Here is a 144,179-nt window from a genome sequence, read left to right as displayed (position 1 = left end):
ATGTTTTCAGATCGTTTGTGTATAAGCTCATTATGTTTACTCCATTAACATCTTGCTTAGATGTTAATTTGGCTGTTTTTTTTTAAATTTCCACTGACATACTTTTACTGTTCACGTTAAAACAGTAAACTTTCATGTTGGCACCCTACATATGTCACAAATCTGAACTCATCGTTTAGCCTGCATTTCTAAATCTCAGCTATAAACAGAAAACATTAACGTGGGTGGGGACTCACAGTTTAACTATAAATTAAAGTAAGTGCACTACCAGAAGGAGAAAAAGAAAAGACAGCTTGCTTTGAGAAATAACTGCTGTTATTTATCAAAAGGTTCGTACCTGTCTGTAATCAGAAATAGCTCCAGGCCCTGCCTTGGTATCTTATTTATTCTTTCTGTTGGATTAAAAAGAAGAAATCGCTTTGAAGCTGGCGTGCTTCTAAAAAAGTGATCGAATCTGCATGAAGAAAAAAACAAACAAATGAACGTGAAAAATGATGGTAGGCTTTGAATCTCGAGTGCATGTCTGTTTCCTGCCATACCGCCTGACTTTAATGTCTTCTCAGATTTTCACTGAGATAACATTTCTAGTTTTAAACTCTCCTCTCCATCCATCTGGTTGTAGCAGACGGCTGCCCCTCCCTGAGCCTGGCTCTTCCTGTTAAAGAGCAGTTTTTCTTTCCCACTGTCGCCAAGTGCTTGCTCACAGGGCGTCTCATTACAGGGTCTTTACCTTACAATGTAAAGCGCATATATAAAGGCAACTGCTTTTTTGAATCGGTGCTATATAAATAAAATAAAATTGAACTGAATTTAAGTATTTGTGGAAAAAAAAGTAGGCTAAATGTTTCATCTGAAACCTGGTCGTTTAATCGTTTCACCTGATGGTTAACATTGCAGGCGTCAAGCTTTAGGCTACTCAGGGTGTTGGGTCTGACCAGACACAGATAAAAGACGTGCTTGGACATGCTGTGAGCCATTTGGAAATCTGACCTTTTCCCCTCTCCTCAGACAAAAGCACAAACTGCATTTCTGCAACATGAGCACGTCTGTCTATATGGATGTTAGGGTTACAAAAATCAGCTGCTCTCACAAAAAGTCCCCTTGATTTACTGTGTAGTCACAGTATCATTAACAGTCTACATATTTAATATGCAAGATAAAGGTATAGTCCAGGTCATGAGCAACACACACACACACGCACACACACACACACACACACACTGTCAGGTGAGCATGTCAGCGAGTTAGAGGACCGTGTTGCTGTGTTTTCTTAGCCTGTGTCAGACAGGATGGCCACACTGAGGAGGAATCAGGGGTGTTTCCTCTAACTGCTCCCTGAGGTCCGTGTCAATACACACTTTCTCCCTCCCTCTTTCTCTCTCTCACACACACACACACTGAAGAAACACATTGGATCCTGTGTCAAACTTCAGCTGCAGTTCACACCAAAGAGGGGCTCTTTAATTGTGTCGTTGCTTCTTTATCAGCATATCACCACATAAATGTGTCCTCTTTTGGTTTTTTCTAAAATGCTCCAACAATTTGGATATAAGTGCAGTCTTGGCATTTGAATATTTGACTGACTCTCTTTTGTCACCATCTTAGCTTTCTAATGGAAATGAGTGACATAAGAAACTGTAGGAGGGGAGGGAGGTAATGCCAAAGAGCGACTGACACACTTTTCTGGCTCTTCAATCTTGCAGTGCATACACACCGGTGAGGTTTTGGAGTGCTGGAATATTTAAATTTTCTTAAAAATGCTGAAAAAGAAAGGACAAGAGATCAGCCGTGAAAAGCTTCCCAGCATGTAGTCTCATCTCTAAATCTGCAGCCTCCAGCTCTGGAGCTCTGGTCTTTTTCCAGCATGTCTGGAATTCTCCCTCCTTTCCTTCATCCTTTTCTTTTGTTGCTTCCTTCTTTCCTCTTCCACGTCTGTTGACCACTCCCTCAGTGGCAGTAATCACACGAAAAATAAAAGCAGCATTTCCCACAAAGATCCGAGGTGTGATCTTTGCACTGCACATTTGTCTTTTTAAAAACACTTTTCATCAAATAAAATATGCAAATGTTTACTTCCTAAAAGGCAGTGGAGGGGACTAGTCATTTCAAACCAATGTGCACAACAATTACATCTACTTTCTTCTTTTTTTTGAGAAATTTAATAAATCTCCTTTTTTTGGGAGAAATTAAGAGACGAGGCATGAGAGACATTTTTAAATATTACGAAAATCCCACAGTCATGAAAATTATTATCAAAACAGTTTAAAAGCTTCTTAGGAGCCGAACGTTGCGTTAAAAAGGCTCAAAACCCCAATGAAGTGTACAGCATGCATGCCTCTCCTTTGTAACTTAAATATAATTGGGGTTTTTACATAGTGATGTGATGCACAGTGATTGTTTTCCTCCACACAGACTTGCAGATGACGTGGCTCTTGAGTCTCTGCTGCTCCCACCTCAAACCAGTTTCTAAAAGAGAACAAGGGGGGGAAAAAAGAAGAAATCTTAATAACAAGCCCTAGCGGCCCAAACGAACTGGGAGCTGGCAGCGTTGGCTGGCGTTTTCCTGCTTTGGCCCGCCTGTGATGGAGAACAGCCGGTGTTTAGGGAGGGGCGTTTAAAGTTTGGAATAACATGGCATTAGCCTCAAAATGACAATTCTCAGTCTCCATTTTTCCGTTTTCTGCCTGACAGCCTGTTGCTCTTACTGTCTGCTTCTCCTCCATCTTTTACCTCCTTCGTTGTCTTTCCTTCATTACTGCATTAAAAAAAAGTGATGTCTCCCTTCCTAACAAGACACGTTTCAACCAAATCCTGTTATATATTTTACTGTCCCAGAACTAAAGTATTTTCTGCTCTCAGTCCTCTTCTTTTTCTTTTTTTCTTCCTAACCAGATGTGTTTCTCCTCTGGATCTCCCCTGTGCAGGCCCCCATGATTCATTTTCCACAGACATCTTAAAAGGTCCAAAGCTCTCCCTTCCCCCCATGCCTTTTTCTTTTTTTCCTCTTCTCTCCTTTCTCTCATTCTCTGTGCTGAGGCTCCTACTGCTGGATTGTCTCAGCCTGCAGTGCTTGTCAGGATCACTGGAACGAAAACTCGGAAGGAATGAAGCTTATGTGGAATCTCCACAGCCAAAGGGCTGATGTTTGTGAACAACGCTTGCTGCCTCTCACCAAACTGCCCAGGTATCCCATATGCACTGGTGGGTCCATCCACAGGATTGCACCCTCATGGAGGCAAATCCCCCCCCAGAGGGACATGATAAAGGAGGCTTTTATGTGGGTTTTTTTACTTTCCTGATTTAAGCATGGGGGGTGGGGAGCTGCATTTACATCCACTTCTCGTCCTCCTTCTATGATCTGACCTCCCTGTGCTGCCAGCTCCTTTTTTCCCACTCCTATTTTCTAGCTGGATTTGGATTGATTTAACAGTTTATGTTACACTCTTTGTGAAAATGTGATCTGTAATTTGCAAGCTTCAGAGTAATTGTTTATTTAGCTTCTTTATCTTATGAGAGAAAGATGTCAAGAGCATCGGCGTAACTTTGTGCTGAACAAGATCTCTGTCTAAATAAATAAATAAATCTGGGTAAATTCCCATGATTAGACATGTAACTATTTTGCTGGTAATACCTGAAATGAGTAAAGAAAGTCAACATCCTATTTATGCAAGATAATTCATAATTTTATAACCCTCCTTAACCCCCCACCCGGAAATGACGCCCCTGGTCAAGAGTCAGAACAGCTTAGCATCAAAACTGGAGACAGAAGAAACGGCCTTTTGACCCCTGACAACTTTATTGATTTATTTTATTCATTTTTATGGATCCAGAACTGAGCTTTATATTTGGAAAAGGGGTTAAGTGCTAAGTCATGAAGAAGCTTGCTAGCTAGCTAGCTAGCTTGGTCAGAAAAATGCATTAATAGCCTGTATGGTTACATCATAGAGGCACAGATACAGATAATTAAAGCTACTAATTAGTATATATCAGCCAACTCAGAAATTTAGCCTATTAGCGTTAAAATAATACTAGAATTTCACACATAAAAAACAAATTATTTAAGGTCTATTGTTAGCTTGCTTTGTCCTTCCAAAAACCAATTGTCGTGCATTTTGGATCATTGTCTTTTTGGAACACCCAAATATGTCCATGTTTCAACCATTTAGCATTTGATTTCAGGTAGAGTTGAAGAATTTTGAGGTAGTTCTCCTCTTTCATTATTCAATCTGGTTTATGCAACATGCTGGTACCACCGGCAGAAAAACAGCCCCAGAAAATGATGCTACCACCACCATGCTCGACAGCTGGTGCAGTGTTCTCAGGTTAGAAAACCTCACCTTTACACCTCCAAAAGTACCTGATGTCTGTTGTGCCCAAATAGCTCAGTCATTGTCTTGTTTGACCATAAAACGTTTCTCCAGAAGGCATTTGGCTTGTCCATGTGGGACAAGAGTTAAAGAGTTTGATTTTGGAGCAGGAGATTCTTCCTTGGCGGGCCCCTTCTCTGCCCATGGCTATGTAAAACTTATTTCACCTTGGACAGCAACACTGATGTTCCAGGAGTTTCTAGTTCATGGCCGGTTGAACCTTGGTCGTTCCTGGGTTGTTCTTGAACAACTTAACCAATTTCATCTCAGAATAAGTTCTTTGAACTGATCTCGGAATTTGCAGTTGTTTAGAAATGGCTCCGTTAAGAGTGATCTTTTTAAAGTCCCAACTTCAACCCAACTGAAAATTCATGGACTTTGCTTAAAAACTAGGTCCATCCAAGGAAACCAAATAAGTTAAATGAACTCTTCCAATTCTGCCTAGAGGAGTGGACAAATATCCAGCCAGAATTATGCCAGAAGCCTCTTGATGGTGTCTGATTGAGGTGCAACTTGGTAAGGGAATTTAGCCAAATATTAATGGGGGCATGCACATATTTGATCCTGTATGCATACTTTTAGCTATGTTTCGATTAGAGAATATCCAAGTTAACTCAAACTTGTGCACTCAATTTTTGTTTTACAAAGTCATTAAATATGTATCCTGTTTAATCTACTCCAGAAAAAGAACAGTTCAGAGAAATCATTAAAACCCCCGAATTACCACAACATTCACGCCCACCATGAGTGCATGTAAATTTTTAAGAGAGGTCCACTGAGTCGAAACAGTTGAGAATTCCTGACAGGCAGCACCTATCACTCTAATTGTTAATCTAAATCATAAAAATGCAGATTTAAATCTTTAAATAACGGAAACAGGCTGAGCTGTGTAAAACTTACACTGACAGTTTTGTCATGAAGGGAAAATAAAAGACAAGCTTTTCGATTTGTACCACGCTGTAAAGTCTTAAGTTGTTAAAATGGTTTCTGTAAGAACTGGATCAGTTTTGGAGCCAGCCTCAAACCAAACAGCTCATTTCTTTCCACTTCTTCACTTGTTTCATTTGACCACTCCAGAAATTGCCACCGTGCTCAAAAAATGTCACAACAACTATTTATTTTATTGTTGCCTGTGATGACAAAACTCGAGCATATAACTGAATGTAATTCCATAATCGTTGGACAACTGGATCTTCTGCAGCATCAAACACCGCATTCTTTCTTTGCACACAAATAAGGTGCACAGTCCACATAAAATGAATCTTTTAAAGCTTCTTGGTATCAAAATTTACAGAGGAATAAAAGATGCATCATGAAAATATACAAAAGCCATCATAAACAATAAGATTTCCAACATTTAGTCTTGAAAATGCAGTAACACTGGTGTCTTTATAGTTTATTTCTAGTTATAACTACAAACTGTTCTGTTACATATGACATGATCACAATTGGGAAAACAGCTGTATACGCACCTGTAAACATCTGTTTTTGTGCAGTGTGTGAAGAGTGTGTGGGGGTGCCAGCCATTCCCTTGTCTTTACTGGCACGTGGCCTGCAACTGCTTGTTGAGTGAATCCCCTCTTTTCCAGCAATTAAGTGTTAAATTGAAAGGTGGGCTACAAAGAGGCAAAACCCACAATTAGCTGGCGAGTGTAAAAGCTTTACACGGGGTCAGAGCGAAGCCTGGAAGTACTTTTTGGTAAAATCTGATGTAAAAACCATTTTAAGAGACACAGTAATGCCGGCATCCGCATCTCTGTGCTTAAAACATGCAGTGTCTGTTGACTTCAGCCACTTCAGAATGAATATATTTCCAGTTTTTCTTGCATATGGAGGTTAACATGGATGTAAAAGTCAGAAATACTAGATTTGAAACTCTAAGAAAACAAATCATATACACCAATCAGCTTCAATCAGTGTTACAGAATCCTTGCAGATACATTCAGCATCCATTTGACTAAACTGAGGCTCGTGAAACTGTCAAAGAATTAAACTGTATAAGAATAAGAAATAAACAGGAAGCTCTATTGTAATACAACAACCATATCAGTGTGATGAAGGCTGTCTGGAAGATGAGAACTCAAAGACAAGGGAGAATTTTGCTTTGGAAATGCACATTAAGTGTAATCAAACCACCCTGTAATACTTATGCTACTTACTTCATTCTAGCACTGTTATTAAATGAGCGGTATCTTAACTTATGGCTTAATTTATAAGAAAATGCCCTGCATTAGGCATCAAATAGATAGTGAAAACTAAATTATATGATTCAAAATTGTCCTGTTAGATCAAGTGCAAACAGCAGTTAAAGGGGTTTGGAAGTTAATGATTGTTTAGTGAGAGTGCAGCGCTTTCTACCAGCACTCATCCTCACATGAACCCAGAGTCCTATCATCCCATCCAAGCTCTACATCAGATGAAACCTCCTGCCACGTTGTCTCTCCTGTTCTTCCTCCCCTCCCTGCCTCCCTTTCTCTCTTTACTTCCACTCTCTTCCTCATTCCCTTGTTCTACAATTCTCACTGTGATTTTTTTTTAACTCTCTGCGTCTTGTTTCCTTCTTTTTCAGACATTTTCTCTTAGCATTTCTTTCTTTCTTTCTTTCTTTCTTTCTTTCTTTCTTTCTTTCTTTCTTTCTTTCTTTCTTTCTTTCTTTCTTTCTTTCTTTCTTTCTTTCTTTCTTTGCTCACTCTTGTTATATTATATGGTTGTAGAGATGAAAGGAGGTTGCAGTCCAGTTCATTTGCTTCCTGTGCTCCAGGCAGTCTAAAAGCCACCTCGGTGACCACACCGCACAAGCGTGGATGGCACAGTGATGATTCAGCTGCTGTACTCCGGTCAGAGGCCATTTTCACTCTGCTGTACTCTCTCATTTGTCACGACTCTCAGAGAGACACGGCGCTGGCTTCTAAAGGTCTCTTAACATGAAATGCAAGATGCACTTTTGATAAAAGTTTGCACTGAACTTTAAAGATGAACCAAGTCCAGAAATGTTGGGTTTGTTTATTTGTGTATTTTTATAGGACTTCATGGGAGAAATGGGAGTGATCATTAGCTTTTTCCCTGAGAATCAGCAAGCTGAAACATTACTGTAAAAGGTATTGTTAGTTTATGACACGTTTGTATCACTCTAGCGTTCACCCCCAGTTGATTTGCATGTTTTCTTTCTTTTAATCTTTACAGTTTTACCCACACAGTGTAAGTGCAATGAGGTTTATGCTTAGCAGGAATAGATTCTGTGCACTCCTCCATTTATTTTTTGTTTCTCTCATTTTATATAAATAAATCTGTGAAAATTAGTTTAGACTCAGACAAAACCATCGATTATTAAGGGGCTGTAGTGAGGTTTGCTGAAACTATATTGATTAATATTTATATTGTACTGTAATGTGTGATTAATCAGTTCCTGGTCCACACGCATATCTCAGAGCACTGAAGGATGTGGTCCATGGAGGAGGAGGTGGATCCCTCCTCAAATCCACACTGAGGCTGCTCCCTAAATGGTGGACACTTTTTCACACAGATGTAAAAAAGTCCTTAAAAACAGACATTAAAGCAGAGAGTATTCACACAGTACCTCCACCTATGCATATAAGCAAGTTCTTTGTAAGTTTATACCAGGTTTTTCATACAGACATGCTTTTTACCTAACAAGGTTACAACTTGCTGAATTCAACATGCTGAATAATTCTGGCCTGGTTATCCGTTCCTGATATATTGAGTCTATAAACATCTGATCAGCCAAACAGCACCCAGATTATAGAAGTGATTTACTTCTAAACATAATGGACCCGGTGCACGCCACCGACCAGTGAAACCATTAGAAATGTGACACAGGAGCATTTCTTTCCCCTTCTCTTTGCTTTGCATTTGAGACTTCTTTGTTTGTGAAAGTCAGTCTTGCTCAGTCAGAGCAACAAATACATGCTTCAAATGCTTCAAACGCATGCACATGCTGCGGATCAACCATTTCAGCTCGTGCCGTCTCCAGCGTCTAGACTGTGAGGCTGCAGTAGGCTACAGTGAGTCAGGCTGTATTTTTTTCTACCTGCTCATTAAAACGTTTAAACATATCTTATAGAGAATCGTGCTAACATTTCACCTCAAATGCCTCTGGCAACAATGAGAGAAACGTGAGGCGTCTAAACGCCTCCCACAATCTTTTCTGAAGCCCGCCCAGACAATCTGCAGGCAGAAAAAAGAAAAAGGGAGAAGGAGAGAAGTTAACAGCTCCAAAAATAAATGCAAAGAATGGTACAAAGAAAACAATGAAAACACTGAATCCAGCAGTCCACCATTAGTCTGTTACAGTTTTGGTTTTTGCATTTAAACACCAACTTTTTCCTCCAGCATGCCTTCAAACTGAAGGGCACTCTTTCCCCCAAAAAACAGCTGCTACACCTTCTGTGAGTTATCTGTATATTTCTAGACAGTTTGTCATCGTTTTCTGTTTCTCTCGCTGTGAAACAAAGAGTTTCCAACCGCAGATGCTCCAAGCGACTCTGTGAAACCCATCTTGGTGCTTGTACTCATTTTCTCAATGCCCCTTCATGAGTGAGAGAGCAGCATCCTCTTCTGGTGAAGATGCTCAATATGCAAGACGCCGCAGTCCGAACTCTTCCTTCTTCTTAGTTTCCACACGTCACTCTGGAAGTGTCAGGGGAACATACGACAGCACATATTTTACACGAAAATTTCAATTCTGTGAATGCAACACGAAGTAGGTTTGTTGTTGTTTTGCACACACATGTGTGTATTATTGAAGAAAATGTGAGGTCAAACTTGCTGGTGAAACGACGAAACGTCAGCATCACACTGTCCACTGGAGGGTGCCGCCGCATCACACACGGAACAACCGGCGGGCACGCTCCATCCTTAAAATGCAGACGGCATCAGCAGCCGCTTCATTTTGTGAAGAAGTCTGTAAAAAATAATCAGGTTTCTAAAGCTCTGTTCAATGAAAAAGTCACACTTCGGCTTTGCTAGGTGTTTTTCTTGTGTCACTGGAAAGTGTTAATGTAAACGCTGCTGCACACACACACACACACACACACACACACACACACACACACACACACACACACACACACACACACACACACACACGGAACATCTCCACTGGATCAAGCAGAGATTATATGCCTTTCAGCCCGTGCACATCCGAATAGCCCAGTGAGTTCAGGGATGGGACATCCTTTCATTTTTGCTACAAATCTGTGGCGATGCAGTATTTACCCACTTGTGTCCTTTTCACATCCTCTTACTTGGAATTCATTCAAAGAGCACATCAAAGAACATCTTAGCCAGGAGAACTTTGTCTGCAGTCCTTTCTGTCTGCACAAACTGTAAAAACGTATGACACATGTTCAAGCAAACATGCATGCACACTCACAGCAAGAAAAAGGGGGCTGGAGCAGGTCTGATGAAGAAAAGGCATGCTGGGAATTATTTTGTGTTGCAATAATTAGGTAAAGGAGCGAGAGTGCAGCTGATTTTTCTTTTGTCATGTTTTGCATATTTGTAAAGTCTTTGTGCACCTAACTTTATGCAAAGCAATCTATCAACCCGCTTATTATCATTAAATCACCTTTTTGAACCATGATTGCAACCAAAAACCAAACAACCACACCAGGAAAACCTAAAATCTTGATTTATTCACCTATTAATCCATTTACACAATTCTCTTTTTCTCTCTTCTTACCTCCAGTCATGCTGGAATCATTTTCTGTAAGATCTGTGAACTCTGTGCTGTGATCACCACGCAAGAGAAGTCAAACTTTTCAGTACAGAATGAACCTGCAAAGCAAATGTCTTCTCCTTGTATCCTCCCCTGCGGCTGTTATAATTCTCATAATGTAGGATGACAGACAGGTCATCAAACGTGTTCAACAAATGAGTGCACATCAGTCCACATTCAAAGAAAAAAAAAATACAAAACAAGGCAACAATAAACCATTTTCTGCACTGGGTCGCACAAAAAGACAAATGAGCATAAAGCAGCTTGTGGTGAGTCACTTAAACAGGGCTATTTCTGTAGCTGTTGACATTGCAGCAGGAGTTTTAATTATTATGACGTAAAGGTGAAGAATCGAAGAATAGAAAGGAGAAAGACGTGTATGGCATGTTAAAGTCTTTACCTTTACCTTGGAGTTGTACAAATAAAGTTTTGGTAGAAGAAGAAGAGGAATTTTTAACTCCAGAAGAAAAAAATCACACTCTACAGAGAATTAGCACCTACATCTGCACCTTAATATATGTAAATTTAATCAAGCAACTATAGATAATTGCACTCACTGCCCAATTTATGAGTTACCTCTGTTCAGCTGCTCATTAATGCAAATACATAATCAGCCAATCGCGTGGCAGCAGAATAATTCATTTAGGCATGTAGATGTGGTCAAGATGACCTGCTGAAATTCAAAATGAGAAAGGAAGATGATTCAAGTGACTATGAAAGTGGAATGGTTGTTGGTGTGAGTATTTCAGAAACTGGTGATCTGCTGGGTTTTTCCCACATAACTATCTCCAAGACTTCCAGAGTATGGTCTGGAAAAGAGAAAATATCCAGAGTGGCAGTTCTCAAGTGGAAATGCCTTGTTGATGCTACAGCTCAGAGAAGAATGGGCACATTGCTTCGACCTAATAGGGGGCAACAGTATGTCAAATAACCACTTGTTAAAATAAAGGTATGCAGAAGAGCATCTCTGAATGCAAGACCTTGAAGCAGATGGGCTAGAGCAGCGGTCTCCAACCTTTTTTGCGCCACGAACCGGTTTATGCCCGACAATATTTTCACGGACCGGCCTTTAAGGTGTCGCGGATAAATACAACAAAATAAAACTAGTACCGGTACCGAAAAAAAGAAGATTTATTCATAACACACGTGAAAAGACCCAGGAAAACCGAGTTAACGATAAAAACGATAACAAAATAACGCTGAAAACCGATAAAAACCCTGAAAACCATACATTTCACACCTGAGCCTCAACTCTCACGGCCCGGTACCAAACAACTCACGGACCGGTACCGGTCCGAGGCCCAGGGGTTGGGGACCGCTGGGCTAGAGCAGCAGAAGACCACACCGGGTGCCACTCCTGTCATCTCAGAACAGGAAACTGAGGCTTTAACTTGCTCACCAAAACTGGACTATCTAGTAATCATTCAGGCTGGTTGTTGTGTTGTAAGTGTGGGGGATTCTTTCTTGGTACCACATCTTCTGATGGCTGGTTACAGTGGGATAACGCACCATGTGAGTTCAGATCATCTCAAACTAGTTTCTTGACCATAACAATGAGTAAATTGTACTCTAATGCCCTCCAGAGTCACCAGATCATGAAATGGTCTAAAATCTTATACAAGTCATAAAAGGTATAAAAGTTAAGAAATAGAAGTTTTAAAGACAAGAAGCTCTGATCAGGACTGGAGCTCTCTATTTAGTAGCTTTTTTCTTTTCTCCTTTCAGTAACAATATCAATATAGAAATGGAGATATAAGACTTTATTGATACTGGAAAAAAATGTAAAATGTCTTGCAGTACAAAATTAGCCTTGTCAGACCTGATCTGCTTTTGAGTCATATCTCTGAAAGATGTCCCCTAAATCTAGTCTGACGTATGTTATGATGAGAGAGACGCTGTCGTGTTTGCTTCCACCGTCCCTGCTTGACTGCATTTACGAAAGGTCCTGTTCCGTCATTCAACATTCACCGTGAGACTCAATAAGAAAGAGAAGTCTCGATCTGCATACATTAGACTTGTAAATGTATTCAGATGCTCGCGACAGCAGCCATACATAAAGATTAGTTTTAAAAAGTGTCAAGACCTCATAGACAAGTTTGAGGGAGGCAAAAGGCACAGATCAGTGGAGTAAAGACAGATGGGGCACCAGGACACCTAGATAATTATGCGTATGAGAATTGACTTAGTGGACTAAAATGTGTCCTTGAGGGGAAATAAAGTATTTTTGGTGGTTCTAAAGATTTAATTTCAATTGCTGGATAATGGGCAGCTTGCTGAGTAGATTGTCTAATTAATAAGCAGGGAAACAGCAGTGCAGAGAAGCCAACGTGGCCTCCTGACACTGAACTAGAATAGATCGCTGTATATCTATGGTTAAAACAATGATTTTGTTGCAATCTAAAACACTTTTGTTGGCTGGTTAAGGCTCTGAATGAGCAGTTTTGGAGGGTTTGGTTTTAAAACAAAGTTGAAGCAAGAGTCCATGGGTAGCATCTGCGATGCTGTGATTCACACAGATTAAACACTCTGGTTCACAGTCTAGCATGCTTTATTACTAGTACCAAACGCAAGCGCAGACAGATGGGGATGTCATCAGGTCTTTAAACGACTGCTCATAATTTAAATTACGAACGATTAGATGAAAAGTCAGAGGATCGCCAAGGTTAATGCAATTCATCTTGAACAGAGTCTAAACCTTTGTATCACATCTCATTTCGTGTAAATCTATAATTTATTAATTAGTCCAGCTGCTCAAAACCACAAATGCCATCCTCATTGAAGTATTGGACGAAAAGTCAGAGTATCACTCAAGCCATTGGAATACATCCTCTGGGCAAAAATACATGGCACTGCCACATGCTCACTATCATGGCAGCACAGATTTAATGTTTCTGTCTGACAGAGAGCTCAAGTAATCAAAGTTCTTCCATTATGTTTTATTGCCAATGCCCAGAAATCAAAAGAGCTGATCCCGAACTGAGCACAAAACATAACATGCCCTTCAAAAAAGTTAGCTGCCCTTTTAACCCAGACCAAATCACTGTTAATACACCAGCCGTATCTATCAGGCTCAGACCACGGTGTACTACACCGTGGTCTGAGCCTGATAGATACGATCTATAAATGTATCCTTCCTCTGCACTTACACCCTAAAGGGAGAAATAAGTAGGCATACGTCCCGCCGAGACACAGTGAGAGGCTTCTGATTTGTGGTGATGCACTTCATCAGTCACAGGTCCAGAACATCAGGAGGGTGACTCTTTCCATCTTCCCTCTTGTCACACTGGTAGCAAGTGTGCAAACACTTGATTAGTGAGTTCATGGAGCAAGCAGGGCCCAGCTGATTAGTGTTGGCCTGACATGAAGACTCCATGTTCCTTTCTCGGTATGGTGTTTGAAAACACGTTTGCAGCATCTCTCGTTCTCCCCTTCATGTGAGACTCCAGGATTGGAGGCAGGTGCCTGGTACCTAAACACAGGCGCACCAGCCATTAGCCACTTTTGCAATCAAGTCTCTTTCCAATGATCTGCTCTGCTACCTCCTGGTCCCTGGAGCAAAGTCTCTGCTCTATCAAGCACTCGTAGTTTCCGCCAGATATTGATAGTATTTTCTGTGACTTCAATATTCAGCCCACATGGTTTGCTGTTTTCCTTTTGCTGCAGTGAATGATTCATCATTTCTTACCCAATCTCCTGTCTTATCCGATATCCACATTGGCTTAGCTGAACTCGCTGGATCGCTTGCCTGTGCATTACCCCAGTCTGCCCAGTTACAGCCCAAACCTCAACTTAGGGTTTGCTGCCACCTGAACCAAGCCGTAGCTCTGCTTCACCAGCTATCACCCTAGATTTGATCTGCATGTTGGAGTTTTATCCAACTAACAGGCTGTTTCCATTTCAGCATCCGGTGTCATGTCTCCAATCATGTGCTTCCATGCTTAGACTACTGTTTGCACATATACATTCACACCATCAAGTGTGGAGTGCTATGCACATTTGGGCCTTAATTTTTACCATCTTGGAAATGCAGCGGAAAGAGAGGAACTGCTAAACACTTTTTTTTCAGGCAGTGAAGGTAAGAGTTTATCATATTGAGCCGCTTTTTTGGTATACTTTATTAATCCCCTGTAGGGAAATTACTCTCTGCATTTAACCCACTCACTCAGTGAAGCAGTGGGCAGCCACCAATCCAGCGCCCGGGGAGCAGTGGGTAGGGATGGTACCTTGCTCAGGGGTACCTCAGGGTAGCCGTTTGGTCGATTTGAACCCCCGATCATGGGGTGAACGCTCTACCCTGCTGAGCTATCTCCTCCTTTTTAGTATTCATGCATGTTTATACTTCCACTGTAGAAGAATTAAACGTACCGTGTGGTGATGGGAACTGATAAGAATTTAGTGATTCCGATTAATTGTCACTGGTTCTCACTGGCTCAGTTTCGAGAGTCGTCACCATGCATTGCTAAGCAACAAGAAAGAAATTACATTCATGCAAATTAATTGCATGCTGTGAGTCAAACGTTTGTGCATATGTATATTATGTATTCCCTCTCTTTGTTGTGATCAGTGTTAGAGTTGTAACACTTTTCTTAAAATTAATAGAATACGTTACTTATTTACTCCTGGGAAAAAGTATTTGGTTATACTACTCATTACATTACTTTCACGTTACTCTGCAAAATAGCTGAAACACACTGTCTCATAATCACCATTTAACAATATAAACCTGAGGCTACAACCCCACACACCAACACAAATCCCTAATGAGGCCACACATCTCCAAGATCTTTCTCTAAAAAGCTGACCACACAACTCAAAGATGAAAACCAGCCACAGTGATTCTGCTTTAGAAACGTGAACAGGTAGAAAGGGAGGCTGCAGCCTGACTGCTCATCTGCTTGTTACCTGTTGAAGTTCAGGGTCTGGCTGCTGAGATCGGCAGGTAACTAGCTTAGCGTTAGCATGCTGCAAAGTTGTGTTAGCAGCATAATGCGCTTGTTTCTGTCCTGGATGTAGTTTTCCACTTTACCATTCATCTTGTCTATTTGTGCAATTAAAATAAATGTGCATATGGATAGCTTCATCCAACTTCAACCTCACTGTGAGTCTGATCAGTCAGAGCACTTGAACACTGCTTTCTGGATTTTAAAGCAGTGTAAGTGATGTAACAGAGCACCGAACATCTACTCCATAGCCATCTTCAAAAGAGTTTGGTCTAATACTGTGCAACATTGTAGCACTTCTTTGGCTGATAACTGCTCTCAGTCAACATAAGTGTCGGTAACTAAATGTCCACAGAAGCATTAAAACAAACAGCAGAACTGCAGCTGTTGTCAGTAGCCTTCAATTCAGTGGATTTGCAGTATATAAACTTACATGCATACACAGCAGGTATTACATTCATATCATACAGTGTGGCTTAAAACACAAATCAGCTGAAATTTATTTAGTAAATTAGTTCATCGATAGCGTTAGACACCCTTGGTCCAGTGGATCTTCAGGAAACAGTAATATCATTGCAATAGTTGATAGATGAGTAGATTTGGACTCTGTTATCTCCAACATACACCAGATCTAAAGTAAAACATGTGTGCAGCATGAATTACTGCAGGTTCAACCTCAACATACTTCTCTTATCTCAAATCCATTCCTGTAGTGCAGGCTTCAGAACTGACATGGATTACAATGAAAATAAACAAACCAAAAATGGTAGAGGTTTAATATTAAACACAAAAATACTGCTGTACTGGCAAGACATTAAAAAAGCCTATCTTCCTCTGAGGTTAACACTTTATTTAACAATTTTAAAGAAAGTGATCTGAATTCTGCTGACACATAATCATCCTTTGCTCATGCCACAGCTCTCCACAAAATCTAATGAAAGTCAGCTGGATAGTTTTTTGCATGATTTAATTCACAAGCACGGACATCAGACCAGGCTATCGCCACTTTGGTGAGAATTCTGGTATCATACTATAATGGAGACAAAATATTTAATATATAAGAATAATAATGTCTCTTTTTATGAGGTGAATTTCTACACTCAGATTGTGGTTTAATTCCACATCTTAATTTACTGCCAGAAACAGTTTTTTCTCTCCTAATATTGCTGTCTTACTTTTCTCTGTAATGAGCAGATGATGCTACATGTATCACTCATAGAATTTAGCTACATATTTACACTACAAAGCTACACCAAATTGTAATTATGGCTTCTTCTTCTTTTTTTTTTTCTTTTTTTTTGTGAATTCACTATTACATTCCCAAGCTTTGTTCCAGCATCCAACGGTGAGGAACCTCAGCTTAGTTTGACATGTGGGACTGACCTGAACACAAGCTGGGGAGTGAAGATAAGCAGCTGGTAAATTACCTTCCAAGGTTACAACAGCAAAAGAAAAAGAAAGGGCTCATGAGAAAGAACATTAAGGCATAAATATATTGGGGTTATTAGAAAATGAAGATTATGCAATGAGAGCATATTTAAAATGGCTCAAAATGTAAATTAGACAACACATTTCTGCAAAACAATTTGGTTTTCCATCATCACGAGGTTTGGACCGGTACTTTTTGTATTTATCTTAAATTAGCTGGCTGACAATGCAGATTTGCCCAAGGCCACAGGAGTGTCACTAATCACTCTGAAATCCCAGTCTCTCTTGATTTTTCCCCTCCTTTGGCCATGACAATAATCACCTTTAATGTAATTTTGTGAATATACGATGGTCTTTAGCTTTCACCGTTCGTTGCATTCAGCTTTAACTGTTTCTTTCTTTGTCTTTTTCAGCTGCCTTGTGCTTGTGTGCACAAGGCATATTTTCAGTGTCTTAAAGAAAACTGAGAAAGGCACCGAAAAAGCTCATCCTCCACCGAGGTCAATACTTTATTTTTCAATTTTAAGAACACAAAAAGATTCAAGCTGCCAATCAACATTGTCAGCCTCCTTCCACACTTCACATACACAACTGTTCTTCTCTAGCAGGAGAATATATGGAAAAATGTACAATTACAGAAGAGAACTAAAGAACAGTTTTCTTGATTTCTCTAACATCTCATTGGATTTTTTTCCATCCAACATAAGGTGAGATTTTTGTTTTTTCCAAACGTTAAAATATTTAAATGTGTTTGCCTGTGACTTATGGATTTAATATGCTGAAGTAGGCAGATCTCGAACTGGTAAGAAATAGGACATTGTTACTCACAAAATTCCCCAATCTAACCTGCTCTGTGGTTTAGCCCAATTTGATTGAAGAAACGTTAGTCAGCTGTCAGTGGCTGTAGGAAGGGCATTCATAACTTCAGTAGTGCTGTTTTGGTGCTAAATGGCTACTAAACTCAACAAATAGACCGTTTCTCTACGATCAATTAAATGTTTGCATAAACACTGGTTAGCTGCATTCACGTAAAATAATCCTCACCAAATGGTGGACATAGCCAATGTGATAACACTTTTAAAGCCGTTTGAGTTTTTTGGAGGCAGAAGGTACCATGTTTTGATGAACGCTTGGAGTGTTAAGTTATCAGCTAGTGCTAGCTAGGCCCGGTTCAATGGCACCAAGTAGTGGAGGAGAACAGCTAGCATAGCATACACCGATCGTGTACATCTGCCTTTGTTGGAATACTCGTTATGAATACTTTTTATCATGTTAGGTGGCCCTGCCCCTAAAGCTGCATACACACTCAATACATATCACGTCCCTGGCAAAGCAAGTAAATGCAAAGACAGTGAAGGATTGACATATAACCTAGTAGTAAATATATTAGGAGGTTACCTAGGTAACCAGAGCCCAGAGTTTCAGCAAGTGGACAGATGTTAGCTTTAAAGAGATATGCAATGAATGATGTGTTTCCAGTGCGGAACCTCAGACCATTTTGATATCAGTTTGTAAATATGCTTTTTAATGCTGTAAAAATTGACGTTTTAACATGAGACTCTATGGGAAAGGATGCTGCTTGGATTTGACTCATTTTACGTAATACACACAATATTCTGTCATCCAGGACATTTAATGAAATTATTTAGGAACAAGAAGCAACCCTAGGGTGGAGTATTTACTTTTAATGCAGTAGTATTGTATTTTATATATATTAATTTGGTTTTCTTTGTTCTTTTAAGATGTTTGTACTGCAGTAAAAACAAGTGAAAGCGCAGTATTTTATTATTTGTTTATGCTGATATTGTACATTTCAGTGTTTATTACAATTTGTTTAAATGTATGTTAAATATGGTTTTCCAGTTTACTTGGTGAACACCTTAACATTGGTACCTTGAGGGGTTGTGGGTTGCTATGGTGACAGACCAGCGTCTTCTTTATTTAGTGTTGGAAATAAAGGAATATTTGAGGTGTTTAAATATTAAACAGCACAAAGGTCTTCAGGATGAGCTGCCTTCTGATTTATGAGTTCTCTTATCACTGCACTACTCTTGTATTACCATTTCTGCATCAAGCCAGTTTTGCGCATTTTAATCTATTTTAGGACGTGGAAGAGAGCAAAACCTGAAAGAATTCTGTCTCTTTTTGCCTAATATTTCCTTTTCATTTAAAAAAAATTGGTAACTTTCCTGCAAAGAATGTTGTTATTTTTATGGTTTGGTCTCACCCTATCATTCAGTCCTGATTTTGTGCACACTGACTAAATCTCAAAGACAAGAACAAACGATTCTAGTTGCAAAACATTTTAAATGGCAGTGGGTTTGATTTCCTTGGATTGAACTGTTCAACTTCCTGTCAGACTGTGGTTTCAGCAACATCTGCCAGCACCTTGTCTTCTAACATTAGTATCAGCCTCACGATGACTCATCTGACCAAGGATCCACCACAACTTTGCTGTCCGTTCAGTCTTTATTTAAAAATGCATCTCTCCTCAGCTGCGATTGTGTCTTTCAGTCATGTTTGAATGCATTGTGACACGAGAACATCGGGATGGCATAAAAGTCGAGGCCTGTCTTCTCTGCTTGAAATAAGGGGAAATGGAAAAAGCAGAGAGACTGTACACCTGAATTCAAAGCTTTTGATTGTAGTCAGAGGGAAGTAATGAAGTAAAAATACTTTGCTGCTGTACTTAAGTAGAATTTTCTTAATATTTCAGTATTTAGAACTTTTTACTTTTACTCCCTACATTAAAACACAAATATCTGTACTTTTTATTCTGTACATTTTCAGAACAGACTTGTTACTTTAGGTTCACGACATTCGAGCAATGTTTTTATTTCACGCTTCAAACATCAAACTGATTTGAGCCTACATGGAGGGAACAGTAGCACAATCCCATTAGTGTATCCATCTCTGAAGCTTAAAGACGTGAAAAGTTATAGTTTATGCACCATCTATACTCAGGTTAAACTGGGCCAGAACCATCCAGAATGGTGTTTGTGGTTCAGATGGCCATAAGCTGTGATCGTGGTGCAGCATCTAAGCAGAGCTGCAGAAGAGAAGCGAGCATAAAGGGAGTAACTTTTTTTTTCTAAGTGGCAGGTAATTTCAAATGCAACTTTTCCAACAGCTCAAAAAAATATCAGCAAACACGCTGCTTGTGTGCAACTTGCCACACAGTGTGCCTCTTAACTAAAGGTACATCAGCTGTGTTTCCTGGGGAGAGAAAAGAAAGACTCAAAATCACTCAGAGATGGTGAGAGATGTAAGAGAGACGTGAAGGAGAAGAAGAAAAGAGGTTATATTTAAAGCTAAGGGCTGCTCAGTCACATTTGATAAACTGGAAATTTAAAGCATATATGCCAAGTCCAATAAGATATTAGATCTTTACATTAAGTTATGTTTTTCCATGTTGTGAAATGTCCTGCAAAACAAACTGAAGGATAGGTTTGTGTTATTCAAATCGATATTTAGCTGATGATACTGAATTCATCCTTTTATATCAGCTGTATACTGTGTAGTATAAAGACAGTATAACCAGTATACTGTCAGTATAGGGAATGGAAACCATCAAACATCTACTTACATGCATATCTTGATATGTTAGTTAAAGTTAAATCTTTAAATCCACTTTCTAAATCCCACTTTAACCCTTGAGTATACAAATTTTTCTGTTTAGGTGTGGAAGCAAATTTTATTATTATTATTTTATTATGATATTATTAAAGCACCTAAACCTAAATGCCCTTTAAAGAGCTTCTTTTTACTTTCTTACTCTGAGTACATTTCATAGTCTGTACTTTTGTGTTACTTTTACTTGAGTAAATAATTTGAATCACTGCTTTGACTTTTAACAAAGTACTTTCTTTTACACAAATATCTGTGCTTCTACTTCAGTAAAACAGCTGTACATTTGTCACCTCTGCTTGTAGTTCAGCTTCTAAAGAGAGAGGCAACAAAAAAGAAACATTTCCTCGTGCCTCCTCATTGGTGTCCAAATGCTGCTGCTTGCAGATCGCTTCCTAAAGCATTTTGCAGGCTTTCTCATCAAAGCTCAGGTGCACGCCTTTTCGTGACGTCTTGTTCTTCTTTGCATTTGAGATCCATGCACAAATCAAGAGCAACATCGCAGTAATCTGTTCATGAATGAGGGCCTTCCTTTGTTTAAAAGAGTCACTTTAAATTACAGTACCTTTTGTCCTTTTGTGAGGATCCTTTGATTTGATTTACACCCATAAGTTTTTTTTTAATGAATAATAGCTGGGACTTAGCTCTAGATCGTCTGCATGCTCAACGAGATGAGTGGACTTTTGATCTGTGTTCACAACACTGTGATATTTATTTCCACACAATAAAGAGCATGGTGTATTTGCATTCTCATGAGCCTCATAAAAATAGGATTGTCCTTTTTTTTTGTTAAATGTGAACATCTGTCGGTTGAGGTGTTGTGACGCACATCAGACAAATGATTTCCTCCTTCGACTTCTCCTTGGGAACAGCAAACCCCCCCAAACAAAACATTACCAAACGGCCCAAACAGTGTTTCCTTGAAGTGCTTTTAAATTTGCATAAATGCTGCATTTTCAATAGGTAGAGAAAAAAATATCAAGAAGAGAACAGAGGCTAAAATATAATCCACAATACAATGATTAAAGATGATGGTTGTCGGCTGAAATAATACCCCAGAAAAATGGCTTTTATGTGTACATGCTCCCCATTTCCCTGGACAATATAAGAACTCTAACAAACATAATGGGTACTATACATGTGGGTTTAATGTATTCTCATCTTTTATGTCTTTTCTTCTGGCTGAGAGATGTGGTTTGCCCTCTTTCGCCAGGGCTTTTTAGATTTATTCTATTTTTTTTAAATAAATGTAAAATAGTGGTAACTGTTATTCTGCGAGATACCTCATCTGTAACCTTTTCGTTCTCATTTTGTTTATATTATTGACAAAGAGAGAGAGCAGACTGGGTGAAGAAAGTTTGGCCTTGATTGGCAGAAGTACCTCGGTCGCATTAACACTGTCCCTCAGAGTGATTGAAAACGACTGTGAGGAGTTTGTTGAACAGTTTCTAAAACAGTCTTGAGACTTCATTAGTCAAACAAAAGAGGAAGGACTGGCTTCCATCTGAGAATGTGCCATCTGATGCAGTAAAACATTCATATTTAAACAGAGTGCCTCGTGATGTCTTGAGTCACAGTGGCAGACCTCCAAAAAATCGAGTACAGAATTTAAAGCCTCAAAACTTGCAACACAACAAATTTCAAAGGATTTCAGACTTGAGTCAGACTTTGAAACGGCCTTTTCTGACTTGATAAAATCAACCCGGATATGGAAAATTACATCGAAGAAAGTGTTGTGAAAACCATCCTTCAGCTTTCACGCTTATTTGAAGTGTAATGACTTTGCAAAATGCAAAACAACTGGCCAAGAAGTTACAAATTATTATAATTGACTGTGTCACAGCAATAACATACACTAAAACTTTAGAAAGACTGCAACCTTAAAGCTTAATTTTGTATGTTTTTAAGGGTACTCAATGTGCTCAAATGTAACCCCAAAGCATTCTTGACCAAGAGTCTAAACCTGATGGCTTATTAGTGAGACTCACATTATTGCCATGACTGCTGTGTCAAGAACCCTCACTAAAGAACACCTTGGGCTTATCTCGAAAACACCAAAGGCAAGATGGCAATGTTTTGCACCCCAGAAAATGGCGAGTGTCTCCTGGTACATGCATTTGTCCATGTAGCAGTGGAAGTTGTGGGTGAGTGGGGCAGGGCTTGTTTGCAGAAGTGAGTGCAGGTAGGATGCATGTAAGCTGTGTGTGGAGTAAGGTGGGGACCCTGTGTGTGGAGTAAGGTGGGGACCAGTTTGTATGGTCACAGAGCAGAGTACAGTAGATTTAATGAGATAAAAGTGTGGAATTAAATCTATACTGTAAGACTTTTTAAAGCTGAAGTGTCTTTTTTTCACTTTAAAAAGTGTAAATACGCAAATCTGATGAAAGAACGGAGACAAAGTGAGAAGTTATATCAGAGCTACAGTGTGACTGCTTTCTTTCTTCCTTTGGATGAGTCATTACCACCGTGGATGGTTTGTTTTTAGTGTCACTTGGATTGTGTTATCTAAGATATTAGCAACACTGAGCTGACCCATGACTAATTAGTCTGCACTGGTCTTATGCATGCATGCTTTGCACCCATATTTATCAGGAACGTCATGCCTGATGTATTCCTGACAACAATATGTTTATGTGATCTTGCTGCACTGACACAGCAGGGGCAGATAGACTGTGCCAGTCACTCATTATGCCACCCGATCTTAATATACAAGCTTTATAATAATATGGGTGAATGTTGCCTTGGATATGGGGGAGGCTCTCTTGCGGAGACGTTCACGTTGTGCTTTAAACTAGGGGGCAGTGTTACTCTTCTGAAACAGAGAAGCAGTGTCTTTGTATAGCAAGTGCAAAGTTGTGATTGATGTATTCACGGACACAATTTAAGATGCAGGCTTGGTAAAGATACAGTACTAGTAATTTGATAAGGTGGAAACTTTTACCGTTTTGCCGATGCACTGTTAAGGAGCGATCCAGTGCTGTATAATAATAGTTGTGTTGTGATTAAGATGCACTTGCCACCTTTGTTACATGGCCTCCAGGTTCAGATGTCTATTTACGCATTTGTGACAAAGTTTAAAGATTCACATGGTTCTTTTTTTGGGAAAAAGCTGCCACATTAATACCTGTGCCGGCTTTTATAATCAGATTATGGTCCATAAAGTCAAGCTGTACTTTCTGAGGAGGAAAGTGGGGCAATGTTAAAGTAAGATAAAAGCAGAATGGGATATGACTGCTTCTCCCACACACATATTCTCTCTCTCTCTCTCTCTCTCTCTTTTTGAAGACTAGTGCAGTGGCACTGTCACAGTCATGTTAGCATCCGCAGAGGTGGATGTCATGGCTTTATTTAGAAAGTATGTTTCTGAACTGTGATCATACTAGGGTGCAAGTACCAATGGAAGAAGGACCTTAGCTTATGCTAACATACCTGCGACAGTAGGAACTGCATTGTGTCCTAAAACAACAGTTAACCTGGTATTGCCAAGTGTACGATTACTTGATAAATGAGACTTCAGCATCATTAGTGTGATATAGCATACATCAAACTGATAAATATGATGTATCTGTGAAGGTTTCAGTCATCCAGGTCGTTGTAAGGAGCTTGGAAGAAAAAGTGTTTGGACTTCTTTAAGTTTCCATGAAGACGTTTCACCTCCCATCCGAGAAGCTTCTTCAGATCTAAGAGCACCTGGTGGAGAGTCCCAGATTTTAAGACCTATGGGAGTGTCCCCAAGAGGGTCATGGACCCCCTATTGATCCTCTACCTATCACATGAGCCAAGGGGTGAAAACGGGTGTGGGTCACAATCAGTCAGGGTTTCGGGTGAGCTCATTGTGAAACCTGGCCCCACCCTATCATCTGATTTCCTGAGGTCAGATGGCCCAGGATGTGAGTGGGTGTTAAGGCGTCTGGGAAGGGATCTCAAAACTGGATTATAGATGGCAGACAGTTGGTGTTGTAAGCCACCACCTCTGTTCAAAGACGGTCGCTCACAGTGGACATAAATGGCTTCTTTCACTCCTCTTTTAAACCATCTGTCTTCTCTGTCCAAAATGTGAACACTGGCATCCTCGAAAGAGTGACCTTTGCCCTTTAGATGCAGATGGACAGCCAAATCTTGTCCCATCGAGGAGGTTCTTTTATGTCATCACCCAAAACCATGGCTGATTGTGACCCACACCCGTTTTCTCACCTTGGCTCATGTGATAAGGTAGAGGATCAGTAGGAGGGTCCATGACCCTCTTGGGGACACTCCCATAGGGCTTAAAATCTGGGACTCTCCACCAATTGCTTTTAGATCAGAAGTAGCTTCTCCAATGAAATGTCTTCAAGAAACTTAAAGAAGTCCAGATGCTTTTCTTTCAAAGCTCCTTAGACGATAAAAATGATGAATACTCATATATACAATGTTAATAATATTTCATTTCTTTTTTTGTGATATGTCAGAATCTGTCACTTATTTTAAGCTGCAGAGTTTCCTGTGGTGGGCGGGTATTTGTCACATCTTTTCTTCACTTTTAAAATGTTCATTTATTGCCTGGTATAAATGCAGATACCAGTGTATTGGCAAATACTAATACTGGCTGATGTAACTTTAATGCTGATATATTAATCAGATGCTACATAAATAAATAAAAACACATCTTGACCTGGGCCCTGGCTGTTATCTACATCTTTCTGTGAATGCAGATGTACTTTTAAAAAATCTGAAAAACTTTAATTTGACTATAAATGAAGGTTAGCATGAGCCAGAACCCAATACCTTGTATGTTACCTGCAGATTCTGCACATTCATATACAGGCATCTGCATAAGAGAAGACACATGTGATCTAAAATGATAAAACAAGACTTAAATAGGGCTGCACAGAGAGCTGGCACAATTTTAGCAATGTTACAATAATCATGTAGAGCAATAAACAAACCGTTGTTTAGTTCGTGTAACATGTAATGTTGCCAAATTCACCAGATTGGTGCTCTTTTCTCTCTGTGTGAAATTTGAAAAGCAAGGCTCATTATATCTGCCATATGACTGCAATACTTTAGTGGACGTTCACTCTCCAATTATTGACTGAACAAACGCCTGCCTGGACATAAATGCACAAACTCCACCCGAGCCGAGCCATCTTTGATCACAGTAAGCATTCAAAAGACACAAGATTACTCTAAAGGAATTCATAGAACTACTCAGCAAACTATCAGTTAGTTGTCAAAGCTCGTCATGCAGACCACTGGGACTTAAAGAAGGGGTTGAAATTGAGCCCCGGTGATACTCAATTATAGCAGGACAAAAGCATGCAGGGCAGCGACATATCGTAGGGAGGAGAAATGCAATAGACCAAAGCTTTAGTGACATAAAGGACACAACAGTGCAAAAAACCCCCCAGTGATTCTGTTTTTGGCGTGCTGGTAAGCTTTTTTGAATGAAATTCACATGAGGGTGGGCATCGCCTGGCCTGTTCTTTTCTTTTTCTCTCTCTGAGAGGAAAAAAAATCCTCATTATGGTAGTTAATAGAAAGCTGTTAGGCCTGCAGCAGGAGCGACACTTCCATGTGGTCAGTTTTCCAACTTTCCCCATCATTAAAATTGAATCTGCTAAACTCCCATAAGAACTGGGAACCAGCTTGCGCATTAACAATCTTATCTAAATGCATCATTATGAAAGAACCCAACTTAGCTGTGGGAAATAAAAGCGATGACAGAAATGTTTTCACTGAATGATCAAAGGCAACACATTCACAGTCTGCTCCTGGCTGGATGATGACTCACTCCGCTAGATTGTGTCTTTCTGCCTTGCAAACTTTTCTCTTTGAAGTGGACACAGATGAGATGCTAATTAGTGGATGTGACTATTATTACAGTATGCATGCCTTTTCATTATCGCTTTCTATATTATTATAGAATATTATACATCCTCCAAAGATGGCTCCATCACCCCATGACCCTGACCAGGATAAGTGTTTCTTTATAAGCTCCAAAGCAGTTTCTCTTCTTGTGTTAATATCAACTTTATCTGCTTTTGCTAAGCGAATTTGCCTTTACAACAAAACCCTACTCTTTTCTCAGACTTTGTAAACAAGTCAAGCTGAATTATAAGGCTCGAGGAAACACACACAGACAATTGCATGTAGCTGTGTAAACACCGCGTGCGAGATCCTGGAGCTGGAGCAGCTCATTTACCTTTATTGATGGAGCCCACACTATGGGTGTGCTGTGTGATATATATATATTGTGTTTTGTTGGAGTTATGGATCCGGCTGAAATAAGTGAGAGCGGTAAAAGAAACAGACGAGGACGTAACAAGCATGTATTCCACACGCACACATGGAGAGATTAAAGTAGGACACATTCACTGAGGGAGAAAGCCTTGCAATGCTTTCTCCAGTTAGTTATTAAAGCCGTACTTTATAAACCTGTTTTTTCTCTGAATGGTAACTAAAAGCAGGCTGATGGATGGTTCGTCCTGCTAACTTGCTTGAAAGCTCCTTAATGGCGAAAAAGAAAACTGACGAAAATATAAAAGTAAAATAACAGCACGTATTTGAAGCAATGGATCTCTTAACAAAACACTCATGTAGTTGCCAAAATACGCATTCCTCACCAGCAAGCTCCTATTTTATAAAAACACCTATATATTATATACTCTCGTGTTACAACTGGTTATAACTGGTACTGATTTATTTATTTATTTTTTGAATGAAACCACAACTCTGTTGCGGCAAATCTCGAAAGCCAGCAATACACGGGGCTGTTATAACAGTCTATGTGTTTAAGACAGCTGGAGGCATCGCACCAAAACATTTCCTGAGAATAAAATTTTGTTATGTCTATAAATGTTTCCAGAACACTGGAAGGGTTTGTCAAGATCGCTTTTAAAATGCAAACATCCTGCAAGGAATGTTTCCCCGAATAAAGGAAAAAAACATGGCACGACAGTCATCCTTCACAACGGACCACTGACTATAACCGAATCATATTATTACAATATTATACTGTCCAACTTCAACTGCTTAAAAAAAATCAAGTATTTTCAGTTGCATCCATTCATTTTATTGAGACATTTTTTCTAACCTTGATTTCATATGAACCCAGGCCAGTGGGGCGATTTTTAGGAATGGCAACGTTGGTGTGGCAGACCTTGACAGGATGAATAATGAAAAAGCCCATATAAATAAATCCAATAATGCAATATATGACACTATATCTTATCTTTCAGTGCGCTTTCAGCTAAATATTCATGTTAGTTTTGTGGGACCTCTGGATGGTTTGTGCCCCAGAGAAAGAGAAAAAAAGAAGTCATATTACTAATACATCTGCAATAGTTCCTGTGTGAATATGAATGTAGTTGTATTTAGCTATCTTTTACATCTGCACTACAGAAATCAGGATCAAACTTAATAATAGTCCAAACTAAGAAGGCATTTGAGCATTAATTTCCACCAGGTGTCGATTCGCTTAAAGTCCGTTACATCATGTCTTTGAGGTAAATGACCTGCAGAGGGCTTTATTGAATCCTCCTGCATCTGTGTGGCTAAAGTTTAAGTCAGTGTGTTCAGCAAAGCAGTCGGTGGCCACAAACATTTATCTAGAAGTGATATGGCCTCAAAATGTTCTCAGGAGTAAAGATGTGCAGTAAACAGGTGATACTGAATTGGAACAGCTTGTAAAACGCCGCAAACTGTCCTGCAAGTCAATATTGACCTCTATATTTTAATGAAAATGTTCCAGACTCATTTAGCTTGAGAGTAATGATTTTCCATAAAAGTTCTCTTACATAACGTGTCATATAGAGATTCATAATTCATAATTTGCAGCTAGTCATTCTTTTTTTTAACTGATTAATTAAAGCCCAAGCATGTTGCAAAGACTCTATTAAAAGTGCTCTGTTTGTCATTTAGCCTAATCCTGCAGTGACAGCAATGAAAACAGTGCCCAGTATCTCACATGGCTTGACCAAGGGGGCAACCAGAGGCTACAAAAGTAAGCGAGTAAAATACAAAAATGTAAGAGAAAGGACTCAAACCTCTGTTGTGTCCTTTCTCTTTCTGGTTGAAGGTTGTGTTGTTCTTCCTTGAGGAAATAAATGCTAAATGTGCGTCTCATTGCACTGCAGAACAAAGCTGAGGGGGTATCCACTGAGCTCAGAATGAAGAGTCAGGATGTGATGAGCTTGAAGCAGAAATTTTAAACTAACGCATTCTTGAAATATGTTGTAGCTTTATTGCTCCAAAGCACAAACATCAGTTTAAAACTGAAGCCTCTAAAATTGTGGGATATTTATCTTTTCCTCTTGTTTTTTGAGCATTGCTCCAAAAGACTAGGCTTTGTATCCTGTCTGGTACCCTTAAGCTTTTTTATATTATTTATATTGCTTGGCATTATTTTGGGGAGTTTGTTTCCTTTTCAGCAGGTGATGGATTAAAGTAAAGGAGTAAAGTTTTCTTGGTTAAAAAAGGGTTAGGGTTAACTTTTTTTTTTTTTTTTAAAAGCTCAGTTTCCAAATCAAGAACATCATTTGGTTTTATCATCACAAAGTTTTATCAGAAACCTTTAAACCTTTCAAGCTATTGTATTTATGAACAGAGAGAATGAGACACGTGCACACAAGCCCTAGAAAAGCATAACCTCCTTGGCAGAAGTAATATTTTCAACATATCAACGATTTTGCTCCATTAAAGATAACAATTTGAATACAAGCCACAATTATAGCTAAATATTTTTTTTGTGTGTGTGTCACTGTAGTTTTCTGCAACACCAGCTTTATCTATCAGCCGGCGCACATTCATCACAATGAAAACATACAGCTGAGGACTGTCTGTGGATGGAGATGAATAAAAGTTGGACCAACAGAGGTGTCGTCTGAACGAGAAAGAATAAAAAGCAAAGCATGCGTTATCTTCAGTTCAAGGGGTACTTAGGAAAGCAGTAATGTAATTTGCAATCACGAGCACTTCAAATGGCACCTTTTAGAAGGTCAGCGGCGAGAGAGGACTAAACAGTCCCGTGTGGCACAATCAGACTGAGGAAAAAAGGCCTCTTGAGACTAGTGGCCTTTTAGGTTAACGGCATGTTTGCGAATCAATATCTCAATTCAACTGTAAATGGCATCACATCACCCTTTTCATGAAAATTAGTGATGGCGTCGATCAGTGCCCAGACCTCAATGGGAAAAGAAAGAAACAGCTCATGTGTTTTGGGGCGTTTTTCTGCAGTTTTGCGGGTCATGAGGTGCAGGCAAAGACAACCTGCAAACATACTGGGACACAGATGAGATGAGTTAATAACAGAATGGGGACAATGGGGCGACAACCTACTTTGGTTTGAGTAATAGGCTTGCTCATTAGGAGTGACAAGGGTTCCCCTGCAAGAATTCAGAAACATGGGATAGTCATGAAGCTTAAAGATCAGCTTTTAAAGGATGATTCTGAAAAAAGTCTCTGCATCCCTTCACCTCTCCACCCACCCACCCACTCTATTTGAAATTTCAATTTTCCCCCTTTTTCCCCCCTTGAATGGTTGGATGCCTTTCCTGCAAGGAAACTGTGATGAAACAGAATACTAATAAGATGACAAAATGCAATGCATGCAACCTATACAACTGATAGAAACGATACACTGAAATCACACATGCAGATCTGCATCTGTGCACGAGGGTATGTCGAAACGAGGCAGAAAGCAGTCGGGAGACAGCCGTGTTCTCGCTCGTATGATGGCAGATGTCATTCTGTGTCTAGAGACAGCTTCTCCCTGCAGTTTTTTCATTTGGAAGGTTATGCAAGCTGGCATTTAGAATATGGCAGGATATCATGTTTTATGTGCTTATCACACAGATTTATTTATTTATTTAGTTAGTCCCAGAGGTCACCAGGCTTCCAGATCTAATGAAAGTCAAGAAGCCTTCTCTGATCACTGCCCAGAGTCATCTGTAACCTCATATCAACCAGATTTGTCTTTTCAGTAACTTTTTCTTGGCTTTTAAATGTGACTGTTTTATTCGCTGGTAGAAACTCGTAAATGTTAATGTCAGTAACTTTGTATTTATATAATTATTACCTGAAAGAAGGAAAGTAACACTTATAATAATATCTTTAAAATATAATATTAACAAAATGTTTGTGTCGGGTTAGATGGAGTGTTGGGTTTGGTATTGAAATGCAGATGATAAGAGGCCGACCAATTAACAGGAGGTGAACCAGGGCTCTACAGGCCTCAGTTAACATGTTAAATGTTAAAGTTTGTGACAGTACAGTTAGAACATGACTGAACTGGCTCGTTTGAAAGGGTTGGCAGAACAAAGCCCCTCTCCTCTCTCTGAAAAGAACTTGGCAGCACAGCTTAGGTCTGCAAAGTTGCATCTGAACAAACCACAAACCAGCTGAACGTAATAACCACAGATGACAACACTCAGGACAGAAAAGTAGCCTTTAAATGAAATGAACAGAGAAGACATGAATACTAATACATGGCAAGACATATGACACAACAGACAAGGAAACATAAAGGAACCAAAGGAACCACAGAGGGAGGAAGAGATAGAGAAAGAGTAAGGGAACTAAACACAATTAACAAACTCAAAGTGGGAACTAAGGCTAATTCAGAGCTAATGCTGCAACGAGTAGAACTCAGAGGCTACAATAAAACTGAAACGCCATTGTGCTAACAAAGCAAACATGAACCAGAACACAGAAGCAAAGCGCTACAAAACCACAAAGTTAACAACAGAAATTGACGAATAGCAAACTCAAAACAAAAAAAGTTCAATAACAGAAAAGTTATTGAATGACAGAAAAGCTCAAACACAAATCCCAAACTCAAAGAATTCACCAAGAAATGATCACATGCAGAAAACTCCCAGGACCACGATGGTTCACTTCGTTACAGATGGTTTATTTTAAATCCAAAATAAAAACAACAACTGGTGAAGTAATTCATTACAAACTACACGTGGCAACAGTGCAAAATTACTATTCATTCTATTTGGCTTAAAGGAGACCCTTTATGCTCACTTCATATGTTTATCCTCTACAGTAGCTTTGCATAATTCATAATTCAAAATAATCCTTCTTATTCTTGGGCTTGGTGGAGCCCATCAGTTCATCTGCTGTTATGGCTCCTCTCTCTGTGAGCCAGATTTCCTCATTTTTCCCCTCATTTTGGCTCCTCCTTGAAACTAAAGGTTTGATCAGTGAGTGGGCGGGGCTTCTGGGCTCTCAATTACATTATGCAAGCCAAGAGTAGAAAAAACTTTTTGAAACTGACCATTCAGAGCAGTCAATCATAGGGATTTCTGGTGCATACAGTGACCTCATAAATAAAAACTTTCATTATGTATAATAAGAGCATCAACCACACCGTTGTAACAGTGTGCATATATAACCCAAAATAAGGAAACTCATAATAGGCCACTCCTAACTTGATTATGCTAATAAAGAGGTAGTTAAGCTGAAAGAAACCCATTAAAACACATCCTTATTTACTGTAAATGGCATGAGTATTCCTTTTTAAACGTTTTATTGTATAATTCATCTAACAGTAAATAGTCAGGCCACCATAATTTGTAATGAGCTGACTTTTATATTCTGGCATAAATCGCCCTCATTTTCTCTCTGCATTTGTCTATTCTGTCCTAGTCCCTTATCCAAATCTCACAGTCTCTCACATCTTATTAAAACACTCTTAATTATGAATAAAAGGATTTAGGCTCACCCTGAACGGCATGACCATTTATTGCTCATATTAAGCCTGATATAATCAAAATTTACAAGGCAGTCAAAGCTAAAAGAGCAGCAGAGTTCTTTTAACTGTGGTTCAAAGCAATATTAAGTATGGGAATCAAAATTGTTTCTCCTGAGACTAACATCAGGAAGCACAATATCATCCTCTTGATCTTTCCTAAGGCATGTATTCCTCTACATTTCTCCCCACCATCATCTGACTCATCTATCACTCCGTTCTCCTGAGAAATCATGCTAATCAGGGCAAGCGAGATATTGTTAAGCCTCAGCAGAATCCAGAGAGGTGCAGTGCAGAGATAGGTTAGCACTTCTCATTTTCAGCTAATTATAGCCTTGTCTCATCAAATGGCATGCATACTTAGGTGACTGGGGATTATCCTCAATAGTTAACATAGGTGGGTTCAGGGAATATGTTTTTTCCATATATGCAGAGCAGCCATTGCATAATTTATCCAACTACCATTTATCCTTTTTTACCTAAATGTTGACAAGAAAAGCTGGTAGCGTGAACTAACTTGGGATACTGGGAATTTTCACACTAAAACACTGTTATAACACCGTTATAAAACAATAATGCACAAATAAATTTAGAAATATGTCAAAACTCTGTTTAAAACTAAAAATACAAGATGCTGGTTTAGCTCAGTGGGTGAGCAGGCGACCACTGTCGAATAAAGTGAAATGCCAAAAAATAAAACAAAAATGAAACAAAGAAACAAAGAGCCGACACGCTGGAGTTCTCTGCGAAAGAGTCTGAAAATCATTCTGTCACTGCTAATGAACATTAACATAATATTCAAATAACTGTGATTTGGCATCTTACTTCTACCACTACTGCTGCTAATAACATTAAAGATAAAGTATGCTCATCATAAAGACTCATAGTCAATCATACAGTCAGACATTCATTCCAACATACACGGTACATGCAAACTATGTCCCAAACAATGGCAGAAAGAATTAGGGAAAAACTAACCAATCAAAATGAGTTTTCAGCTGTTGTTTAAAGATTCAGCCGACCTGACAGGCTGAGGCTCAAATATGTGTTTTAAAGTAAGAGCACAGAACAATAAAGAGAGCTTGATCAGATGATCTGAGAAGTCAGTCGCAGTGATCAGGTCTCAGTAGCTTTGATTTTTAAGCAGGAACCTGTCCTGCTTATAAAAATGCGCTTTAATATTAACATTTTTAACTGCTTTTTTCTTCTTCTTTTTTTTGTAAAACAGGGAATTTATTAGAAATAATTAGCGGTCAGAAATGAATCAAGCTAACATTTAAACACCAAACTAATTGTTCTTATCACAAAGAAAACATCTAGCTGTAGCATTTAACATCAGTGGTGTTCTTGAAAGTACCAGCACCTGGATAGTTCCCACAAAATACACCAGAAAAAGCTCAAATTGACATTTTTTCCACACTTTAACTATGAGATATGCCACTTTAGCCATTTGTACCTATGCTATCGAGCAGTGTATTTATCTTCAACGTAAGTAATGACTTTGTATGCAGTATTCAGACTAGAAAACAGTACCCACTGTACCAACAAAAATAGCACTTTCTATAAAATGTTAACAATTTCTTCTAATTATTACAGATACTATATAATAAGTTCTTAAGAATCTTAGAGTCTGTTAAATTGGGAGCTATAAACGTCCTCACTGCAGTACTGTTTACCACAGCACGTTCAAATCTGTTGTGGAGATTTCAAGCACCATTTGAAAACTCTTAGATATCTCAAGAGGATGAAAAGACATCTGTGCAAAGTGCAAACTGTACTGTTTGTGAAGAACGGCTCAGGGACTGTGCATGCTGATCAGTGCAGCCAGGCTGTTCTGCATCCACGCAATTCACTGAAGATGAATGCCAGTTTCTAGACATCCAGAAGCCTTTCTCCACTCTAAAGATCTTTTTAATAAATCTAATCCTCTCAGATACACAAAGACACCTGAGACTGGTGCACACAGTTCAATCAATATCCTCCCTTTCTTTGACTCATGTCAAGGTCATGCATACAGCAAAGCCGTTGGCTGAAACATAAAAAGATGACTGCTGGGGCATTGAAATGCATTATGGCAGAGGGGAGCTTAAAGTTTTATGTATTTATAAGATATTGGATTGGAATAAATTAACGTCACGAAAGTCATTCTAATCTCTTATATCATATTAGCTGTCTCCTACGATATTGGCACAGAGCTAGGTGAGCGATGATGTATGAGGGGATAAGAAAAGCTCATCACTGCTAAACAGCACCTCTAGGATTTTGCAAATATTGAGAAACTCTTTTCTGTCCCATGCAGCGCAGATGGATGTGTCAGTAAGCCCGTGTTATTCAACCCACAAAGAAGATTTCTTTCCATTTTATGGTGATTGCGTTAAAAACTCTTCAAAGGAAAACATCTGTCTGTGTTTGCCTGCTGACATGTACCACTTTTAGGCTGGCAGTGTTTAAAAGATGGTCATGAGATGCAAAAAAGAATCAGCGGTTTTCTTCTTTTAGACTGTTTTCCTATATTTAGTATGTCTTTGTGCCGAAGCGTGCGGATCCCATGAGCTTGGCAACCAAAAGCATGAATGATGACTGTTGTTTTTATGTTATGAGAAGAGATCCAGAGCACATACAGATGAACACGCAAGAAAAGTTTCAAACAACATTGAATTTCATTAAAGCTAGTGCAGTCTCGACATAATATGAGTCCCTGTAGAATATTTTTAATTATGATAGCTGAGCCCACCTCAGCTATCATAGAGAGAACAGAAGGACACCCCCTGTACAGGCTGCCAGTCTTTTGTAGGACTAACACAGGTAAAAACAACCATTCACACTGATACTCGCACCTGTCCTGAATTTTTAATAACCAGTTAACCTATGACCTGCCTCAACCCACTACACTATTCTCCCTTGCTAGGTTTGTTTCCTCCATAAAATCCACAACCTGCACACAAGACACTGTGTACTTGTTGGTCCAAGCAGCCTCTCCATCATCAACAGTTCTATGTCCACGGGGTCCAGTGAGTCTTTTAAAATTAGACTTAAAACTAATCAGTCATTTGAGTCCATCAGATTGCTCTTTGTGTTTCCTGTGACTTATTTGGACACAACTGTATATGTTTAGCACCCACTGACACACATTTATTTCTTTCTTTTCTATTCCCTTGGTGGTTTTTTGTATTTTTTTTCCCATTCTACCTTTTTTTTTATAACACTTTGATTAATGTGAGTTGTTTTTTTTAATGTGCTTTATCCATCCTCCTTCCCTGAAGGAGGAATACTAAAACAAGAGACACAAGAAACTGACACAGATTCATATTCATAATGTAAAGGAAAAAATCAGTCATATAAAACACCCTACATTTATCACAGCTTCAGACCCATTGCATGAGAATCAGGCGCTCAGATTAGAACCTCTGACATCCAGAGCCTGTGACTCTCTTTGCTAACAAAGTCTTTTGATGTCAGTGTGGCAAGATATGAAGAAATCTCTAAAGTTGTCAGGAAAAAATGGTAGGGGTCTGGCATTCGGGGATCTAAAAATTATTTGAAATGAATGAGTCGCTGTAGGGAAAAGTGACATTTCTGCTGCTCTGTAGTCTGAGTGCAGATTTGACCCCTTTAATGCAAAGAGAAGTTTTCAAGCACTCTCAGATATTATCACAGGATCTGCAGGTCACTGCTGCTGTTGGTGTCTAAGTTTCAGAAAGAGACTGCACAAATTGGATGGTTTTATTGTCTGAAAATAATATTAAGCTTGCTATTGAACATACAGGCGAAGACTGCTTACAATAATGTTGTCTAGACATAATAAAAGATATACTTTTGTGGTTACAATAACAGAGGATCTGTTGGGCATGGACAAAAACAGCTTTTCCAGGGAAGATGTTTGTGAAGCATGTTGGAGGAATTGTTGGTTTGGGGTTACTTTGTTGTGGGTAATGTGTAGATTGCAGTCACTTTGATTCAGTTTCACATCAAAGAGCTTTCAGATCTTTTGAGCCGATCTGTTTGAAAGTTTAAGGTGAAGAGGAAGTGGACCTTTTACCAGCGTCATAATCCTAGGCACTGTAGCAAATCCACCATGAAATGGTTGAAAAAAAGGACAAATGGAGAGTGATGGAATGGCTTATAGTGGTCAAAGCCAAGATTTAGATCCCAGTGAAATTTTGTGGGATGTTTGTGCATCTGACTGCTTTCAGTCGTGAGAAGTAAGAGAAGGAATTCTGCTTGGAAGAGAGGTAAAAAATTACAGTGATCTGAAGTCAGAGACTGGTGGACAGTTATGCAAAATTCCTGCAGGTTTTTTTCCTGCAATTCAGGGACAACATAAGCTTTATATTGCATTAAAAAAAAGAAAAAAGCCGAGTTACTTTGGCTTCTTTCGATATATGACTATAACTCTTTAAATACTGTCACCTCACAACGGGCTTGAGGCACACAGACTAAAGCCTGATGTGGATATACTTACTTATGAGAAAAGCTTCCCTTTGTTAGTGGGTTTGTCAAATTTTAAAGTGAGTTACATAGCCTATGAAAATTTCCCTGCAGGGATACACACTTGACGATATGCTTTAGAGCACCGCGTCAAATATGTGACTCGGACGGCAGTACTAGCCTTCCAAAGGCTCCAATTTGTCCCACTGGGTGTCTTTGGAAATTGTGAAAACTGCAGTGAAATAATTACATTTTTAAATAAAATACACTGCTTTTCGTTTTATTTTGTCAGCTTTACTACACACGAGTAAAGAAAGTCCACATATTAAAGTTTTGTGCTCTTCAAAGCAATCTTGTATACGGAATGAGAACAGAAAAAAGAACATGTTTTTTTGGAAATCGCAATTATTTTTAATGAAGATTTCTCAAATTGTTCATCCGTTAAATGAAAAGAATAATTTAACAAAGAAAACCCAAAACAATACCTTCTGTCGTCTGGAAAATATCAAGGGGAATTGAGTAAGTGGTGTCTTTCTCTGATGCTTATGCTTTCTTAAGTACTTCTTGACAGCTAAAGAATAGAAACAGTTTAGATGGGTGTTGTTTTATGCAGAGGTTTTACTGGTCTGGCCCACGTGAGATCAAACTGGGCTGTATGGTATGGCCCATGACATAAAGTAAGTTTGACAACCCCACTGTGGACACACTGTAGGGTACACAGACAAATTAACATCAGACTATTTTTGTGTGGGCCTTTCAAGTTGTATTCTATAACATATGTGCAACCCTGTTACTGAAACCTATTCAGTGTGGAAAATAAAAAGACAAAACAGGGAATTACTTGACAATAAAAACATTATAAAAAAAATAAGTGACATGATTTAGGCAATTACTAACACCATGTATAGTATAAAGGTCAGACCTCTATGACATATTTTGTATTTTTCCAATGTTTTCTTATAAGATTGAGTGTCACTCTAACAATTACACTACATTTACTACATTTATATTCCATTTCAACTGCCAACTAACAGTGATTTGCAACACTGTACATAAAAGAAATGTATAGAAAAAAACATCACAAACATATAAATATTATTAAACAACATGTTATTTTTCCTGAGTATTTATTTGTCACACCTTGAAAAGTTAAGGTAGATTTTGAAAGTTGCATAAATTAATCTAAATTAATTATTATTGTAATGTATTGAAACTGAATGGATATTCAGTATGACAGTAACAGGGTTGCACAAGGCATACATACATTACATAATGAGCAACTTATATATATATTTTTGAAACTGATTTAATAGTAATTATATTTGAAGCTCATATACAAGCTCACATACGGTTTTCCTTTTTACTCGTTTTTCTCCATTTGTCCTCGTCGGCCGCCGTAGGGTGTCGTGGCGTTTGTGTTGTGAGCAGACGTGCTACAGTTACCGGATCAATCAGAAGTCGAACTTCCTTCTTATTTTGTCTTTTAACATAAACCATTGGACAGTGTTAGCTTCGGTCGGGTCAAAATGAGGCGCGCCGGACTGGGTAAGAAACAAACAATTAAACCAAAGCTTCTCTTTTCTCATACGTAGCATTTGTTGCTAACTAAAGCTAGCTTATGTTAACAAATGTTTGTTGTTTGGTACTCTGAGTACTCTGTTGTTCATGAACGCTTCATTAATGCTTAATGTATTTTAATACAGGTGAAGGAGGCTCTGGGAACTATGTGGCTAGTGGATATAGTGTATACGAGGAAGAAAATGAACACCTACAGGAGGGACTCAGGGCTAAAGTCAACGCTTTAAAAAGTGTAAGTAACTGCTGATTACGAGCGTTTTGTTGTTATGTTTAACAGTCAGTAAATATTGCAGCAAAGAGTTTAATATAAATGACTCAACGGTTTCTGTATGTACTCAAAATGTAACCTAATTTCTTCAATTACTGTGTTTTACAAGTCACGTAATCATAATGAATTGATTTTTACAGCTCTCCATTGACATTGGCACAGAAGTCAAATACCAGAACACAATGCTGGACGATATGGTGAGTTTTACTTTGGAGTACGCTGGACCACTTGCTGCTACAGCAAAAAATAAATAAAAAAGAAGCAACATTTAGTGTTGTCTGAGGTTGGTAGGGAGCTATTTTTTTCTGCTTTATGTGTTGTTTTATGTTGTCAAATCAAATCAAATCACTTTTATTATCACATCACATGTGCAGGTACATTGGTACAGCACATGTGAGTGAAATTCTTGTGTGCGAGCTTCACAAGCAACAGAGTTGTGCAAAATACAATAATGTAAACAAGCAAAATACAAGAATGGCTACATCTGAAACTAATAAATATATGTACAATATTTAATAGTATATGTATTCCTGGATGTGTATACTAAATATTTTTCTGTGTGTGTGTACACATATTTTACAAATTAAATAGAGTAAACAATAAATAAAATATATAAAAATATACAAAGTTGAGACATGTGCAAAAATGTGGCATTACTGTACAGTATGGAGTGCATAATGTTAAAGTTCCAGTAGTGAAGGTGAGGTGTCTATGACGTGTTCAGCAGTCTGATGGCCTGATGGAAAAAGCTGTCTCTCAGTCTGCTGGTACGGGACCGGATGCTGCAGAACCTCCTTCCTGATGGAAGTAGTCTGAACAGTTTATGGCTGGGGTGACTGGAGTCCTTGATGATCCTCCCCGCTTTCCTCAGGCAGCGCTTCCTGTAGATGTCTTGGAGGGAGGGAAGCTCACCTCCAATTATCTGTTCAGAGCACCGCACTACTCGGTTTGACTTATTGGTCAGAAGTCACTAAGAAACCCCTCAAAACTAAAGAATTTGAGTAAATGATTCAGATACCATCACTGTAAACTTCAGAAATGTCTCCTAGCACTTGGATATTGTTCTCCGCTGGACTTCTGTAATCATGTAGTCAGGGTGGCTGTAGCTCAGGAGGTGGAGCAGGTCATCTACTAATCAGAAGGTTGGTGGCTTGATCCCTGGCTCCCCCTGGTCAGCATGCCAAATATCCTTGGACAAGATATTAACCCTAAGTTAATGCATCATTCTGACCCATCCATTGGAGTATGAATGTTTGTGAATGTTGGTTTGTAAGCACTTGAAATCATAGAAGAAAGTGCTTGTGTGAATGGGTGGATTTCGCATATTGTGTTAGATGGCAGAAAATGTCGATAACAAATCGACTAACCCTACCTGGCGTTGAATACTCAAGAGTAGAAAGGTGCTATATAAGAATCAGTCTATTTACCACTTTTCTTCTCTGCATCTCACTTTAGGACACAGACTTTGACTCCACGGGCGGCCTGCTTGGTGCCACCATCGGCAGAGTCAAGAAGCTGTCCCGGGGCAGTCAGACCAAACTGCTGTGCTACATGCTGCTCTTCTGCTTTTTCGTCTTCTTTGTCCTGTACTGGTTTATCAGGTTGAGGTGATAGGAGGATCTTATTGGACTTTGCTCTTCCAGTTTGTGCTTCAATGACACATCTGAACCAGACCAGGATAATAAAGAGAAAAGGCAGGGATGTGGTTTTTTTTTTTTTGTTTTTGTTTTTTTTTAAAGTCATTACACTTTAATATGTGCCACAGTGTCAGGCTTTCAAACAATGACTCGAGAAAAAGTGTAGAAAGGCCTACCAATGCTTTTTAAAGGAGTACTAAAAAGTATAAGTGGTTTAGGACAATGTCTGAGAAAATCAATAATCACAGGAAATGTAGTGCATACTGTATGCATAGATGAAGCAGACAATATCAGTATTTACGGTGTTTATACTTAATATCTGACCAGTTAACCTGGATTGAGAAGAGCATGATTTATGACTGCAGACGATACGGCAGTGTCGAGAACTGTAATCCTCAGCAATCAGCTGAGTTCAACTTGAACAAGTTATAGAATGATCTGCATAATCTAGTGTATGTGCTAGATTATGACATTCTATTGTCATAAGACGACCACACGTGCGACAGTAGTGTACGTCATTGTTTCATCTTTATTGTAAAAATATTAATGTAAATAAACAAATTTTATGCTCTGGATTAGCTGGTGTAACTTCATGCTGTTGGATGTGCTGAAATGTCTTCAGTGCGAAAATCTCAAACATAAAACAATTTTTATTAAAGAACATTATTTTTCTTAATTCTAAACAATAATTACATAAGTAACAAATTACATACAACCAAAACTGCATTGTTGCACGTGTGTACAGACAAGGAAGGGGGGGGGGCTTCATTATTCTGTGTGATTGACCGTATGAGGATGTCTTTATGACCACATACAGTATTGTTAAAAAGGCAAAATCTCCTCATCTGAGTAACTGATCAAAGTGCACAAATCAGAAGTGATTTTCCCACTGGGGTTAGCGTTGATTACATCACTTGCCAGGTAGTGTGTCCATGTACTTGCAGATGATTCCCAGCATTACCTCATCAGCTCCTGCACCAATTGACATTAACCTGGAATCCCTGCAGAGAAGGAAAATTTCTTGTTTGTTTTTTTCTGTCACAATTACAAACAGGAAGCTGCATGTAAGTCATTTAAATGACCCAAAGTTCAGTCACTTTTGGTTACACAATCCTGTTGCATTATTTGCCCTGTCACTAGATGTCAGCATCGTGCAAAACAAAGACTTAGGAATCTGAAACTAAGTGTTACTTGATTAAGCACTAAATAACTGAACGGGGCCTCAGAAGTTTTCAAACATTCCGTAAAAGTTGCTTCTGTTCATCTGGTTGTAGCGTTTTCAGTGGGAGAAATGTTTCGTGACTCATTCAAGGGACTTCTTCAGTCTCCGCTGACTGCAGGTTTCCCCGACCTTATAAACAGAACATTTGCATAATGATTTAATATCATTTTTGGGATGTCCTTACCTGGATGATTGAGCATGCATCGAGAATTTTCAAGCATTATTAATAAAGTGAAGCCAATCATGTTTGCAATTTTAACATTAATTATTAAGAAATCACATTAAATCATAAATGATATACATTAACTATTATATTTAAACAATAAACAATAATATACATTAATCAGAAGGCTTAATTAAAGACCTGCAACAAAACTGAATGCTGGTGCCATAGAAATAATATATCCTAACAAAGTGCATACAGTAGCTGCTGAGTCATGGATTTGGGTTAGATATAATATTTTTTTTCTGTTTTGCAGAGAGTAGTAACTTGTGGCTACCTGGTTACGTTGCATTTTTATCATTTTCAGATATGACAATAAGGAAATCCAGATTAGTTACGTTAGAGTGAGCGTGTCTCATGCCTCATTTCATCTTACCTGTAAAATCGGCTGACTAGCACATCACTGGTGTAGCCCATCCCTCCCCAGTACTGGAGACAGCTGTCGCCCACTTCTCTGGCAAGGCGTCCCCCCTTTAATTTGGCCATGGATGCCAGCTTGGTGACATCGTTGCCTTTAATATACAGCGCTGCAGAGGGAAAACAAAGGATAGCCACGAGCCGGGAAGAGTGTAAAAAATGTCCAGGTGGACAGAATGAAAAGAGGAAAACAGACAATAAAACAAATGTGTTTCAGTTTCAGATGCGTCTGGCTCTGATTCAATGTTTTGCCCCATTCAGGCCTTTTCCCAGTGCAACTGATCAGTGCCTCTATTGTAGGAACCCTCTAGAGGAACATGTGTGAGCCGCATGATTTCTCCTGTTTCAGCGTCTAAAAAAAAAAGGATTTGTGTGTCTGTGTGTGCGCTTAAACACCTGCACCAAACAGTCGCAGGGAGCTCTGCTTTCTGGGCAAGCAAATTTTGACTTGAACTGTTCCCAGTCTGATGAATTCACCCAAAGCTACTGGCCACTGAGGGGGTTTTAAACTGAGAGACAAATCACAAGAGCTTGGACAGCGACCCCACGGATGCAGACATGCATTCGTATTATAAAGATGGCCATGTGAAGCACTTGGACTGCATTCTGGCAGAGCTGGGCACGTGCCAGAATGCAGCCACTGCTGTCCACTAAGCTTCATGCACTCTCAACCTGCTATTATACAAACACAATTCCAAAAAAAGTTGAGAAACTTTTTTGGAATTGGGTTTGTCTGGTTCGTTCCAAGGCGGAGGCACAAATCTCTCGGGGGGTTGCATCACAAAGGACATCCGGGGTAAAAACCTGCCAAATCAAGTATGTGGAGCTCTGGGTTCTGTGGTGAGCCCTTGTAGGGAGCAGATGAAAGTAGCTTTCTTTCATAAAAAAAAGATGGCAGGATCTGACTGTGACATCACGTACTTGTCTTTCAGAAATGCATAAAGAAACATTTAAAAAAATCAGTTAAGAAAATACAAAACAGAAAATACTACTTAGCATATTAAAATTGGAAATAAGCACGTTAATAAACAGAATGCAAAATTAAGCTAAAACGCAAATGAATAGGAAAACGTCACATCATATCTGTGCTTACATTTATTAAAATCTTTAATAATACTGTGATACCTTTAATGGTATATTATTATATATCATATCGTTTAAGCACTTCTATAGAAAATGCCATTAATCATATTCTTTCCTGCTGGTAAGCTGATCATTTTCCAGTGGACATCCATGGGGATTCACTCACTCTTGGAGTTGGCTGCTTGAAGCCAAACATAATAAAGCTCCTTTGCACAGTACTTTATGCTTTCAGAGTGCAGTTTCTAAAATAAAATAATAATAAAATGTCATTGTGGTACACTAGTCCAAGGTTTTCTTATTAGTAATGCAAACATACAGCTATCACATTTCCTGCGTCTTCCATATATCCTACTGCTCTGAACTTAGGACTAATTAAAAGTCACCCAGGTGCCTACATTACTGAGCTAATATTAGCATGTAGCTTTATGTTGTCTATTAAGTGAAACTACCTGTAGCACGGTAGAGGAGAGAGCGGAGCAGCTCGACCTCTGTCTGCAGCTCAGCCAACCTGAAGTGAACTGCCTGGTGATGAAGGACGGGATGCTTGAAGATCTTCCTCTGCCGTGTGTACTGGATGGTCTCCTGAATGACGTTGTCCATAGTGGTCAAGACTGGAGGTGACACGGGATTATTTTTAACACCTCCGCTAAAATGTGTTATCTACCTTTGCTGAAGACACTCTGGTTTGGATCAACCAAGCCAGACAGGCTAACATGAGCATCAGATCCAGTAAAAACAGCACAAATAGTTTCTTACGCATTCTGCCCAAGGCAACATTGATTCAAATCAAAAGCAAACAACTGCTTTACAAATTACTAGAACTATGTGTCCTGAGCTCCTCATTTATCTGAAAACTAAACGTGAAACTGAAATAGAGCATAAACTGCGCAAACTTCCAGTAAAATCCGTAGGAGGCTGATGTGGGGGAGAATGGGTGAAAGTAAACTTTAGATGACATCATATCCTTGGAGTAATAAGTAAGATAAGCTTCACTGAGTAAAGTCCACTTACTATTGGCCACTGCCCAAAGCCTCTCTTCCTGGAACTGAAGCATCTGATAGGTAAAGCCCATGCCTTCTTGGCCGATAACATTCTTACAGGGCACGTGAACGTCATCGAAAAACACTTCGGCTGTGTCAGATGACCACATACCCAGTTTATCAATCTTTCGGGCGATGTGCACTCCTACGGTGGAACAGACAGGAAACAGAAAGAACGTCAACATGCAATACAATATAATAAGTTGTTTTAGGGCGCAAAATTAAACAATCTATGTGCTTTCCAAAAACAGGCGCAATCGTGAACTTGGAAATGAATCACAGATAGTGGATTTCTGCAGAAAATGTCTTTTGCCAACTAAAACAAATCGACTAACCCTACCTGGCAAGTTCATGGGTAGACATATGAGTGATTTGTTCTTATGTGGGGGCCCGTCACTGGTGTTGGCGAGGAGACACATCCAGTCAGCCTGGGTACCGTTGGTGGTCCACATCTTTCCCCCATTGATCACATACTCATCACCTTTCCTCACTGCCTTGGTCTTGATACCTGAAAAGTGGTTGAGTGTTCAGAAAACTGGGGTTTAAATGGAAACCTCAGATTAAAAGACTAGACATGAACCCTTAGTGGAAATTAAAGATACTGGAGAAGAAGAAGATATAATATTAAACGCACTCGAAACATCAGAGCCAGCTCCAACCTCACTCACTCCAAGGCAGGCCACTTTGTCCCCACTGATGGAGGGAAGGAGGAACTCCTTCTTAAGCTCATCCGAACCAAACCTGCAAACACAAACACACAATGACTATGTGACGCCGTCTCTTTGTTTTTCCATCTGTTGTTTTATTTTCTACCAGTATTTTTAGGACAGTGTCAAATGAGAGTTTCGTCAAACTCGTGTAACTGTGGCAGATCGTGTGCTTTAAAAAAAACACTGCCATGTTTGAGGCAATTACAGCTCCAGTGGGAGTGAGCTCACACGGTATCACTCCCACTCATCTGCAGCTCTTTTATACTACTTAAACCTCATCGCAGGCGAGAGTAGATCCTCTAATTAAGCTCCCGAGACTCTGACTGTCTGTTTCACTGAATTTTTGTCTTGTGTCACCAAGAGTTAAAGTAAAGGGATATCACGTAACAAGCCAAGGTCCTGTATGCTTGGTAACAGTTTGCTTCACACCAAAAGTATTACCAAGCATATTAATTAACATACAGCTTAGGGAGTGTAACTCTGATCAATGGCTGCTCACTAGAGGTATTTACTAGTTTAATAATAGTAAAAATATAAGAAAACTGTTTTACATGTTACATAAAAGAAGGAACGATTGACTAAAAGAAATCAAAAAAAATAATGCCGTTCACACAGTTCATGTACTTTTCCATAAATCTAAGTGTTTTCTATCTTTGATCTAAAGATTATTGACAAAAAGTTACTACGATATTATCCACAGTTTTGACAGGAGTTTTATTTTCTCTGTTCCCGTGTGACCATCCTCCCCACTGCAGGGAATTAGTTACAAAAGCAAGCAAAGCACCAACGTTCGTTGTAAGAATGGATTCAGAGAATGTGACGCTAGGTTTGCAGGCTTGTACCTGGCCAGTGCCGGAGTCGTCATGTCAGTTTGTACCCCGATGGCCATGGGGATTCCTCCACAGCGGATGTTGCCCAGCTCCTCTGCCACTGCTGCACTGAAGCTGAAGTCGAGGCCCAAGCCTCCATATTCTGCACAAGACAAAACACATTTAACGCTTCAGCGCATTGTGTGTATTCATGAGTATCACTATTTTAGTCATTTAAACTTAAGAAAAACAAATGTGGATCCTTACTGCGAAGCACAAAGAGGCAGAAAGAATGGCTTACAAATCCTTTCCTGTGTCACTTCCATCTATCCTCTATCTCTAAAATCACCATGCTCACACATGCACGCGCAATATACGCCGGTATACATACATAACATTGTGATCTGTTGGCACTGGAGCATGCACTCAGATTAATTAAAGGGTGTTATGATTAACGGTGTTATCTGTAATTATGTGTAAAAAGCACTGCTGGGGGATCAGTAGCTCATGTGTTCTACTACCATCTCTAATCAGATCTTGATCTCTTCAACAACCCATTTGCAAAAAAGAAGTAAAGAAACCAAAAACTGATGTCTATTTTCTTCCATTGTGGCAGTGGGGATACTTCCAAAGAGCAAAGGTCTGTAATCGAGCTGAATGCTGTATAATAAACGTGTTTAAAACACACATTTATGTCAGTTGTCCTCACCAAGACCCATCCCTTATCTTTATTTTGCCTTTTATCCTCAATTAAAATGAAGCACCTGGTGTTATATTACATATTTAATGCGAAAGGACCAATTTCTATCTGTTACTCATGGAAGCAGGAAGCTGATGTACCCGCATTTATAATGAATTTTCTCTCAGCTTGGTTTGGCAAACAAATCCTGTCAAAAGAAAAAACACAATGAAGATAAACTGTCATTCTGCAGTACAAAAATATATATAAATAATTAAAAAAATCCCTCAATTATCATGCTGGTCAAGCAGATTTAACCTGACAGTTATTCGTTTAGGACAAATGTCCTGATGATAATGACCAGACAGTCAAATGTAAGAAGACTAAGCATTCGTGAATGTTCGATGCTGTTTTCTCATTACTAAATACAGCACAGCAGCCGCTGAATGATGGATACCAGCACTGACTGACAATGAATAATTATGAGTGAATTTACCACACAGAGGCTGGCAACTCAAGAAAAGTGGTTTCATATCACCTGCCAGACTAGTTGGGGAATAATGGAAAGCGCAGTCTGTCAGAACGTCGAAGACGGACAGCGAATAACAGAAAGAGTCAAATAAATTGGGACAGAGAAAAGGGAAAATATATAGGGACAAGCAAACAAGGGAGTGGGGGAGCCAAAAATAAGAGGAAACAGGTGCAGCTGTGCAGAGATAAGTCCCTGAGCCCTGGAAACCCTGCAGCGGTTAATGTGAACGAAGGAAAGCACCGAGGTTTATCCCACTTTAAACAAAACAGCAGGCTGTCTGGTTGAACAAGCAAGCAGAAGAAAAACAAAGCAAAATCCTGTCACAAATGTCAAACCCATACACATATGTCTGCTCAGGGAAGCAGATGTTCCTCGCTATAGGCTCCCATAGGGTGGAGCGCCACGTGAAGGAGAAACACAAGGATGAAGAATCTGGGGATTGAAGGTGCAGCACAGAGACACTGCAGCGATGATGGGTGTAACACACTGTTATTTCTTTTATTTCTCTGAACTTAATATTGATATGAGGAACCCGATAATAAAACAGGTCACTTGTCCCTGGATAGGAAAGATGAATCACCATCATAAGCCCTTCTGCAATACTGTCCTGTAATAACTATTACAATGGACACAGGTGCCACTGTGCTGCTTTGTCGAGTCGCGAACGCGTGCATCATTATCGTCCTCATTACAGTGTCACGTCATATTAAAACCACTATGCTAATGTTTCTGGACAGAAAAACCTTCTGTAAGGTATTCATCAAAGTATAGGCGAAGAGAAAAAGTGAGAGAAAAGTAACACCCTGGACATACGAGTCTCACCGAAAGGCTACTCCTTTCAAATCCTGCACGAAAAACACTCAGTGGAAGGGGAAAACGCGTGGGCTGCCAGGTTCTATCTGTCAGGCAGGACACAAGGCCATTTCCACTGTACGGTCAGCAGATACCTCTCTGTCAGGGAAAAGGAAAATAGTCAGTGAGCCAAGGGTCATCCTCTTCTTCTTCCTCAACGTGGCTGCCTTGGGAAAACTTCCTGTTCTCGTGTTTTGAAAGGTTAAAATGTCTTTCCTTGTGCAGGGAGAAAGAGCAGAAAGTAAGTCTTCTGACTGCACACGGGGGGATTTTCTTTATGGCTTTTATTGATTCCTATTTTTAAAAAAACTGAGAATATGAGATTCAAGCCCTGCCTTAGATCTATTTAGTCAACAGTGTGTAATGCTTCTTAAATGTTAAGCTACCACTGTCACTACTGCATTTAAATAATATTCTTTAATTCCTATTTTAGGCTTCCTGTTAGAGTGATTTGACATTTTTCTGCACAGCCCTTTAAAACCTACAGTTTGTAATGTCAACACCAACTGCGGAAAACTAACGAAAATGGTGTCACAACATTTCAACAGTTCATGCAAATCTTTTAGTGACTGCTTTATATTTACTACGCATAAGATACCTTTCAGTTGTTTGCTGTGCAGAGTTTTGTTCCCGTGCATTGAGGAACAAGCTGCCCGATCGCAACACACTTTCACATTTTTACTACAAATATATGTTTTTGCAATGACTGACTCTTTGCTATGTACTTCTGAAGAGTTGTATTGCACTGTATTTAGCTTAAGCGCTTTTCTCATCAAGGGCAAACACGTCTCTCTTTCACTTGATGAATAACATCTAAATTAAACAGACTCCTAAATCCCTTTTCCCCATTCCTGTAATCCAAGCGTCGGAATCAATTAACACAATACAGAACTGTGTGAGAGTCTGCTTCATTAGTCGGCAGTGCGGTACACATAAACAGCTTATTGTAGTTTTTCTGACAGCATGCATTTTCACAGAGTGGAATCGTTGATCTTTTTTCCGTTATTATTAAAAGATATTCAGCAAGACGAATGAGTAAAGGTGTAAAATGCATTGTTTGTGCAGAAAACAGATGTCAGCCATGTTTCCTGGGGGATTTTAAAGAGATGCACACTCCACAGACTGAAAACAATTATATGATACGTCATGATGTCTGTGCAAATGAGGAGCTAATACCCCTTACATGACACAAAAGCAGAAAATCACTGCGTTGTGGTGACAGTGTGCGTAGTTAAGCATGCTTTTTCAGTTTTAATCATTTCTGAATTTAATTAACTCTCTGCAGCACCTCGAGGAGTCATGAAGCAGTCACTGTGGTAAGACAAACTGGGCAGGAGTATCCTTTTCTCTTTATTGCAGGAGAAAGCAATATTGATGTTAGCACCACTCCAACTATATGCTGCACAGCAAGAATACATTTTCGACCATGCCAGTTTGATGCCCTTAACAACTGTCATTTAATGACTGTTGCTGACGCTGTAGTTTCAAATGGCATCTCTTAAGCATGTTTCTTGCACCATACGTGATTGCAGTTAATCTACAACCTGATCATACAGTGTGTCTTCTCACTGCGAGGATTCTCCGCTCTAATCTTGTCAACTAATGCTTAATGCTTGTGTAGTCAGCACATTTTAATTCCCTCACCCTCCCTTCTCTCTGACCTACAGGCTTGTGGTGCAAACGTCTCACTGTCCAACAATGTTGCTCACATGCTTTTCTTCTATTCGCCGTCAAATGTCAGAAAACGAACGAGATCTCGAATATGCCAAAAAAGACCAGACGTGGCTAATTAATTTAGAGAAACTGACCTTATACTGTGGGAGTAATGCAATACACTAGACATAAAACATCTGCTTTTGATTATCAAACACTTCCCATAAGTCTCGCTTCATATTCATAATGGATTACACATAGAACCGCACACATTTCGTGGTCCTGTACTGTAAATTTCTCACTGCCTCCCACCATCTCAGCGACGACCCAGCTGGATATACATCTGGAAAAAAGGATAGTCAGTTTCAGACAGCTGTAGTGGGATGCTGCTGTGACACCAGCACCCATCATCACAGTGGGAACATTTGTAAGCCCGACTCATAATGAATGGCTGTCAGAAGCAGAGAAAAGCAAACGGACCATGAATTCAGCTGTGAAAGAGATGTGCTGCATGTTTGCTGAAGCAGAAATGGTCAAAATGGGCAGACGGCGGAGGATTCCTCGGTTTGGAGTGCGCTGTGGGATATGTTAGCTATGTTACAAATTCATCATGGGGTTTTTGCAATGGCAAGATAAACAGCTTGACCAAGCAGCATTTATCATGTAGACTGAGGCCTGGATGATTAATCAGTCTTCACGTCTGCATGGATTACCAACGGGAAAGAGCAAGAAATATAAATGGACAAAAGTCTGCGTCGCGACATGCCCTCTAATACTGCCAAAGTCATTCTTGTGTAATAAATACACATATTGCAAACATAAGCCGAGCACCGATTGCCTTTATACTTTTAAGGTCAATATAAAGAAAATAGGAAGCAAGTAAAAACCACGCCAGTTTGTTTTTTTTAGCACTTTGCGTGCTTAGAGAAAGTCATTCTTTCATCTTTTTATTATTATTCATTTCCTAAAAATACCCTCGTGTGTAAGACACAACAAAAAAGCAAAATGCTGCACTAAATTTGGCACCTTCGTGCGACGGCTATTATAGCTTAGATCTCGCCGTAGAAAACAAGCTTTCTCCAAAATAAAGGCTTCTGAGGCTTTTGATGAAACAAAGCCTTTCCTTATCCCTCTCCTCCTAACAATGCATGAACCCCACCAGATAATTAAACTCGTCGTTTATCAAAATCACAGGTGTTGGAACCCATCCCAGCATACACTGCAAGTCTCTAAGAGATCTAACAACAATGCAGATGGTTTCATTTCACTCATGTGCCATTCCATGCCAAACCTCACAAAAAACACGAGTGAGGACTGGACACTATCCTAGAAACTGATATTAGAAGGGTTTACTGCATTACCCGAAAGATAATATTAGGTGTCTTACCAACTGGTTTGTTGACTCCTAGAAATCCTGCATTTCCTAAGATCTTGAAGAGCTTGTGGGCTGGAAACTTCCCTTCTGCTTCCCATTGATCGACGTAAGGGTTGATCTCCTGGTCGATGAGCTATGGCACAAACACCACAGAAGAGAGGTATGATGTTGTATCTGTACTTCTACTTTACGGTGCACATGAAATCTTTATATCTGTTTCTTTGAATTTTAAGCATTTGTTTTGTTTTGCATTCATTTCTTCCTTGTTGTTGTAACCATCATGTGATTCTAACAACAGCTGACAGCCCTGCTCTTTTGTCTCCTGTGTCATAAGACCTAAAGGACATGAGAGTGGGAAAGCACTTAAAATGATTTTTATATATAGTCGGCTTCCTGCTGTGTAGTGCACATATATTCTAAAATCTACGTAACCTACTTCAAGCAGACAGAAACAGAAGGTATCACATATCAATGAATAGAAAAAGTATTATATGGTTGGCCCACAATCATGATGAATATGGCGACAGCATGAAAGGCATGCTATTCTCAACATGTATATGCTATCAGTGCACGCTTGCGTTTTGAGGGCTTATGCTGAGCACTTTTGTACTGATGCAGCTGGAAGCTAATATTGTGCAGATCTTTAGTATGCACTGAATGCCAATATTTTAATGACTCAGTGTTCTCCCCCATCATTTTGTTCTTGGCACTGCAGGAAAAACCTCCAAAGTAATATTTAGATCAGCATGCAAAACTAAATCTCAGTGCTGAAACCCATACCAATGGCATTCTTTTTGGGTTAGCAGCCACTCCATGTACTCAGCCACAAAGCCCGGGATACAGCTGCCTCAAAATGAAGGATGACTGTGGCATGTTTTATGATTCTAGAGTGGAACGAAAAAGCTGTAAAGCTTGCATCTGTGGTCAAGGGACAACTTTCATAATCTAAGAGGTAAAATGATGACTTGTTGAGGTACATGCTAACATATCATATATATACATACATACACACACACAAAAGTGAGCCTAGCTTCATGCTATTTTTTTAAACTAAACTTAACTAAATAATGATTTATATGCGAAGAACAAATGTTTTGTGGTCATCTTGAAACTCAAATTTACATAATATCCATCAACACTGAGAGCAGCTTTTGCTTTTGTCTCCTGAATCCAAATGAAAGCTGCAGTGTCCTCTAACAGTGTTTTCTGAGTCATCAAAGTGTCTGTAGTGAGTATAGACCAGGTTGCACCCTAGTTTTTCAAGCAGACTGTGAAATCATTGAACTCTGGTGCCATGATTCATTTCAAGCACCTGGAAGTGGTCCCCAGATGGTGAAGCACCAATGAACTCAAATACTTCCCAGAGAATAGCTACATCCATAGTGTGGGTTACAGTTCATCTGGTACCATGTTTGTCAGTTTCTAAAACAATTCTCCCTCACACAGCAGGTCTAACAGAACATCAACATCTTCTGCAAAATAACCTCAGCATCAAGTGCTGCCAGGCAAGCGAATCAATTAACACGTAAACACAGAAAATAAAAACTTATGTGGTGTAACTGTACCCGTCCATTTTTTAATGTTTCTAAAAATCCACTGAGGCATCTTCACTTGCTATTTGTTAATAAGCTTTCTTTAATGGGCCATGTTTTCAACAGAGCCATGACTATTTGCTCCTTCACTGTTTCTCTGCTATGTACTGTATGGTGGAAAAAGCCAATAAAAAGTAATGATTAAAAAAAAAGACATATTAGGTAGAAATGGGAATAATTAGATTCAAGTCTCGGCCAATAAAACTGAGCTCTGAGAAGTCAAAACTATTGGATTATTTCTTTGTGTTTCTTTGATTAAATGTTCAGTATTAAAGCGTTCAGAAGTTGTTTTTTTCAGGATTGGAAAAAGTCACGCACACGGTCATTCTCAGCTGCCAAAACACCCAAACCCAAACCTGCCAACTACTGAACAAGCCAAAAGCAACATTCTGGGTGAGAAATAAAGAAAACACGACCATCATCATTTCACCGTACAGAACAGAAAACAGACGATACCTTTGACACTGATACAGTGCGCATACCTGGGCTGTACTCTTTTAAAAAAGGCTCACTTACAGAACTTTTCAACACAAGAACCAACATTTAAAAAAAGGAAGCACTAGTTCTTTTTAACGTTCAGAACCTGCGGAGGGAAAGGGAGTGTCCATTTGTCGCTGGAAAGGGAAACATAAATGTCATCTGGGAGCAACCCAATTCTTACGAAGGTTATTGTGTAGTCCCTTTGCAACATAACAGAAGAATTTCACATCACTGACCTGACATGTAGTTAGGTCAGGTCACAAACATTGCAACAAAAAGTCTTACTAAATGTCCAATTTGGAGAAAAAGTCTTGAAAGAGTCTAAAGTCAATGGAAGTTTAAAAAAAAAACGAGGTGAAGGTGCATGAAAATCCCTGACTCATTATTAAATGGGAACAAAAATAATAATAACAGATGACTCATTCTTGCTTTTGACCTTCTGAAGGGGTATTTTTTCTTCTTGCGCCTTGACATACATCATAATTGAATGTCATACAATTGGGGCTGCCACAAACGATTTTTTTGATAGTCGACTAGTCACCAATTATTTTTGCGATTAGTCGACTAATCAGATCATGCATCCATTGGACATAAAACGTATAGATTATTGCACCAGCATGCATCTGCTCTTATATAACCATCATTAGCTTACAGCTTGAAGTGTTTAAGGTATGTGCTAACTAAAAATAAAGACAAGATGATAGTTTATTAAATTTTAATGACATCTGCAGATTGTTTCGGTGAAGTTTAATAAACTCAGCCGTCTGCTCCTTGCTATCTAAAATATAACGGGACACCGGAGTATATTCTCGAGCATCTCACACTTCTGATAATCAGTTGTCTGCTTGACGTTTATTCAACTGTGTAAAAAATATAACTTTAATCTCAGCCAAACCGATTTACTCAGGTACAAATAAAATACTAAAAAAAAGCCAAACAATAACATTTGTAAGTTATCTAAGTGACTTATATATCATGTTTAACCTGAGTAGCGAAAGATGGCGGTGGGTTGAAAACATTTGCCGGGAGTCCGGTCTTCTCACGGGCTCTAGTGAGCCTTGCCCCCGGCTAGCTATCGAGCTAGTGGGTAACAGACGTCTCCGAAAACATCAGAGCTCTTTTGAAAATATGTGGCTTGATAAACTGAGCAGATATTTGAGGTTTACACAGCTACATTCTCGCCTGAAAATATGCTAAACTTTATTTTGTGACCCAGAAAGAATAATAAGAGTAATATTAAAACAACTATCTGCCGCCATTGTTGACAACTGCGCTGGGCCGCGCTATGAATTCTGGGACACAGCTTCTTCTTCTTCGGGGTTTAACGGCAGCTGGCATCCTTGTACATGCAGTGCTGCCATCTTCTGTTTCAGTCCGTTATTACACTCTTAAATACTACTACTTATCCCTGTGTCTTTTGGGATCTTACAAAGCTTCAAACGACGCGTCGACTACTAAAACAGTCGTCGACGATTTTAATAGTCGACTAATCGTGACTAGTCGACTAATCGTGGCAGCCCTACATACAATGCAGCCCATATCAAAAAAATCATTGTATTTTCATAATACTGTTATTGTTGATCATAATGAATTCAAAACTTATCAATACATCCGGCAAATTACTTTGATTAAGTGTGACAAACCTTGAAGCCTATGAGCAATCTGTCTATCTTTCTGCTGCTTAATTAATATTCAGAGTGCAAAATGTAAAATTATCCTCTATGCAAAACATCAAATATATTAATAACAGACTACGTATCACGGGCTTTTAAGGTAACTGTAAGTAAACATTTTTCTTCAACCAGCTGTATCAGCTAATTATAATGCCATTTCTAGCCTTCATTTTTTTCAAATGCTTATTATTATTATTAGAAGACATTGAATATATGTTCATTGCTATGCAGATGACACTCTATATTTGACTCTATATGAAGCCAGATGACACAAATCAAATCCAAATTCCAAATTCAGACAAAAAAGGGTTTTTATAATGGGTCCTAAAGACATCCTAAACATGGTGACTAACCTGATACTAACTCTCGATGACATCACCTTGGCCTCCAGTAGAACTTTAAGAAATTAGTCATTTTTTCACCAGGATATGTCTGTCAGAGCACATGTTAAACAAATATGAAGGACTTGCCTTCTTTTATTAGATCACAGAGACCATATTTCTCCCATACTGACATTCTCATTGGCTCCCTGTTAAATCCAGAATTCAATTTAAAATCTTTCTCCTTACATACAAGGTCTTGAATAAACAGGCCCTATATTAGTGTGCCTTTTGTCCCATCTCTCTCCCAGTAGGTCTCAACAGACACTGCCCCTCCCTGAGCCTGCCAGGGTTTCTTCCTGTTAAAAGGGTGTTTTTCCTCCACACTTTTGCCATGATCTTGCTTATAGTAGGCTGTCTGATTGTTTGTGTTTCTGTTTAATATTGTATTAATATTACCTTACAATATAAAGTACCACGTAGATAGGAAATAAATGTAAAACTTGACCAATTTTACAAGACAAAAATAGAAAATAAAAAAGCCTTACTTCTTACATAAAACAATAAAAGACATTACAGGCCAATCACCTTCATTGTTGTTGTGTAATATCTCAGAAATATTTGTATTTGTTGACCTGTCAGAAATTCCCGTCTGACAGGTCAATGTGAGTAGTCTCTTCCTATAATTTTTTGCTAATTTTATCTGTTAAAGCACTTGAACTTCCAGGCACTGAAGATGTAGTCATTCTAATTCTGAAAACTAATTTCCCGGCAAGATTCTAAGATGTAAACGAACCCACTCGTATTAAATTAGTTGTGGAAACATTGGCGTTGTGAGCGTCTAACCTTCAGCAGTAACAAAAGGATTTCCTAAAACCCCGTTTGACACCTCTAAACAAAGACAGTACGGCTCTTTTAATAAACTGCTCCCCCTTGAGTTCCCTTTCCAGCATTTCCAACTTATTGTCCTGTATTTCCTTTTAATTTTTATAAACCCTTCCCAGTTTTCCCAGTACTATTTTATTTTTGACCTTCTGGCATCCTTAAAAGGTTTAGTCAGACAATAAACTTCCTTCTATTTACTACAACAGCTTTGCCTTAAATTAAGCTCTTATTGTTATTTTTTCAGACTTTGTTGCCAATGTCACTATAGTAATAGAAATTCTAAATGAGTCAGACTAATTACTAATGGTTCCTATCATTTTTTTTAATACCATCATTTGGAGCTACTAATATTTAGGCCCTTAAAAACCCAAAGCTTTGAATGCCAGGAAGCACAAACTGTAACAAAGGGACAAAAAACCCAGAAATCTCTGATAAGGAAGGCCAATACATAATTGTATTGGCATCAAAATGAATCCAAGACACCCGAGGCCCTTTAAATTATCTCAGTTAAAATGTAAAACCCTCACTTAATGTGTATTTACAACCTACCCTTGCTTAAGCAAAGAGCAAAACAGTCCATCTCACCTTCTCTGCCTGGCCTTTTAGACAAACTTAGCAAATAGAAACAAACTAAATCAAATCAACAATCCAAAGTTCAGGTCTTCTGTACAAGAGAATATTTCAGGGGCTTGTCACTGAAAATATAAAACTGGACTCACAAACAGATTCTCCCCCATCACACAGCTGTGACTGTTAGTTTTCAACAACCTCAATAATAATTCTGAAAATGCCAGTGTTGGGTTTATCTAGGCACAAACCCCGCTGGAACACGAGACCAACTAACTGCACAACAAAACAAGGCAAGACAGAGCTCTTTGTCTTTGTGGCTCGCGAGGTTAGTCAGTCAAAGTTGAGGAAAAGATTCCTTCACCTGAACTCAACCAACTTCAACTGATTCCTTTGGCTACTAGGGGTGGGGGAAAAAATCGATACTATGTAGTATCGTGATATTTTGTTTGCTAATAATGTATCGATACAGGGACAGCAGAAATCAATATTTTGTTACAAAAAAGGTTTTTGTGCTCAGAGCATGTTGATCCTTTTTCTGAGCAAGAATCCTGACATTCCTTCACTGTCCAAATGTGTTTAACTTGTTTTTTGGCAGCAATAAACATGACAGTTTACTTCTTTTAATTTAAGACATGTTTTATTTTAATTAAGTTTAAAACTTTTTTATTTAATGTAAAATTATATTTTGTTTTAATTTACTTTCAAATTCTTCAGTTGCTGAAGGGGCTGCATAGTTTTCATATTGCATAGTTCAGAATAGCTATAATTGTACCAGATGGTTGCATTCAATTAGGTTGGGACTAAACTGTAATACAAACCGTTCAGTTTGTCAACAATAAAACTGACTGAAATGAGAGAAAGACTGAGTGCGAGACTTTGATATTAGATAAAATGAATATTGATAAAGTTTACCTTTATGTACAGAATCTGAATATCGCAAAATATTTTAAAAAATTGCAATAATATCGCATCGTGCGTTAAGTATTGTGATAATATCGTATCGTGGGATGTATGGTGATTCCCACCTCTATTGGCTACATCACTTTTTATTGTCAGCAAGCAATCATTCTTGAATATGCAATTACAAATACTTTCTTAAGTATTCTTAAGCAACATCACTGTCTGTATTGTGTGTGTGTGTGTGTGTGTGTGTGTGTGTGTGTGTGTGTGTGTGTGTGTGTGTGTGTGTGTGTGTGTGTGTGTGTTTCCAGCCATACATAGACATACGAATTTCAATGAACTTAAACTGTATGCAGAAGTAAGCGTCTTGCTAAACTATAAGACATGACCTGCAACAGGTCATGTCTCAAAGACATATTTAAAGGTGTGAACTCTCGAACTTTTAAGAAAATGGAACAGTGTGGTTTCAAAAGCTATAATGGAACTATAACGTCGAGACTGCTTCCGCTCATCTCATGGTACACAAGTGCACACAGACTCTTATCAGACCTAATAAGGATAGGATACTTTATCAGCATACAAATGATTAAATAAGCATAAATGACAATCTTAAATGATTAATTCTGACAGCCAGCCTCTATAGCCAGAGGAAGAACACCAGCTCTGGCTCCTAGATAAGTGATACGCACTATTTGATTCCCAGCCAACTATTTATTTGATACAAACAAAAATGTGGTCTGTTTAGGCTAAAGTACATTGGCCTGATTACCTGTTTAATGTGAAGGCCATGACCCACTCATTACTCCAATCACCATCAGTATTTATCTAGACACAAAAATAAACCACCAACAAACCAACTGATATCAGGCATTTGGGGACTTGTCCCCTCAAACAATGGTTTCATTGTGACCCCAAATGTGACTTAAGTCAGAGCACAGTCATAACTGTCCTTCAAAGAGGGCTAATGGTGAAAAACATAGACTTCACCTCTAATATCCTATATAAATAACTTTTAAATGTGCTCTTACTACTTTATTGTTTTATATTTATCAATGTGCACACGAGCACGCCACACCACAGCTTCTGATTATTCATTTAACAAATAAACATGCACATCAAAACCTTCCGTTTCCTTAAACAGCTCCTTGAATATAACAAATCTGAACGGACACATATAAACATGCTGTGCATGTTGGCGAGAGCATGGCTGACATTAATTAGCAGGATGTGGGAGTGCACGGTAGGTCATGAATCCATACAAGCTGGTGTTGTGCCAAAAAGTAATTTACTGTATATGCCAAAAGTCTTCTGCAAGTATTTAAACTATGGAAAATGAGTTGTTGGCCTATAATTTGTCAAACATATCGTTTGTGAATGATATCAAGTCAATTTGTGCAACAATGAACAACTTCTGGTCACAAGGTAGAAGCTGCAATCATTTTTTTAGCAAAGAGACTTTCATATATCCTTTGCTTATCCAGGTAAAAGCACTCATTGAGATTAAAAATGTTTTTTTCAAGAGAGATCGACCAAGAGGGCAGCAGAAATTGCAAAAAGTACAACATAACATTTCTATAAAGATATTTCAAGTGGCCAAAAAGAACTGTATTGGTTGCACTAGAACACTAAGTAGGTACATTAACGCAGTCTCTTGCAAAAGAACGTGGATTATTGCAAAAACAGTTATTTCTTTATAACACATATAACCTATTAGTAGTTCCTGTTAACTACAACCTATTTACCAACATGAGCAAAGATATTAGACATAAAAAAAAAAACACATGGAAACACCGGAAATCACCTTTTGACACAACCCCGGCGGCTGTGTTCGTCACTGTAAACAGAGTAGCCTTAGCCAACCTGGCGTTCTGTCTTGTTCTTCTTCTGTCCTTCAAAACATGCATTATTTGCGGACACATAAAATAACACTACTTTTCAAATGTAGCGGTAACAAGCACTAAAAAGCTGGACCTAAACACTGGCGCCTGATTCCTTTGTGTGGGCATGAAGAGCAGACAGGAGATGTCAACGCAGCTTAGCGGAGGAGCAAGCTAGCACTGACCTCTCACCTACTTTTACTTTACTGCCCCCCGCGCTCATTTTAGGGTCATGTTAGGGAGAATAACACTGCTGTTGCAACTGTCTCTTCGCTAAAAACATGCTGTGTTTTCGTTGTTGTCTCAAAACTTCCTGGTGTTAGCAGTCCTGCATACCTTTCTGAGGGACTCCTTTAATGCAAAGTGCTCTTGTGTGTAGATTAAGTGGTCGGCCGCGGTCTCTGGGGCACTGGACTTTACTTGTTTAGATGACACTTTCTCAGTCAACGAGCGGGCACCAACACCCAGTGAAGTTAACTTGTAAAAATGACGGCTTCTGACCAGCACGTTTAAACGCAGGGCTCCTTCGCGCAGCGCCATCTCTGTTGACAACAATATGTACGTGTGTGCGCATGCGCTGGTAGGAAGTTCTCACTGGGTCAAATATTAACCCAGTGGGAAAGTAAAATATTAGCAGAGCTTGACTTCCCACCATTATTGGGGGGAAATTTTGTCATAAAATATATCGTAAATTGGGTACCCTGGTGTGTAAATAATTACTCTATCACCAGCAAGCATTGAAAGTAGCCATGTAAGTTATCTAACGTTGTTACATTGTTACTATCATCAATGTAATAGCAAGATTTACTATCGCTTTTGGCTGTGGGTTTTGTTTTTAAAGTATTTTGAGCCCAAATGCAATTGATTTTTATTTTCATTATGGATTAATTTTACTAATAATTATGCTGTCTGACAGAAAGCGTGTTAAAGCATGTTGCAGAATAGGAAAGAAATGAAACATATTATGATACTCATTTTATATCCTGGAGGGCTTTATAGCAGAAATAATCTGCAAATTGAAAGCGGCTTTGGAGAAAGTCCTATTTTCCACAGGATTGGTTTTAGATAGACACAACATTTTCTTTTTCTATCAGTGCTGCATCTAGTCTGCTGTGTTCAGTTCAAGTACTTGTATTAATAAAGCCTTAAAACTTTTTGGAGTCTGCCTGAAACTACAGAAAGAAGATTTAAAATAAATTCAATCTACAATGAAATGAGCAAAAAAGAAAATAAGGAGAAGACTCGCAAACCCGTCGTACTTTAAGGAATAAAATCTCAAATTTGATGTTCACCATCATTATTGGAACAAAATAGCAATGATCACATAAAGGCTTGGAGAGAAAAAAAACCCTCTGTATGTATGCAAATGAAGTTATGAAGATTTATCTGTTTCTCTACTTTCTCTACAACCCTTCAGTGAATCACAGAGACAGGCTGAATTATAAATGTGCACATTTAATGACAGTTGCTTCTGTGAATGAAACAACATATGGGCCCATGTGCTCAGACTATATACACCACATGAGAGAGAAGCATTATGTAACACTTGCCAAATACAACTTTTAATTAGTGCATCTTTCCCAAAACAAAACAAAAGAAAAATTTTTTAAAAAAGAATTAGAAGGCTACAAATCTGGCCCCAAGATGAAGAATTGTTTTACTCGGGAAATCATAAATGTTTTCTTTATTGTGTCCTTCTAGTCATCTCAGTCTGCAAATCCATTTTACAAGGGCTGGGTGAACGTCCTTGGGTACTAATCTGAGATATGAAAAGCTCCTTAGGTCCAGTCTAGCAGATGACACAGCCACCTTTCTCCTTGAAGGGGTTCTTCTCCTCTGATATGCCTTTAACGAGGGTGTCCTCCTCCACTAGAGCCTGAATATAGTCCTTGATTTCCTCACAGCATTTAGATGTCTGAAAGCAGCAGACAGAAAGCGTATTTCAGTTTTGAATAGCCTTTGTGATGTAATTAGTTTGACTAAATAAATTGAAGCTGTCTGATATTTACTTTTGGATATAATCAAAAATGCATACTGAGCACACAAATCACCACAGAGTGGAGAACTTACCAACCACCTCTCGAGTTTGACTTCAAGTTTAAGCTGGTTTACTTCCATCACAGCCTTGTCCTTATCTGTCAGATCCTCCACATTTATGACCGGCATTTTCTGTCAAAAAAAAGGAAACATTTAACCTTTTTGTTAATGCTTACTTCCACATGATAAATAAATAATCTTAAATAAAATGTTCACAATTCGTAAGACTTAGCAGAAGGGATATGAATGCACTTACGAACGCTTACAGGAAGCAGTCCTTCACCCCTGAAATCCTGCTGAAGAATCCCTCTCCTCTCTCTCAATCTGGGTTATAAAGTAATCAGCATAAACAATTCTAATCCCCTAATCTGATTAAAACAAGGCCCCACTGAATGATCATACCAGCAGCTCAAGTACACAAAGGAAGGGGTGGGCAACTCACACAGGTGTCCATTTGAGCTCCCTTGATGTAAAAAACAAAACAAAACATGGTGATGTATCTTTTTGTCTTTTATAGATTCAATTTGTAACTTTTGTTCTATTTTAACTCTGAGATTTCTTGCAGGCTCATTTGGATATGGGTTAAGGGGTGGCGCTTCATTTATCAGGTTAATTTTGATAAGACGGCTAATCTGTGTTTAGCCTCCACCTGTCAAGGTGGAGACACGTCGTTCTTCTAAACGTGAATGCACGGCAGTTTTCCAGTTAATATCCTTCATAAAGGTAAAACCAAAGCAGTGGGATGGAATTAAGCTGCTGTGTTAAACCAATACAAATGTTAATGTGAGTTTTAACTTAACTTGCAGATAAGGCTGATTTCTCATGGTAGGACATCGTGGAAAGAAGCGCTTTTATCATGAAATAACATGAGCCACAGTACTATTAATGTGACTCTGAGTGGAAGTACGTGTGTGTGTGTGTGCGTGCGTGCGTGCGTGCGTGCGTGTGTGTGTGTGTGTGTGTGTGTGGATTCGGATCCGGTCAGACGGGTATTCTGGTGGGGACTTGCCTGTGTGGCTCAGACAAGAAAGATGTGTTAATGTTTCACAAGCGTGTGTGTCCCTAGATACAACGCAATATTGGCTCTGTGGAAATTTTACAAGGATGCTGTGTGTGTTACTGGATTGGTGCACATTCCCATCATCATCATCATCACTAGAACCAGTGGCCTGTGGCAGTGAAAATATCTGACTCTCTCAAGCAGAGCAAGTTCCTCCTCATATTTTATTAAGACTTAGTCACATGATTTAGCGCTCCTCCAAGTAATTCAGAATTTGACGTCATTAATCAACTGCAATAATTTCTTTTCTTTGGCGCGCTGACTCAGTACATGCCCGTCCCTCTTCCCGACTGTGCTATAAAACAAGGTCTGAGTGGGGATGGTAGACAGAGCGGAAAAGTCTGGATCTCGACCAAAACTTTGCACAATGGAGCTTTGCGCATTTGCTCTGTTTACAATAATTTCCTCGTTTTACTGCGTTTTGGCGCTGCCACCTAAAGGTAACTCCACATCATGTTTTGTTTTTTAATTACTTCTTCGCGCTTCTTCAATGTTTTCATCAACTTTTTTAAAACAGCAGTTCTGAGCTTGTTGGTTATCACATGACCTCGGGCGTATTACAGATCCAGTTTGGCGCATGTTGTTAAGCACTGCTTAAACTTTCTTTTCCGTGTCCTTGCAACGGTCCTCGGGTATTTCAATAAAAATCTGCTTGGTGCTTTTCAGGCGTGTGCCTTCTTCAAGTGGACGAGGGACCTTGCAGAGGCAATATCCAGAGGTATTACTACAACACCATCACCCAGAAGTGCGAGGATTTCGAATATGGAGGCTGCCAAGGGAATGACAATAACTTCAAGAGTTTTCAGGAGTGCCACAAGACATGCTACAAAATTCCCAGTAAGTAGCCTGACCCGTGAGTTATTAGAGGTGGGAGTCAGACAACACGTGACATAATATTATCACAATACTTCCCTAAACATGTGATATTTTTGCGATTTTTACGATATTGTCATATGCTGAGTATTGCATTAACATATATTGCTGTTTACTTACATTTCCAACAGCCATCTATGTCCTCAAAATGAAACTTTGTCAAAATCAGTTTTGTCCAATAAGATAAAGTTATCTCACTTCACTTTTTTTTTTACTTCTAAAACCTAAAGGATAAAGCCAAAGTCAGTGTAATATATCAGTTTGTCATTGAATGAGGTCAAATTGGGAATTACAGTGGGAGAAATAATGTTAGTAAAGTATGTCAAGTTTGCTTAGAAAGAAATGAACAGACTCTGTTCATTTCAATGGAGAGTGAGACAGAATATCAATCAAAACTCCAGAAATAACACATTACACAAAAGGTATAAACTGATTTGCATGTCACTGAGTGAAATAAGTATTTAATTCCCTACAAACCAGCCAAAATGTGTGCTGGATGGGTTTCCAGTTGAGCTGATTTAATGCAGGTTTGTAACGTTAAAGTCAACTAACATTATCTCAGAATGGGGATGAATGAAGTGAGCCTACTTGTTCAGATTATTTGAATTTATTTACTTACATATCTATATACCTATATACATATCTATATACATGGTATTCCTGTATTGATATGATACATGGATCATTAGGGATGAAATTCTGGGCCAGTACGCATGTTTTAAGTAACAATTTAGCTGATCTTTAGCTTTTGATTTTCCTACTAAGCCTGCCTTCTCTTCCAGGAGAAAAAATATTGTCATTAAACACGAAATTATTTATGTTATTCTAAAATTTTTCAGCTCTTCTTTACATCATCTTTGAACATTTAGCCAGCCCACAACACATAAGTATTGGGCATTGACACAGATAAATTACATTTTCTTTCAGTATCAACTGACATTCGGCAGATACATCAGTGATGGTGACCTTAGGCATGTCCATTTTATTTCATTTTTAGGAAACTAGCCAGTGCCTCTCTGGTTGTTAACCTGTTCATATGAATTAATTAGTGTTGTTTCACCAGATCTCACTGTCAAATGTTGATTTTTTTCCCATTCTTCTCCACAGAGGTTCCCCCAATCTGCAGATTTCCTAAAGAAGAGGGACCCTGCCGGGGTCTCATCTCCCGCTACTTCTTCAACATGACCACCATGCAGTGTGAGCCATTTCATTACGGTGGCTGCCAGGGGAATTCAAACCGCTTCCTTAATCTAGCCTCTTGCATGGAGTACTGCAGTCCAAAAAAAGGTGAGCAGATTACCCCCCTGAGTCATCCCTGTGAGGATACACAATAGACAAAGTCATTGCATTCACAAGGAAATGATTAAACAATAACTGGCGAGCTCTTCCTTGTGTTGTGTTCCTTGTGTTACAGCAATCCCCGTGCTCTGCCGGGATCCTCTGGACAAAGGGAAGTGTTCAGCCACCATACCTCGCTATTACTATAACACAGCCACCAAGACGTGTGAGGAGTTTGTCTACTCAGGCTGCGGTGGGAGCAACAACAACTTTGTCTCGCGGCAAGCCTGCATGGACGTGTGCGCAAAAGGTGTGCAAACCTGAGCCGGGCGGGAAGGGTGCATGGGCGTATGTTTCACAGCTCATTGTGAAGTCTTTATCTGAAGATGATAATTTCAGGAGAATTTTCTGACTGCTTAATTCAATAATGGCAGCATTCGAATTGCCACTCAGACCCACTTAGTGGATGGAAATAGGAGAAAATTCAGAAAGTCTGGGGGGAATTGGAAAGAGACCAAATTATGCTCAGTTGATTTATTGTCAGGCATAAAAATGCTTGGTATCTTGAAAAATTAAAACTACTGCTTTGACTCAGGCTGGATGATGCTTTCCAAAGCATTCATCCACTGCTGCCAATCGCTGTGCTATGATCTGGAGGAAACCAAGCAAAATCTGTTCCTAGAAAGCCAGTTTGGTTAAATGTGAGACTAAAAAGTGCACAATTGTTAGTGTTATATGTTATGCTAATCAGCTGTTATGCTTTTTTTTTTCTTTTTGTTTTTGTTCCAGGATGGAAAAAGCATCCAGGCCAAGGAAAAATTCTGCGAATGAGAAAAAATAGAAAACCCATCACTTCCTTGCAGGTGTAAATGTTTGACACTTGTACTAAGGAATTCGCTCTTGGAGAATTTCCACATGGAAGCTAATGTGTGTTTGTTTATGCTGAAATATCGACCAGGCTGCCTATGCCCTTTTGTGACAAATTTTGACCACATTTGTAATGTCATTAGAGCATTTTTCTGAATTTTTTATTGACTGTATGCTGTCAGTAAAGTTCAAGAGGATGGATTGCTGCTGCTGATGCTGTTGATTCATGTCCAACATTCCTGATTATGTATTTTAATACCGTATGAATGTAATGTATGCTTTTCTTTTGTTTAGTTACACTTTTTTACATGAAATATCCTGAATTTGTTCAGGAATTCTGCCTTTTCTGTATTTTGATAACACTGTGTTAAGCAAATTACTGTACTGTGCGGTATTTTCATAAAAGTAAAAACTAAAATTATGCGGATTTCGTCTTCTTCAACCATTACCACGCACATAAACCCACAGAGTGTCTGCTTTTACCCTAAAAACTTGGCTGGTTTCTTCACTTTCCCTCAGTCACTTGCACTTTATCTCCAGGCTGCTCTTCCGTTCCTTACTAATGTTGCTGTCTTCCCTCCTTATCTGGTAATACTTTTCAAGGCGCTCGAGCCTATCTCATTCGTTTCAGCGCAGCCTTGAATCGGGAAGGAAGCAATCATGGGGCAGGGAAACACTGCTGTGGCAGGTTCATTAGAACAGCACTGCATATTTAGAGGAGAGCAAGCTGCAGGTTTACAACACATGAGTCATGAGCGTTCAGAAATATTGTCTGCAAATGTTTTAGCAATTATAATGTAATTATAGTGGAATACACACAATAACACGCCCCATAGCAGAAAGCATCCATGCAGGAAAATGAATGCACATGTATATTTTCCTCCCAACCTCAGTTATTAAAAAAGAGTTTTAACAATTGTGTTTTGGTCAGTAGTTTTTCAGATAATATACTCTCTTTATCGTGAAGATAAATCACAATGGTCTATAATGTCATTAAGGAAAGCAGGCTGTTAGTATGAACATCCTGACTGCCTTAAATCTGTGCTCTGCTCCATCTCTTGTAATACAATAAGAAAGTGCTGTGTGATTCTTCAGACAATAAATATTTATTGAAGATATAAATAGAAACTACTCATCCATCTGGCTCAAATATAAATAGTAATAAAAGGGAATGCATTTGGCTCGGGATATTGCTTTGAGTACCAAAGCTAAATCATCTATTGAAAGTATGCAAGGGAGCAGTCATCCTAACAGTATGCAGCCGTTAAAAAGCCACACTGAATCATCACTGCTGATCATTATGAAACCGGTGGGGGAATTGCTGTTGATAATATTTCAACTTCCTGCTCTTTAGGATAAAAATTTATGGATACAAAATTTCAGGAATGACAGAAAATTTGATCCTAAGGGGCTATATACATATATTAAAGGCATTTGTATGAGGCCTATATATATATATATGGAAACATGTTTACCTTCTGACTGTTAAATCATAATTGCACCTTGCAGCAGCATATTCTTCTGTGGTGCCTTTAAATCAACAAATGATGTGACAAATCTTTGAAACGGCAAAACAAGAAGAAAAATGGACTCAGTTATGAACTTTAAATCACAACAAAGCTCAGTCTACGACTATTAGCAAGTGTCAGTATCACACTGATTGCTGATTTTGTGCAGTTCAGGTGAACTGAGATGAATTGATCATGCTCGGTTATTTCATTAGCTGCAGTACATTAGATAATGTAAGTAATTTTGCTCCTCATTCTCAATAGTGATTAATGAATACTTACATTGAAACATGATCATCATTTAAAAGTGCATCAATTCAATATAGAAGGCTTCTTTTCACCATGTGTCAAACAGCAATGTTGCTCTGTGCCAAGATGCCTGAGTGTACTGGAGGTGTAGGTGAACGCCAAGGGGAGAAGCTTCTCAGACGCCACCTGGTGGCTGATTCACAAATCTAAGAAGAACCAAACACTTAGTATAAATATACTTAATACTACTATATTACTCTATTTACTTCTACTAAATGAGCAAATCAATATTTAATGAACAATGTGAAAGCCACTGGGTATATCTTGGTGCTTTAATCTAAGCTTTAAACTTTAGGTACAACAGTAGCTATCCGTATATTGGAGGAACCCGTGCCAAGCATCTTAGAGTGTTGACTCAGCAGCATTTATTCTTTTAGAGCCTGTTTCTGTAAGTGCATCAAGTTTCTCGGGGTGAGGGGAAGCTTTATGGTTTATAAATGTTTTATAAATTTCTTTTTGGGCACCAAACCAAATCATTTTGTGTTCTAGGAAGTCTGACACTGGTGGATGGTGAAGCAATGTAATTTGACAAGCACGGCCTCTCAAAATGGGAACACTGTCCTAAGCTGATTAATCTTGTCCACCGTGCAAGTGTTCCCAAACCCCGAAGAGGTAATCCATTATAGCTATTTGTGATATTATCAACAAACAAAACAGCCTTCTCTGTGGATTGATCGCTAACTTTGTTGTTGCTCATGCGAACTTCCGAGCTAACATAACAGGATGTGAGCACAGCTCTTGATACTGAATAGAAAAAGGCATCAGTGGATGTTATTTTTCCTTTTTCCGTAACTTAAGTAGTTAGCCTTTGTGATGTGGGCCTTCAATAGGGAAACAGTATCACATCACAATTAGCATATATCAACTTAAATCTGTTCACATTTATTTATTTACGAGCAAATCACACCAACATTCACCTCAAGGTGCTTTATACTGTTAGGAAAAAACCCTCCAATGATACAAAGAAAACCCCAAAAGTTCAACGACAGCCTTATTAGCATGCCCTTGGTGACAGTGGGAAGGAAAAACTCCTTTTAACAGGAAGTCATCTGTCACAACCATTTAAAGTTGAAGTCACCTTGATAAGATTGCTGCAAAGAGTTGCAACAAGTCTAAATTTGTATTAGTTTTGCGTTGTCCTTTTCTGACTTACCTCATGACCTCTTGGAAATATCCTCAAAGCCTTTGTTGAGGAGCCCTAACTTCCAGTAGCGCAAGTGTGTTATTATGTTTAGAACCGTGACTACAGGAGTAATGTACGTCACACGCGTTTTCTATTTTAAGAGTCGCCATTTCTTTTGCTGTCACATCACAGAGTTGGTCTGTTTCAAGCGTAGACCAAACATGCCAGCTGCCCTCTGTCTCCCGACATGTCATCAGAGTTTCCCCGGCATTCATCACCGTCTGCTGCATAAAGTGAGACGTCTCTGTCCCTCTCCCCTCACATACTGAAGATTGATGTGTCTGTTGAGGAGAATCTGGACTGTTCTTCAAGGTCCATCTGGCTTCCAAACACATGTATCTGTTGTACAATTAAACAAGTCAGGCAACTCCTTGTGCTTCTGACATGTTTTGGAAGATTTTGAGGTACAAATTCTGAATCAATTCCCAGAGATAATGCCAACAGAAATAGACGGAAAAGAGCTGTGTGTGCAGTGATCTGCACACCTCACTACTCCTGTTCATCGTGCTGTGGCTTGGGTAGTGGTGCGGTAATTAGTTTTTGAGGTGAATATTAACTTCTACAGTTTCCATGACAGATTTTAGTTTTAGTAGTAACTGTAAGAGTTAATCATTGTTTAATAGACTTTAAGCATGCCCACCATCCACAGGTCCTTGCAGTAACATCTTCCTCTTGTTGTTTGAGAATTGCATCTCTTTTGCAGCAGATGACTCACAGCTGTGAATAAATCATTTTCTTCCACCTACCTGCAAATGTGCTACACTCCTTTTTTATTAAGAAAGATTAAAAATGATTTGAGCATAACGAACAAATAGAGAGGATGAAGTATTAAAATCGAATAAATAAAAATTACGATTTCAACCTGTGAAGGAGCCTTTCTTTTTCCCCTTTTCCTTTTGTGTTTCAATTATCAGCTTCCCTGAGGTCAAAGACTTTATATTAAGCCAGTGTTCAGCAGTTCTCTGAAGACAAGCCGACTCAACACATCGGCACAGCTGAATTTGCTCCCTGATAATGATATTTTTTGCTTTATATATATATATGTGTGTATTGCTTATGCTCACCACTTTGAGGGCTGAACAGCTGCAAAACCTACAAATAAGCTGTGAAGTGAAGATCTGAAAAAATGGATGCAATTATGACATATTCATAGAAAAAGTGCAGGCTAAAGAGCATAGTCATCAATCAATAATTATGAACACTGGGAAGTAAAACTATTTGGATGGTATCAAAATAAACTAACTTATAAAATTGCAGTACAGATTTATGTTATTATCTCCCACTAGTTCATCACTAAATGCAGTGTGTTAGTGTTGTGAATTTTTCACAGCACACATTTTGACTTTTCACAACAGGAAAAGCAAAAGCATTACTAAAAGCATTAATGATGCTTCTGTTCTGCTCGTGTACCTTGGTAAAACCGTGAAATTTGAAATATTAAAAGCACATACACACACACAAACACACACACACACACACACACAATCTGTTATCTGTCAGACATTTGTGAGAGATCTGGTAACTCAGGTGTGCGCCGAAAAGAAGGATGCTGAGGTAAGTAGAGGTTCAGTAAGACCGTGGCAATAAGAAGAAGCAAACTGGTATACATGTGAAAAGCTAAATAGAAGCTAGCTGTAGATGGCAAACACATAACAAATAAGGCAGATGGCAAGGTTGGGAAGCAGCAGCTGAAATGGACTGGATGAGCTGATGAAGAGAACAAGTGAGTGGACTCCTATATACAGTGAGTAGGGGGAGACCGGCGATAATAGCAACACATTCGGTTCCTCATAACAAAAACAAGCTAAAGTGATAACAATTATTCTGCACACACTCATTAGGATTCACTCTGTGACTGTGGAAGAAGTGCAGAGTAACGAGGACAAAACTGATTTCGACATAAAGAAGTCACTTTTTGGATGTTGACTATTTTCTTCTGCAATCTAAAGTTTAGATGACTGTGAATTTTGAAGTTATATCAGCTTTACCCCCTAGACTATCTGTTAAAACTATACATAAACAACCCATGCTAATATAGGTCCTGCTAGCTAGAATACAAGATTGTAACATGGGGCATTTCCCTGCAAATAGTAACAGTTAGAATCTGGTCTTTAAGTGATGACATATGAACCCTGCTTCCGGGTCCAAACTCTGCGTTTATTAAGGTTGTTGTGTATCTGTTAATGCTTTGTATCTTGTTCTATTTAACCTGAACAAGCCCCTAAAAAAAGTCAGTCATCAATGTTGCCTCCCTTGGTTTTTATTACCAAAAGCTCAGTTTTTAACAACAGCCCAGCCCATGCTGGTAAGTTTACCATTTAGTTTACCTGCCATGCGATTGCATTTGTCCCTAAACATTGGGAACCCTTGCATTAACTTTTATCGAGTGGAAAAAAATCAGCATTCATCCTCCAGCTTCACTACATTTATATTATGCTAACATAGCTGTGTCGCTAGTGAGCACATAGCAAATCATTATATACCAGCTAGTGCGACTTCAGTAACCCTACAAAAGTCACTGTTGTTTAGTTTTCTGTCTTCATTTATGTGATAAATAGCAGTGATAGCAGAGCTGTACATTTTTTCTTTCAGAAATGGTTTTGTAAATGGTATGTTATGTTTAGGTGGAAACTAGCGAGCTAACTCCCTGCTAACTTCTAACTCCGGTAAACCATCATGGATGCCTGGATGTCAAACTTAATTGTTACACCTGGTAGAACAGTCACACTGATCATTTTATTAAAGATGAAAGAATTTAGAGAGTTTTTAACTCTCAGTGATGCCGCAGTGTTCGTTTGACTTTGAGACCTGAAGCAGAGTTTTGACCCAGAAATGGCTAATGATGTCAGGCTTAAAGACCAGATTGCAGGCATCTTATTTCTCTATCTTATTGCCATAAAGGTAACTCTAAAACTCTGACTTCTTGCATTAAGATGAATATTAAAGCCTTGTCCTTGGTAGTGAAAATATATTAGTTGTAGTATTAGTGCACAAAAAATGGTGCTTTTCTCAAAAGATGAGTAGTGTAACTCGAGTAGTCTTATGAAGTAAACTGTAAAAAAAAAAAAAAAAAAAGGTTGCCCCGGGTCTCACCAGCTAGTTTTGTGATTTAAATACAATGTTTTTTAATGATTACATTCTGAAAGTATAGTTAGCACTCAGGGAAAAGACATCATTGCGCAGCCTATGGCGAGAGCACAGCAAATGAAAGTCTGTCCTTGATGCTGAACCTGTGGCAAAGGTGGTACTGAGGGATAGGTGCAGGATTTTCTACTTAATGCAGTACTCACACATTGATGTGAATGCTGAGATATTTGTCACTGTACGTGCACCAAGTAACGCCTGCATAAAACCATTCAGATGCAGGAAAAAATGCTCAACCTCTAAACATCCGAAACCACTATGTGAATTTGGTAGATCAAATGAATACATTAAATTAAATGAAGCTTTAAAAAAGAGAACACATCATGAATGGAAGTCTGATATCCGTTGTCTTAATGTTTTAGCTTTTTGCCAGCAATGTCAGGTGGATGAGTGATATATTTTGCTTTTAGTTGCTTAGTGCCCAAGTATGCTCACAAGAGTGCTGCTTACTGTTTGGTGCTGGGAATTTAGTGTGCAGAAAACAGTATCCTGCTCTCACAGCAGACAAGCTTCTTTAGTGTGAACCTGGACTGTCACATAGGAATATTGATTTGATTAAAACCTTATGTATATCCCATGTATATCTCATGCACATATCTTTCTACGTAGCACTTTTAATTCTTATCCCTACTTTTATTTTTTTTCATGTCTATTTAAGTGCTATTTATGACACTATGTTTGCACTGAAGCACCGCAGCAATTTCCTAATGTTGTAAACCTGCTCAACATTTGGCAATAAACCCCTTTCTGATTCTGATTCTGATTCTGATGTAAAAACAAATAATGACTGTATTTATTCAGGGTCATCTTAGGTTTAAGCACAGATAGACACAAAAGTCATTATGTCATCAAGAAACAACCCTTGAAGAGGCTTTGGTAGTGTATAATTTTATTGATATTTTATTTTGTGATTCACAGCTAGCTGGAAGCTGGATTAAAACCAACATATTTATAGATTTAATAAAGTGTCTCCATAGTGTAGTCCTGTACATAGGGCGGTCACAAAGGGCATCTGGTATACAAATCAGCCATATCAGGAATATGCAATGCTACCTGCAGTACCTGAAAGTTGCCTTTATTTCTTTATTAATTCCAGTGAAAAACTAAGTACACCCTTACCCTTGCCAGGTGCCACTAATCAATCCAGTTGATTACATGATCATCAATAAGTGAGCCCCTCTGTAAAAGCACAAGCACTACAGTCTTCCCGGGAGTCAAGATCCCACTAAATTCAGTGTGAGGCCATCTGCGTGACAACTAAAGTTTGTTTGAAACTGGGTCATGCAACAGGACAATGATCCCAAGCACAGCAGCAAAACAACTGAAAAAAAAAATGGCCCAATCAAAGTCTAGACCTCAACCCAACTGAAATGCTGAGGCAAGACCTTAAGATAGCTGTGCATAAATCAAGCAACACTGCAAAGACAAGCGGGACAGATTTCCTCCACAATGATGTGAGACTGATGAAATCCTACAGAAAAGAATCACTTTATGTTATTGCTGCTAAAGTAGGTTCTAAAAACGATTGAATCGTGGCGTGTACTGTCCTTTACACTTAACTGTATATGAAAGAAAGGGACTCTAACACACGCATCTACTTTTCTTCTATTGTGTGTAATTATTCCTTGCAGTCTTTAACTTGCAACGCTGATGAACATTCAGTTTCCAATGCGTCGAAGACAAAAAATTATTGCATTTGTTCATGGTGGGATGGGATGCGGTGGCGTCACGTTAAATGCAGCACACAGATGTCGCCAACACTGGCGTCCAAACTTGTATGTTCTTTGGTGTGGCACCATTATCCTCTAGGTTTACAACACAGTGGATTCCATGAAACGGGCTTCACTCCAGCTTCGTTTTCATCATCCGTCCTCCAGCGTCCATCATCACCACAGCTGACCATAATGAGGGATTCTCTGAAGAGGGCTTGCTTTTTCATGGAAGTGTCCTCTAGCCGCAGCACCATCAGCCAGCACGACTTCAAATGCTACCAGGGAACGAGGGTATTCTGCCAGGAGGGATTTCTTGTATAACTATGGCGTTGTACATATGGAATGACATTTATCTAGGGGTGGCCAGAGGAGACAGTCATTTGAAATAGAGAGATGAAGAAAAAAAACAATAGCCTTCTTTCTTTTTCTATTTAGAGATTTTCCTTTGTGTTTTTTTCCCCATGTAGGATGATTTAAAGTTAATCTGATGTATGCAGGTGTGCATATGTGCATGTAAAAATGTAGCTGACAATGCAACGTGTTTTTTTTCCAGCGTTGGAGGATTACAAACATTCCCAAGTAGATTGTGTTTGTCCACTCCTCTCTTTCTCCCGAGTGGATGTTCTGCCATTACTGCTGGTTTGAAGGCAGCGCCGCTCACTTGCAGATTGCATGGCTTTAGCGATGACAGGCTGATCATGTCTGACACTGTCGTAATGTGTTATAAATATGCAGCTGCATGTTCATCACCGCTTACTGTTTGCGGTTGTCTGTGTGCATGTTGGCGAGATGAAGAGAGATGAATGTCAAATCTGCGATGACAGCAATTGCACGCAAACATCTGTTTGTGCTTGTAATTAAGTGCAAGGAGAAAGTTGTGGTTCAACAAAACGAAAATGAGAAGACACTGGTTTTTTCAAGCACTTTCGTTACGCTGGTTCCACAGGTGTTTCTCTGCTTTATACACCGGTGGTGATTTAAAAGCCAAGCCAGGCTACCAAACACCAAACACTGTGTCTTAAATAGGGAAATCATTTGCTAGGTGAGTACTTTATGCTCAAAGTGATTTGCATTTTCTTTTTTTAATTTGCCTCAGATATATTCCTTTAAAAATACAACAAAACAAAAAAAAACCTGATGAATAACAGACGGGATAAATAGAATACATACATGGCAGTCGGATAATGGACTCAATCCACCAATAACTCATCAGCCGTCCTGGGGAAAATCAGCTTGACGTGAAGAGTGTATTCTAATTCCCATGCTGATTGTTATTACCGTGATCTCGGTGACTGCAGAATGGAAGCCTTCTCTGTCATTAAAGATGATCACACTGTTAACAGTAAGTTGTGTGGTGGCGTTTCCATCCTGCCTGGATTGTGATGACATTATTTTGAAGGGTTCACCACAGATTCCAAGTCTGAACAACAAAGATCCTTTTTTAGAGGTCACCTATTCAGTCTCTTTAATACTTTACTAGTCTTTACTCTCTCTCTTGCTCTAGTGTAGTAGTCTCATTACTGCTGCACTATTGTGCGTGTAGTAAAGAGATGCGTGCAGAGCGTGGGCTTGGGTTTTGTTTGAACATTGGGGGAGGTCTGGTAGTCCTACAGGAATCACCAAACACTTAGTTTCCTGCTTTCTGGTGAATCTATATGCACCAGTTTTGCCCTTGGCATCTATTTAAAGTGAAACTTATTATGTTTCAGGAACCAGGTAATAAATAAATGATGCTATAATGCTTCTTGGTATTCTGCACTACTTTCAATATCCATCTCTAGATCGACTTTTCTTATCATCCACGCTACCTCGGCAGGCACACAGGCACGATTTATCCTTTTGTCCCTATTGTAGGATCTTTACCTTACAATACAAAGCGCCCTGAGTTGACTGTTGCCTGGATTTGGCGCTATATAAATCCAATTAAAGTGAACTGAATTGAACTGAATTGGTTGTGTTGACGTAAATAACCTTTCCCCACCTGTTCGCATCAGTGACAAATGCTACTTTTTTGATTGTGTGACTTACTGCACATTGGAAACATAAAACAAGTTTTGGGTTGTCTTGTTTTTTTATTCATATCTGTCTGTAAAAAGATACCTCTATGGTCCAGTGCCCCTAATGTACCCTTTGAATTGATTTTCCAGTGAAATCAGCAGCAAAGCTTAACATAATGAATAGCATGTATAAAAAAAGAATTACACATTTTAGTCTAAAAAAGGATGTAAATGAGACAAAATCGAAATTTAAAGCATGAATTTATTCCCGATGACGTGTCTGGAAGGGCTCCTAAGTAGATATATGAAACGATGTATCCCCCTTCACTGTATATTACACGATCTGTCACAAATGGCATGATGGTTGGTCACATATCATGCCACGAGTACCTATTATAAGAGATTTGTGACAGAAAAAAGTATATTGACAGCTCAATACTGTCTTTATGAGGTTAGATTACAGAGTTAAAAGGGGGAGCAGAGAAAATACTATAACTCCAACAAGGCGTTTCAACTGCAACTGCCACAGACTGGACGCGTTCTGGCATATCGCCATCATTTTTCTTTATAGTGTCTGTTTCTTTCGATTTGAGTGTCCAGAGGAGTGTCCGAGCCCGGCGCACACACGCTGTGCAGAGGCTTCTCCTGTGTCTTTAACGCAGAGACGGAGGTAAGCAGGCGAGGAGGAGCTCCCACCACACGCTCGTCCGCGTAAGCGGGAGGCTGTTAGACGCACTTGGATTACCGGGCAGTCAACTGTCACCGCATCAGACCGGCGTCCTGCTCCACACTCCTCTCCCGCGCGCACCGCAGATCATTAATTCTTCTCATAATTAAAAGGTAGACATGTGGGGAAAGCTGTAGAAGCATTTGATTGATTTTATAATGGCATTTATATCCGTGGATCTGAAAAAAAAAGTTTTTATTGGCGCTGCGTTAAATAGGAGCGCAAAAAGCTGGGAGTCATTCTCGGTGGAAGGACTTCTCTGAGAAAGACGTTTGTGATTCTCCTCAGCATCTTATTGTGTCACTCGGGCTGCAGCCTCAAGTCAGTTGAAGTGAGGTAAGTCACGGACAGATTTTTTTCTTCTATAACTTTTTTGTTTTTCTCAACTTGTTCTCCAAAAAAAGCGCAAAGGTTGGTGAGGATAATAGAGGATGGTGCTTGGGTTTAGTCACTCAGTTTACCCGCGGGGTTTGGGGACTAATTTAAGCCCCATTTTAATTGTACTGATGAGGAATCTTTGCTTGGCGGTTTATGTCATATGAACTGGATTTGCATTGCGTGCTCCTAAGGTTAATGTTATAAATGCATTTTTAGCATATTGGCTGTGGGGGAAATGTTTACATCTTAATAATAATAATAATAATAATAATAAGGATAATAATAATAATAAATAAATAAATAAATAAAAAGATTAGATGAGAATAATTTTAATGAGTGAATAAATAAAAATATTGCAAAATGTTTTGCGCACTTGCTCCTTTCTCTATTAAACGGTTGAAAAATTCAATAAAAGAGAGAAAAGAGTCTTTATCAGCTATGATAGCCTCTTGTAAGGATTTCATGCATTTCCCATGAAGAAAAGCCTGGGCTTCCCCAGCTTAAATCCTAAATTAATATGCCACAAAAATACCACAACAAACTTCTTCAGATTGTACGCTCTCTGGTGACTCATTGGAAATATGTAAATGGATTTTCATTGCTTAACTACAAACTGCGTACATAAGGCAGCTCCTCCCGACGTGTCTTCCTATTTGCAGCCAGATATATGTGACGAAGTGTTTTGCAGACGGATCTTTTTACGTCAGACACGCACTTTTATACATCCACACTCGCGCGACACCGCCGTGTATCCATACAGGATCCCGCTTCTCTTCAGAGAAATTAACTGAGCCAAAATGGTGAGGCATCTGGTACGTTCCCCACAGCAGCACAATGAACCCACTTGTGAATATACACTGTAACGAGCATTAAAAAGTAACACTTATCCGAAGAGGAAATAAGAAACACTTGGTGCATTAACCGCACCAAGAGACCACAGTGTCTATATTTTTACTTTCAGACAGGACTGCTGACTGTGAGTTATATTTTCATGAAGCAATTCCACCCAAGGCTTCCTTCTTCTCATCTGTCCTCCTGTGAAAATGTTACACGCTACTAAAAACCCCCAAAAACATTTCCCTTCATATTGATTATATTAGCACATTCATGAAGGGGGCAAAATAGGCATTCCTTCACGGACCCAACAGGCCACAAGTCCCGTTCAAAAATGAAGTCGAAGTCGCTACTGAACGCTTCCAACAGTGGCAGCAAAAGCGCAGAAACTCAAGTGGCTGTGTGAGGATGTCTGCAGTTATATTGAGAGTCTTCTTCTGGGGATTCCTTTCTGTTTTCGTAACCGTGATTGAAGAAAAAGCGTGGGTTTTTATTAGAGGCGATGCTGAGTGGCTTCAATGAGTTGATGTGTGAGTTTCTCAGCATATACAACTGTGACACACACACGCACACACACGCACACTGCGCAGTACAGAGGAAGACAAGAATAGCAACAAACACAGTGTCAGGCTGTCAAAGAGAGAGAGAGAGAGACGGCCCGAATGAGAGAGACAGCAGTGAAGAGATACGTGCAGACAGGCAGGCTGAGATATGTGGTGCCCTGCAGTGAATTAGGCTGGGTTGGAAATGTGTCTGGCTTCTTTCTGAGCAACTGAGATAAGTTCTTTATTCATCATTCCGCACGCTGCCTGTCTGTCCCGTCTATCTGTCCTGTCTGTGTGGTTGGAGACAGACAGGCAGGCAAGCAAGCGCCAAATTTGCTTGTTTGTGCGCCCCCGTTTGAAGGGACTGAAGTAAAAGGTCTGGAAGCAAGAGCGAGGTGCTGTGCATGAAAGGATGTCAACGCAAGGATGGCCTTTGGAAGGACTGTGGATTCAGTGCTTTATTTTAGTGATCTTAAACTTTTTTTTTTTGGCTACAGGTTTGTAAAGATTTACACCTAAACGTAAACGGATGGATGCACGGAGACTGTGCACATTTTTCAGTTTTTCTGCTTTTGAGGGGAAAACAACGAGTAGCTGTGCTTTCTCTCTCACCTGTTGGTACTTATTAATGTTAATCAACCTAATGCTAACCAAATGCAATTCAGTCACCTTGTCTCCCCATCTGAGCATCAATAGACTTGATTGTGAACAGCCAAACACTCAGTTAGGGCTCAGAGTGAGTTACAATTATTCTAGTCCAGAGCTGTTAGGATGAATCTCCCTCCTCCGCTGCCGCCCCTGTGACCCCGTGCTTCAACCAGTTGGAAGTTGTGGACAATTTTGCTGTCATGCAATTAACTACTTAATCAGGTGATGCTCAGAGAAACTGCATAATTGGGATGAAGTGTCACCCATTACAATTTAGACTTCCCATCAAAGTCGATCCAAGGGTGTGGTTTAACCTTTTAATGACACAAGTGCAACTTGTGTGTAATGCTGCTGGGGTTTCATTTTTCAGCACATGGCTGGCTCTGTGCAAAATGATTAAGGCATTTGAGGTACTAAAGTTGACTTAGGTGAACCATTGGCAAAGCTGGACGGGTTGTGTGATGTGATTAAAGTTAAGTGTCACAATATGTGCTGCACAGCTGCAGCTCTTCCCATTTTTCATGTTGCTCCACACTCAGCTCTCTGTATGAGTCTGATATGAACTTTATTCAGGCAAATGTTGTTGATCTGCTGTTGTAAAATTTAATTTTGCAGTCATCTGTTTCAGTTATCTCCACCCCATTAAGCTGTTTATAAGTCCAGGTGGCTGGATCAGTAGTTTTAGCATAACAAAAGCTCAGAGCATTTGCATGCATGTGATTTGAGAATGAACTCAGTGAAATTCCAAGAAAAGTGATGGGCATGAGAGAGGAAAAGGTTTATGCTTCAGCTCGGTTTTTGACGAAATATGAACCATGCAATAGTGTCGCTTCTACAACACTTCATGTGCTGAACAGCTGAAGTAGAATCAATAGGTGGTGCTAGAATAGAGCAAATAGCTGATGACTTAGTAAACAGAGGTTTGTACATGGCAAGTGTAGTGTGTGCGTGTGTATTTGTGACAAAGACAGATACATGGTTATATCCACTTATGGAGGCTTTTGTGTCTTCTCTGGCCAGTGATGTGTTCTGCTCCTATAACACCTGAATTCAATTTGCAGCACTGCCACTCAAGACTACAAGACTACAGCTGGATGGCTGGTGTCAAATGTGCTCCATTATTACCTAAACCGATGGACTGTCCCTTAACTGAAATCATAAAAGTATGTTTAGCAAAGCCAAAGGGTTTGCAGTTCACACACACACACACACACACACACACACACACACACACACACACACACACACACACACACACACACACACACACACACACACACACACACATATATAAGAGGCCATTTAACTTGCAGACAGCTCTTAAATGGTACGGTAGCTCATTATCAAATAGCTGTTAGCTGGTGCTAATGACTGGTTAAAGCGCCTTACAGCTATTAATTTGGGCTTGCAGATGCAAATTCAGTGCTCAAAAAGGCGTCCAAGTTTCCTCCATGCTGCCTGTGACCAGTAAATACCTCCAAACAACAATTAACAATGCTGAAAGCTTCTAGGGAACTCATTTGATCTGAACTTTGTTATTAATAACTGAACACAAAGCTTTTATTCTGAGGGAAACCATAAGGTCAGACAGTACAGTGTATAAACAGTGTATGATGTGATTAAGTATTTTACATGAAAATGAGCTTGACCCTTCTCTGTGTTTCTGGATCAGTTTGACAATAAATGGATCAAATATGACTTTTCATATATAATTAGTATGCTAATATCCATAATCTTTTGTTTTCTACTGTCTTCAGAAAAAAAATGACACACTGTCCTCTATCCTCTTATCAAACTGGTATCTGCTGTTCACTTGCTAAAATGCCATCATTATGCTTGTAACGTCATCTTTTCTCTCCTCCACTTATGTGCTGTCATTTTTGTTCGTGCGTACTTCGAGCTCATTTTATCATCTTTGCCTCAAACCTCCTCCTGTTTCATTTCATTCTTCTCTTTTGCCTTTTCCCATCTTTATCAGAGGCTACGCTGACACGCCAGCCTGCCCCGACTTATTTGATTTCTTTCTTGTCCGTTCTTCATCTCTGTCCTCTGTTGCTGCTCTGTCCTTTAACTCTTTGTCCTTCAAAATGAATTGCATTCTCAAGTCTCCCTTGTCTTTTTCCCATCTCTGCACTCCAACGTCCAAAACCTTTTCTCTCTACCCTTTTACCTTCTCACTTCTGTGTTTGCTTGGAAAATGCATCCTGAGAATTTTCATCGCCTTACTATCAGCCTCTGATATAGTTGAGGAGAAGTAAAGCCACCAAGTGCAAACAAGTAGCCATTACTGACACACTCAACACAGTTGGTTTGTCTCTGAGACATAAGACACACTTACTTTTTGCAATCTTTCAAGTCGAACAGAACTCTTCATGATGCGATTTTTGTTTTGTTTTCCTTCACTGGAGATCTTTCTGTCTGTTTACAAGGGAAATGGGTATCCAGATTATCACTCCAGATATGCTCATGCGTTCATTTTTCACAAACACTGACATTTAAAGTGACGCAGTTGAATATTTTTGGGTGCTCTCATGTAGCAGTGCTGCATCTGCCTGCATATGTGGCTGCAATCTGTCAAGAAAGTGCCATAGACAGCAAGCTTTTTATTAATGAGAATTTGCCCTACATAAAAAGCCTTGAGAAAACATGATAAGGTCATTAAGAAAACAAGCTTGACATTTTAGAAAATATGCATATTAGTAATCTCTTCTAAGGCGGAGATTTATACCACGCTCGAGTTTGAAAAATCAATATGCAGCTAGAACAAGGAGACCTTGAACTTGGATGAAACAGCTAGCATGGGCCTGTGTCAAGATGTAAAAGCGATAACAATCAACCCAGAAACACAGATTTCTTTTTTACTCAAGCATTTGTTAGGTTCAACATTTAGTACAGGATATAACATATTCATTAGCTTTAGAGGTCCTAATAAGGCAGTTTTCCACCTTTGGACAAACCCAAGTTAGCTATTTCCCCCTGTTTCTTGTCTTTTTGGCTATGCTTAGCTCAAAAACGTACATAAATGGTTGTAGCTTAGGGTTAAAATAAGGTTCCAGTTATGACGCAAGCTATGACGCAAGCTATGACGTAGATCTGACGCAGAAGTATAATTGACGTGTTAGTGTCAGCAGATTAGACATGTGACCTTCACAACTCCAGATAACTGACAACAAGCCAGCTAAACAGCAACAGCTGGCTGTAAGTTAATGTTATGCTAGTTAATGTTAAACTTGAGTATCCTTCAAAAAACACTTTGTCTCTTATAAAAATTACATTTCCACATTGCTTCACTACTGCCTGCTAAAAGCAACTAAGAGGCTAACAGCGGCTATCGGAGCCTAACAGCAGCTACCAGAGGCTAACAGCTAACAGCAGTGAAAACAAACAAGAGGTAAGGTTTCAATGACAAGAGGACTCACATTGGACTCCTTTTATAAAGTTTTATAGCCTCCTCCCCAGTAAATAGATGTGGACACATACTGACATCTGAGGTAAACTGCACCCTGATAGCCTACGCTCGCTACGGATGAACGGTGGCCAGAGTTGTTTGCCCTACGGCAGGGGTTGGCAACCCTGGGCACGCGTGCCACAGCTGGCAAGCGAAGGGTTAACTGATGGCACGAGTCGCATGACAAGCAGTGAATTAATCTGAGAAGGTGCATTAAAAACTAAATGGCCAGGCCAGCGGTGCACATCGCAAATTAGCTCGCATAGACACATTAGTTGTGCCGCTTCTTAATGATGGTATCTTAGCTAACAACCCCAACTACCAGATTCAACTTGTAATTGACTAAAAATAACTTAGCCTACCGGTGAGAGGGACGTTGCCAGCTGGCAGTTTTTTCAAGCGATGTTGAAATTTCCACATTCCGACACTTCAAATGCTTCAGCAGCTGTCCACTCAGCGCAGCATCAGCACCGCGGGAATCACGGATACATCCGCAGACTCAAGACAGATCGAACCAGAAAGCTTTAAATAACTTCATTTTTGAAAAGCCTAAAGTCTAAGGTGTGATCTCGTACTCTGTTTTTATTTTTTGTGTGTTCACTTTAAAATGCAGTTTGAAGTAAAATTACACAAACAGAAAAACATCCCCCTTCGGCGCTTTACAGTCAGTTCAGAGTGAAGAAAGATGGTGACAGATGGGCTGAGCCCAGGATCGCTCTGTCATCTAGGTGACTTACAGTGCTCTGTATTCCCTCCCTCCATCTGCAGCTCATAATTCACATCTTTAAAGATAACTTTGTGTTTTCATTCCAGCAAAATAAATTAAATAAATAAATAAAAATCATGTGCGCATTCCTCCACAGCACGCTCATGAAGTGAGGACCGTTCACAGGAGGTGTCTCCCTCTCGACCCTTGCTTTCCATAAATGTGTTTTTAAAAGAGTTTTTTATTGTTTTACATTTTTATCAACTGTGTCGGGATCAAACTTTAATGGTTACTCACTTCTTACTACTTCTCACCTACTAGTTATTTTTAATGTTACATTCTTTCACACAATTCTGCTCAAATCTTTGATTAAAATCTGGAGATGATGTTAAATTCAATATTTTTGCTAAAGCGGTCCCTTTTTTTCCTTATTCACTATCCTTTACATAAATATTTAAATCAGCATAGACTCAGATCTATAAGTAGTCAATAACTGAATATCGCAAACTTTGAAAGCCTCATAACCACATTCAGTACAGATCTCCGTAGGATAACTATGCCTTTTGTTCTACGTTGCCACTTGTACCAGTGTGCACAGTGAGGAAACACACAGCAGCTGAGGGCTATGGGAAAGCAATTAAAGAAGTATTTTGCTGCTGGACTTCAGCTGAAAGGCATTAACAACAATTCCCTTCTGGGCAGAGTGTTCCTATTACGGTCTGTTGGGTCAGAGAGTGGGCTGTATCTGGGTGCTACAAACCGTAAGCAGACAGAGAGAGACAATGTGAGAGGGATGGGTGCTGTTATTGTGAGTGCACAATTTAGTCAGCAGGATTTTTAAAATAGAAGCGGCGGCTCTCCAACGGTCCTTCAATATTTTGACCTGAGGGTAAAAATGTAAAAGAAATGAAAAGAGGAGGTAATAAAAGGAGTAATGGGAGAGAGATGAGTAGGGTAAATGAGCAACCATTACAGTACAAATTCAATTAACGTTAGGAGCAATGAGAGACTAAATGAAAGAGCCCAATGACAAAGAAGACAAAGTATGAAGCAGCGAGTGTGATCAGAGAGGTTTTGAAGATCAGAGCGATTGCGCTGCAAATCGCTTCCTCTTTACACAACAAGTCCCTAAAGCCTCATCCTGAAGCCCTCTCAGGCCCCAAAAGAGTCAGCCAGGACTACTTCTCCACCTTGCTATTACTGTACGAGCACCAAGAGTTCTTCATGGCAATATAATCATAGTGTGCGGCTTCTAGCCTATCAGTGGAGTTTGTGAATGTCACACATGGAGGTCAAGGAGGCAGAGAGGACAGCAGTGTGCGATAACGGAGAGAACATCACTTCTGAAGCTGAAAACAGAGGCAGGGAATAGTACGTGCAACTTAAGAAACATCGTTCTGCTTCTGAACAACACCAAACTTGAATTCAACTTAAAACTGCAGCACCACCAAGATTTCCACAGAAAATTGCCGCACAGACCAAAAGAAGAAATGCGTTAGGGGAAAAGAGAAAATCGTTGGCTACAGCCTCCAAAGTGTGCATAACTGCTGTCTCTTGGTGCCACCAATCAATCACAGAAGCCTTAATAGAGGGTGATTACACCTAGCATTATAGCCAGTCCTGAGAGTCATAGAGCGCGTGAGCCAAAATGAGAAAGAAAAAGAGTTGAATAGCAAAGGAAATTACTGAATGGTCTGGTAGTCTAGGGATATTGTAATAAGTCAGAATTACCAGTGTCTCACAGCACACATAGAGCAGCCCAAGGAAGGAAAAAACAAGCTACATTAATAGCTGCCAACCCCATTTGGCTTTGCTTTCAGTCTAGATATTTCTTTGGGCCTTGAAATTATTTTTTTTTTATCATTTATTATCTTGTTGTTTACAATGACTGGAGGTTTTTTTTTATAGTTGTTGTTTTATATGTATACTGCATATACTGTACAAATAACACTTAAAGTAACTACTTATTCATCCCTAAAGCTTTGCACTATGCACGATTGCACCATAAATATAAATATGTTATATTGTTGTTATGTTGCAATTGTGTGTGTCATGTCAGTCAGTGTCTGTTGTCTATTCTGTTACATACAGTGAGCTTAATTCCTTATAAGTCTACACATACTTGGACAATAAAGCTCCTTCTTGAGCCTTCTCTCCATTAATGAGTGGGCTTTAAACATGTCAATGTTCTGAAGACAGTTAAACTTGTCAGGTAGTGATGTCCAGCAGGTGAAAATGCAAGCGCCATGAACATGCACAGCTGTGGATTCCAGCAGCGTTCGTAGTTCTGCAAACTTTGACCCCCACAAAGTCGAGGTTTTCAGTTCAATCAGCTGCATTTTGTTGTCGCATTAACTGGCATTAACTCAGCCAGTTAATGCGAGACAAATCCAGCTGCTCATTAATAACAAGAGTTGGAGGGGAAAATTCCTGCATCCCAGCGAGGCCTAGTTTTTATGGCGTAAAGATGGAACGCGTTCACTAATCTTTAGAAGACTGCATGGGATAATAATTCAACAAGTATAAAAACCAAATGTGTCTCCATATAAAAATGTAGGGGAGTTTGTCATCTGCTGTACATTATTTAAATGTAAAACATTCATAAAAGCACCAAAAATGTAACCAAAAGCATTGAATCGCCGTCGTGTGTAGGTGGCACTGCTACAGAAATAGACATGATTTTGCTGTTGAAATCACTGCAGGGGTTTGGGGAGAACATCCACAAATGCGAGAGGGGCTTGGATCTAAATGTCAGCCACATATACATTTTTTTGTTGCACATTTAAAATGTACAGTTGTATGTGTGTATGCTTCACGACAAGCTATTCATGTGATTGAAATATTTCTATGCTATCTTTCCCAGTCCTACTTTTGACCTAATATTTCATGATAGTATTATAAAAAATATATTTTGATTTTACTGGAATGATTTAGCTCGATTACTAACCAGAGCAGTATAATAAGGTTATTTTGCATTTTAAGTAACAACTCTTTTGTTTGTTTGTAACATTTATGTAAAATCTTTTTACCCTTGTATTTATACAGTGTATTATATTTTCCATGAATGCATAAATGTTAAAACAAACAAACAACGTTTTAATATATGCAGCTTAACAAGAACAAGACTCTAGCTAAAAGGGTAAAATTAAATTTAAGGAATAATGTGCAACTTGTTAAACATTTATATGTCAGCTAAGATGAAATTAACCAACTGGGAAACCTTTCACTGAAGAGAAATTACTCAAGTAATTATAAAATGTCCATCAATTTGATTTCAATTAAGGTGAAGATTCTGCAGATTGAGTAGCGCGGTGGAAGCACTTTGCACAAGCGCATCTACATAATGAAACTTCATTTGGATGGTGCTAATGGACTATTATGATACTGACTGTAATAGTAACAGAGCACAACACCGGGCATCTCAATGTACATTCATCCACGGATTAGTTAATAGCAGGCCAATTTGCAGTGTTCTTTGCTGGCCGTACTCTTCCTGGGCTCTAAATGGTTGCCACGAGCATGGCACAGATAATGATAATGGTATCAGAGAGAGGAAATGGGAGACCGGGTGACTCTCTTCACCTCTGCAAACGTATGCAAGGTTTTTTGGGGGTTTTGTGTGTGTGTGTGTGTCTATGGATGAGTGAGTGAGTTAATGCATGAAGCCAGGAGGACATGTGCAGAAGAATACCTTCAGCCGCTGCAGACAAAGAACTTACGCTGTGATAAAACACTCCGACCATTCGCCATTTGAATGCACATGCAGACCAGACAAAAAGAAAAGTCAGAGCTTTTCCACAGAAGCTTTAAAAGATCCTTAGAAGAAAAATGAAAGACAGCTTTAAATAATTACATCGCATTAGTTATTTTTAGAGCAGTGACTTGGAATTAGCCTAGTTTTTAATGTGCACATTTTGCGGCAACCTCTTTTGCACGACAACAGGTTTCCATGATGTATTTATGCTTCTGTTTGTCGAGACAGTGCTCGCATCCATCACTTTGAAGAAACTGTACTCTGATCTCAAGGCATTTTTTCACTCTTTGATACTGTGCACACCTGACAAGATGTCCTCAAAGCAACATGATTGATATATTTGCACCAAGTCCCCCCCACGCACGTCTTCTCTTTTCCACTATCATAGAAATCTGGAAAAATCAAAGCTTTTCAGGCAGCTGAAAACACAGATTCTGAATAGATAACTGTGCTTATCTAGGAACACGAAGTTAAACACAACACAGTTTTAAGAGGCGCTCTGATCTAAGGTTGTATTTTTTTTTTTAAATATTGAGATTATTATAACTATTAGTGGATTATTTTGAAGTCAGTTTTCCTGCTTCTGAAGAAGGACACAGAAGTGTCAGTTTTTCCCTCGGCTCTCTGTTTTTTGATCATTTCTGCAAGTAAAAATATTCCCAGAGGGTGAGGAAGAGAAGTGGACCTGGCTATTTGCACATGCAATAGAAGAGTTTAGTGATGAGTGATTCTCTGAGCTGCAGTTACATACAAAAAATTTAATAAAAAACAATCAGCTAAAGTGAGCCTAATGTGGTCCTGCAGTCAGGGCATGACCAATCATAGAGTGCCACTAGATTACTCCCCCATTTCACATTACAGTTAGCAGCAAGCCTTTGTGCATTTGGTCTGCAAATGCAGTAGGAAACATGGCACCGCATTGGAAGTAAAGGTGCAGTCCAACGATTTCCTTTAATCACTCTTGCAGAGTCAGTGAACTTTACAACAAAAGATTCTGCATGCGGTGCGTGACCTACCTGCCGCTCAAACTTGGGTCACACAGAAGATTTAAAAGGTGTCATGCTGACGTACGAAGCCACCTGCAGGATGTGGAAATATGCTTAAGGGAAGCAAATCTTGAGAGTATATGATTTAAAATATCGTGAAAGATGCGTGTGTAGCGAGGCCGCCTCCTTTCCATTCTCTGTAACGTAATTAGATCTGTTATTCAGGCACAATAAAAATCCTCTCGCCCATGTATGCGCATGATTTGGGAACCTTCTGTGGGCTTGGTTTCATTCCAGACATTTCTGCTCAGGCAGCAGCACTCGGGTCTTTCATTATCTGCTGCCTCCAATCAAGGTTGATTTTTTTACCATCTCTCAAAACTTTCAACATTTTCTTTGAACTTTGTGAAGTAGCTTTCCTCGTTCGGCATATGTTAGTGAAATTGATGTAATTGCGGGAGACATTCATATTCATAGCGAGCGGAGCAGATGGCTAAAGCTAGTGGAAGTGGATGTTTGTGTGCATGAGTGTGCGGCTCAGGTTGAGGCTGCACTGATGAACAATGGGAAAGGAGTTTGGAGAACCTTTCTGGTCTTCAGCATGCTATTAGTTTCAGATAAAGATAACTTAAACAGAAGTACACTTTATATGCCAGTATAAATAAAACCATTTTTTTTTCTGTCACTGTGACATTTGTCTTTGGTCTTTGTGTTCGCTAACAGGACTTGACATTTCATAATGCCATTTCCCCCCCTCTGCATTAAAATGAACAGATTGAATGCGTTGATGGACTCTGTGTACTTATGCAATTAACCCAGAACAAAACAATAATCAGAGATCTGGGCTGAAAAACTGAATTTTCTCTTGATATCCTGCAGGGGCAGGATCAGAGATCAAGATCATACTGCCATAAAAAAATATGCCCTCTTTGTGGCAAGTGGTAGTTTGCTATGCTGCAGAGAACACGTTAAGAACAAGGCTAAATAAAGTGCTTTACAGAGAAATGTATTTATATTTTATCTGGAACGAGATAGCGTGTCTCCTCTTGGTCCAGCGAGGAAACTCGGGCTGCATTTTCCTGCAAGGAGAAACACGGATGGCTGATTGTCAGTCTCATATAAAGAGAAAAGCATGCGGGCTGTGTCCAGATCTCCAAAAAGGATGAAGAAGTTTCACTTTAGCTATTTGTAGCGATTTGCAATTCTCCAGAGAGGTTAAATGGGATAATGTGCATCACCGTTACAGCTGTGTGTTGTCAGTCCAGCAGTGATAAGTTATGTTGTTACTTGGTGACAGTGACAGTAAAAGCAGGAAAGCATTTACTGGGAAGAACACAGAGATCAAAAGAGAGATTCTTTTGTCTGTTTTTTTTATTTTTTACAGTGCATAGATTTATTAATTGGAGAGCCAGCATTTAGTTGACTTAACTAAGACATCTGGAGATTGTTTAGTTAGTTGCTGTAGTCATTATAGGTGAAATATTTTAGCTGTTGCTCATATATTTATTGCCTAGTTGCCTTTATAGTAAATATTCCTCTGTAGAACACACAGACATGTAACAGCACAGTTAAATGTATTGCAGTGTAGCACTGTCTGTCCTCAGAGGACACTACAGTGACTTACTTTGATGTCCTGAGCAATCTCACTCGAATCTCGACCTTAAAACATGCCATCAACCTAAAACATACTTGCTTTTTGTCCCCTTAAGGAAAAAAAAACACCCTCCATAAACACTTTTATGTGAGTCGTACCTGGACCACACACACTCACGCACTCCAACCACACTCTGGGATCCGCATACGTGCAGCAGTGGTGTGTTTACACGAGTGTTAAGTAGGTTGTAACACTTTGGAATGCAATCACACAGTTGCACCTCGCCATAAATTTAGTAGAAGGTAATTATAGATCCACTCACGCTGTTTCCTCACACGCGCGTGAGCAGACACGGAAAGTGTGCAATACTGTAATCCCTCTCATTCACACTCACTCGTACAGCCCGGAGAAGAAATCTTTGATAACAGTTTATCCTCCTCTCCCATTTTTCTGCAGCTTTTGTATCATCTGATATCATTTGCATATAGTTTACTCCTTAATAGGGCTTAGCAAAAAAGACTATTGTGCCGCAGTGCCCTGCAGGCACGAGCACTGCGATTGGCTTTTTTTTTCTCTTTTCCTTCCCGTATTTATGTTGCACATACAATTTTTGCGCAGTTGCTCATCTGACAGGCCATTTTAAACGGTCGTCCTTGGCATTGTGGATTTCTTCTCTCCAGGCGAAACGCGTCAATAACAGTGATATAGTAGAGTACGGGATTTATGCGGACTGTGTATTGCCTGAGGGAAATGATTGGTTTCTTGGAAATGTGTTTCCATATCTGTTAAAGATTTTGCTCTGATGGCTGTAAAAGGGCTACAGACATAACTATAGTATTTTGCATCCATTAAAAGTGAGCGTTTTTCAGTGTGTGCGTGCGAATGCCGCTGCGTGTCGCGCTATCTTCAATTTGAAGACTTATTGGATTATACGATGTAGCAGGGATATTTCTGTCAACCTATTTTTTTTTATTTCCTCCCACCTAGCCTGATTTATCATTGAGAATGTTTGTTCCATTTACTCAGTGTACATCCCAGAGCTATTAGCTGTTCCAACAGGCGCCTATCGTTTTCCATCCGAATAAGCCCTCTCTTTCTGCTGCTTTTTAAACTGTCTTGTTTGAGTTCAAGATTGAGTAGCAGGATTAAGTTAGATGTCTGCCCCTGGGTCTTCTGATCTTGCCCTCTGGGATCCATTTTAGGTCTGATTGTGATCCCTGGTCCAGAGGGGGCTTATCTTTCATCTTTGATTTGTAGCAACTCTTCTCTGCTCTGCACAAAAGGCACAATATTGGTGCACAGCTTCATTTTGTTCTCTTTTATTTAGTAATGCCTTCAATGTGGCACTTTAGAGTAAAGATACAGTCTTTGATCGTGTAAGTAAAGACTCAGCTTGCAGAAACCAAGCTCGGGCTTCTGACACCGACAGGAAAACGTGGGGGAAAAAATAGCCCAAGAATCTGCAGATGGGTAACACGCAGAGGTTATCCAGTTATTCACTTAGATAGACATTTCAGCTGTCTTTGACATTTTGAGAAGTAGTGATGCCATTCTCACGTCTGTGGCTAAAGCCAGATGGTTAATTTATAGCATCTTAGCATAGCTGAAAAGACTAGCCATGCTGTGTCCAAATATATCTGCCTGCCAGCACATCTGAAATGGACAATTTATTACAGATTATGTTTTAAGTGTAAAAATAGTCATTTGTATGTCTTTGGCAATCTTTCTTTCTTCTCTGCAGGCAGAAAATGTCAGTAACAGTGCCGTTTGGTGCAGTAGCTTCACAATTTCCAGCTTTCCAGCTAGCGTAATATTTAACACATAGACACGAGAATGTTTTTTTTATTTTTTTATTATTTTACTAAGGGCAAAAATAAAAATAAATGTATTCCCCATGATGTCAAACTATCTGGCAAATATTTCAGTGAACTTTTGAAGTGAAGTTCTGTAACACTGAACCCAAACTTGGAAGCGACTGTACTGCATTTGCCATCTGTCCTCTACGCTCTGCTTTTGGGAAATGAGACAAACAAATGTCATTGACTTGTTTGACAGATGAGATATGTGCTCAGTGGAAAGTCAAGAGGAAATGAAGGGGCTGGGGGAAAGGAAAGGTTGACAGATAAAAGGACTTTCATCCCCTGGAAATACCCTCCGTTCAGTGGCAGATGTCTGTAAACACCTGAACCTCAGAGAAGCTGAAAGTATAAGGTGACACTTAATCATTGCAGGAAATAAACAAAACCTTAATGGGGAGGTGTCAGTGTCAGGGAGGGCGCTGCTCATCTGACAGAACAAAGCTTGCCTTCATAAACAAACTTCTTTGTTAACTGGTATTAGGAGGAGAAAATTTAATTCGGGTGGATTATATAACTGGGTGAATATTCAGTAAACACAGCTGAGTGGTCTCTGGACTTGCTGGAAATCCTGACATGTTTATTGACATGAGTGCAGCGTCTTGTATGTGCAGTTTTACGGTGGTACTGGTTAATACCGGTTGCAAATGGGCGACCCATTACACAAGGTGTCTTGTAAATTTGTTACTTTTTGTTTAATGGTCATACAACACGATGATTTCAGTTGCTATAAGCCAGTGTCTCTGCAAGTTTGCAAGAGTTTGTAGCGTAGCACAATTCTGTTCGAGGAACTGAGAGATCATATCGCCATGAAAGTAGGTCTTTAACTAAACACCATTTCAGCAGCGGCCCTCGGGATCCGATGACATTGGTAGGAATTAATCACCCGTATGCAAATGAGTGAAAGCTTTGAAAGCACTAATCACACCAGTGTTCATCTTTTGTTGACTGGGCTGTTTGCATGACTAGCAGTGTTTAACATCTGTAATGATTTTGTTCTCTTGATTGACTGATTTGCTGCTTCAGCATCAAAGAAGGTGACTGTGTTCTGCCAAAAAAAAAAGAAAAATAGATCAAAAGGATGCTTTTCCAAAGCATCTGAAGAGAACTGGATATTTATTATCTAAAAATAATTAGATTTCTTTGTTGCAGCAAAAACACAACAAAGACAAAAATAAAAATAAAAATCCTGCAGAAACTGGTTGGTCAGACAGACCCAGTGACATCTTAATCCTGCATGCTTCCTAAATGCCAGCTTATATATTAAACCTTTAAACTCCAGTTTCTAATCCAGGCTTTCTGAAAAAAAGAACAAAAAAAATGAAAGTGAAATGAACCCAATAAAATCATGACTGGATTTTATTTTTAACTTCAAAAAGATGACTTAATAAAAGTAATAGGAAATTGATGCTTATTTGTGAAGTTTACATATCAGCCTTTTTTTTAAGCTGAAGGAAACTGCGAGACAGCATCGCACCCCAATCGCACATCCACAGGTGCGATCTGACCAGTCAGCTGGCAAAATTTGCCACCTTATCAATGCTGGCGACTTTTCCATGTTTAGCCTATAAGCATAATGCTGAGTGATGGTCCATTTTTTGTAAACCCACAGTAGTAGAGTTTCCATCAGAAAATAATCACTTGTGAACGTGAAGGGAATATTTATCTATTTGCATACTTGGAAAGAAAAGACACAGCTTGACAAACCTCAAGTTGAAAATTCATAGAAAATACAAAGCGATAAAAAAAAGAAAATCAATTTTTGTTCTTTTTTATTTGAGAAGTTTTGAAATTTTAGGAAACATAAAATGTACAAATAAATAAATAAGTTTGTGCATGATGCATCGCAGAAGTGCAATACTAAATGTCACTAAAGGCAATTCATCAGGTAAAACTTTCATTATTAGATATGTGGCATACATATCCATACAAGGATGATACTTATATTATTTGAGGCATGTAGAATCATATATTTTTGTAAGGAAAGAGCCATTACTTCATGACATTGTGGGCAGAAAGAACAAAGACCGCCGGCTTTCCAACCGGCCGGTTGGTTCAGCTGCAAAACAGACAGAGACGCGTGGGGAATTTTGAGTCCTGGTGGTCCCTCCACACATTAATGCAAAGACAACCATGACCTTGATAGACAAACAGAGACGGTGGAAAAAAAGAGCTGAAGAGCGAGAAGTAGAAGGAAGTTGTGGGCGAAGTTTGCAAAAATCAAAGCTAAATGGCTGCCAGGATACATACAGGACATGTAACTCAATACGTGGGAGAAGTTTGCTTTTCAAGCTCAGTTGCACTTCCTTCCGAATTTATTCCAAGAGGAAAACAAGTAGTTTTGTATTCATAAACAATCCCCGATTAGCATGTGCAAGAATTATCACCCATCTGTTCCTATCTCCTCTGCAGAGCGTTTAATTTCTTCTGGTTAATTCTCAGTGCTGTGGAAGTGTCACAGCTGCAACTTTAGAGTCAGTAGAGAAGCTTCTTAGTTTAGGAGCTTAGGAGGCAAATCATTTCCTCAGAGGTGGTGGAGAACAAAACAGAGCAAAAAAGGAAATTTAAGGAGATTGCATGTGCTCGCCAGGAAAACAAGCCAGACATTCAGCTGTAAAGAAACTGCATTTATGGATGCACAACTGCTGAATGTATGAATAGATACTGATTAGGTTGCTAAAGTTATAACATTTGTATATTGTCAGTGTTGTGTTTGATGCTGGAAAAATCCAACTAGAGACGTCTCTGGTTAAACGAGTTGCAGATACTTAGCATTCTTCAGCCAGAAGGGTTGATTTTATCGGGCCAAGCATTTGCACTGCCTTCCACGGCTCTTGTGATACTCTGCTCTGACCTACATTTTCTTTGATCTGAGATTTCCAAGAACAGGTTGCGGGTGTAAATAATTTGTTGTTTTTGCAGAGACACAGAGCTCAGAAGCAAAGATCCACACTGCATTTTATTTATAGTGGCGGACATACAGTAAGTGAAAAAGCCTTCCAACGCATGGTCTGGGCAGACTGCTGGACCCCACTGTAAAGCCCAATTTAGGCTAGTTTAGGCATGTGACAAAAATGGAGGGGAAAAAAAGCATTTTCACTTTGGGATGGAGGGAAAAAGAAAAGTTGTCCTTAAGATGCACAGGCACACCTTTGCCTGCTCATTACAGTTGAGTTATTAGCTGTTGGAGCTGAAGAGTGGCTTGGGAGCCTCCAACCTGTTCCATGTAGTCACAGTTAAACCCTGTGCGGGAAATGCTGAGATGGCTCCCCATCTGCCTGGCAAACACCAGTTAACTCCAATAAACATGTGATGTATGCTTCTGGTGCTTTAAAAGAGACCATTTTAGTTAGAAGAAACTGAAACAGTGGAATCATGGGCAGCGGTTTAAGTAACTGTATCTGGAAGTCTAGAGTATGATAGACTGTTCCCAAAAGAGGCCTGTTCCTTGTATTCATGTCTCCCTTCTTTACCTGCCTTTATAATTCTTCGTCTCTCTCTACTGTCTCCCTATTTAATTTCTTTCTAGTCTAGGAGAGGAAGTGTGTGGGACGTCATGGAGTTAAAGATCAGGTATAAATCAACTGTTTACACAGAGCCAGGGAGAGTCTTTCTATTACAGGAGACTTGTCCCGACCAGCTGGAACACAGACCAAACAATGCTTCCTTGCTTCATCCCCCTCTTACCATATTCTTGCCACTTCGCTGCTAAATAACAGGCCTGGTTTCAGAAAGGCACTTGAGTGCAGACAACAGGGCTTTTAATAGAAGGGGGTGGGGGGAGGTGGGGTGAAGAGAGGGATTTTAAATGAAGATCTCTTTTGTGCACTCACTGAAAGGTAATCAGAGAACTACTGTAGAATGCCTAAAATGCATGAGACATGCAGGAAATCCTGAAGATGAGACACATTGTGCTGGAGGAGCTAACTGTACAATCACTTTTGCTTTGTGTATTCAGTTGCAGCTTGATTTGTTTGCTCATCATGGAGATGAGTCCCCCTGTCAAAACGTTTTTGGTCTTCCATTGGTCATCCACAGTTCGCACCACAGAATCAGCAGCGGCCTTGGTTTTGCTCGAGGAGACAGTCCCGCTGGATGGTCTGTGTGGGTGGTGTAGACTCAGTGGCACATGATGATCCTATGAAACAGCGATTCTCGACTTATTTTTGTTTGTTTGTCTGACAGCAATTTAGATAAGTTCAAGTGCGTTTTCATGTAAAATCAGCTCCCATCTTTCAGCCCCTGAATAATCTTAATATGTACAATTCATTTTCTCTGGGCTCAGCAGAGTGTTGCCTTCATGAAAAACCGGGACTGTTGTGGAGGGCCGCCACAATAAGCTGCCCTCAAAACTCTGCAGACTTTACACACCAGACATGTAAAATCTGTGCAAATATTTTGTGCGTTAATATTTACGTGAGTCTGCCCGTGTAATTTCACTGGATGAATTTGTAAAATTTATTTTATTGAACTGAGCTTGATTTTTTTTCCCCGTCCTGAATAAACAGATGTGACCAATCAGACCACTGCACATGGCAACAAGTGCACTTCTAGCTCAAAACATGCACACATCAAGCTCATTTGAACCATGAAAAACCATGAAATTTCCTCTGCTGCTGCCTTCTCCTGTGAATTGGATGAACCAGGAATCTCAGTTTCTTCCTTTTCTTGTTTAGAAACATCAGGACTAAAGCACTGCCTGATGTCGACTTCATTTTCTTCTAAATGCTGAAGCAGTTTCCGCAAAAACACAATGTGTAGAGTGTGTCTATACGTTACAGAACAAGCTTATATCTGAATTTTGTGTTGCTTTTTTTCAGTCTGTAATGTTTGCAAATTCAAAGTCTTCACAACGGATCAAGTTTTGCTCTGTAATATTTCTTGAGTTTAAATAAGAAAAATTTGTATGCCCAAATACATATATATGTTTTTTAAGGTTTTTCATTGCAAGAGAAGAAAATGGTGCAACACTAATAGTGTTGTGGTGTGGCCCTCCACAACAGTCCCAGTTTCTCATGTGGTCCCTTGGGAAAAGTTAATTGCTCCTGCCTGTTAGTTAATAGCCATTCTATGGTGACAGGTAAAGTGAAATTAGTGACACTAATGAACGTCTGTCATTATGCATCATTACTGGCAGGTGCATGGTCACACAACTGTAATTTCTCATGTCTCTAAAATATTTAACCTTTCCACTGTGTGATATTCAGCAGCATAATCCGGTCTGTATACTGGAAAAGAGCTTAAAGTATTTATACTGAGATAACACACATGTGGAATAATTGCCTGCTTTAGACATCATTTTGCCTGTAATATCAATCTAGTTAACCGAACGCTGGTATTTATTTTAGTACCGTATTAAAATCTCTACACCCCAAGCCGGAGCCATTAACTTCCACTTGTGCTCTAACTGCATTTTATCCCCCATACACTGAAAAACAGTCTCATTTGTCTAAGCTACAGAAACTATGGTAAATAATACATTTTTTTTAATTTATAGGCACCTTTCAGACCCTCATGGTCACCTTACAGTGGACTTCTATTTATGTAGCGTTTTTATACTCTGAGCACTCAGAGGACTTTACACAACAGGCTCCATCTGTACACTAAAACACACGTGTTCATACATGCACTTTTTAAGCATCATGCCCACTCCTGAGAAACGACTATAATATTAATCCAGTATAAACAGTAGTGCGCTGCTTCACCGGAGTATATATTTTAGCTGATGTGTGTGCTCTCTGATCTCTCTGTGAAATATGCTGCGGAACAACAATTAGCAATAGCACTGTTCTAAAATGCAACCAAGTGAGATGAAAAAAAAAATTCTATAACAGGAAGCTGTTTAATGTTTTAACCACTTTTTTAGCTGACATATATTTTAGGCTTGCCTTGGGAGTGAGAGAAAAAAGCTTTGAAAAAGAAGCTGGAAAGGCAGACCTTTTTTAAAGCAGGAGATTGTAAGAGAAAGGAAGGAGGGCAAGGAGAAGGGGGAGCCGGAGTGAAGACAGGGGGAGGCGGACAAGAGAGCGATAGAGAAAGGAGGTGATAGGGGGAAAAGATTAAAGGAGCTGGAGATATATGGAAACGAAAATAAAGGCCAGAGAGGAAATCAGAACGCTGAGAAAAGTGGGATATGGAGGCGGTGGAGGAGGTAAATGCATGGAGAGAAAACAACTCTAGCTGTTCTTTTTACTTTAATTGGAGAAACATTTGGTATATTTTTAGACAGAGGATAAACCTAAAAAACACGAACAAGTCTTTTCACATTTTTCCAACTTTAAAACGTGACTCATAGCAAAGTGTTGGAAGTGACTGATCAGTCCACACGGGCAAAGCAGCGCAAAGGTTTTTATCTTCACTGGATTTTTCTCTACTTGTTCTGATTTGTTGGCATGCTTTGTCTTGTTAAAGTTTATTATAGTTTGAAAGTAAACTTGCAGAGACTTTAAATAGCTGGCGATATATGTACTTATTCATCACAAGGCGTTTTTTTAATTTATTTATTTTCGCCCAGGGCAATGCAATTTATTGGAGGAAATGGTTGTGAAAACTCTGCTGGTAAACATTCAATCTGTGAAATTGAATTCTGTGCTTTGAATGATATAAACAGGCTTTTATAGTGACGGATTTAAGCTGCGTTGAATCCACAAAGTTTGCTTACTGTTGCAGGAAAAAAAGAGATTTCACATAAATGTAGGAATATATTGATATATTGTGGTTTAAGAGACAGACCTCATTGTGCTATATAACACAGTAACATTACTTCATCAGCTTCATAGATTACCTTTAAGAAAATGGGTTATTTTATCCCAGTGTGCTTTATTTTATGAGGCGCTTTAAGGATTATATATGAATATTTATGTATTGTTGCACGTGTGTTTAGTTTTTCTACGGTAGCCCTAAGAGGCCAAACGGACTGCAACTTAAGAAAACACCAGCAATAAAAAAAAAACGCTGCAAAAGCAGCAAAACACAACAGAAATAAGAAAAAAAGAAAACAGAAATAGAAAAAACTGATTTCCAAAAGCATAAGGGAAGTGTTTCTGGGGAGACAATAACCCTACGGACCAGTTGCAGGAACCAAAATATGCTAAGAATTGAGCTGGGAGACACTTAAAAGAAGTGGAGGATCTATCGGTTTTGTGAGGGAAGAAAAGATGAGAGGTAAGTGTGTTAGCTTAATTATTAGCCTAAAAATCCATCATCAGTATTATATGAATCATGAGAAACAAACACACTTACCTAGCATGTTTTGGTTCCTGCAACTGGTCCGTCGAGTTATTGTCTCCCCAGAAACACTTCCCTTGTGCTTTTGGAAATCAGTTTTTTCCTATTTCTGTTTTCTTTTTTTCCTATTTCCGTTTTTCCTGTTTCCGTTGTGATTTGTGTGCTTTTGTGGCGTTTTTCTTATTGCTGTTGTTTTCTTAAGTTGCAGTCCGTTTGGCCTCTCAGGGCCACTGTATTTTTCCACCAATACCAAAATACTGGATATACACTGATTCTATTGTTAACTCTTAATGAGTGAACATTGTCTCTTATTTAATGCGTATATGTACGATGTATCATCCACACGCTATTTCTAATCTTTATCACTCTCTTTGACAGCACAGGAGGCCGTCACATAGTATACATAAAACTTCCTGGGAAGTGCGGTTATGGATGTGTTGTAAACTTGAGTAGCAGTAAGGAAATTCCTCAGCTTGTAGATCATGCAGTTTATAAATCAGTTCAAATATTTTGCTCTTTAAGCAAGAATTATACAACGGCCTTGCGGGTAACATTCACAATCTGTCAGTTTATCAGACTAATCCACCTGAGCTCGCATCATGATCCGGCTCATTTATCGCTACCTGGCAACGGCATGCCAGAGCACGTCTGTGTGCCTGCTCCCTTCAGCCTGAGCGATGGGGTCTGAAACGGTGAGTCAGGAGACGCTGCATCGGGCCGCCGCATCCTCCATCACCGATGTGATGTCAGCACAAATCTGTGTTGTCACAGTGCCTGTGACCGCTCGCTGCATGAGGAAAGAGAAGAGATGGGTGGCTCTGTCTGCTGCTGTCAGTTTGATATAGGGACGACATAAAGAGAGGCAGAAAAGGGGAGAGGAGGAGAAGGAAAAACGGAGGGAAAACACATAAATTTCCAATAAGAAGCAGCACACACAAAGTTGACATTGCGCCCTTTACACGTTTGCAGTTTGTTTAAATAAAAAAGGCACAAATCTAGATTCTAAGCTTAAAAGAAATCTGCTGTTGGAATCACCAATCAAAGACAAAAGACATAATAGAAGCAGCTGATGTCATCATTTTGAATTCATTTAATATATAAAAGCTAAAGACATACTGCTTTTAACAGTCATTTAGTCTCTAGCTTACCCTTAAAGTGAAAATAAATGGTTTTCATTGTATTTTATTGTATTTTATTTAGAGTATAACTAATGTTGCACCTAACCTGCTGCAGCTACGCTCGCTCTGCATCAGCTTCCAGTCCTAAACAGCGCTGTTATACTGTTTACGTTCTCCTCTGTGCCCCCTCATCCTGTTTGAGCGCTCGCTCTCATCTTCTCTACGGGGAGTGTGCGGAGCTTCATGCCTCACTGTTCTTATCACATTGGACCCATCCGCCTACAAAATGCTCTGGGGTCTATTTTTAGACACGTACATGGAGCTAATGGGAAAGGATAGCCTAACCTCTTCCCTGATGAAAGTCGAATATAGCCTGGAGATTTGAGTTTGAGTCCTGTCACGTGTGAAGCAGAGCTGTTAAGATTTGAAACGTGCAAATTTATTATTGATGGGCAGAGAGTGTGTTATAATGTTGAAATGCTCCAGGGGTTATTGATGTCTCAAACAGTCCCAACTACCTACCCAGTACCGAGTACACACCCAGTTCCCATAATCTTTATAACAATGCCTACATAGCAGCTCTCCTACTACTTCAATTATGCAATAGGTGCCTTAAAAACCTGTCCATAGGTGTATTTTCTGATTTTGTTTGAATTCTTGTTACCATCTAAAAAAAATAAAAATTAACTTTTTTTGGTTTGTTTTTTTACTTTGGACTATACCCAATGTTTCCAGTGTTTATGCTAGCCTAAAAACCTTCTGTAGCTCTATCTATCAGAGTAATATTGATATTCACAGAGCCATTAAAAGTGGCATTTAAAATTTAAAGTGCTTTCCTATTTTACATACATAAAATATATGAAATAACTGAAATAATTCAGTACCATTATTTCCTGCCTGACAGTTTCAGTCGTTCTCAGTGATGCCTTTTCTACTTGGCATGAAGTGAGTAATGTCATTTGTCCTAACAGCGTTTAACTGTTATTTGACTCATTGTGGAAAGTCTCTGCCTCACAGAATATGCAATTAATCCGCTTTTAGATAAATTCACATGCGCGTGATCACCCAGTGGTGATTAGCAGGATAAGTGACTGATGTGGAACCTCTGTGCTGCAGTAATAGTAGTGTTCATGGATCTTCTGCTCCTAGAGGCAATTTTGGGATCCATACTTCTCCCTCGCCTGTCATGTCTCATCTCTTTCCTAATGATCGCTATATTTGTGCGCTTCTTTGTTTTCCTTCCCCGCTTCTCTTCAAAGCAGCGGTGAAAACTGCTTTGTCGTTATGATCTTCAGCTTTTAGACACTGAGGTGGACCCAGAAAAATAGTCCAGTAAATTCTGGTCTATTTTTGGGAAAATATAGAGCAGCATTTAGGCTTGGACTGAAAATGTTTGGTGATTAGGAGTGGGCTAATTACAGTCATTCTCTAACTCATTATTATTATTATTTATAATTGTTATTTAACCCTTTAAGACCTACCATAGAACCCAAATCCGCCAGAGCTTATATTATATTTTTACATGCTGTAGTGCCATTTTTGGGAGCATTTCAAGCTGATATACATCAATACAACCATTATAGCCCACATTTTAATAATATGTATGCATTAAGTGCATAGTAATTACATAAATTGCAAAAAAGTGCAATAAACTACAAAAAAATTGAAAATCTTTTGTTTTTTTTAACATATATTTCTAGTTAGAGAAATTTAAGAGGCTTATCTCTCAAAACTGTAAATACAAAAAAGTTGCACAAAATAGTTTACAACCACAGGAAATTTATTCTGAGTGTCTTCATAGTTTTATTTTTGAAATACACCAATTTTCATATACTGCAGGAAAAACGAAAATAAATATTATATTGCAAATTTGCCAAAAAAAACAGCATATGCATCAAAATAAGCTAAACTATATATAACAGCAGTGCAATATGAGTCCTAAGCATCCCAGAAATGACACAGAATGTCATAAAGTCAAACATAACTTTTAAAAACACCAGTATAGGCTCATAAGGCCCTGATGGTAAAACCGTGTTTCTGGAATATATGTTTTTGTTGCTGCAAGTGCTTCTATGCAATTTTTGCAAAGCTGTATGTGGAACGAAACTGTGACCGAGGACAAGCTGATGGCATAAGATGTAAGTACAACTCCTCCAGTTTCATATGCAAAAAAAATTATTGCGCTAACTTACGTGGTTGCAGTGCTACTGGGATTTAAAAATAGTTACGCAAAACCTCCAACCGGCTTTAAAGGGTTAAACCTAATTCGTGGGATTTTAGCAGTTTTTCAGCCCAAGTTGTACATTTAAGATCACCTCTGTGGGCTCTAGATTTTTGTATTTTTAAAACCCCAAATTTCAAATGGATCAGTGTATCTGTGACAGTCTTATTGTGTTGTGTCATTTGTGTTTACTGAGCTTTGGTTTACACTCGATTTGCATTATCAAAAAATCTGTGGCCATGAGCATAAAACTTACTTTATATATATACATATATATATATACATATAACTAGTCAGTAAATGTCAGCATGTATTTCCACAAAGGGACTGGTAGAAAACATTTCCTGTTTTCTCAATCACAAACTGTAAGCTGTAAAATTTTGCAAAATACTTTTATTTAGAGTTAGAGTTAAAAACAATTCAACATAACTTAAAAATCAAAAGAAAAAGAAGGATACAGTCTTTGGGTCTTAAAAGTGAAAAAGATTTGATAAAGCCATGAGCAGCTATAGAAAACTGAATGATAAACCGTGTGATTCAAAAAGAGATTTACAGAAAGAAAAAGTTTGGTTTCCCATTGTCTTAATGAAAGCCTTTGGAACCGTTAACAAAGGCCCGGTCAGAAGATGTCAAGCAGCGGCCCGGATCATATGAAGTTAACATCTCATAGGTATAGACAGGAGTCAGACCATGAAGGGCTTTAAAAGCCAGCAATAAAATGTTCAAATGAAGTCTAACACTAACAGGTCACATCAAAGGAAACCAGTGAAACGTCGAAACATAAGAACTGGAAAAGATTCAAGGGATTCCTGTTCAGGCATCAGCATCGCTAGACTTACACTCTTGGCAGATCCAGGTATATTTGTCATCCTAAAGCTAAGTAGCCTACCATCCGTGTGCGTCTGAAGCCAAACAAATACTATAAATTGTCCTTTCATGGTGATTTATTGGACTGGCTCATGCATGCGTATCGTACCCCCTGGGCCAGTGTGGGGTGTGGAGAACAACCAGTGGGTCATTGTAACTGTTCAAACTGCAGAATGATGGGTTTTCAACAGGGACTCTGTTAGCCTGAGAAAAGAGACCTGAAGAGAATTTTAATCTCACATGCACTCGGTTACTGAACCGTCCGCCCAGCTCCTGTCGTCCTGCGGAGCTAGATGCTCAGCGCAAAATGATTAATGAGCATCAACTATTTCGGTCCGAATGTGTTTCTGCTTTTCATCATTCTTTTTGCTCTCCCAATGTAAAGTTACTCCTTTTATGCCATTGTTTCGCATCCTGACAGACACGCCGTCTCACCATCTCCCAGGCACGCGCACAAAGGCGAGGAGTGTGGAATGTCACAAACTGCAGCGCTGCTGCAGTGTTTTGCATTTCAGATGACTGATTGCTGTGACTGTTTTCTCCTGAGAAGCTGTAATCCTGATTTGAAACAGCACACTGTTTGTTTAGTCAGTCACCTTCACGGTAGACAATTTATTTTTCTGATAGGTTTAACATGTTGTTCTCCTCCCTCTCTCTAGAGATCTCCCTGTGAGAGGAAGATATGAGGTTAATGGGCTCCATTTGGATCCTTTGGTTTCTCCTGGTGGTAAGCTCACTTTTTACACAAGGATGTACAATGGCATATATTTCTGAAGGCCCTATCTCTCACTTTGCCAATTTTGTATGCTGTACATGTTTCCTGAACAAGATTCAATTCTCATTAAAGGGATGTATAATATGTTGTGGTCTAGTGGTTTTCTTTAACCAGCAAATTCACTCACCCTGTAAAATTAACTGTAGAACTACCCCAGTTTAAATATCCCCCAATATAAATGAGCCAAGTATATATATGTATAGATGTGCATTTTCTATTCTATTCAAAATATAGCTGATCCTTGCCCTTTATGCAGAAGATCACAACAGTTTTAATGTAAAATGACATCTTCAGATGCAAAAAGACACATTGGACAAGTCATTTCTTAAACTTATGAATATTTTAGTGGATTTCCAATCAAAAGATCAAAAAGGTGTGATTTAAGCGTGACTTTCAGCTTTAGTGCAAGAGGTTTAATTTATTATTTGTGTTACATTAAATCTTCATACATAGCACACCATTTTCAGAGGCTCAAAAATAATTGGACAAATTAGGATTCCTCCCTTGAGATGCTCTGCCAGGCCTTTACTGCAGTAGCCGTCACTTGCTTTTTCATGGTTGGTGCAACAGGCTGGAAAAAGTTCAAAGGCTTTGATTAACACTCTTGAATTCACAGCAGGTAAGTATTTACAGCGTTTCGCAACACTACTAAAGTTGATATTGAAACACTGGGTTTCAAATCTTTCTCTTTTTGTAGGTTCAAATCCAGTTACCACTTGTTCACTGTTCTCTCAGCTTGCAGGCAGAGCTTGGTTTTGGTTGCTTTCACGAGTAGAACTGCAGGTAAAATTCTGTTTTCCACAGCTGTGTTTACTGCGACATATTCTCCACACACGCTAGTGCAGGTAAGTTCCCTCCAAACCCACAGGTAAGTATTTTTTGTGAGAAAAAGAGTAAGTCAGGCAGGCACACCAGGACACAATCTGCAAAAAAAGGAGGACAGGTCAGGTAAGTATGGCGCACTGGTCACCAAGTTAACAAGCAAATAAGGTAAGAGGTCTAAATGAGTCATTCCTACAAGAAACAGAGAGGAGAACAAGGGTTATATACTGCTGCTGGTAGCAGATGAGGATCTACTTGTGGGAGGAGTAAAGAAAGTTAATACTCAAGCCCACACACACGATAGAGAGAAGAGAGATGGAGCAAATGGAGAAGATCGTTTGTTTATACTCTTTTGTAAAGCGTCCTTGGGTTTCTTGAAAGGTGCTGTACAAATCTAAGCTGTTATGATTATTAAAAGAATGAAAGAAACTTAGAACCTGAGAGGCCAGGGGGACCATGACATACTGTGGGTCTTTCTGTTTTCAGTTTTCATAAGTGGAGGCAGAGATTCAGGTGAATGATTTGGCCATTGAAGAATACTCCTTTTCTTTGCCTTGAGAAATTCTTGGGTTGCTTTTGCAGTAAGCTTTGGGTCATTATCCACGTCCACTGTGATGCACTGTTGGATCGGTTTTGCAGCATTTGGTTAAATCTGAGTAGAGAATATAGCCCTGTCCACTTCACAATTCATCCTGCTGCTTCCATCAGCAGTCACGCCATCAGTAAACACCAGTGACCCAGCTCCACTGGCAGCCATTCATGCCCATGCAATAACATTTCCTCCACTGTGTTTGACAGATGATGCAATACACTCAAGCTGTTTTTCTCCTCAATATCTTTGTTTTCATCCGTCCATCTGCTCAATGGGGTCTTTAAGGTATTTTCTAGCAGAGTTGGGACTTCTTTTTCTTGAGCGTTAACCAGTGTTTTTCACCTTGTTGTATTGGATGCTGTTGTTAACCATGGAAATTATGTTGTGATCATCCACATCATTGTGGTCTTTCAGGCCGCTTGGTGTTGCTGAGCTGGCCTCTGCGCTCCTTCTGTTTAAGAATCACCAGATTGCTGATTTGGTCACTTCTAAAGTTTTTTTTCTCTCTCTGTGAAGTTTATTTTGGTTTTTCAATCCTAATGATGATCTTTGTCTTTATATCGACATCTCTTTTTTCCTCTTTGGAGAGCTAAAGTGAACAGCTACCAAATTAAAGTTCAACGCTTTGAATTAATTCCAGATGTTTTATCTCCTTAATTTGTGATAAAAAAAATAATGAGGGAAGATGGAACTGCTTGCCAGTCAACTGTCCAATTACTCTGAGCCTCTGAAGCCTGGGGGCGATGTATAGACATGTCTGTGATTTTTAAACAGTTAATACAATACTTTTGTAAAACCTTGATTTAAAAGCCTGCACTTCAATCACATCTTGTTTGTTTGATTTAAAATCCATTGTGTTGGTGCTCAGAGTCAAAATAACAAAAACGGTCTCATTGTCTAAAGCACTTAACCGCACGATTGCATTCTGGAACAGGATTGGGGAAGTCAGTCACAAGGTTACTTTTAATGACGAGGCTCTGCCCGATTTTATTTGAGCTTTAATTAGCTTTAAATTGTCTTTTTATTTCTTACGTTTGTTACTCTGGATTTATTCTGTTGCTCTTGTAACACACTTTGTAATGGAAATTTTGAAAAGTGCTATGTTAATAAAGTTATTTGTCATTTTGATAACAGCACGTCCTTTCATCAGCCACAGAAAGAAGTCACTTTTTTAGTTTTGGTTTTATTTTTGTACCACTTTTGTGCCGCTATGTACATGGCCTCAAAATAAAGGCTATACACGTATAGCAAAAAATAATGAAAGGCAGTGGAGAGTAGAAATTGTGATCTTTATCAAAGAAAAATGGATTAAAGATTCACTATGCATAAAACACCAGGAGGTAAACTTCCTGTTAGAGGTTAATAGAGGCAATAAAGGAAATAAAACCTAATGCAATAATCTCGTATTAATAACCAATCTCTGGACATTATATGAATGTCCAATAGCAGTGCCATATAAACAACAGCCTACAGCAGAAAGCTCTTAATGGAGATCTTGACCTCAAATCTTGATCTTGGGCTCTTCTGAACACCAGGATCAGATATTTAATGCACCTTGGAGAGCTATGACATTTCCCCAGCCCCAGCTTTTGAGGAATGTCATCAATTAGCTTAATGGGGCTGTTGTAATCATCGGTCACAGAGCGTAACACAAACTGTATGTCATATAGGGATGACATGTTTTGGCATGGTGTTCTATCATGTAATGATGTGCCCTATTAAGGTATTACAATCAAAAGTCAAACTTTGAAGTGGAGCTTGTACAAATTATGGTTAGTTGAATAATTAAGGTCTTAATAAAATGATCTTCAACACCAACTGGGTGAAAAATTTTGAACTTTTTACAGATTTTTTTGAGTCAACGGGCTTCATGGAAAATCATTTGGTATTCTTCAATGTCGCAGGGAGATGGAAGTTTACTTTCCTAGCCTGCGTTTCTGCTTGAGTTGAGGACGAGGTCTTCCAGCTAAATATGTATGCCTGATGTACCTGTGCAGGTCTGCCACGTGTTTCTGTGTTGTGTGGTTTTGTCATGTTGAATACAAAAGACTTGTGTAGGTGATGAAGCTGTTAGACCATGACATGCGAAGTTGTTTTATTTTTTCTCATTCAGCTCAGCTGTTGATACTGGTGGTGGCCTGGTGGTCGTATGTATGACGTCATTTACTTCAATGCTTGGAGTGACATCATATGTACGGCTGCTAAACTGCTACATGGGACATCAGCTCTCAAACAAAAGCCACTTTTTAAAAACCTGCTTTGTATTTTTCTTTTTTTTTACAAACTTTTTATCGTACAGGTAAGGACGACACTTTGATCTAGTCACAATTTGTATTTCCTCCACAGACAACCAGGGGATTGTGGGTTTGCATCTCATTTGTGATATGTAGACACAATCTCCCAAGCAAAGTACTAAATTTCCACAAAGAATTTGGAAAATGCAAGTGCACGAGCCTTCGAGAGGCTTAATTTTCAGCCAAAAAAAGAAGGAAGATAAGTCACAGCAAGATGGGCTCTTTATCCTTCAGTGAACAGCATTATCAGAATCAGCATTTCACACAGCGGGCTCTCCATTTTAATGTTACCTCCAAACACAAACAATAGAGCAGAGAAAAGATTCATTGGGAGAAAGTCAGCTGCTTAACGTCCTTTGTGAGCTTGCAAACATTTTAATGAGTTACACAAATGGAGCGTGAGTAGAATTTCAAAGCAGAGTGAAATCCTCATCAGAAAAGCTTTGAAGATACTTCAAAAACTTTCCATGCTGACTTTTTTCATTTTTTTCTATCCTTTATCCAAATGCACATCTTCATCCAAGCATAATAAAACTCTGAGATATTATAATTGAAACCTACATCACCATTCAAGATGATATTTACCTTTTTTTTGGACGATCAAAGAAATGTAGATCAGAGCAGAAACCGCAAACAACACAATGATGCTTCCCTGGCCACGGCACGTATTGCACTTAGTGTAGGGCATGTCCTCCTCTCAACTCTAATTCATGTTGTCTCCACAGTGCAGGACAGCGGAAGGCACTGACTCAATCTCAGACCCATCGCTCAGTCCTCAGCAGAGCATTGTAGAGGGACAAAGTGTGCAGGCGCTGAGCCAGGGTCAATACAAATGTCTCGAGCTGTCCCGCAAAGGCCGCCAAGAAAGCAGAACTGGTGAGAGGTCCCAAATTAATTTCAGGCTTCTTGAGACCAAATCCATTAACTCTGGGAGGGCTTTGCAGGTGGAGTGATGTAAAACTATTGAATGGGACCAGAACAATGTTTGTGTTCGTGTTAAAGATGATAGTGGTACTGCTGCAAGCTAACTGGCCCAATAGGGCTTTTAAAGTTTAGGCCGCAAGACGTAATCACATCTGTAGAGACATTATTTTACATTATATTACTCTGACTAAATAAATGAATAATACAAAAAATTTTTTAAATTGTAACGTAATGTAGAAAAGACAAGGACATTTTCCCTTTTTAAGTTTTTTCTTTAATAGTATACTTATGTAAGAAAAATAAGTGTTTATGATAGTAATTACACCCCCCCCCCCCTTTTTTTTTTTCTTTTTTTTCCTTCTTCGAGGGGTGCGCTGTGATTACATGTGGGATGGTTTGTTGTGCTGGGATGAGACACCAGCCGGGACATCAGTAACACAAAATTGTCCGCATCATCCTCAACTCTACCCGACTGGTAAGAACGTTTTTCGCATCTCTCACTAGATTTACAGCAACAGGCAGTCTGAAGTGAGACCTGCTGGGTAACATCGGGAAAATGGCTAATCGTGTCTCACAGAGGCCAGATAGCTTGCTTAACTTTGTTCTGTAAGGACTTAAAATTTCACAGCTGCGGAGTTCTGCTTAGTTTTAGTGTATGGTTTTATGAATTTTATGCATAACAGAATTATTTTTAGACATATGTCTTAAACTTAATGGCTGATGCATGGAAACCACGCATCAGCCATTAAGTATCATCAGTTTTATTCATAAAGCAATAGAGTGATTGATGTGAAACTTAGCTGAGGCAGACTATCTATTATGTATTACGTAAATCCCCTCGTCAGGTCAAAGGTTAATGCTTTTGTTTATCACACAGCCTCAGCTTAGTAATACGATCTTAAGACGGTAACCATCTTCATTCAAGCACAACTGTGCAACTGGTTTCGGTGTAACCTGCAGATATCCAAGCCAATAATTCAATCCCATTCATTGTTTATTAATGTTGATACATTTTAACTTAGTACTAACTATTTGCTTGAATGCTCAAATTTGATTGGCCAATCTTCTGGACACTACAAATTTAAAACCAGAAAGATTCCAATAGCAAAAATGTTGTTGCTTGCCTACAGATTATGTGCACTTATATAAAGATAATAGTCTGTAGAGATTAAGCATAACCTTGCATAACTACTTGGTTGCAGATTCATGAAAAAGCCCAATCATATTTGCTTCTGTATGACATGCTAGAGAAAAGATTATTACACTGTAAACAAGGTAAAACACGATCCTACTGTACTCTTTGAGTCAGGCAGGATAGAAAAACAGATTTATTCATATTGAATTTGACTGTGATTATATAAGTACAATTGATGTTGGGATTGCAGCATTAAGCGTTTCCAAAGAATGTGCAGTTTTTACATTGTGAGTAGTACAAGGTTCAATAATGTCTAGTTGAAGAACTCCAGACTCAAGTCATGTCTGATTTAGGAGATGCAATATGACGAAGAGAGCAGAGGTGAAGGAGAGGACAGAGAGATGAATGAGGAATATGTAAGGGTAAAAAAAGACAAGCAAAAGAAAAGAAAAGAAAGGGAGGAATTATAAAAATATATAGGGACGCTCGATTCCTGACAGATGGATAGGGAGCGAGAACATGAATGTGGGAACAGAGAAGCCATTTTTGTAAGAGACGGCTCATGAAGGATCTTCCCAAAATGCCTGGGTACCCACATGACTCCTTGAAAGCTGACGCTGCTGATACGAGGTCTTTGGGAAGACGTACAGTAGGAAGTGGTTGCTGAACAGTTAATGAGCTGCCAGAGAGGACTAGGCAGTCGGACTGCAGTTGTTGATGTCAAGAACAAAGTGATCTCACTGATAGGTCCAGCCATGGATCTCCACTACATGTGGTTTAAAACCTGACGTATATGAAATGACCGTACAATTATTCCAAATGTGGACATTTCTATGTGACTAACTTCTGATGATATTTTTCGAGCTAAGTTAAATGCATTTGTTTCATAATGCCAAGGTTCGGGTTTAGATTTATGTGTTTGGGCTATGCCAATGTTTTACTGTTCAAAAACACTGAAAGACGCAGCCAAAGCATACAAAGAATCTCTACTGAACTCTCTGCTAAACAAACAGGAGCAGTAGACTGTGCCTGTAAGCCGTTTAATATAGTATATGAGGCTTTTAGGAAAATTATTGATGGACAATGTTGTTGTAGCACTGCCAGTGAGGCTTTTTCCCTTTTTTTCCACAGAAAAAATGACCAAATATTGTGATGAATCAGGTAACTGGATCCAGACTGGCTCTACCTGTCAACAAACTTTAAAGGACAAATTAGAGGTAATTGATCATTGTTTTGTTTTTTCTCTGAAAGTGATTGAACAAGACAAAGCTTGCATCAGTTTCTATATGCAGCAGACTAATATTTTTCTTTCCCAGAAGGAAATCCCTGATTTTCAAAGGGATGCAGCAGCAGAGCCAACCACGGAGGCTCCAGGGGTTAGCACAGAGAAAATTATCCTTGACAATGAAAAGAAATGCCAAGAGAAAATGAAGAATGATCCACCTTATAGAAAACCAGGTCAATATATCACATTCATCAGCATCTGCATTACAGGCTTGCAAATTTATGAATAATAGGCCTGTAAACATTTCTTTGCTTTTTTTTCCTGGTGTAGGGCGGTATTGTAGTCGTACCTGGGATGGGTGGTTGTGTTGGGATGACACTCCAGCGGACACGTACGCCTCCCGAAACTGCCCTGATTATTTCGGTGACTTCGACCCCACAGGTGAGCAAAGACATTCAAGAGGATTTGCTCATCTGATAAACTGTTACAATATCTAAACATCTAAGTAAGAAGAGGAAGCGTTACACTGTTTCCACACAGTAAGGTCCTCGGTTTGAATCCATGAGCAGAAGAAAATGAATGAATGGATGGATAGTAAAAAGCGCCTGTATTTAGTGATGGAATTATTCTTTACAGAAAAGGCAACTAAGTACTGTGGAGCAGATGGGAAGTGGTTTCAACATCCAGACAGCAACAGGACTTGGACCAACTATACGCTCTGTGCAACCACCCATGAGAAAAGGCAGAGGGTAACATGTGCTGAATGTAATAAACTGTTTGATGTGTGTTTATTTGACAGGTCCCTGCACATGGTCCTCAGTTTGTCTGTTCAGTACTGTTTAAAGCTGAAATTTTCATTCTTTCCGCATAGAAACTGAAGTTGCTTGAGAGTGAATATAGATGTCTCCTCAAAATAAAACAAGAGCCACCATCTACAAAAACAGGTAAACTGATTCTTTCTTCTACACAGTGCTGAGCTTTTACACTACCTGGCCAAAGAAATTCAGTGCCTGGACTTCACAAAATAATTGGATAAGAACCTTCCATTGGATAATTTCTGATGATGATGATTAATGTTTTGGTTTACAGAAAGTTATTTAACCTCAAGGGATGCAGTGAGTAGCTTCCAAGTTCGTAAACAGCCATGTCTGGTGATGCATCCCATGGTTGTGAATAAGATGTTACTCTGTTTCAGAAGTCGAATTATCCACCTGCATTAAGCAAAAAAAACCCAATGAGGATATTGCGGAAATTACTAAAGCTGGATTAGGAACTTCCCGATGCATTATTTAAACCTGGGAGGACTGCTACGAGGAAGAAATGTAATCGGGGAAAAAATTCTGAATATGGTGAAGTGATCAGAGGTTATGTAAATGTTTGGTGACATCAAATCATTAAAAAAATTTTTAAATAATCCACCAGCACAACTCACAGCTATGTTTACTGGTGAAAGTAAGAGCATTCCCAACAAAAGAGAACAGTTGTGCAGCTTTAAGAAAAAATACTTATCAGTGAAGCGAATCGCAAAAAAGCCTCATTTTCCCAGGTAGCATAAAGATCGGACTTTGGAGCAACAGAAAAGTCTTGTGGTCTGATGAGTCCAGATTAACCCTGTTCAAAACTGATGGACAAGAAAGGTAAAAAAAGAAAGGTGGATGAGGTGCTCGTGCCTAATGCCTACCGTAGAACCCAGTGGGGGAGGTGTTGTGATCTCCGGTTGCTTCAGTTGTACAGAACTCAAATGACCACCTGAATATTCACCAGATGGCAACGTCATCATTCAACAGGCTCAAACTGTGAAACAGTGGTTCATGGACCACAAGACATTAAAACCACTGAGAATCTTTGGGATGCAGTGGAGAAGACTGTACCCAGCAGGCTAACGCTCCCTTTGTCAGTACAAGATCTTGTCTAAAACACAATGCAACTCAAGATGGAAATAAATGTGACGTTGCACAAAACAATGCCAAAGTGACTGCATCAAACCTAAAGATAGTCCAAGTAAATATTACTGTGTCTTGTTTTTAGCCAGTGAGATTTCCCTGTAATTATAAGTTTCACGTTTATCCATGTGAATTTGAGACCTATACACATTTGCTATCATGTTTTGTGGGTCCTACAGGACCGTACTGCAACCGTGACTGGGATGGCTGGTTGTGCTGGGACGACACTCCGGCAGGAACCACTGTCTCTCAGAGCTGCCCTGATTATTTTTCTGACCTTGACCCCACTGGTAGGTGGTAAAATTCAACACGGTTGCTTGTTTAAAGATTTGCTGCTTTCCTGCTAACCTTTTTTCGTCTTCTATGAATTATATTTTTAAAGAAAGAACTCAATGAGTGTTAAATTGTGTACAGCGATATATTTATACATAAGCATTCTTTTTAGAAAGGGCATCCAGGTACTGCAGAGAGGATGGGCAGTGGTTTCGCCACCCAGAGAGCAACAAGACATGGACCAACTATACACTCTGTGCCATCAACACTAAAGACAAGTTAAAGGTAATGTAACAATAAAGTGCAATTATTCCATACCGTTTTTCTCCTTGGTCATTGTTTAGTTTAACTGAGCATGACTCTGTGTGTGTATGTGTGATATTAAACTTCACTAAAATCAAGGCAGCCGCCCAGTTTTCCAGGGACACTGAGGTCAACGGTGCCGACGAGGCCACGGTCAGTCCCACGGCTAATCGGGAGCAGCAGGAAATAGTGAGGAAAAAAATCCTCGACAACCAGTACAAATGCTTCGAGAAAATGAATCGAGATCCGCCTTATAACAAATCAGGTAACAAGAATATCAAATGAAATGAAAATCTGGGGTTCTCTACTCCTCTCTTAATGTTTAAGTGTCATCACACTGCGTCGATGTTATAGGTTTGTACTGCAGTCGGAACTGGGATGGCTGGCTGTGCTGGGACGACACTCCAGCGGGAACTTACACTTTCCAAAACTGCCCTAATTATTTTCATGACTTCGACCCTACGGGTAAGCAGCGAGACTGAAGCATTGAGCTCCTTTCAAGTTCTTTTGATTTGAAGCGATTAACTTAGTTCATGACCGATATGTTCAGAAAAAGCAACAAAGTATTGTGGAGAGGACGGGCAGTGGTTTCGTCACCCGGACACCAACAGAACTTGGTCTAACTACACACTCTGCAATGAAAACACCAATGCCAAGCTGAAGGTAATTTATTTCAAATTTAAAACTATTCTGCTATCATTAATCTGCTGCATTGTGGCCACAGTGTGATGGGTCAGCATAATAGTTTCCTTTGTGCCAGGGGCTCTGCACTACCAAGATTCATAACTCTCCCATACTGGTGTGATACTGATCTAAAATAGCATAGCTGACATTTCAGACCACGCATGAGTTTGATGCATTTGTTTACATGACAGGCAGGAAGGCTTAAAATTACATTATTACCTGCTTACAGTTAGAATTTGTACATGTAATGGTCTTATCTCATGGGGCCAAGTCCAGACAAAGTAGGTTTTGTTTGACTGAACAAATAGAGTTTGCATTTATTGGAAGCTTGCTTCCAATAAATGCTTCCCAATAGCCTGTGCCACAGGCTATACAGTCATAGGAAGTCTCCTTAGTAATAGTGTTACGACGACATCTTCACATATTAACAACCTTCTCATCACCAACAGCCCACGGCTACAAAATGAAGCCTTTAACAACATTTTCCACATGAAAACCAGACCAGAGCATCACAGAACTCTCACTGGGAATACAAACACCCAGATGGACTGTTTGAACTTTAGTAAAACATTTTGGAAATGTTTTAATTAGTAGTGACTGTGCCTCTTTTATGGGCAAGCATGTTATTATCAACTCTTATGCCAAACCATTTGTGTTTGTGCAAAAATGTTCAGCAGCTGGCTTTAAATTTGGATCTGGAATCTTTCTGGATTTGTTGACCTTGACCATTCATAATCTCCCAAAAGCCGTTTCAATTTTGTTGTCATTGCAATTTGTTTTGTTTACTAATGGATATTTTGGCTATACAGTGAACAGAAGGTGTTAGAGTTAGACCTGGGGATTAAATTGTGCCAGAGATAGAAAATGTTTGCAGCACTAATCATAACTGACTGATTGATACCTCTACCTGCTTCGGTCATTCAAATAATATTTTATCTTGATTCAAACATTCCTCTGTCAGCTCCAGTTAATTTCTTACTTGAATTTTTTTTTTAAAGATTCATATTTGTGGGAAAAGTAGAAAAGTCAGGTTTTGTTTATCTCTGTTACATGTGTGTTTGATCACAGGGGGGTTAAAATGTTCAAATTTATTGTTGTTCGATTGGGCTGCACAGCTGTGCTCCATTATGTTTTATTGTTTGACAAATTATAATCCTCACTGGGAACACATGGAATCGAATGGTGTAAAGTTACCTCTTCCCACACGGCGCTTAACAAATGTATCAGACCCAATGTAAGGTCTATGTATTAGCTGCCCTAAATTAAGAGTACTAGTAATTAGAAAGTCATTTTTATGCTTTTGGTAATTGCTAATCCACCAGTATACGTAAGCTCCTTAATTGGAATTATGCTGCAAATGCTAAATTATAATTATTGTTTTACAAAAAAGCAGACTAAATAGTAAAGCACATTATTATTTTTAAATTAAGGTGCCAAATTTCATTTACTTGCATTCCTGAACACAAACATATTGAACGTTATGCTTGATTAACTTCTGACTCCTCGGAGAAGTAGATTGCGCCCTCTCAAATTTGGTCACTAGGCGTTCCCCGACTAGTTGGAAGGTGGTTACTGGAGGCTGCGGTGTGAAATCGCTTGCAAAGAGTTTGCTGCCCCAGAGTCTTACCTACAAACGACAGGCAGCTGTTGCAGTCTTCTAGTGACCAAAGCAATTACAAGGGATCCCTTTGAGACTACTTTCACTTAGCAACAGAAAACAACCACCGAAAACCGATTGCCAGCTATTTGGGGAATATTCACTTATAGGCAAGTGATTGGCAGGCAGTTGCTAACCCATCTCTAAGCCTGTGTGAGAAAGTTATAATGAATAAACATGAATAAACTTCAAAGCTAACAGCATTAGTTTGGAAAATAATGAGAATGGTTTTCCTTCTCCTGTTTGCCTTTTTACTCAAACTAACTAAAGTTATCATTGAAAATATCAGTATTGGAAATCGGGTTCAGGATTGTGAAAGTGCAACAACATTTCTTGTTGAGCGTTTTGTCCTAAAAGTAAAAACCATCAAATTAATTCAGCTGAATTTTGTGGTAGACCTGAAAGTTAGCTTGTCGATAATAAAACATGTTCTTTTTGTCTAGTAATACACAGTATCTCTATCTTTGTGTTTTTTGTTTTGCTTTACAGTCCGCCTACATCCTGTTTTACATGGCCATCGTGGGCCATGCTTTATCCATAGCCTCCCTGCTTATTTCTCTGGCCATCTTCTTCTACTTCAGGTAAAAGATTCAATGTGATGAATCTTTCCTACATGTGAGACTGCAGCACTGTGAGAATGCAACTGTAGTTTGATGACGCAATGATGATTAATAGGTGGTGTTGTCATCCTTAATGACTCATCATCTTTACCTGACATGATCTGACAGGCACAGTGATGTTGTCCTTACTCATTATTAGCACGATTCTTGTCTTTGCCTTATTTGGAGTCAGCAAAATATGAGACAGACTGTAATAAAAATATTATTCCCTGTCATAAATTAATGCAAAGTATCAATCTGACACTGCAGTTTCTCTTACACTATAGTCATACTAGGAAAAACAGTGGCTGGAGATGTGTCATAACCACAATTATTAGAACTATCTATAATGAACTTGTTGTCTTTGAGGACCACTCACAGTCAGTTGCCATCTTCAAAGGGACTTTGCTGCATCAAAATGGTGAAAAAGTGGCATTAAAACAGAGTCAGTATGCTATCAGTTTGTGATTGAGTAGCGTCAAATTGGCAATTAAATGCAATTTGTTTGGGATAATATGGTGATTCACCGTGATAAACTGGCAGAAATTGTAAATTTACATTAGCTACTTAAGGGTCCACCCAGAACCTCATAAATCTGAAACAGATTAGGGACATAGTTGCTACAGGATGGTGATTTAACAGCAAAATGATGCCGTCACTCAGGATCTACATAGGAACATAACCCGAATAAAAACAACTGGCAGCTGGATAGCAAAGACACACAGATGTCACAGATGAGTTGCACTCCTCAGCACAGACTGACTCAGACTCATTACGACATGTTGGCAATCTGTCTGTGTTTTTAAATCAGCATTTTTTTTGCAGCAACTCACCAATCTGAGAGTGTTGCACTTGGTCTGAGTCAGACTCCCACCAGGAGACCTGGCAACCCTGATGACTCTGGCAATCCCATTGTGATCCAAGGTGGTTGCCCAGGGGTTGAGAGTCTCAGCCTCTAGACAACTAGTTGGTCAGTGCAACTATTTGCAGCTTGTTTCTGGCCTAAAAAAAAGTCTGTGCAATCACCAGAAAACCAATATTTCAATTCAATTCAGTTTTATTTTTATAGCCTCATGTGGATTTATATTGTAAGGTAAAGTAATACTAGTCTACTAAGTTGTCCTATTTCTTAGTTTGTCTGAGTCATTAAAGTTACTTCTAGAATATGTAAATAATTTCTTTACTTTCTCACACATCTTCAGATTTTTGTGCATAGTTAAAATTCTGAGCAGAATGTGTTAGTGCTTTGCACCTGAGTTTATTGCTCATTATAGATGTTCATCCATACGGATGCTTAATCCCAGCGGAAGAGAATACAAAGTTAAGCAGTGTGCTTCAGCTGAAATTCAATTAGATAAGAGTTAAGAATAACAAACCAGATTAGCGGGAAAGAAATTGAATATTCAGTGAATAATCTATAATATTTTAATGATTGTGCCACAAAATAGTTGTGAAACTTTACGTTTCTCTGGGAAGTGAGGAATTTATCAGTGTTATTTCAAAAGAACTGAGGCTTTCCATTTAACTGAAGCAGCGACAAATAAAAAAAGACGCTTTTTACATTCTGAAACAATATTTAGAAACACTGGCTTGTTGGCCCTGTGGTTGGCGATTGTTGCAGTTATAAATTTTGATGTGCTGAAGTCTGCTGACCTCCTAAACACAGCTGTTATCCAGAACAGTTCTTGTAAGAGACCGTTATTGTGCAGCAAAGTTTTATACGCACTCATAAATCTAGAGGCCGAGTTTGGGGCAGGTGCATAATCACAAAACCCGCTGACCCACCGAGAGTCAAACTCTTCAGCTGCAGAGCAATTCAGTGGCCAGTCAAGGTTCATCGAGATTAAAGTCCTAACAAATTAAGATTTCAATAAAATAACAAGGTGTTTGGCTGAAACCGTCTTATCTTTTTTTTTCCTCTCTTTGCAGCCATTACTTAATATATTCACTGCCAAAACATTTAAATTACTGGATTTTGTATTATAAGATCCAGATGTGAAGCTCACAGTGGTATGTGATGCTGTATAGTCGCTACTCTGTTATTTACAACTCTACATCAACGCTGTCAGGATTCCCAGATAAAAATACTCCAGTTTTCTGTGGAAAAATGGGGGCTGGTGGAAATTCTGACAGATACATTGGGACCTGTGACAGTTGAACGATGCTGCCATGGCCCCATTTTTGATAAGTCCTCCCTATATAAACTACATAGTTTTAAAAAAAAATTTTATGGGAAGAAAATTGGGTTTACGTGTAATGAAATGGGCTGTACTGTATAAATAAAACTTACATAAATAATGAACAATTCCTACATTTCCTTTTTTGTCAGGAACTGGAGAAAGAAAAATGCCTGAATATTTGTACATGGCCGCTGTGAAAATGTGCTGCCCTATGCTATTTTTCAGGACATTTAGTGCTTTCATTGGTCTCAGGGGGATTTATGAATAATCAAAGATAAAATTGGCCATGAGAGGTATATGGATACAACTTATTTAACTGTAAAATGGGTATTTAATGGAGGGTATGTTCTGTAAAAAAGCAATTTGCTACAGGACTCCATTCAGCTCTGAAATGCAGTCTGTTTGATTGCTGTCAAGAAAAAAAACCCATCAAAAGCAATAATAATAATACTGATATGAGTGACTTTGATTCTAATAGTTGTTTTCACTTTGCCCGTAATGCATTTTATTACGCTATTAATCCTGAGTGGCCAGTCAAGCTAATGCGAATGCACCCTTGGGATCCATTATGCATTATTTAACAGCACTTCTAGCTTGTTCAGGCCATTTAGAGACAATCCAGCTCATTGATCCACACTTTTTTTTCTTTGACAGCTGCAAAAAAAATCCGTTTGAGATGAAAGATAACAATTATGTGACACTTCACATCTCATTAAACTATCAGCCTGCTAGTCACTTCTCTTTCCTGTGCGTGTCATCGGTTGCACCAAGTTTTTGTGTTCTTTGATGTTGTGTGTGACTGAAAAGGTTTTATTCCACATTTGTGAACAGTATTATCAGCATTTTAATTAATCCTTGCACGCAGGAGTCTGAGCTGCCAAAGGATCACCCTCCACAAGAACCTCTTCTGCTCCTTCGTGCTCAATTCTGCCCTTACCCTCATCCACCTCATTGCCGTTGTCAACAATCCTGAAGTGGTGGCCAGAAATCCGGTGAGTAGATCCTCTCTTATGTATTTACCGCGACTTCCATGTAAACTACTGGTAGCTGTCACCTGCTAGTGACCAAAGAAATGACAAGGTTTTTGGTGCAGCACCTTCTTTGTGACTGAGTTCATCAGGCAATGGCCAGTAACCAACTGGTTTTATAATTCACCTTTTCCCTAATGACCGGAGGTTGCCCCAGGTTGCCAACTGGTCTTTAAACCTGTACGACAGGACCTTATTCCTCAGATAGCTATACTTACAGCACAAAGTCACCTGAACACCTTCAACATTTATTTCAGAAGATTTCCCCAACACACAAAATCATAAAAGAGTGACTATTAGAGTGGTTTGCATGAGAGGGTCATGATTTCCCAGGCTTCAACTTTGATGACCAACATCCTGTAACAGTGACACATTTATTACCTGAACTCTACCTGTAAAGTGAATCATTTACTCTTTCAGTCTGAAAAGGGAAGGAAAAGCCTGTCTTATGTCTTAATGCAGGGACTCCTCTGGTTGCAGACTGTGCAGAAGTTTATTGGAAACGCCCCTGTTGCTCACTTGACTTATGACTGCAATGAAAAGTTTCCCTGATGAGTTTATGGTCATGATCACTATTCTCAATACTTATTTAAATCAGCATGGTGTTCCCTCTGTAAATCGTGCTCCCATTAGAGTAAAAAAGAATGATAAAGCAGGTTAAGCCTACCTTGGTTTACAGGCTGCTACTGTGTGCTCTACCAGTGCAGACTCAGATCCACCCCAATTTCAAAACTACATAATGCCAACATGCTTAAAGATATAATTCTATTAACGAATCTATGACGTAAGGACCATGATGGAAAATCATTTATGTACAGTATGAATGCACTGCACAGTGAACATCAACCCTGAGTCATAGTGAATGGCTCTAACTCAAGGAAAACAATTTCAGTTCCTGTAACCAGCAGCTCATTCAATATTTTTTGGACACGCTTCAGTTCAGTAAGTGCTAAGTACTTTTAAATAAACTGATTCTTGTGAATTAGGACATCTGGAGGTCCTAGAAGCAGCTACGTGACATTTGCTAAATGCTAACGGTAGCACACTCAAATCCTCAGTTCCAGTGCTAGGCCCCTCCTGCTAGATTTAACATTGACTGCCTTGTCTTTAGTTTAGCGTGTTAAGATAATAATAATAAGTCTTTAGCTATAATCGAAAAATACTTTTGAATACTTTATATAGCATTATTAGATTTTTGTTTTCCATGTATTTCATTGTCCATATAACCAAGATCACATGGCTGACTGACCCACTGACAAACCTGAACTATAAGACACTAGTGCTTGTTAGGAAAAGGAAAAAAAAAACACCATGCAGGAGGGACAAGTTGGTTACAAAACATGCAAATGTATGTATTTGTATTTAATTTATAGCATATTCATATGTTATAAATTATATAATTATTAAGTAATTAGTTTACAATTATAATAATGTATATAATTATAATTCATTCATTTATAATAATCTATAGTTTCATTCAATTTATGCAAAGCCAAATAAAAATGTGAACACTGTGGTAGCATTTTTTTTATTTTAATTGTAGTTGATGTGCAGGACACACAAAGTGAGATCTGGTCTCTTTCTTGATATTGAGTTTTTCTAAAACAGATCCTGCTCTGCAACATCCTGGAATTGCTACACAATCAACGTACAGTTTTTGTTTCTCTATTTTTATCCCTGTGTAGGTTCTCAGTGATCCAGGTCGTGGGAATCCAAAATAGCTTGGGAAAAAAAGTGACTGGACTTCTTTAAGTTTCTTGAAGACGTTTCACTTCTTCAGAAGCTTCTCAGATGAGAGCTGAAATGTCTTCAAGAAGAAATCTAGTTGCTTTTCTTTCCAAGTGCCTTAGATTCTCTTTTTATTCCATTTAACTTTTTGCCTTTTTTGAATTGTTTGAAATTCTGAGGTCAGCTTAGGTAGAGGTAATAAATCTGTCTTGTGGGAATGCCTTGATATCAAGACTGAGCATAAATTTGTATGTTACTTGTGGAAATCAAAATAACAAACGCTTGTTAAGCTGCTGCTTGCTGCTTCTTAAAAGCTGTTATTGCAGAGATTCAGTAACTCCAGAAAAGGATCATATTTTTTGTTTTACTGCCACATAAAATCAAACGCATTCAGTCCCTCCAAGTCAATAAATACTGACAACATGTTGTTTAAAAAACGTACAAAAGATTGTAAAAATAAACACCCTCCTTGCAATCTGTAATATTTTTAAAACGGTCCTAAATAATTTTAAAAAAGAACTTTAGATGATCAAAGTGCCATACAGCAAAAAACCCAGCAGATAGGACTGTAGAGTTTGGCTCGCATTGCGCACAATCGCATCAGCCATATCCTGCTTTCAGCTGGAGTATCGCTTGCCTGACAAAGCACTGGAAACATCAAGGACGCAGCAGAGGCTTCAGCTGGGTTTTAGTTTGTTTCTAAGTCCTGCTTTCCCCCCGTTCAATGAATCTGTCTGGCTCAGGCTGAGCTGAACGTATCCAAGATGCAGACAGAAATGACAGCCGTCATAATCAACGTGAGGAAACGTGTATTTGTGCGGTGGCCCCCTTTCAAATCTCCCCCTTGTCATCATTTGTCAAAAGGTTTGTGTTGAATCTGTTACTTTCTGATGTAGTACGGTCAAGTTGTGCTAACTTGCTGCAGCATGTCAAAATAAAATTAGTTACCGTGGCCTTGGTTCTCGAGGCGGGAGCAGACAGAGAGCGCACAAGCGCCTCTGGTTGGGACCCGTGCGCGTCTGTGAGGAAACATTTCTGAAATTTACTGATGCCAGAGTGAAACTTATGAGCATGTTTTCAGTGCTGGTGATTTAGGAATGGTGGATTGCAGTAGAGATTTGCACTCTAGGAGAAAACAAGCTCTTTGTTGTCTCTCTGGAGTAGTAATAGAGTCTGGTTTGGCCTGCCAGCATTATGTGGGAGTGAATCCCCAAAGCTTATGTCAAACCAAGGAGGAGGCTGAAAACATGACAAACACGTACATGATCTATAGCAGCTTGATTTGTTAACCAGAACATTGTTAGTAACTTAAGACAAACCTTGGTTAACTGCAGACCTGAATTAGTGAAAACTATGCGCCCTTAACTCGCAGATACTGACAGCAGCGGCTGTCTGTTATAGTGAAGTGGAAAGGGAAACGTATGAAAGGAAGGGAGAAAAAATATGGCGAAGAGTTTCAAAGTGAACAACTGTTGTGTGTTTTGAGCTAAGAGGACCTCAGAGAGCAGTTAATAGCAATGCCAGCATCTCTGAATTATACTGCGGCTGCACACATGCTCTTTCACCACAGGACTACAAACCAGAAACCCCAATGTGAATATTAAAATAAATATATATTCCTAGGAAGGAATTCATCTGTCTAGGTTTTTCCATACAAATCTTTCAGGGATTTCAGGATATGAGAGCATAATGAAAACACAGCTTTGCTGATGCCAGTGATAACCAACCAACCTTTTTATATAATTTACAGAGGTGAGTGTGATAGCGGTAATGAGCAACAGCTCAAGAAACGCTTCAGCAAGTGGCCTGAAGAGCAGAGCAATCGTCTGGCTGATTAATTTGAAACAATCTGCAACTGTAATTATTACACAGTGAAAAACAACTTTTTATTAAACATCTGTCTTCATCCCTGTTTGTTTGCAGTTAGAGATCGCACATACATATTCAAGTCATGGACAGCATAAGAGGTGGACATAGATACTAGGGGTGCAACGATACACAAAATTCACGGTTCGGTATCGGTTCGATACTTTTTCGATACAAAAAAAATGTTCATGTCTTTTTAATTTGTCATTTATTAAAATTATAAATATATATTTTAATTCAAAAGTACAGTTTTTAAATTTAATGTTGCTGAAACAACAAAGTAATAAAAAAATGAATCTGATTGAGGAATCACTCATCTTTGGAAAAGAGAGTTTATTACAGAGAAATGTCTCTTTCCAAAATAAAAGCTATACTATACGCCTCTTCTGGGCTATATTCTCAGCAGCATATTAAACATATCAGGTCCCCATAAGGAGAATCATGTGCTAACGGCTGTCTAAATGACTCGGGTAAAGTTTGTAGCATGCGTGCTTGTTGTTTTTGTCTGCTTCCACTTGTCTTTGCACTAGAATGATGTCAGAGTAAATGTGCAGTCATATTCGTTGTGTTCCCACTAGTGCTGTCGGCGTTAATCTCATTGAAATTATGTTAACGCCATAACACGGCAAATCTCCGTTAACGAGCTACCGCGGATCGCCCCGTGTGTGGGGCTGGACGGCCAACACGTTAACGAGCTAACTGCGCTAACACACTAGTTCCTACCAATGTAATTGAGCATTGCGTGGCACATCCGACATACTGTTTTACTTTTGTCCATGACGCACTTACCTTCAGGGTCATACGTCACATGAAAACCAAAATAGTTCCAAACGCCAGATCTGAATGAGGGTGGGGGAGGTTCAATTTACCATTTTGCAACAAGAGCTTAACTTCTGTCTCGCTAGCTTGCCCTGCGCTCAGTGAATCTGCGTTCGACTACTCCGACTAGGCTGCACTGTCGAGCGCAGATCCACTGAGCGTTCAACACAGACAGCATCGTCAGAAGAAAAGTTGATAAAATAAATTAAAAATGTTGTATTGTTCGATACATATGCGTACCGAACCGAAAGCACTGTATCGAACGGTTCAATATCGATACGAGTATCGTTGCACCCCTAATAGATACGGTGGTTTCCTGCTTTAAGCCTCGAGATTAGTGTTTTTGCTTTTGTCAGCTTTATTACTATTGTAATTCTTTATTTTCTTGTTGTCTAAAGGAAATATTAATCCGCTCCAAGATGTAAAAAAGACAAAAAGTTTTTAACTCACTCTCATTACTTATTATTCTTATTATTATTACCTTTATTATACCATAACGTCTCACTGAGATCACAGTCTCTTTTACAAAAGACACAAACAATACACATTAAAATTAAAACTTTAACTGGATTTTTATAAGACACATCCACAGGTCTCCTTCACTGCATTCATTATCATGTTTTTAAATTCACCGACAGATAGAGGCCTGTTTAAACTTGGGTCAGTCTGTTAATTATTCCATGTTCAAGGGGCTTTGTGAGAAAATGCTATTTTCCTTTCCAGTTAGGTTTAGGTATCAGTTTAAAATCTTGGTTCTTTATGAGGTGAAGCCCTCAATTATCATCAGTGTGCTTCACCCCAATTCTCCAAGCTGGATCCCTAGGCCTGCAGATGGAGGTCTTCTTGTGATTCCACGTATTTGTCTGAAAACAAGTGGGGAGACTGTGCATTCCCAACGTTACCACACCAAAACTGTGGAACAGCTCACCACCCTCTCTTCGCACCCTTGACTTTGTGGCATCCTTTAAAAAAACAGTTTAAAACTCATCTGTTTTTGTTGGTTCTTGTGTCTTCATTTGGAGCTTGTTTTTGGTGTCTCTGTAAAGCACTTTGTGACTAGTTTCTTGTTGTTAAAACTGTATAAATACATTTTTACATCTTGGTTTAAAAAAAAATAGATGTGACGAGGAGCGGTGGGTCTGACCGTAAAACTGTTCACTCATTGGCTAATGACTTGTCAATCACAAGTTGTTAGTCAGGGAGCATACCGCTGATAATCCTGCTTTAAGAAGCATGAATGTGAAGAAAAAAGAAATTTTTATGCCATATGAAATGAGTGACTGAACCCATAAACCCATAAAGGACCCCCACTCTCTCCCCCAAACAGCACAGAATAGGATAAGTGGAAGAAAATAGGTAGATGCTCAATAGTTTTTATAAATAGTATCTTAGACTGTAGAGAAGCACTAATATATTGCATTGGTAGTTGCAATTTGTGAAATTACCCATTACCCTCTGGATGAATGCACAATTGGTGCCATTTTGGCTTTTGCTAGAACCACATAATCCAAACTTGGGCGCAAGGGAAGTGGAAGCAATCTGTGTTTGGATGAGTGGGGAAAAGCCATGAAAGCTGATGTGACTGGCAGAGATTCCCATCCAAAAACATGCTTCCTTAACGAATCTCCTGAGATTCGGTAATGACAAATGTTGTGGAAGTTAACTTATTTTAGGAGAAAAGTTTGTGAGATTTTTTTCTTTTCTTTTTTTAGTAGATTCTGAACACAGGCAGGTTTATTGGTGCCTGTCTGGCATTAATTAGAGGAATTATAACTGATGGCACTGCACCAGATACTCTTGATAATTATGGCATTAATCAACTGTTTTGTTTCTTTTTTTAAACGGACATACCAAGAATGTGTCATCAAGTCATCATCTCTTATCATAACGTCTCAATTCTCAATAAAAGGAACTGAAAAAATAACGAGACATGATGTCGCTTTATGGTGGATGCATAAATAGAAAATTGCACAGCTCTTTATAAAACACTAATGTGGAGCGGGGCTTTGATCCCACTGCTTTGTGAGACGAACACAATCAAAGAGGGCTCCAAATACAAAGAGAAATCATGATTCCCAACTTAACCCACCACCGACGGGGGTAAATGAATAAACATCCTCTCAGTATGAAAAAGAATAATACTGGCTAATGATTTTGTGCCACGAGTGCTGAAACATCCCATTAAATCTTTTTTATGTCTCCTGCTGAGATGATGTCACGACTGTTTCAACTGGATCATCTTATTCAAAAAAAAAGACTGCAAAGCAGAAAAAAGGTTGATATGATTGATTTTGTTCTCCCTGCAGGTTGGCTGTAAGGTGTTGCAGTTCTTTCACATGTACATGTTGGGCTGTAATTACTTCTGGATGCTCTGTGAAGGCATCTACCTGCACACGCTCATCGTGGTGGCGGTGTTTGCAGAGGAGCAGCACCTGCACTGGTACTACCTCCTGGGCTGGGGTGAGTCATTTTTACCACGTCCCGTTTTGTTGTTTTGTTTCTTTGCTGTAGTGTGTCTGTAAAAACGTATTCTTGCAGCTTGAAAAATCCCAGAGAAGCAGTTCAACAAGATTGGGTAGAATCTAACAATTTTCTTGTGACTGAGGTTATTTTAATATCAAGCGTGCGGTCATTCAGTTTAAGAGCATCATTTGTACGTTTCCTGTTCAGACAATGCTCTCCCTTAAACGTCTGCACTCAGTTTAATAGTCTTCTGAACTCAAATGCTTGCAAACATTTCCATCCTTGCACCCGAGTTTCTTTTGTTCACTTGCTCTTGGACCTCCAGTCCTGCTCATGCATCTTTATGTATGAGCTGATAACCCTGCGGTGGTGGTGGTGGGGATTCCAAAAAGGAGACAGTTCGCCGTATGCCGTTCCCCAGCTCTTTGTTCTCACATTTCCTACTTACATCTACTGTCCTTTCAAGTCTTAGATATGGTGTTGACCAATGACATTGTACTTTCCCCCATTTATGAGTACATGTGCTTTAATTCTGTGAGAGTCCTTTAGGAACAGATATTTTCAGATATTTTCTGACTTAGAAATTTGTGCCTTCCTTTTGTACAGTCACGATTTTATATACATGCATGCACCATATGTTTTAGAAGAGCGGTCCCCAACCGCCGGGTCATGGACTGGTTCTGGGCCGCAAGAGTTGAGGCTTGGGTGTGAAATTTATGGTTTCAGGGTTTTTATCGTCAACTTGGTGTTTGTAGTTGTCTGTCTTATTTTGAAATAAATATTTACACGTTAAGCGTTAAGGGGCAGAGAGGAGGACGTTACTCTCAATGTTGTTGGCGCATTTCAGGAGGACGCTGTTAACAAAGTTATACAATTACACACTGAATTCGCGTTTATTATTATATTTACAAAATACCACAGTTTTTGTCTTGGTCGTATCATTTTATTTTGTTGTATTTATCCGCGACACATCCGTGAAAATATTGTCTGACATTAAACCGGTGCATAGCGCAAAAAAGGCTGGGGACCGCTGATTTAGAAGAACACACTATAGTAGGCTTATTGTATGTACTAAATCAAGCTTTTCATTAGATGAGCAAGACTGCTAGTGACAAATGAATAAAACAATGAACTGACTCGCAGGCTGGCTGATTTATTTTTCCCTTAAGCTGGCTGTCACTTTATTAAATTTACAAAGTGAGCAGAGGTAGTGACTGGGACCCAGAAGTTTGATAAACAAACAAGCACCTTTCATGCAAGAAGGTGGATTAGACTGGATCACAGGAAATCTGTGCAAGCAGCAGTATATCGTAGATCTGAGCAAGCGCAGAGCAAATATGCTCGCGAGCAGTCGTCTGTTTGATCAGAGGGCAGAGTTTGCATTGTAATATCTGAATGTGAAAGCAAGAAATCATGGTCTTGGATAAAGGTATTTCATTGTGGACATGCTGACAGCTTTATTGGCCCTCCTGTCGCTTGGTGCTGCTCCTGTCTTGTTTTCCACACTGCTCCAAACAGGAATAACACAGTCTGTCAAAAAAAAAAGAGAAAAAAAAAAAGCAGGCAATGGAACTGGATGGATGATCATCATTAAAAATGTTGGGATAACCTTGAGTAGAGTCTTTGCTGTGTGTGTGTGTGTGTGTGTGTGTGTGTGTGTGTGTGTGTGTGTGTGTGTGTGTGTGTGTGTGTGTGTGTGTGTGTGTGTGTGTGTGGATGGATGGAGGGAGGCCAGCTTGTCAGATCCATCTGTGGCCAGCACACTGCAGGGCCTCATTGAAAATGGACCCTACATGGAGTTTTGTGTTTATATCCAGAGGAAAAGATGAAAAATCTGTGCCCAGTGTCTAGTGGGTGTTTACCTACACAATGTCAAATTAGAGGGAAAAGTAACAGAAAATTAACCGTGTGGTAGTGTTGTCTTTGTTGTTAGCGGTGCAACAATAAAGCTGTCGCAGGAGAGTTTGCAGAAATAAGGAGGACCCAGCTTTCCAAGGAAAGTTTCATTAGACCAACAAACAAAGCTAAACCACGCTTTCACAGTTGTGTTAATGACAAATGCAATTTCACAAAACTCACTCAAGACCTCATATGGCTCCCATCTTTTCCTCTCCAAGGTTTTCCTCTAGTGCCTGTATCCATCCACGCCGTGGCAAGGAAAAAGTATTTTGACGACAAGTGAGTAATGTTCCAGAAACCTCGGCAAATAAACAGAAGATGTTTACATTTGCGCTGGGCTGTGTGCGGTAGAGTGAGAGCGTGCAGGCGCGCGTGTTTTCATATGTGTGTGCACGCATGTGTATTTTGGGAGGCTGACAGCACTGACTGATATGTTTTTCCTTCTGTAGCTGTTGGATGAGTGTGGAGACCCATCTGCTCTACGCCATCCACGGCCCTATAGTGGCAGCACTTCTTGTAAGTCTGCTAATCCACTGTTTCCGCACAGAAAAAGCACGAAAAACTAATTTTACATGATGAGTCTTTATATTTTTGTATTCATTTAGAGTTTAATTCATGATTTGTTTTTTCTTTTTCTGTAGGTCAATCTCTTTTTCCTGCTAAATATTATCAGAGTTTTGGTTACCAAGTTGCGAGATACGCACCGGGCAGAGTCCAACATGTACATGAAGGCAGTGAGAGCCACCCTGATCCTGGTTCCCCTGCTGGGAATACAGTTTGTCATCATTCCCTGGAGGCCGGAGAACCGGCTGGCTGGTGAAGTCTACGAGTACATAATGCACATACTCATGCATTACCAGGTAGGCACGAGCTGCAGCAAACACACAGGAGCTCAGTTCAGAGTAATCTAACAACGACTTGAAAAAGGAGGCTAGTGCAGCTTCACTGCCCTGGGGATTCAGCCGTTTTGCACCTCGGGCTTAAATCATAATGACCTTGGAAAAAAGCAATTAAATTATTGCAATAAATATGCTTAGCATGAGCTTTACTTTATACGGAAACCTTAGTGCAAAACTGAGACAGTGTACAACCTAGATTTGTCCGTACCCTTGGGCTCCCCAGGCTCACGATGCTGATTTTTAATTTTGCATGACTGAACTTTTACGCCCTTAAAAACATCGTTCTCTGCCCTGTGGTTGTTATTATCTATTCATGTGACTCCCTTAAAAAAACATTTGGGTTCAACCATAGCTTTGTTTTATGTTTTAGAAGATTCTTAATTTACTCCTTCCCCCATAAAGACGACATTTGAAGGAGGTGGGCGTGAAATACGACAGAAGCTGCTCAGTTCAGGAAAAAGAAATGAGGGTTGACCCTGGTAGGCATTCACAGGGGAAAGAGTTAAACAATCCATGAAATATTTATGGCCCATTAGATAATTCTGTTGTTGCCCCAATATTTCTTTGTATTCTCTCTTTAAAAGTTGCTTTCCCGTCTCACTTCTATAAAGTCACACCCTGTAAAAAATAAATAAATAAATAAATCATGTGTCTAAGCAATTCCTTCCTCCAACGGTTCAGCAGATGGCTGCACTGTCTGAGACTACTTCTGTTGTGATTTTTTCTTAGATGTAAAAAAGCAAACTGAATTTACTAGAAAAGAAATGATTATCTCCTTTTTCCATCTTTGTTTCAGGGTTTGCTGGTGTCAACCATATTCTGCTTCTTCAATGGGGAGGTAAGGGCTGTCATTTAGTTAGCTCATTAGCTAACATTAGCGCTGCTCGCGTGTCATTTGTTGCTAGGTGTAAGAAGGCAGTAAGGGGAGCTTACGATGCTCATTTCCAATTCCATATTTCTATTTTTGGATCCTACTAGAGTAGTGTTGCAAGATTTACAGTTCAAAATCATTTTTATTTATTTTATACTCGCCTATTTTACTGCTCTCTGGGTTTCCCAGTATCTGAAACAAGCTGCGTTAGCTCCTTTCTTCCCTCTCTCTCTGAGCCAGTTTTCTTCTTATATGCTAGCCCTTCCAAAAACAAGTTTTGAAAAGGTGGTGGGACTGCTGTGCTCGCAACCCGCTGTGTGTCTGACACAATTGGTTCACTTTAATCAGTAAGTAATTAATAAATTAGCTTTAGCGGAAACAAAGGGAAATTAGCCCCAGGACGAAGCTTGTCTTAGTCTTTAGTCGCTACGTGTAGCTAAGCTAACATGCCTGATTATGAGTATCATATTTTTATTTAAGCGTGGTATCAATCATAGCGGTTTACTTCTGGCAAGAAAGTGAATAATCCCCCAAATATCTGAGAGTTCCTTTAAAAAATATTGTACCCCTGTGCCATGTTTGACATCATAATAGCGTAGTTTTGATTGAGCAATTGGCCTTTTGGAAAGGTCAACCTGCACATGTTACTCTGGGAGCTTTTCAGTGATTGTGTAATAAAACCGCTCATCCCTTATGACATTATGCATGACACATCAGACTGCATCAGGTAAAACATTTTCAAAATTTGTTTTCAGGTCAGATCTCTTCCATCTGTATCGAGAAGTGACCCATGAATACCAAACACAGACTCATAGTTTTGGTTTTGGCCTTGAGTACGTGGGTAAAATAGCTGTAGCTTCGCAGAGATCTCTCCAAATTCCAAATGTAGCAGGTTATAAAACATTCCTCCGCTTTTTCCTCTTCTGAGACCAGTCTGGTGCTACAATAGTAAAAGCAGAAGGGTCATGTCAGGCGAGGAGTAAGACACACTTTATAAATGACTGTGTGGTTTCCAAGCTCAGCTGAATATTGACTCTTCTTTCTTCGTTCTCCTGTCAGCCTTTCTAAGCCTGTCTGCAGCTGTCTGACAGCAGCATCCTTAACTTGATTCAAATGCTTCACCAAACCGATGAGCTGGAGTTGCATTAAACGCAGACCTCAGGTTAATAATTCTGTGAAGACCTCACAGCTCTCCAGACTCAATGTGTGAAAGATGCTTTCAAGCTCAAGTCTCCACAAGGGTTGTAACATTAGAGGACACATTTCAGGCATTTTGCTAGTCCACACCAGTGTGTAAATGGCGCGTAGACATCAAGCAATTAAACAACTATTTAATTGCTATTATCTGTAATATTTAATTAAGGCGTTTAATTAAGAAATATTTATGCTGTAAATTGTGTTCCCCAAACAAATATTGATGCTTTTTTATGAGGTGTTTTGTTGCAATAGTGGAAAATACTGCAGAGATGCACAAACTATGGAAAACATTAAAGCCAAGTGAAATAAATTTGTATGGATTGGTCTCCTGTGCTTATCACTTCACACCATGAAAATAGTTTTGGCCAGGGTCCTATTTCTAGCCAGAACCTACTGTACGGTCCCATACTGTGAGGGATGTCATTAAGAGCAACCATTTGCTGTGCAGGCTCTGCCCTCATGTAGTCCTTCAGAATGCAAAGCAAATGATGTCTGTGTGCAGAAGCACTAAGAATTTTACTGTACAATTCTTCTTCTTCTCCATTTCACAATGAAAAAAATACTCCACCCACAGTACACAGACATCCAATTAGTGGGGTCAGGTTAATTGTTGAATATAATTTACCCATAGGTCTGAATGTGAGAGCGAACGGTTGACTGCCAAACTGTTCAGGGTATTCCCTGACTCTCGCCCTATGGTAGCTGGGATAGGCTCCAGCACTCCCCCGCGACCCTGATAAGGATAAATAGAAAATACTATGGGAATTTAGGATCTTGATATTTCTTAAAATAATTGTTTTCATCTCCAACAAAATCTGATTTTTACAATGATGACTTTAGCTACAAGAGGCTTTGGTGTCCCAGAGAAAGGTGCTTTTCCAGAGTTGCTTGAGTTTGTATAACAAGCAACAACCCTGAGAAGGCAAAAAAACCCCCACTGTGGATCTGTTATATGTACACTTCTTATATTTGGAAGTTGTTGCTGTTGGCCAAGCAAGGAGTGCTTGATGGTTTTGTTAGCAACAACAAAAATCTCTGGAAGACAGTGGTGGATGATCGTAGGATCCTTTCCATGATAAAGAAAAAAATTAATTTCCCAACATTTTCCAGGAGTCAGGCAACTTTCCAGGAATAGAACAGCCTGATTAGACTTTGCCAAAACACTTTTAGAAACCAGAGCAATTTTAAAAAAGCATTCTTTGGAGAGATGAGAATAACACTTAAATCTGGCAGGAGGATGGGAAGAAAGAAATGCATGGAAAATGCTTGGATCGGCAAATGATCCAAAGCATACAGTATACCATCACCTGTAAAACAATGTGGGGGAAATGTGATGGCATCAGCTTGTATGCTTTTTCATTGCATATGTTTTGATTTGTCACAGTAGGAAAAATACATCCCACTTTGGGAATTCCCTGCTTTTGTCTGTGCCGTTCCATTCTTAAGGCTTACTGCGGCACCTAATGGACATGAGACATCTTGAAGTCCACCTGTGCTTTCTGTACTGTGACAAGGCAAACACGTGCTGTGAACATGTTCACTCACTAGTGTTTTCATTTTTTGTGAGTTGAGAAAAGACAGAAGCAGAATTCTGGAGTGTAACATTTTAATTTCTGCTCAGGTTAAATCAAATCCAATTTATTGGTTTGTGTTTCAACAGAAGCACCTCACACGTGAACAATGAGCCAAAACATACAGTGAAAGCAACATGGAAGTTTTGGAGGTCAGGAAGTGGAATAATGTGTTTGCAGAGTGGCTGCGGTATAAGCCTTCACAATAATCAGTGAAACTGGCTACACCAGGCATAGAGCCAGGGATCGCGCCTCTGCAAACATAAAAATAGACCAGGCTTGATTCCCCCCCTCCAGTACCGACACTTCTGGGTGTCAGAACTGACGACAGCTAGCATAAAGGAAATGACTCCAGCATCAGATTTTATTTTGCTGATACATCTGCTAACATCATCCTAACTCACACATATCACACAAACTAGGTAAGAATCTTAAAGTTTCACAGAATTGTGGCCCCTCAAAACACTGGAAGCATTAAAACAAAAGCTCATCGTGGTGTTTTTGTGACTCACGCAGCCCTACGCCAACCGCACGCATTCCACAGCACAATGTCCACGCTAAGTGTTAGAGCACTTAGCATGAGGTGTTTGGCAAAGAGGACCTAGCAACCCACTGTCAAGCTCTGTTTTATGCATCCAGCTTGGAAAATATGTCACTTATTAACTCGTACATGAGCAGACAGAAAGCAGTCTCATCACCGTAAAGGATGCAAACAATTTGTCAAACACAATCAATGCATAGGGCATACGTGTAAAGGGTGAACACACAAACTGTCACAAGGGAATGCAGTGGTTTGTTTGCTTCACCGGCATAATGGCCAATTCATGCTCTCTTAATCAGGACACGGGTTTCCTGGGCTGAGTTCAATTCTTTCTTTTTTTTTATTTCAAGGCCAAACTACAAAGACCTGCCTTGTTTGTTCAATAGCCCCATTGTGAGGTTAGGTCAGTGAGACAAACAGCTTTCAAACTGTATTTGTGACACCAAGCACGACGTTCAGCATGAAGCTGTAAGACTCAGATGCTCATTTGTCTCAGAATGACAATTAGTGCCATAATTTATATCATTAGATCATTCTGTGTTAATGTACCCACAGTAATTACAGTGGTATTAAGACATGACTGAATAAAATGATTACCTTTGCACCGTTAGTAGTTTGTGTTTTGGGAAGAAGAAAGATTTCTACCATATGCTGTAGACAACTTAGCATTCATGTAGTGTGACGCTAATATTGGTTTCCACGAAGAGTGTCACGGCTGGCGGGGTGAGCCGTGTGGTGTTGGAGGAAAAGGAGGACCCAAAATGCGGCAGTGACTGATGATTCGAGTGACGTTTATTTACAAGTGGTGGAGTGGCAAAAACAGGCAGTGAGGCATGACAAAACAACTGAAGAAACCTAAACTGGGAGAACTAAATGACAAACCTGAGAGCATACAAAAGGGGTGCGGGGCAGAGAGACGCAGAGACAGGAACGAAACACCATAGAACGCAGACGAGCCGACAACGAACACAGACCGACACCCACTAAATATACACACACAAGGTAATCGGGTAATCACACACACAGGAGGGAAGAACAGCTGAACCCAATACACATGATGACCGGAGGAGACAAGCTGAACACAATGACAACAGACAGAGACCTTCAGAACAAAACAGGAAATCTAGAACCCGAACCGGACACAAGGGGGGAGGACACAGAATAACTAGAACAGAGGAAAATAATCAGAAAACACAAAACGCTGGGTCAACGACCCAGCACCATGACAAAGAGTTGCTGTTGTTTGTTCAGATGCAGCGCCAGCGGCCAGTCTGCAGGGCTGCTGCCTGAAAAGTTTGAATTATTTGTGATTGTTATTGTAAAGGAACACGCAGGAAGACTCTATTGACAAAAAAATAGTTCCATATTTCCTTGTTATTTCAATGACCTCATAGTTTCTAAGACATATCAGACACACGATTCTCAAGCAAGCTGACAGGGAAAAGCACTGCTGAATTTTGGACTGGGGCGAGATTGATTGAAGTTTCTGCATGTAACGCTGTGACTAATGATCGCATTAAGGCTTAAATAGAAGGATTATGAAGGGTTACGTGCTATAAGTCACGAGGGTAGTAATGGATTTTGTGATGACACAAATGGATTTGGTTCACAGTAAATTAATGTGTTTAATGCGTCAAATGGTTGCAGCAAGATAACAATGGTTGTCAACATGCCTATTCAAAAAGTGCTGGAAGATTTGTTGCTTATATAATCACTACAGTCATATTCTGATCATTTAATTGGTGCAAAGCCTGAAGAGAAAGAAGTTGTGCACTTTGTTTTTTAGTCAGGATGCCAGAAAGAGAAAATTGTATGTACCCTTTGGGATAATCATGGTCATGTTTTCATACCTTTGAATGGCATCGGTGGAAAGATGCCATTTGACTGTTGTTAGATTTAGTAGGTGAAATGTGTGGAAGTAAGTTTATTTATAACATGGTTATAGATCACTTCATTATGTACACCTGTTCAGCTGCTTGTTGCTGCATATATCTAATCAGTATTTAGACACGGTCTAGACAACCTCCCAAATTTTAAATTGAGCATCAGAATGGGGAAAAACGTAATTTAAGTGACTTTTAATGTGGCATCATTGTCACTGCATCATCATTGCTTGTCTACTAGGAGTTTCCTACAAACCATCTCTAGGTTTATAGAGAATGGGCCTGAAATGAGGAAATACCCGGCGAACACATGCCTTGTTGATGTCAGATTAGAGGAGACTGGTCAGAGTTACAACCAAGGTATGCATAAGAGCATCTCTGAAAGCACAAAATGCTGATACTTGAGGTAGATGTGCTTCAATGACCAAAGTAGAACATGCAAGATGTCTTAGCTAGACCATGCTCCTGTCAGATAGGAAGAAGAAACCAATGCTACAATTTGTGCAAGATCACCAAAATTGGACAACAGACAAAAAATTGGAAACATGTTGGCTGAGTGTCGATTTTTGCTGCAGTATTTGGATAGTAAGCTCAGACTTTGGTGTAAACAACAATGATGCATTGATCATGCCTTGTATCAATAGTTCAGGCTGCTAGGCCCCCTTACTACCAGCTGAGCACTGTTTAAATGCCACCGCCTTTCTGAGTAGTGTTGCTGACCATGTCAGCAGCGTACCCCATCTTCTGATGGTTGTTAAGGATAATGTACCATGTCACAAATGTCAGTTAATCACAAACTGGTATCTTGAACATGACAATAAGTTCACTCACTCATCAAAAAAGCTCAGAGGAATGTTCCCAGCCCCAGGTTGACTGTATGCCACGACAAATTAAGGCAGTTCTGAAGCAAATGGGGTTCCTGCCCAGTACTAGAAAGATAAACCTTGTGTATTTATCTCTTTTTATAGTGAGATGATCTGGCCACATGCACAACCTGGCCACCCCCGCCCCCCAAAAATGGATATTTACATTTTATAGCTGTCATCTGCTAATGTGATTGAAATTTGAGTGGCCCACACATGCTGCAGTAATAACATGCACATCAGTTAAGATCATTGTCAGTTGGATCAGTGTTGTCACAAACTTCTCCGACTCAAAACACAAAAACAAAGCTAGCAGTGAAGTCAAATAATTAAATTAGATGTAAAATATTATTATTAAGGCTGCATTTGTAGATATGAGACACTAAACTACCTTTTTTATGTGCTTGTGTGACATCCAGGTGCAGGCAGCTGTGAAGAGACAGTGGATGCAGTATAAAACCCAGTGGGGTCAGAGACGAAAGGACCACTGCTCGATGCGCTCCACGTCCTACACAGCTACCTCCATCACCGAGGTACCCGCCTTCATGTACCATCACGACTGTAACACCGAACACTTGAACGGGCGCCACACGGAGGACTCTGAGCTGGTGGCGCTAAAGTCGGGAGACACGTACGCTTGAGTAACGCCGAGGATAAAATGCGTAGCGGTGGAAAAAGCCGAGGACGAGCAACAAAGTAAACGTACAGCAAAAAGAAGAAAATGAATTCAGTTCACCTGCCATATCTCAGCGATTAAATCTCCGGGGCTTGCTCAGCTCAGGAGGATGATAGAGGCCTGAAAACAAAAAGCTCATTGACGTGGATTAGCTACAAGGCTGACACTTTACTTTACATTGCTGTTGCAGCTGCTTTTTCAGAACTTTGATGTTGAGAACTTGTGACGTAAGGAGAGCTGCTTTTGACATGTGTCAACTTCCTAAAGCTGCTAAACTGCGTGTGCCCGCTCGCAGTGATGGAGGCTTGCACTAGTGTGGAAATAACTGTGACTGTGTGAGGGTAGCAAAGTTTTCTTTCTTTTCCTGACGGTGCTGAAGGTGACAGCGATGATGTAGAGGTGAATAATGACTGCAATGGTGTTGATGATGACTATCAAAGAGAAGTAGACGAACCAATCATTCCTAACCTCACCTATACCAAAGGGTACTGTTTGGTGGTCACGACCGCGGGGGGGCGTACTATGTCCAGCTAAGCACAGGTGCCATAAAGCAAAAGACACGGACGCAAACACACACGCAAACGTCAGCAAACCTCATCGACCTGATCAAATGTGCCATGAAAGAGGTCAACTTTCAGAAGACCCTCTCCGCTCCAACCTCTGGAATTGTGTACATAATGTATGTTCACCATGTTTCATTTAAAAAAAAAAGTGTTTTAAATGTTTTAAAAAGATTTTTGTTTTCCCCCCACCCACACTTTCTATCAATGTTTTATCCTTGCCGATTCCCTAGTACATGCTCAGTAAATGTCCCGTGATGCTGCATTCCTGACTGCTTTGTTGTTATGCAGTTGCTGTATTTGTGCCGATGCTGAAGCTCACAGGGCTGTGACGCAAAAATGCACACACACGAAATACTTCAAAGCTAAAAATAAAACCGTTCTGTTGAGGCCGAAGAGCCACCGGAGTTGATCCACTGTGTTCTGAGTTATGATTCAGTCAGCTCTGCCAATGATTCTAATTTATCCTCAGCCATCCTTTGTGAGCTCATGATGTCTCTAATCTGTCACCTGCTCTTATCTGGGAAAAGAGAAAGGCTCGCTAAAGATCAAATCCAAACTGTATGCGCACACTAAACCTACCGATGTCTTAAATGCATGTTCGCGTCTTTGTCACGGTCTTGCACAAACATGATGTTTAAACTCATCCATCAGTGGTCCTAAACACGTTCCTATTACTCCTCTGCCTTTTCTTTATTAGGCTTGGTTAAGGGTTTGTTGAAACCTTAGTAAATGCTGTGTCTTGCATTTATCTGTGCAAGGTCCTTCAAATCTGGTCATTTTTTAAACTGCATGTCCAATAAGAGACATTTCAGTACCACCAGATCAAAACATTTATATTTCTAGAGCATGTAGCCAATGGCTATTAAATCCTCTGGCTGCTCACATTACTGTGATTTGTTTTTGCCTCCTTAGCAGCAACTTCTCTTTGCTTACATTGTCAAAATGGAAAAGCGTTCCAAGTTGAGCTAAATTCTTGGTAAAAGGCATGTAGAAGTAACATCTTATATAATAAAGCTGGTGATACTCGGTATCTTTTGCACTTTTAGTAAGCAGAAATTCAGCAGTGCGTCAGCGTGAGTTGTTCTCGCTGGCGCTCGTGCTGATTTCTCCAAAATAAAGATGTACATCTTTTAACATGTAAACACATTTACTTATCTAGTACTTTAAACTAAAGGCTGAGTACTTGGAGGAGGGGGAGACCTCGAACCTTTTTAAAAAAATATTACTCAAACAGAGGTTTGCTCAAGAGTTGTCTGCCATATTGGACGTGATACAACCACCGATTGTGAAGTGTGTGTTCCCCAAGTGCTTAGCAAGTGATTGGCTGTCACTTGGTGAAATCGAATGCAAAGAGCACCTGAGCACCTTATGATTGCTGTGGTGGTGATCAAACTGTTGTGGTCACCTGTAAATTTGCAGACTGTGTTGTCTACAAACACTCACTTTTAAACCACCAACTAGTAGTAATGTAATAAGACTTGACAAAGTGGATGGAGAGCAGAGAATGTTCCGCTCAGTCAATTATCTTTATTTTTCTGACAAAAACAAGGTGATAACTAAATAAAAACTAATGTACGAGGGCAAAAACTATGTTGAAACATGTTGACATTTTGCCAACGAATAGAAATAGAATAGAAAAAAAAAATCTGAAACGAGATCCAATCAAAACTAATTACATTTCTTTTCTTCGGGAGGGAGACTAGATAGTGACGAGGAAGAGAAGCATAGACTTATGGACACTTTTTGTATTTCATGTCAAGGAAGATCAGACGTTTTGTAAACCGTGTGGAGCAACTCAACAAACTTTTAGACTTTTTATTTTAGTCCAGCTTAGATTTAGTCTACTATAATCTTATAACATTTAGTTAACTACGACTAGACTAAAACTAAATTATGTTTTAGTCAAAAGACTGTGACTAAAATGAAATCAAAATTTGATGTTGAAGGTTGACCTTCAAAGTAAATGTTAGCGATCCACCCAACATGTTTCTGAAGGCTTTTACTGTGAAGGAAAACGGTCTTTGCTGCCAGGTTGTGTCGCACTCTTTGCACTTTCACTGCTGCTCAGAGAGTTGTGAGTGTTTGTGGGCAAGTCAGTGTGTTGCATGTAACTACAGGCAACCAAAACACAAGTTTGTTGCCAATGAGTCACTGACCAGGCTGTAGGCCTGTGTGACTGGAGCCTTTATCACTTGACTCTGCACTGTCATCATGTTCGTCGCAGGCCTAAGGTGGCAGACAAGTTAAAATCCCAACCTCAATACATGATGCCTTTGATCATTTTAGAGATTAGTTTCAACTGTGAACAAAGAATCACTATTAATAATTCTGAAATCACAAAAATCAATTCAAAGGTGTTTAAAAACTAAATTGGCTACACACATATTTATATAATGAGAAAACATTTTTACTGTCATTTTATGTGTACGTGGTGCATTTGTTGAATGTGTGCTCAATTTTTATTTGCCTTTTCATTGTCAACTGTCGGGCACCACCTGTGAGAGATTAGAATAAGAAAAAGCTCTAAATATATCTAATCTTCATAGACATTGTGAGATCACTGTCACTATGGATAAGAGATGCTCCACAGGTATCCATGCAGAATAAGTTTGTACATTGTAATGATTGTAAGAATTGGCTTGTTGATATTCATTAATCTGTAAGTATTTGCTTTCTTTAATCAGAGGAAAATCATATGAATGCAGACTATTTAAAAAAAATATTTTCATAGCTATATAGGAGATTTATCTGAGTACATCTGAGCACTCACCACTGAGAGCGAATCACACAGAGTCACTCATGAATCAGTTCAGAAAATCAAATCATTTTGATGAAATTACTCAAATCAGGGATGCCACTATTTACTAGTTGTAATGGCGCAGCTTCTCTACAGTACATAAACCGCACGCTGCACAAGCTGAATGCATTCAGTCCCTTTTCATGGCTTCACCTGTCAAATCCTCTTACAGCCCCCACCCCTTTGCATAAAACAGACATTGGGATATGTTTCATATTTCAGTGACTTTTATGTTACCAGCTGGCTGTAAGGAACTAGGAAGGACCGTAGAGAGACAATCATGATGGCAGAATAGGTTTTACTGATTCAAATGTTTTAGTATGAGAGAAAATTTATTTATTTTAGTATGAAATACATCTTCCTCTTCATTTTTATTATGGTGATGTTTCCTGGATCTTGTGCACACTGTAAGACATATTATTAGTGTTGTGGATTCTGGATTCTATATATTTTGTATGTCTGTTCATGCCCATGTAAATACAAGCAAACACTGTGTACATAATAGATTTTTGCACTGTGAAATTCTATGATGATTATTTTTGTTACCCCCCTCCCTTCTCATTTATTTTTGGCTTGTGTTTGTCTCTTTCTCCTTCTCAGCTTGGACTAGCATCATCACAGAGCTGATAAAAAATGTATTTTGTAAAAGCCACAACGATTGGTGTTGTTTTTTTTAAATCTTCCACCCATTTAGCACAACAACAGAGACATATCATTTGGTGTCGCTCTCTATTTCTTGAGCAATCAGCAAAAACAGAAAGCTGTGGCGTGAATGTAAAAGGTAGAAAAAGATGAAAGCTAACAATCGGAAAGTGGACAATTTTCAGAGTCTGATGACTTAATGATTAAAAAGCGTGCTTTGTTTTGTTATTTTCGTAAATAATTCGGTAAGATTATCGAGTTTAAAACCTTTCTGAAACAAACTTTGTTTTCCAGCAATTCTGCGAAATTCTGTGTTGATTTAGCAGCTTACTCGCCAACACTTTCTCCTGTCAACATTTCAGGGTTGAGAGAATTTGTTTAATGAGTGTGCAGGGAAAACAGGGGAAGTCTAGCTCCATGTGGTGTCTTGCCTTGTGATTCCTCAAGGCAGTGCTGGCAGCGCTTTACAGCCCTGTTTTATTTTAAAGGTTCTGCCTGAATTACATAAAAGCATCTGATGTCTGTAACAGGAAAAAATCCACTGACATGGATCCGCTACAAGATGAATGTCCGCGTACACTCCATAACATATTAAAGTAATTACGATATGTTGCTCACAGTGGTGAAGGCTTCATAAGTCAGCAGTTCAGTGATACTTGATATGCTGTATCCAGGAGACATCTAATCATCTGTGTAACTAAAAGAGATCTGGCCAAAGCAGTTTCTGAGATGAATAATCTACAGTTCACCCAACATTTTAAGGAGAAATGCAGTCTTGGACATTGGTCAGAATCAGTGTTTGGCCAGGATATACAGTAATATAATTGGTTTACAGAACTACTTTTAAAAACCCCAAAGCGCTTGCAAACTCAAAGAGCGACTCAACATTTTTACGTCTATTAAAGGAGAATCTACAAGAAGCCAGAAGTTGAGAGGATATTTAAAAGGCTGACTGCTAAACAACCAGCTTCTGTATAGTTTCAGAGTACAGGTAAGATGAAGCAAAGGCTTTTCACAACACAGCAATAATCCTAGCCTTCAGGCTAACATTAGCTAGCAGACTACTTTTAGTGCTTCGCAAAGACTTTATTGGGGAGGTTTGCCAGATTATTAATGGCCCCCCAAAGTATATCTCATCTTAGACTATTATTACTTTTTAAAAATTCATCCAAAGTACTTGTAGACAGTCCCCTTACTCATAGTTTGACAGTTTAGCTATTGGTCCTTTCCATCTCATGTTTCTTTTGGGATTGATCACTGATGCTTCGTCGCTCATTATCATTCAGGTTCCTCTTGGTTGAGTCGCTCAATCTGTGGTCAAATTTTAACTCTACAGTCTTGAGCTTCATTAAGACTTCTGTGGTGAATCTATGTAGAACCTACGATACAGCGTACGCCGGTGGCTGACACCATGGCCACATTCATACTTGTTAACGTTAGCGGTGACATGCAGTTACATTTCTAGACAGCAACATGTCTGGTTTCGCCGTAGGTTATGGTTTAGGGTTTTGTTACGAAGTTCCACAGTAACCACAGAAGTATAATTTTACTTTTAGGCCTTTTTTCTTTCTGTATCCGAAAATCCACTAGAGTCCACTTAAGCCTGAGTGATGGAAAGTTGGCCATCAGACGCTGCGACTGTGCTGACTCGTCTGTGGAGAATTTGCATTACAGTTAGATACTACGCATGCGCTCCAGGTGCCAGATTGCTAGCAGACCTCTACAGGCTGTATCAAAAAGGATAATCCTATTTCAAAGCACTTTAATTCTGCAGCCGTTCACCAGTAATTATCAAATCATGTACTGTTAGAAAGAGGGGATTTGTGAGTTTCACCCTGTTGCTGGTAGATAGCATAACAAAAGCAGCGGCTGGAGTGACTCCAGACATGCTCACAAAAGTATGGAGCGAGCTGGACTATCAAATAGACATAAGCTGTGCTTCACGAGGGGAACACATTCATTCAAACAATTATGAAGATTGGAAGTTTTGTATGTAAAACTATTCAACCATATTTTTCAAATTTACCGCAAGCTTCTATGTCTATTACTGAAAAAAATACTCCTTTGAAATCAGGTGATTCTTTTTGTGTATTACAGGATGTGGAGTCTCCAGCTGTCTCTTTCCATGTCCACAGTGGAGTATAATAAGGCTTTAGACTGCATCTGATAAAACCTGAGTCTGCCAGAGCGCGCTCGGGTCAGTGAGACATACATTTAGTCAATAACGACGCTGAGAATCTGCGTGGACGTCTGCGTACCTGCTTGTTTTTTCTGACTTGTCGTAGAAGAATTTGCATTAAAATTCACATACTGCTCACACACCCAAGGGAGGTGGATTTCAAGAAGACTTCAGCAAAATATTACAGGAATGACTGCTGTGTTGTATTGTCTCCAGTTGTCTGTGTCCATGTCAGCAACAGAGTACAATCAAGGCTTTAGACTGCAGCTGATGAGGGACTGCACTCCTTCATCTCCATCTCTGGAGATCCTCTGTGAAGATCCTCTCTGACCTGGGAAGCCGCTCTAAGCTGCTGAAGGTGAAGCGCTTGTTCCTATGCTGCTATGCTGAGTTCACGGCGGCTGCAGAGCAGAATAGCGACTACCTTCACCATAAAACAAGACCATAAAAACTGGGAGTCCATCTGCAGCACAAGCTATGAACTGGACATGCAGCCAGATTTGTTGCTCAAATATTTGTCACAAAGAAACTCGCAATTAAATTTCTGCCAAGCAACCCACCTGCAGACTGTCGTTAAATAACTACCTGAACAGTCAATGCAAGTCTGAAACTGTATGCATACTGTACTGATTATGAAGACACAATAAGCTTTAAGTCTCCTAAATTCTCTAAAACCCCTCGTTAGACCCGCACAGTGCAAGAATGTCAGCAAACTGCTGCGAGACGCTTCCGTCTGGAGAAAAGGTTAACGTGGAGCCTTTCAGAAAAATGTCAGCAGCTGCTTATTTCAAGCCATTCATTCCCTGACAGCAACAATCTCACAGTACACTGGACCAATCCCAAAATATGTGGTGTGCGCCCATTAATCGTAGATAAAAGTGATCATGTGGAGCGTTTTGCTCAGCTGTGTTAAAAGATGAAATGACACTGGTCCACATCTAAATCTCCAGCCGTGCTTTTTGAAAAGTGCTTCCAGTTTGCTTCAAGGTCGCCTAAAACCGTCATGTAGCTAAAACTGCTCCGATCACTGTTGTCAAGGATTTTTACTTTTCTTCCCTGCCCGCGCGTTGGACCTCTTAATGTCCACCCATTCCGGCTCAAGTGTACTGACTGAGTATGCTGAACCACTCTTTCACCCAGGGTTTGGGGTATTTTCTGCTTTCATGGCCAGAAATTCAGCTGAGCAACTGAGCAGAAGGCACAAGGATATCCAAGAAATGGTGCCTTTTTTTTACTCTAGCTCAGCTGGGTTACACACAAAGACTCAGAGGGCCATTTCATTTATCTACAGTGGGGCAAAAAAGTATTTAGTCAGCCACCGATTGTGCAAGTTCCCCCACCTAAAATGATGACAGAGGTCAGTAATTTGCACCAGAGGTACACTTCAACTGTGAGAAACAGAATGTGAAAAAAAAAATCCATGAATCCACATGGTAGGATTTGTAAAGAATTTATTCGTAAATCAGGGTGGAAAATAAGTATTTGGTCAATAACAAAAATACAACTCAATACTTTGTAACATAACCTTTGTTGGCAATAACAGAGGTCAAACGTTTACTATAGGTCTTTACCAGGTTTGCACACACAGTAGCTGGTATTTTGGCCCATTCCTCCATGCAGATCTTCTCGAGAGCAGTGATGTTTTGGGGCTGTCGCCGAGCAACACGGACTTTCAACTCCCGCCACAGATTTTCTATGGGGTTGGGGTCTGGAGACTGGCTAGGCCACTCCAGGACTTTCAAATGCTTCTTACGGAGCCACTCCTTTGTTGCCCGGGCGGTGTGTTTTGGATCATTGTCACGTTGGAAGACCCAGCCTCGTTTCATCTTCAAAGTTCTCACTGATGGAAGGAGGTTTTGGCTCAAAATCTCTCGATACATGGCCCCATTCATTCTGTCCTTAACACGGATCAGTCGTCCTGTCTCCTTGGCAGAAAAACAGCCCCATAGCATGATGTTTCCACCCCCATGCTTCACAGTAGGTATGGTGTTCTTGGGATGCAACTCAGTATTCTTCTTCCTCCAAACACGACGAGTTGAGTTTATACCAAAAAGTTTTACTTTGGTTTCATCTGACCACATGACATTCTCCCAATCCTCTGCTGTATCATCCATGTGCTCTCTGGCAAACTTCAGACGGGCCTGGACATGCACTGGCTTCAGCAGCGGAACACGTCTGGCACTGCGGGATTTGATTCCCTGCCGTTGTAGTGTGTTACTGATGGTGACCTTTGTTACTTTGGTCCCAGCTCTCTGCAGGTCATTCACCAGGTCCCCCCGTGTGGTTCTGGGATCTTTGCTCACCGTTCTCATGATCATTTTGACCCCACGGGATGAGATCTTGCGTGGAGCCCCAGATCGAGGGAGATTATCAGTGGTCTTGTATGTCTTCCATTTTCTGATGATTGCTCCCACAGTTGATTTTTTCACACCAAGCTGCTTGCCTATTGTAGATTCACTCTTCCCAGTCTGGTGCAGGTCTACAATACTTTTCCTGGTGTCCTTCGAAAGCTCTTTGGTCTTGGCCATGGCGGAGTTTGGAGTCTGACTGTTTGAGGCTGTGGACAGGTGTCTTTTATACAGATGATGAGTTCAAACAGGTGCCATTCATACAGGTAACGAGTGGGGGACAGAAAAGCTTCTTACAGAAGACGTTACAGGTCTGTGAGAGCCAGAGATTTTCCTTGTTTGAGGTGACCAAATACTTATTTTCCACCCTAATTTACGAATAAATTCTTTACAAATCCTACCATGTGAATTCATGGATTTTTTTTTC

The 144,179-nt window shown here is 39.5% G+C and overlaps 5 protein-coding genes across 6 annotated transcripts; 3 read left to right on the top strand and 2 right to left on the bottom strand.

Annotated features, from left to right (window-relative positions):
- Positions 1 to 37,630: 37,630 nt before the first annotated feature.
- bet1 (Bet1 golgi vesicular membrane trafficking protein) lies at positions 37,631 to 40,319 on the top strand. The gene is made up of 4 exons (XM_026156014.1): positions 37,631 to 37,806; positions 37,965 to 38,071; positions 38,248 to 38,304; positions 39,563 to 40,319. Exons 1-4 carry the CDS (start codon positions 37,788 to 37,790, stop codon positions 39,716 to 39,718), a joined length of 339 nt encoding a protein of 112 aa, XP_026011799.1. The 5' UTR covers positions 37,631 to 37,787; the 3' UTR covers positions 39,719 to 40,319.
- A 55-nt stretch (positions 40,320 to 40,374) lies between these two features.
- On the bottom strand, positions 40,375 to 59,216 carry LOC113014462 (probable acyl-CoA dehydrogenase 6). Its single transcript, XM_026156012.1, has 9 exons — positions 58,973 to 59,216; positions 50,352 to 50,472; positions 45,282 to 45,411; positions 44,364 to 44,470; positions 44,070 to 44,237; positions 43,701 to 43,874; positions 43,139 to 43,300; positions 41,566 to 41,716; positions 40,375 to 40,745 (listed from the first exon to the last, which is right to left on the bottom strand). The coding sequence occupies exons 1-9, from the start codon at positions 59,174 to 59,176 to the stop codon at positions 40,655 to 40,657; spliced, it is 1,308 nt and encodes a 435-aa protein (XP_026011797.1). The 5' UTR covers positions 59,177 to 59,216; the 3' UTR covers positions 40,375 to 40,654.
- Positions 59,217 to 60,071: 855 nt separating this feature from the next.
- On the bottom strand, positions 60,072 to 61,014 carry gngt1 (guanine nucleotide binding protein (G protein), gamma transducing activity polypeptide 1). Its single transcript, XM_026156015.1, has 3 exons — positions 60,930 to 61,014; positions 60,707 to 60,805; positions 60,072 to 60,551 (listed from the first exon to the last, which is right to left on the bottom strand). The coding sequence occupies exons 2-3, from the start codon at positions 60,800 to 60,802 to the stop codon at positions 60,426 to 60,428; spliced, it is 222 nt and encodes a 73-aa protein (XP_026011800.1). The 5' UTR covers positions 60,803 to 60,805; positions 60,930 to 61,014; the 3' UTR covers positions 60,072 to 60,425.
- Positions 61,015 to 61,438: 424 nt separating this feature from the next.
- On the top strand, positions 61,439 to 65,174 carry tfpi2 (tissue factor pathway inhibitor 2). The gene is made up of 5 exons (XM_026156013.1): positions 61,439 to 62,173; positions 62,400 to 62,570; positions 63,714 to 63,893; positions 64,021 to 64,194; positions 64,674 to 65,174. The coding sequence occupies exons 1-5, from the start codon at positions 62,053 to 62,055 to the stop codon at positions 64,751 to 64,753; spliced, it is 726 nt and encodes a 241-aa protein (XP_026011798.1). The 5' UTR covers positions 61,439 to 62,052; the 3' UTR covers positions 64,754 to 65,174.
- A 10,089-nt stretch (positions 65,175 to 75,263) lies between these two features.
- Positions 75,264 to 139,238, top strand: calcr (calcitonin receptor). 2 transcript variants are annotated; one of them, XM_026155676.1, is made up of 22 exons: positions 75,264 to 75,667; positions 102,173 to 102,240; positions 106,722 to 106,872; positions 107,288 to 107,395; positions 109,187 to 109,272; positions 109,375 to 109,513; positions 109,611 to 109,721; positions 109,917 to 110,029; positions 110,152 to 110,224; positions 111,403 to 111,513; positions 111,669 to 111,781; positions 111,899 to 112,064; positions 112,154 to 112,264; positions 112,350 to 112,462; positions 114,630 to 114,721; positions 117,785 to 117,911; positions 124,667 to 124,820; positions 126,941 to 127,001; positions 127,172 to 127,238; positions 127,364 to 127,582; positions 128,418 to 128,459; positions 134,967 to 139,238. In XM_026155676.1, exons 2-22 carry the CDS (start codon positions 102,196 to 102,198, stop codon positions 135,186 to 135,188), a joined length of 2,424 nt encoding a protein of 807 aa, XP_026011461.1. In that variant the 5' UTR covers positions 75,264 to 75,667; positions 102,173 to 102,195; the 3' UTR covers positions 135,189 to 139,238. The 2 variants fall into 2 exon arrangements, with proteins under 2 accessions (XP_026011461.1, XP_026011460.1); XM_026155675.1 differs by having other exon boundaries at positions 75,265 to 75,667; positions 109,372 to 109,513.
- The last annotated feature ends 4,941 nt before the right edge of the window (positions 139,239 to 144,179 follow it).

This window comes from Astatotilapia calliptera, chromosome 22, assembly GCF_900246225.1.
Source record: "Astatotilapia calliptera chromosome 22, fAstCal1.2, whole genome shotgun sequence".
Classification (NCBI taxonomy): Eukaryota; Metazoa; Chordata; class Actinopteri; order Cichliformes; family Cichlidae; genus Astatotilapia; species Astatotilapia calliptera.
Note: the sequence above shows the minus strand (reverse complement) of the source record. Positions and strands in the feature narration are given on the sequence as shown.

Bases quoted from the DNA above. Each gene is read 5' to 3' on its own strand.
- bet1 (XM_026156014.1), top strand. The intron at 38,072-38,247 runs GTAAGTAACTGC...TGATTTTTACAG, and splicing joins AAGTCAACGCTTTAAAAAGT to CTCTCCATTGACATTGGCAC. The intron at 38,305-39,562 runs GTGAGTTTTACT...ATCTCACTTTAG, and splicing joins ACACAATGCTGGACGATATG to GACACAGACTTTGACTCCAC.
- LOC113014462 (XM_026156012.1), bottom strand. From the start codon at position 59,176: ATGGCGCTGCGCGAAGGAGCCCTGCGTTTAAACGTGCTGGTCAGAAGC. The intron at 50,473-58,972 runs GTATGCAGGACT...TTTGTGCCATAG, and splicing joins TAAAGGAGTCCCTCAGAAAG to CTCATCGACCAGGAGATCAA. The intron at 43,301-43,700 runs GTAAGTGGACTT...TGTCACCTCCAG, and splicing joins GCTTTGGGCAGTGGCCAATA to TCTTGACCACTATGGACAAC.
- gngt1 (XM_026156015.1), bottom strand. From the start codon at position 60,802: ATGCCGGTCATAAATGTGGAGGATCTGACAGATAAGGACAAGGCTGTG. The intron at 60,552-60,706 runs GTAAGTTCTCCA...TGCTGCTTTCAG, and splicing joins TCAAACTCGAGAGGTGGTTG to ACATCTAAATGCTGTGAGGA.
- tfpi2 (XM_026156013.1), top strand. From the start codon at position 62,053: ATGGTAGACAGAGCGGAAAAGTCTGGATCTCGACCAAAACTTTGCACA. The intron at 62,174-62,399 runs GTAACTCCACAT...GGTGCTTTTCAG, and splicing joins TTTGGCGCTGCCACCTAAAG to GCGTGTGCCTTCTTCAAGTG. The intron at 63,894-64,020 runs GTGAGCAGATTA...CTTGTGTTACAG, and splicing joins GTACTGCAGTCCAAAAAAAG to CAATCCCCGTGCTCTGCCGG.
- calcr (XM_026155675.1), top strand. From the start codon at position 102,196: ATGAGGTTAATGGGCTCCATTTGGATCCTTTGGTTTCTCCTGGTG. The intron at 109,722-109,916 runs GTGAGCAAAGAC...TATTCTTTACAG, and splicing joins CGGTGACTTCGACCCCACAG to AAAAGGCAACTAAGTACTGT. The intron at 112,265-112,349 runs GTAAGCAGCGAG...CGATATGTTCAG, and splicing joins TCATGACTTCGACCCTACGG to AAAAAGCAACAAAGTATTGT.